General features: G+C 39.2%; 3 protein-coding genes across 3 annotated transcripts; 1 reads left to right on the top strand and 2 right to left on the bottom strand.

The window, feature by feature from the left end:
• Positions 1–33,569: 33,569 nt before the first annotated feature.
• On the bottom strand, positions 33,570–37,766 carry LOC146170528 (peptidyl-prolyl cis-trans isomerase B-like). The gene is made up of 4 exons (XM_083389307.1): positions 37,554–37,766; positions 35,324–35,531; positions 34,653–34,837; positions 33,570–33,836 (listed from the first exon to the last, which is right to left on the bottom strand). Exons 1-4 carry the CDS (start codon positions 37,674–37,676, stop codon positions 33,702–33,704), a joined length of 651 nt encoding a protein of 216 aa, XP_083245433.1. The 5' UTR covers positions 37,677–37,766; the 3' UTR covers positions 33,570–33,701.
• A 15,861-nt stretch (positions 37,767–53,627) lies between these two features.
• Positions 53,628–55,606, bottom strand: LOC146170527 (lipopolysaccharide-induced tumor necrosis factor-alpha factor homolog). Its single transcript, XM_083389130.1, has 2 exons — positions 54,636–55,606; positions 53,628–54,559 (listed from the first exon to the last, which is right to left on the bottom strand). Exons 1-2 carry the CDS (start codon positions 54,919–54,921, stop codon positions 54,258–54,260), a joined length of 588 nt encoding a protein of 195 aa, XP_083245256.1. The 5' UTR covers positions 54,922–55,606; the 3' UTR covers positions 53,628–54,257.
• A 2,629-nt stretch (positions 55,607–58,235) lies between these two features.
• LOC146170526 (solute carrier family 23 member 2-like) lies at positions 58,236–68,341 on the top strand. The gene is made up of 13 exons (XM_083388724.1): positions 58,236–58,491; positions 58,743–58,900; positions 59,044–59,191; positions 59,459–59,640; positions 61,336–61,459; positions 65,452–65,608; positions 65,712–65,859; positions 66,082–66,187; positions 66,813–66,918; positions 67,204–67,371; positions 67,474–67,569; positions 67,712–67,798; positions 68,220–68,341. Exons 1-13 carry the CDS (start codon positions 58,273–58,275, stop codon positions 68,339–68,341), a joined length of 1,821 nt encoding a protein of 606 aa, XP_083244850.1. The 5' UTR covers positions 58,236–58,272.
• Positions 68,342–106,520: the final 38,179 nt, after the last annotated feature.

Here is a 106,520-nt window from a genome sequence, read left to right as displayed (position 1 = left end):
AATATATGTTTCGATCATTCCCCAAATTCTACGCCATATTTGAACCCCTTTCGCATCAAAGGCGCCGCAAATTTAAATGCGAAATCTGGTGGCAACTCTAATCCAACATATCAACACCAGGCCTACACAACTTAAAATTGTGTGTTGATATGTTGGATTGGAGTAACATACTATACAGGTGCAAATAGCAAATATTCTCCAAATACGATTTTTCCAATATTCTCCAAATCGTATTTCATCGTATTGTTGCGGTAATACACAAAGAGGTAAGGCCGTGAATAAAGTTTCACCCACCGTACAATTAACGGAGGGAAGCATTGCGAGTAGAGATGTTCAAAGCAGAATATCGGCGACTCATTTATAATGCTTGCTTTAAATGCGGCGTCAGCATTTTTTGGGGCGACCAATTACTTTGCGATAAGCTTCGCCTAATAATCAAATGTCAATAGGGTATATTTACCGCCGCAAATTTAAATGCGAAATCTTAAGGCAGTGTACGCCTCTCTGTTAGCACCTGTTGTGCATGTTGCTCCAACCAACATACCAATATCAGGCCTAAACAACTAGCAAAACTTTCGATTCAATAGTTTGCGTATTAGGCACATAACAGTGTGTTTCATATTGTTTAAAACTACAGATTTAAAGTCTGTTTTAACAGTGATTGCTCGGACCAAGCCATGGTAAAAAATTACCTAGTGAAAGTTTGCAAAAGTATAGCAAACCATAGGCGTTAAACCATTTTTAGTCTTTAAGAGAATGATAATATTTGATTTTCAAACACGCAAGCTGGTCAAAATTTAATAAAATAGCCATATGCATTATCTAAGTAAATTCTATTTATCAAATATATGTTTCGATCATTCCCCAAATTCTACGCCATATTTGAACCCCTTTCGCATCAAAGGCGCCGCAAATTTAAATGCGAAATCTGGTGGCAACTCTAATCCAACATATCAACACCAGGCCTACACAACTTAAAATTGTGTGTTGATATGTTGGATTGGAGTAACATACTATACAGGTGCAAATAGCAAATATTCTCCAAATACGATTTTTCCAATATTCTCCAAATCGTATTTCATCGTATTGTTGCGGTAATACACAAAGAGGTAAGGCCGTGAATAAAGTTTCACCCACCGTACAATTAACGGAGGGAAGCATTGCGAGTAGAGATGTTCAAAGCAGAATATCGGCGACTCATTTATAATGCTTGCTTTAAATGCGGCGTCAGCATTTTTTGGGGCGACCAATTACTTCGCGATAAGCTTCGCCTTATAATTAAGTGTCAATAGGGTGTATTTACCGCCGCAAGTTTAAATGCGAAATCTTAAGGCAGTCTACGCCTCTCTGTTAGCACCTGTTGTGCATCTTGCTCCAACCAGCATACCAACATCAGGCCTAAACTTATCTAGCAAAACTTTCGATTTAATAGTTTGCGTATTAGGCACGTAATAGTGTTTTTCATATTGTTTGAAACGACAGATTTAAAGCCTGTTTTAACAGTGATTGCTCGGACCAAGCTATGGTAAAAAATTACCTAGTGAAAGTTTGCAAAAGTATAGCAAACCATAGGCGTTAAACCATTTTTAGTCTTTAAGAGAATGATAATATTTGATTTTCAAACACGTAAGCTGGTCAAAATTTAATAAAATAGCCATATGCATTATCTAAGTAAATTCTATTTATCAAATATATGTTTCGATCATTCCCCAAATTCTACGCCATATTTGAACCCCTTTCGCATCAAAGGCGCCGCAAATTTAAATGCGAAATCTGGTGGCAACTCTAATCCAACATATCAACACCAGGCCTACACAACTTAAAATTGTGTGTTGATATGTTGGATTGGAGTAACATACTATACAGGTGCAAATAGCAAATATTCTCCAAATACGATGTTTCCAATATTCTCCAAATCGTATTTCATCGTATTGTTGCGGTAATACACAAAGAGGTAAGGCCGTGAATAAAGTTTCACCCACCGTACAATTAACGGAGGGAAGCATTGCGAGTAGAGATGTTCAAAGCAGAATATCGGCGACTTATTTATAATGCTTGCTTTAAATGCGGCGTCAGCATTTTTTGGGGCGACCAATTACTTTGCGATAAGCTTCGCCTAATAATCAAGTGTCAATAGGGTGTATTTACCGCCGCAAATTTAAATGCGAAATCTTAAGGCAGTGTACGCCTCTCTGTTAGCACCTGTTGTGCATGTTGCTCCAACCAACATACCAATATCAGGCCTAAACAACTAGCAAAACTTTCGATTCAATAGTTTGCGTATTAGGCACATAACAGTGTGTTTCATATTGTATAAAACTACAGATTTAAAGTCTGTTTTAACAGTGATTGCTCGGACCAAGCCATGGTAAAAAATTACCTAGTGAAAGTTTGCAAAAGTATAGCAAACCATAGGCGTTAAACCATTTTTAGTCTTTAAGAGAATGATAATATTTGATTTTCAAACACGTAAGCTGGTCAAAATTTAATAAAATAGCCATATGCATTATCTAAGTAAATTCTATTTATCAAATATATGTTTCGATCATTCCCCAAATTCTACGCCATATTTGAACCCCTTTCGCATCAAAGGCGCCGCAAATTTAAATGCGAAATCTGGTGGCAACTCTAATCCAACATATCAACACCAGGCCTACACAACTTAAAATTGTGTGTTAATATGTTGGATTGGAGTAACATACTATACAGGTGCAAATAGCAAATATTCTCCAAATACGATTTTTCCAATATTCTCCAAATCGTATTTCATCGTATTGTTGCGGTAATACACAAAGAGGTAAGGCCGTGAATAAAGTTTCACCCACCGTACAATTAACGGAGGGAAGCATTGCGAGTAGAGATGTTCAAAGCAGAATATCGGCGACTCATTTATAATGCTTGCTTTAAATGCGGCGTCAGCATTTTTTGGGGCGACCAATTACTTCGCGATAAGCTTCGCCTAATAATTAAGTGTCAATAGGGTGTATTTACCGCCGCAAGTTTAAATGCGAAATCTTAAGGCAGTCTACGCCTCTCTGTTAGCACCTGTTGTGCATCTTGCTCCAACCAGCATACCAACATCAGGCCTAAACTTATCTAGCAAAACTTTCGATTTAATAGTTTGCGTATTAGGCACGTAATAGTGTTTTTCATATTGTTTGAAACGACAGATTTAAAGCCTGTTTTAACAGTGATTGCTCGGACCAAGCTATGGTAAAAAATTACCTAGTGAAAGTTTGCAAAAGTATAGCAAACCATAGGCGTTAAACCATTTTTAGTCTTTAAGAGAATGATAATATTTGATTTTCAAACACGTAAGCTGGTCAAAATTTAATAAAATAGCCATATGCATTATCTAAGTAAATTCTATTTATCAAATATATGTTTCGATCATTCCCCAAATTCTACGCCATATTTGAACCCCTTTCGCATCAAAGGCGCCGCAAATTTAAATGCGAAATCTGGTGGCAACTCTAATCCAACATATCAACACCAGGCCTACACAACTTAAAATTGTGTGTTGATATGTTGGATTGGAGTAACATACTATACAGGTGCAAATAGCAAATATTCTCCAAATACGATTTTTCCAATATTCTCCAAATCGTATTTCATCGTATTGTTGCGGTAATACACAAAGAGGTAAGGCCGTGAATAAAGTTTCACCCACCGTACAATTAACGGAGGGAAGCATTGCGAGTAGAGATGTTCAAAGCAGAATATCGGCGACTCATTTATAATGCTTGCTTTAAATGCGGCGTCAGCATTTTTTGGGGCGACCAATTACTTTGCGATAAGCTTCGCCTAATAATCAAGTGTCAATAGGGTGTATTTACCGCCGCAAATTTAAATGCGAAATCTTAAGGCAGTGTACGCCTCTCTGTTAGCACCTGTTGTGCATGTTGCTCCAACCAACATACCAATATCAGGCCTAAACAACTAGCAAAACTTTCGATTCAATAGTTTGCGTATTAGGCACATAATAGTGTGTTTCATATTGTTTAAAACTTCAGATTTAAAGTCTGTTTTAACAGTGATTGCTCGGACCAAGCCATGGTAAAAATTTACCGAGTAAAAGTTTGCAAAAGTATTGCAAACCATAGGCGTTAAACCATTTTAAGTCTTGAGGAGAATGATAATATTTGGTTTTCAAACACGTAAGCTCTGGCCAAAATGTAATAAAATGGCCATGTACATTATCTACGCAAATTCTATTTATCAAATATATGTTTCGATCATTCCCCAAATACTACGCCATATTTGAACCCCTTTCGCATCAAAGTGGGGAAGTTTTCGGCCCATATCTGTTTTTGCTTGCAGAAACAAGTTAAGGAAAATGAAAAACAAAATATGAAATATATAATATAAAATACACAATAAAAAATACAAAATATTAAAAAATAAAAAGTGTAAAATAAAAAAAATATTAAATAAAAAAAAAAATAAAAAATAAAAAAAAAAAATTAAAAAATGAATATGAAAAAAAAATTGAAAAAAAAAAAATAAATAAATAAAATCAATTTAAAAAAAAAATTAAAACTAAATAAAAATAAACACTAAGCCCTGACAATATACCCCCTGACAAAATATACAACAACCGCACCCCCGTCTAGTTAATTTTGTTTTTCAAAATTTAAAAATACAAGCCAGTCTTAAGGCGGTGGTAACTTTTTGAAGACGGTGGTTTGTAAGAGGTAGGTTAGTCGCTTAATAAGTGTGTTAAGCAAATTTCTATCTCTTGGATTGGCGTTTACTTCGCGATTTGTTGTTAAAATTATAACATTTCATCTACTTGCATACAGTTATCTATTAAATGTATTTTCACCAATATTTTAATATATATATATACATATTAGGCTAGAATAGGTATATGGACATTGGACACATTAGGTAATGGGTGTTTTTAATAATATTTGCACAAAATAATTATCGTTATATTTAGACAGTTATCGTTTCCACACAACTTAACCATTTAAATTTGGTTTATTGAAAATAGTACTGCATATTATAGAGCAGGGGTCGGCAACCTTTTTCTAGTCGCGGGCCAAAACCAAACTCAGAAAGATCTTTGCGGGCCGCACAAAATGTGAACTAAGAATTGTGTGATTGAAATGTTAGAACAACTGTGAATCAGGCGGGCCTCGGATATTTTTTGCGCTTAAAAACTTGTTTAATTACATTTAAGTGGCAGTAAAGTGTTGGCGCAAAGCGAGAAAAAAGCGTTTGTTTGGTTTAAAATTCGAGTCCACATCATCCATACTACTAATGTTAGTAGTATCGTCATCCATACTACTAATGAAAAGTCTAATAAAGCTACTTTGAGAAACGCGATAACCTTAATAGTTAATCTAGTTCAGCGTTTGTTAACCTTTTAAGTTAGGGCAGACCTGATGAGCAAAGCAAGCGCGTTTTTTTTTTTGGTAAACCGACATTTCTTTTAAATTTGTTGCAAGTTTTTGTTACATTGCCGAAAATAAAAAAAATGATAAAAATATATGTCCATTATTTTAAATACGTTTTCCGTTTGTCTGCGACGCGCTTGGCAGCCTTCCACGGCGCAACGGCAAAGAAGCGCTGATCTAGTTCAAAAGACAGCATCAAAACATAAACAAACCGGGCGTAGAAAATAAAGCACATTGAAATTTTTTGCACTTGCATAGCTAAAATGGTCAAAAAGTATGCGAAATGGACTGGTGTCTAGTTTGTCAAAGAGGCGGCGGGCCGGATGAATTACATAGGCGGGCCGTAGGTTGCCGACCCCTTTTATAGAGTATCCTTAGAGATGTAGTCACAACATATCGCCACAAATTTATGATGACAATCAACAAAATCCGATAATTGGTGCCTGGGAGTTCACGGTTAACATGGATTAAACTTCGCTGGGTTTCCGCCATTTTGTACTTGACGCGCATCATGTGCTTCATGTAGATCAGAAGTTCCCAACGTGGGCGGTACCGCCCCTTGTGGGCGTTGGCGAGTTATAATGGGGTGTTTTTTTCTCGTTTGGGGGCCGCCGAACACGCATAAAGTGGCGTTCACGAAAGTACTTTCCCGAAAACTTTACAAAAAGTTCCCATATAAATAGTAACAAACAGCACTGTAATACTGTATGGAACATTTGAGCTTAAATGGCAACTTTCGTTCTAACAACTTGTAGAAGTTCCCCCCCTCCCATTCTTAACTTCTGACGTAACAATGTAAGGGTATTGTTCTTATGTAAGGTTGTTGTTGCGCTTAACCGTTTTATACGCGGGAAAATGTTTGTATATTTAAAACAGGGGTCGGCAATGTAATTCATTCGACAACCGCCTCTTTGACAAACTAGACACAGTCCATTTTAAATACTTTTTGACTATTTTAAATATGCAAGTGCGAAAAATTTCAATGTGCTTTATTTTCTACGTCCGGTTTGTTTACGTTTGATGCTGTCATATATCAGCGCTTCTTTACCGTTGCGCCGTGGAAGGCTGTCAAGTGCGTCGCGGACAAACGGAAAACGTATTCAAAAATGTTATGCATATATTTTTTAACATTTTTTTTATTTTTTATTTTCGGGATTGTAGCTTTCAAGAAATTTAAAAGAAATGCCGGTAAAAGAAAACAATGATTTTTTCTGTCTTGTTCAGGTATATGGCTGAACCGCAAATAATGACAAAATAATTGTAAATTTATTTGCAAAGTTACATGTATCACGGTTCTGTGCTGCTACGCCCTATAATGGGTCGTTTCTATTTTCCAAGGGCGTCCGCAATGGTTTCGTTTCGTATCTAAACTTCATTGGGCCGTTGCGCTCCCTGAAAACATCTTAAAGAACACTGCAGTAGTTGCTTGTAATTTTCGAATACAAACAATTAAATAAATACTTAAAAGTTGATTTTTTTATCGCTGGGTACATCACAAGTCCAATAAACTTTTCCAAATTGCGTCAACGACTGGGTTAAACATTTTTTTTTAATTAACAACGTTTAAGTTAAAAATAAACCTCACAACTATTTACCACTGCAGCAATGGCGATGTTTTTAAAACGGGACAAAGAGTCATTATTACGAGTTCAAACGTGACTTCGATTAACCTTATTATTTGTGTAGTGTTGAATGTATTTGCGTCTTAGTGTTTAAGGAAATAACTGGCTCTAAGTAATATTTCGCTTAGTAGTGGTGCTTAACACAAGTTGTCCTACACCAACTAATTACATTTCTCGCCGAAGCCACAGTCGGGCGAGTTGGTGTCAATCAGCACGGGTGGGGGATGGCCTGGTTGCCCTGTGATGCAACAATGAGCCAAAACAAAAACTCTTAACCACCCGTAATAAAATACAGTGCAATGAATGTTCGGTTATTACGCGGCCCACCGCAGCCCAACAACTACATGATATGACCTAAATATTAAAAAATAACTTGTGGCCACTAAAAATTGCTAAAAGGTGCACATCGGGCCACAGTTTGCCGACCACTGTCTTAAAGGTACAAGGCTAATCCTGGACCTGTGTGACGTTATGATAAACATTGACAATAATATTGTGTGACAATACTAGCGCTGGAATAAAAACCAGAGGCAGCGATGTCACATTTCTTTTGTGTGCTTATGCAAACCATAAATCGTAACAAAAATACGCCGCTATACATAAATTTAAGGTTGTCGCGACCCAAAGTGAACGCCTTTGCATTTGCAACTGATTAACGTCAATCGCGCGAAGCGAAAAAAGGGTTTCAAAATGGCAAGAGGTTTACTAGAGACTTGACGCATTAAGACTATATTTAAAAACATGTGTACTGTTAGGTCAGTTTCACAAACCAACTTTTATTGAATTGACAAAATTTGCATCAACGTACGGCCGCCCACACTTGTGTTTTCTTTAACATGCACACCTCTGCAGTAAATCAAACATTGCTATGTTTTGCTACTTTACCTTAAATTTTCGGCCAAAATTACTTGAAATTTGTTTCGGTATAAACTTAAGAGAATTTTTTTTGGAATAAAAGTAAAAATATTTTTTTGGCTTGCTTGCGAACATATACACCCTCACCCATTAGTGATTAAACATTAATTTAAACTACTTTTTAGTCGGGTAAACAGCTTAAGTTTATAACTACTGCATTATTAAAAACATTTGGTAATTGATTGAAATATGCTTTGTATGTGTATTAACAACAGAATCTGGCCCTCCAACAGAACACATAATGCCGACGATAAAAAGTTCTAAAATTTATTAATAAAAGCTTGAGAAGCGCACCGCTCCGAACAAAAAATCAGTCAGCAAGGTCTAAAACTTTAATACAAATATGCATTTCGCCTATAAATGGCATCATCAGTTTGTCTGTACAAATAAATAGTAAAAAATTAAAATATTAAAATATAAATGTAAAATAAATACATCCAAGATGAACAAAGACAAAGACACTCTGCGTATAAACCCCAACCACTACTGTAAAACAAAAGCAAAAGGAGTATGCGATACGTGTAGCGGCCACAGAAAGCCACTGATAAAAACACGGCCCAGAGGGAAGCGGTATGAGAATCAGTGACGTAGCAAAACACGGTAGATAAGAAAAGGTGGAAAGGCAAAAGCAAACCTAAAACCACAGTTAGACAAGAAAACGGATATGACTCACATTCCGAAATGGAACGGCACAACGCAAAAACGAAAAAACAAATCCGCAAAGATATATATAAAAATATATATAAAAAGGCTACCGAATTTGGGGCAATATCATTTTTTGAATGTTAATTGAGGCTCTGGTGAGTTTGAGCCATTTAGCCTCACATTCATCGAGCTTGCTGGTGTCTGGCTCTTCAACGAAAATTACCGTAAAACATTCGGCAATATGCGGATGTTTCTTTAACTTCTCGCTATGGTAGGTTGCGTAGTGGTGAAGCAGCGCTGCGTTGTCGTTTGTTGTTGCTGAGTTAAATGTATTCCAGGTCGTTCGGTGTGCGTTCCACCTAACAGAAAACCTGTTCTTGGTTTGACCGACGTACTGGGCAGAGCAGATGTTGCACGTTGCCACGTAAATTCCGTGGTTTCTACAATTAAGGCTTTGCCGGAGCTCTATGGTCTTACCTGCAGCCTTAAGTTTACTCGATTCACCAACCATCCCTTTGTGTCCCCCATGGTGACCGCAGAGTGCGCATTTGCCGCACGGCGTTGACAAACCGACTGCATTGCCAAAGGTGTGCGCAAGTTGTCGGTAGTTAGTAAGAAGGTTACCGAGTGTATGAGGCCTTTTGTATACTATTTTAACTCGTGGTTGAAGCGCCTTTTCTTTGTTTGAGAGCCTGAGTAGATGAGCGAATGGAGTAGCCCATGCGACAACACGGTCTTTCGTCTTTTCTTTAGTGTGTCGGAGTCTCTCGGTCCACGATTTAGCCTCATTAAGGTTGTAATCCGTGAGGCCAGCGGGAAAACAGGACTTCCTGCATTTCATCTTCAGTTGCTCTAGACTTCGGTGGTAGTCCTCATCGGATTCATTAAGCCTCCTGAGGCGGCTTGCTTCACCCAACACAATAGATTTGTAAATATGCAATGGATGGTAAGAGGAGCCATGCAAAAAACATCTATTTTTTGCTGTGATCTTAACGTTGTCCCGAGTTGTGAATCCTAGTGAAGCCGTCTTAGAGTGAGCGTGAAGCACATCGAGAAATTCAACGTCATATTTAGGGTAATCCGAACAAAAAACCCGAAATGTTAATTGCAGTCCCTCGTTGGAGAATGCCGACAAAAGCGCAGATCTAATTCTTTGCGTGGTATTGACCCCGATGGATATGAAAATGATATCATCAATAAAACGCTTGAAGATTTGAGCCGTGCCTAACGTGTCTGCGATCGATTCAACGATGAAGTGCATGGCAATGTTGGCTATTGAGACGGAATGATTGTCGCCTGTTATAATACCCTCTTTCTGACGATAAAAACTCCCGTCATACTGGACAATAACATTGTCCATCGTGAACAGTGTAAAATCCAGGAGACATTTACAGCCCACAGGGTTTAACCCGGAGTGTAGCTCTAACGCGCGGGCTAGGGAACGCCTTATGAGCTGTCTGCTAACGCTAGGATAAAGCGCTACCACATCTGCTGCCACAATGTAGATATCCTCCGCCTTTAGACTTTCTTTTGCTACGCCGTTCTTCCAATTGATTAGCTCAGTGATGTAGTGCTTACTGTCTTGGCAATATTCATTGAGTATATTCCGGCAGTATGCTACACTGATTGGCTTCAGGATATTTTCAATTAATGCTGTATAACGGGAGCAGTAGGTGTTTCCAGCAGACTGAAGCAGGCGGGTAGGGATATCCGTTAATTGGCAAGATGTCAATTGCTCCGGCATAAGCTTGTGCGTCTTAAACAAAGGGTAAGCATACGCATAGTTTTCATTGCTGAAATGTTTGGACGATAACCCGGGAACTTTGTAAAATCGACAACCCTTTAACTTAATGCCTGCAGTGTGGTAGAGCAGGGTTTCAGAAATTACCTCCAGGCGATACAGCTTTTTGACAAAACTATCGCAGGTACATTTGGTTTTTTTAACGAATTGTTCACTTTTTTGCATGTCCATGGTTAATTGTTCAAACATACGTAATTCCCGTTTCATTATGCTGTCGTAATCCATGTGAGAGGCAATGATAATTTTACCATCTTTATCAGATCGACAAATCACAATTTCCCTTCTGCGAACTGCGTTTTTCAAACTGTTAAGATTACTAGTGAGTTCAGGCGATAAGTTGTTTTTGCGATAATACTCCCGTTTTACCTTGGGTCCCAAATTCCTCACCTTGGCTTCCATCAAATCAGCATAGACGATGGTTTCATCGGAAAGCTCATCTTTGTTTGGTCGTGAGTGTTTAGGCACCCTAAGTTTGTCAGGAATTTCCCGTACGTTTGTTACATCCCCATCATCAGTATGAAAATAGTCGGCCCATTCGATTCTACGGATATGCGACGTCAAATTAATCCATTCGGATTCTTCAGTTTGGCCACTCCATGACGGTGTAGGTGCAAAATTCAACCCACGTAGCAACAGTAGTTTAGCGTTGTCGTTCAAATTCATGGTGGATTTGTTAAGAATAACTTCTTCCGCAGTACGCAGTTGCTCAGTGCGTTTAGAAATACTTTGCCGTTTTCTATATCTCTTCTGGTCCTTTTAATTTTTAATTTGCATTTTTGATGCCCTTCCGGCGCCCATGAGGTTCCATCTATCCCGAAAGGCCTTTTGCTTGGACAGCAGCCAGTTGTGTTTAAGGGTGTACCTGTATTTTAACTTCTCTGCGTACCGCAATATCGCATTGAAATAGGGCGCCGAGTTCGGCATGTTTGCCCACAAGGCTTTGGATTTGCCCCGTATTTTATTGCTTGCGAACATATACACCCTCACCCATTAGTGATTAAACATTACTTTAAACTACTTTTTAGCCGGGGAAATAGCTTAAGTTTATAACTACTGCATTATTAAAAACATTTGGTAATTGATTCAAATATCTAATACATATGAGGGTAATAATTTAAACTGTACCTTTCCTGACGTCACCTTGAAACAAGCAACAAAACTTTTTGCGGTGTTTTTGGTACTTGTATATTTTCGTCCAAAATTACTTGAGATTTTGTTTCGCTTTTTGTTCAAAATAATTTATTTCAACGAAACATTGAAAAGAGATATTTAAACTCACGACGTTATGTTTCTATGAATTAGTTGAAGGAGCTTTACCTCAGCGACAACCAAATCCAAAACGCCGGAGTGAAAAGTTTGTCGGAGATTGTTCACAATGTGGAGGTGTTGCGGTTGTACAGTTGTGACATCACATACATCAGTCCACTCACCGACGCCATCAAGAACAAAGATTGCAAAGTAGGTGGTTTTTAAAGTTGATTCTCGATAAGCAGTCAGAGGTACAGCAGCCAATTTAGCAAAAAGTCGGCTAGCTCAAGTACACATACACTCATTAGTTATTAAACATTATTTTAAACAACTTTATTAGCCGAGTGAATAGCTCATTCCATAAAAATATTTGGTAATTCATTCAAAGATTAAATCCATTTTTTGCTATAGTTGCCGAACAAGCAAATTCGTGAAATTTAACAAAAATAATAAATTTATAATTTGGCATGATTATATTGTTAATTTTTTATCAAAGATAATATATATTCGTGTTTTGCTACTGCACCTTTGATACGTGGGTAATGATTTTAAACTGTACCTACACCTTTGTCACATTAAATCAAACATTGAAACGTTTTGCAACTTTACCTCTCCAACGAAATTTCTTAATTTTTTTTCTTTAATGTCACAATTTTGATTTTAGCTACTGCACCTTCAGCATCCAGATAATAATTTAAACTGTACCTTAGCCAAACAAACGTGACGAAAAATGTGTGGCATGTTATTATGTTTGCTACTTTACCTCCACCGCTTTAGTGCCCTTAATTGTAAATGTGTTTTGTGTCGACCGATTCACCCACAAAGTGTCAGCTGTGGTAAACCATCTCACTAAATAAATAGACCGTCCTAAGTAAATAATAATAATTAACCAATGGGTCAAATTCACCAACAATATGAATATGTATCCACTGCCGTGTAGCCCAAGGGTAACAACTTTAATATCTTAATGCTGTGAAGTTTATAAATACTGAATTAAATAATTAAAATATTTTTGTAACTAACCCAGGGTTTTCGGTCACGGAGCGGTAATTGGGGGGCCACGGGCATAGGCGTAGCCAGGGGGTGACAGGGGCCAAGAAAAAAGACCTAAAACCCTCCCCCCGAAAAAGATAAATATTGTACTCCTAATAATTAATTTGTTGGTAGCATTTATGAACAGTTCCACAACAATCACAGGCACGCCACACCTTCAATTGTCATAGACTGTTACGTCACAGACGATATAGTTATTATGTTTGCTGTACTTTTAGTAATGTAGCTTTAATATTTTTAGTTATTTTGGTTTCTGCTATCTGAATAGTTTTTGAGTATTGCGCTAAAACTCAGTCAGTTGCTGCTCAAAACGGTTTGAGCTTTCATATTTATTTGTCTTCGATACGGCAGTTGATACACTGGACTGGAAAAAGCGATCAAGTTGTAACGAGCCTCGCTGGCGGGAAGCGAATAATGGAATTTTAATCGTAGTGTCATTACGGATTCGTAGTAAATAGTTATTTGTTTATGTTTTATATACAGTCGATTTATCGCTGTAAGGTATCAGCTTCAGCCTCAACTTATTACCTACTCAGCGTGTCTTGTTTTTTTCTGCATCGATAGGTGGTGCACCAAACCTAATACTCTCACTAGTTAAAGTTCAAAATATTTGACCACACAAAACATTTTAGGGTGGCTACGGGCACAACTCTCTAGCTAGGTATTGCAAAACCAAAATGTCACCACTTTTATCACTTGCCAGTTATTATGACTGTAAAACGTTCTTGTAACGTTTTTAACTCATTTTTCAGACACGTTTTTTGACCCGTCAGTATAGGGATGTTTAAAGTAGAATATCGGTTAATATTTATTTAACATTAACTGTGCTGCTTTATATGTAGCCATGTTGTGCGGCGTCGGCGTTTTTTCGGGCGGCCAATTACTTAATGAGTTCATAAATCAAAGTGGACTTAAACCTGCTGTTTTCAGTTCAACAAATGTCAAACTGAAATGAATTATAAATGCATTAACAAAAAAGTATTTTTCTTTAATTTAAGTTTGTTCTTTTGAAAAATTTGTTTCTTTTTTTTTATAAATTACACACTAAGATTTCAATTAGGCCTTCGTTGACCTCAAGAAAAATAGAACTTCGCAGTTGCTGAAGTTTTATGTCTCAATATAAACAGTATTTGCTTAAATGCTTAGGGTGTGAACACAGTAAGAAAATGTTGCTGTTGTCAAATTGTGATCTTTCGAGGCCATTTAAGTTTGCAACAAACACAAAAATTTAAATTCGCCAAAGCCACCAAACTGATAAAACAAATATCATAAAACAGTGGTTATTTTTATATGGCCACACAAAACCTGTTTTTGTCGGTAACATATTATAACCACTCGGTATGTCACTTCACATTCATGATATTTAAACTATCTACTTGGTTGTTTGAATATTTATTTTGTTTTAAATCATATTCCACTTCTCTTTCCCCGATGTATTAACATTCACTGCCATATCTACAAAATTGAAAAAATTATCAGTTAGTTGCCCTTAATTTTCTGTGATTGATGAAATCCGACATTAAGGTGCTGAACATTATCACCTGGAGCTATTTGGTGCCTTGACGCCATTTGTGGCTCACTTTCAAAATCTAACCTCGCTCATCAATTTGTTGTTTCAGATCAAGTGGCTGAATCTGAGTGGTAACAGCATCGGGGACGAAGGAGCTCTTGAGCTTTCTCGCGTCCTCCCAAACATCGAGTTGTTGTGGGTCGGTAGTTGTGGCATCACTGAGGAAGGCAAGGAGGTGATCAGATCGAAACTGAGAGAACTTGGACTTAAAGTGAGTAACAACAATAAATAAAGCACAAGAACATATAAGTGTTTTACCAGAAGTCAAGGTCACCTTTATCATGAAGGTCAAACAGTTTTGAACATTTTTATCCAACTCCAACGCAGCAAACAGCGCCCCTAGCGGCGAAATAAATATAAGGGGGGGGGGGGGGGGCTGGAAGTTGTAGAAAGATTAGCTGCATGAGAGCTTTCCAGTTATAATGTGCTTTTCTTGAACTTTTACCAAATGTAAAAACTTTACAAGCGGCAAACAGTATAAACATTTTTTGCAAACTTTAGATAAAAAACACTAAACACTTGAAATAAACTTCTTTGTTTTCGGCGTTTATAAAAGAAATCTTACTTGGAAGTAAAGCTTATTATTTTAGCACAGCGCCGCACTTTATTGACGTTTTTTTACCAAATTCGCCCAGAATATCAGGATTAACACAAAAATATGCACAACTAAATAAAAACACGGTTTCGGCTCAATTCGCGTCATTTTGTGACGTTTGTACCTCGGACAAAATGTGCATTGTGTGCTTATGACGTAACAGTAGGTCCATTGATGGGACGAAACAACTTGAACAAAATATTGCGAGCTCATGTTAATAACATCCGGGATATTATTTGCGTTGATATTAGAAACAAATTTAAAAAATATTTTTTTGACAAGTTATTGAATATCCGAAGTAAACTAGTAATAATGCAAATAAACTATTACAATGGTGATTAGGAGGTTACAGCAAATACGCTAAAATATATATTCGGAAGTTAAGCAACAAAACATAGAAATATAATGCGAAAGTAACATATTTTCATAATCATGTACTTTTAATAACAACGGCCTATGTTAAAATGCATCTTGACAAATAATTCGTCTGGTAGCACTTTTTATAAAGTCACTCAATGTGGGGTTGCTGTTACGACTTTTCTAGTAATTCTAGAAAATTACCTAGGCCTCCTGTAAAGTCGCTGTGAGTTCTTAATTTTCGGGCAATAAATAACCTTCCAAAGAGAACTTATATTAAAGACCACAACAAGAAAACCCAATGTACAGATGTATTGGTTGCAAGAGTAGAATATTACCACACCACAAACAATAATGACACTTAGACACACACAATTACTTACAAAGGCGACAGACAGAGCATAATGAAACTTAAGGTTTTACTCGCTAATTTCACAAGGCTACACCCAGACGTCTCTCTCCGCTGTAGGCGCTGAGCCGCTCGTAATACGCTAAAACAAAACTCCTTTTCACGGGAACCGACGCGCTCCCGGAAACCCCAGGCCCGCCTTACAGGGCGGCCGTTTCGTGGAAAGATAACATTGGGCGGACCTTTTAGTGAGAAGTTAAACCGCGCCGGAAAACAAGCGATAAATGATTGTGAGATTTGCAGAAATGTTTGGAGACAGGAAAAAACATGTGTAAAGTCCAATTAACGGCGAACACCACAGCGCACAAGAATATTACGTTAATATACAATTATACATGTCTCGAAATGCGAAAACCTAATTCCTAGCCCTACATTTAAGAACAATGCGCAAAATTAATAATGAATGTTAGAATTTACAGTCGGCGTAATTAGCAACCGGTGATAATTTTGTAGTGCTAATTAAGCACGTAACAGTTGCCAGTAAAAAATTATAAAAAGCCTACATTACAAAAAACTAGATTTTGCAGAATAAACCTAGAATACATTTATTATCTTAAAAATCTCGCTTGTCACATTTGTAATGTAAATTATGAAAAATTACATCTCTGACTACATGTATACATTATTTAGCTCCGTATACGTATTGAATGTTATTATGCACAGTGCCTCTTCTTAGCTATTGTTTAAATTATTTGGCAAACCCTGCAACTACCTTCAAGTATAACTGTAGTGTACTTAGCTACATTGATGTTTAGTACAAGTCTCTAGGACTGTGAAATATAATTTTAACTTAAAAAATGTTTAAAATGTTGTCACCTTTTTACATGTCCTTCGATATTGTAATTATTTTAGATACAAAGCTATATTTGTCAATAAAAATAGGTTTTCTTTATTTTGAAGGAAAACCCTAGAAATTTTAGATAAAATATAAAAAAAACTAGATTTAGTTCTAAAACCTGACGCTTGCATCCCTGAGCAAATGTATGGCACTAAATTAAGCATGTTAGTGGCGATTGTCAATATTGTGTGCAACTTGGCGCTGTGATGTAAATAGATTGTTTTGTACATTTTGCATTTGTAACGTTGAAATTATAAATATAAGCTTTAGTATAATCAATTGATATCGCTCGCAAGGTGCGCCACCACGTGTTTAGAGGTCTACAGGTGCAACATGACGTAAAAACTTAAGAAACACTGATCGGTGGTCTCTTCTAAGGGTACTTTGGAAATATGGTTAATATGCAAATCAGCATGAAGCTTTTTTTACCAAACGCCATGTCAGGATTAGCACAAAAATATGCACAACTAAATAAAAACGCGGTTTCGTCTCAATTCGCGTCATTTTGTGACGTAACAGTAGGCCAATTAATGGAACAACTTGAACAAAATATTGCGAGTTCATGTTAATAACATCCGGGATATTATTTGCGTTGATATTAGAAACAAATGTAAAAAACACAACTTTTTTTACGACTAACCTACACACGAACTTTAAAGGTGAAACTTTGTTGTGTTGGTATTCCCACAAACATTCAAATATTTTAAATCTTGGCACACAATTAATCTAGTGAGGCAATTTATAATGTCACCCAACGTAGGGTTGCAGCGAAAAAACATAGACAAGCCTAAATTACAATAAAATAAGCTAGATTTTGCGGAATAAACTTAGAATACATACTTATTATATTATCTTCAAATTCTCGCTTGTCACCTTTCTAATGTAAATTGTGAAAAGTAACATCACTTACTACATATATACATTACTGGACGAAATACCTGGCGCAGGTTAAATACAATATTTACCGGTTATTCGTAAGATCTTCGTAAATGACATAAATAATGCAAACATATTTTTTTAAATGTCATAACAAATTTGCTTATGCCTAAACGTTTGAGTGTCACTACATAGAAATTTCAAATCATGTAATGTGAAGTCGGTTAACTATAGCGCACAACACTTGGCTAAGCATGCAATACATCTTTTAAGTAACGAAAACCCGTGACGTTTGTCAATTGAGAATAACTCCCAAACGTAAAACTTTAGGTCGCAGCAGCAACTGCTTAGACTTGCTTGATAGCGTCATGTTTAAGCAAATACGTAATCCCGGTGCTAAACTGCGTCAAACATGAGAAAAATCCTCATTGAAAAAACAAATGCTTACTGTTAACTGCTGCAATAAACGCAATATTTCGCGAACTCTGCTAAGTATTGCGTGGGTAAACGGTAAACACATTGTAAGAAGTCATTAGGCTTTGGCCTCAATCACTATCGCTAACAAACGGCTTAAAAATAAAAACTCAATTCTTCGTAAATTTGCGAACTCTACCTAAATTTTACGCGTAAACAGGCATCAATAAGTTCCTAAACATAATAGTCTTAGTTGGAAACATTAAAATTTTACTTTATGAAGGAAATGTACTTAGTTTTATTTATTTTTTTATTTACTTACTGCGACAACAAACGCGATATTTTGCAATCTCTGCCTAAATTTGGCATTGTTAAACTTAAGTCTTTACTTGGAACGTTGCACACGTTTGTTGGCATAGTTTGCAACAGTGGTTCTCAACCGGGGGTGCACAAAAACTTCTAAATATACCTGTATTAAATTAACTAACGCTGGGGCTTGGGATACATGCTTAAACACAGTCTTGGTAGCTTTGTACCATGTTGCAAATCGAGTGTGACGTAACATTTCCATTGTGATGTAACACAAATATATTGTAAAACTGTAGTGTACTTAGCTACATTGATGTTTAGTACAAGTTTCTAGGACTGTGAAATATAATTTTAACTTAAAAAATGTTTAAAATGTTGTCATGTCTTTCGATAATTGTAATTATTTTAGATACAAAGCCATATTTGTCAATAAAAAACGGTTTTCTTTATTTTGAAGGAAAACCCTAGAAATTTTAGATAAAATATTAAAAAAATAGATCTAATTGTAAAAACCTGACGCTTGCATCCCTGAGCAAATGTATGGCACTAAATTAAGCATGTTAATGGCGATTGTCAATATTGTGTGCAACTTGGCGCTGTGATGTAAATAGATTGTTTTGTGCATTTTGCATTTGTTACGTTGAAACTATACATATCAGCTCTAGTATAATCAATTGATATCGCTCGCAAGGTGCGCCACCACGTGTTTAGAGGTCTACAGGTGCACCATGACGTAAAAACATAAGAAACACTGATCGGTGGTCTCTTCTAAGGGTACTTTGGAAATATGGTTATTATGCAAATCAGCATAAAACCACAAATACGAACAGTGTGACATAATAGCCTCAATGTATGAGAAGTAACATTCTCAGCAAGGAAAATTAGTTAAGTAATATGTTTGCTCTAATTTAAAGTCATTTACAAAACAGTTGTTGTTATTATTAATATGGAAACTCTTGATAAACTGTGGGGGGCAGATGTGACTGGTTGGGTCTCAACTCACCTACGGACCCAGTTTAACAACACTTCTTTAATTTACCCCCGATGTAAATAAAACAACATCAGATGGGCGAGATTACAATTGTTTTACACAGATGTAACTGGTTGGAATTCTTCTTTCAGTTGAAAACCCTTTCATCAGCTTTTAAATTTTCATCTTGTTGTTTGCAGGAGAACAGAGTGGATTTTGGCTTCTAAAGTTCGACTGATCTTGGATTGCTTCGAGCGACCAACAATCGTCCCTCGTGATGCGAAACATTTATCAACTTTCCTGTTGATGGAAGCGAACTGAGGGGCAGGGGCGGTTCCAGGGGGTGGGGCAACACGCCACGCCTTGTATTATGTACCTATTGTGCGTAATTTTAGTATTTTTTATTGGGTTTCTAGTATGTTCCATTTTGATAAAATGGTTTTAGTTGAACGGCATCTTTGCGTCTCATCGCAACTTAAACAATACAAAAGGCGTTTTTTTAATAACATCCTTCTAATGTCGCTTTTGTTTTAAAACTAACACCTCTCCAACCTAAAACATGTATAAACGAAATGTGTGTTCTTATGGACGTTTAGATGCAACATGTGACGTCATCCCTCTTATTGACCGCTGTTACTTTTGTTTTGTTCATGTTTGGCCGACTCTTTCCCAAAACCACAGCCGTGTTTATTTGAGCGAGCGCTCTTCTCCCCAAAGCGCTTTGCCGTTTTGCTCGTTGCCTTGTAATAAGTGAGTTTGTGCCAAAGCCAAACGTCGCTTCACAACTTTGCTTCGACGAGATTGACGACCTCGCTTGTTTGCTGTCCACACATTTAGCGTCTTGTTTTTTCTTATTAAGTCGGTGTTTTTATACTTTACTGTTGTTTGTAATTACCTTGTCAACATTAAAGTTCACTGCATTGTTTTACTTTATTCAGTTTGATTTTCGTAACGTTTTATTTTCACGTAAAATCCAAAGTTGCCTGAGAAATAAATGGTATGATTTATAACAACTATTGATGCAGAACTGATTGCACGCAGTGTTTTTGTACCTAAAATTTTAACTAGTGTTTTTTATCTTATCTAAAATACTTCATTATTGCGCATGTTTCGCAGATTAGCTGATTTAACCTTTTCAATTGCCTAGGGTTTGTTTTGATTTTGTGTTTACGTTCCCTCGTGGTAAGAGTTCAACAACATTAGTTTAATTGCCTTAACAAATCACTTGTATGGTAATAGTTTAATATTTATCTCTAAATTCGCCCAATATTTTGGCCTTAAAAGTCCTAGGTTTTTCTTCCTGGGTTGGTGGAGGCGCCGACTTGAAAATAGTTTTGTTTACCCCGCAGCCTTGTATTATGGGAATGTAAGTTTTCTAGAGGAGCCATCAAATTTGCCAATGTTTCTGGTAATTTGTTGTTTTTGAAGTTATGCGCTATTTGCAATATTTCCAATTTGGTTAGGTCGAGTAATTTTAATATTGAGTGATTACGGTATAAATGGAAGTAATCTTGTTTTGGGAGGGGTGTCGCTTAAAATGTGGATTGCCCTGTTCTGTAATACTTCAAGATGTTTTAATTTAGTTGGATAAGCTCTACCCAGGTTACAACACAATATCGAAGATGAGTATTGATTAAGCTACAATATAAAAGGCGAAGTGCATGAGAGTCTAAATCAGTGGTTCTCAACCTTTTTTCTTTCGTGGCCCATTTTCGTTGCACTAAAAATCTGTGGCCCAATAGTTTTTTATATCAAACAGATTATTTATTCAACCTTGCATTAGTGAGGTACTTGCTTTTGAACAATTAATTTACGTTTTATTTACATTCCTCCCCAAGCCATTATTCCTGTAAACTTAGGTATAATGACACAAATGAAACTAAATTCTTCCATAAATCTAGCTTTTTTTTTTAATTGGTCTGTGGCCCACCTGAAAAGTACCTATGGCCCACAGGTTGAGAACCGCTTGTCTAAATCAGGGAGTCGAACCGGAACTTTATAAACCGGTTTTACTCCAAATTTTTCCGAACCTGAACCGTTTTATGTAAAATTGTAATTAGCCGAACCGGAACTGAACCCTATATTCTAAAAGAACCTGAACCTTAACCGAACCCGAACCTGTCAACAAAAGCGGTTCACTCCAGCATGACGTCACAACCTCTATTTTACATGTTCGAGTTTTGCCATGTTCGAAATTTTATAAAAAAAAGTGAATACTGATTACATTGTTTTTATTTTTCAGATATTTTAATAACGAGCTGCATGTTTACGTCACGTACCTCCACATTTATTGACCCACATTTTCATCTCATATTGCACCGAACCGGAACTTTATAAACCGGTTTTGAAAATAAATGTAGTCGAACCGGAGCTGAACCGGAACTTTTAAATTGCTCGAAATCGGAACTGAACCGGATCCGACAAAATCCTTGAACCCGAACCGAACCTGAACCGGAAAAGCCAAACGGTTCGGCTTCCTGGTCTAAATAGAATTTCATTTTTGATAAAAGTCCAATTCCCATAGAATTTATTTGTTCGATCATTTTAATTGAGGTATCCATGACAATTTATCATCTATGATGAGGCCAGCTATTATTTAGCGGAATTTACCTGTTTACTTTATTATCCCTTATTTTAATACTGAATTGATTTTCTATTTCCAAATTTGACCAAGCAATGTGTTTTAGAATGATTAATTGATAGTTTGTCAGCCCGAAACCAGTGCTTAATTTTTTCTATATTTATTTAATTATTTTTTGAAGCTGTTTTATGTCATTATGGGAGATATAAATGACAGCATGATCTGCGTATAAACTACAATTTATATTTGAGTTGATTGGTAAGTCATTAATGTAGATTTGATAAAGGAGAGGTGCTAATATACGACCTTGTGGGACACCGCATACAGGCATCGACGGATTAAAAACAGTTCTTCATATTTTTGTACATGCTTTCTCTGCCTTAAAAAAGTTTCTATTAGTTTTGTAGCGTTTGCGCTCCATATTGTTACCGGCTTGAAACCCCGGCCAACCAAATGAAGCAGGCTGGCCGGTTGTGACGTCGTCACACCAGCCTCTGTGAATTCATCAAATTGACAGTTTATTGCCTGATCGTGTTTTCGTCGTTTGTCCGAGTTTCCTCTTTTTCGATGCGTCGCCGAACCGCATTGTCACGATATTTAATTACCGCCAGCTGGAATGTGCTGTATATAAGGGATTTCATTTTATACCAAAAATAGCAGTCTTGCATACTGTTCATTGCGGAGTCCAGATCGCGTACGCTATACGGAGGTGATTATTGTATGTATGTATCGTAAGTACCTGTAAGTACTGTTTGTCGTTTGTATATTTGCAATAAACATTCTTTCATTGTGCTAAAACCCACAATTTGGTGACCCCGACGTGATATTGAACACGCATTAATTCCTTCTGACTAACTAATATTCTGAAATAATTAATATTAACCTATTGTGTTGATTTAAATCTATTTTGTAACCTACGCTTTTGCACCTATTTTTAGTCTTATTTACCGTGTGCTATTCTTAAAATCGTTATGTCGAAGAATAACTTTTCCGTTTTGTTTTCAAAGGTTTCAAGCAAATTTAAAGCTTGCAACGCCAAAACTTCAACGCGTATAGCTGCCATGCTATGTAATATAAGGGAAGGTAATGTTTTTCCGAAACCAAAGGGAATTAAATCGAACTTTTCCATTTCTAAGCTACGTCATACGAAAATAGGCTCTTTTTTTAAACCTATTTCTCCTTTCTCTGAAAAGAAAGTTACAGAAAATGGTGTTCTAATGCCATCGGTTCAAGTTGTTCCACCGATTGCACTGCAATTCTCGTCTACTGATTCAGTTTTGCAACCTGCAGCTGCTTCTTCAGCTGAGCCGCAGATGAACAACGACTTACCAAATTCAACTTTCGAAGCCGCTCCATCGTCGTTTTGCACCACGGCAAAACCTTTAAATGTTCCGGTAAAATCTTTTCAGCCTGTTGCAGTTACGTCCAACAGCAAACTTTCAAATGCAGAAGCGATGCCTCGTCAACAAAGCGAGTTTACTGCATCTACGACGTTCCAAACATCTGAGACGACATGCTATTTAAAGCCAGACTCTATTCGAAAGGTACTTTTAACCTATCTATTTCAACTTTCTCTTTACCTAATCTTATCAGACAGGATTTCTCGCCGACCATTTGATGTTGCTGAGTTTTGCGATGCTTGGAAACGTCCGCCCGACTTAACTGCTTGCAAGAAAACCGTTCGCATTTGTTGCGAAGGAAACAGCACTTTCCTACGACGTTTACACCTGATGATAACCTAGTAAGCTTTCATTACTTTACCTTACCTTATCTATCTACGGCCTCTTACTATTCTAACCTTCGACTTTCCTAAACTATGGTTTCCCCTCATTTCTCAGCCTCTTGCTAGTTTTTTATGATAGACGCTTAGTTAACATTTTTTGGGTAATTTTAGCGCCTATGGCTTAAGGTTATCGCTAACGCAGGGATGGGCCTTGCATAATCAAATTGAATTTCACTAATACGCTCACGTAGGATGGCAGCTATAGTTTATTCGTAATTTTTGTGCGCGCTATGCATTGTCAGTTATTGATACATGCCTTGTTTACCTTTTTACGCACCACGCCTGTTTTTCTCTCTAAGCCGCCGCCATTGTAAGTATGTTGTTGCTAAATTTTGAGCACGTTTTAATGTTGTCATATCGGTCGATCAATGCAGATTTAAAACCGCCTTTGAGCTAAAACTAAATTTACGGCATTGCTGTTCAGTCATTTGCAAAATTACGTCTCTTTTTGTTAAGTTAAAGGTGAAACTTTACGCAAGAGAATATTCTTCTCTCGTAAACTATTCTCTAAGCCTATAAACAGATATATTTATCTCTCACACTTAACAGAAGTTGCGTCTTCTAAAGTGCCATTTCCGTTTGCAGCTAACCTGCAGTCTGGTCCTATATGGTTTACGGTGTTTGATCAGAGATATCACACCTAAAATAACCTGACCGTTTTGTTTGTATTCCGGGCAAAGCTCCCGATGATTTTAAGGCCACGTGATGCCGTGAAGCCTTTTTACCTTACTGACCGCTGAGGTACCGTCACATGTTTATTTGGGTTACAGGCTTGCATAGTGTAACTTTTTAGTTTAACCTTTACGCCAAGGTTAAAATGTCTGTCATTTAGGAATTACTTTTAAATGGACATGGCGTTAATTTTGTTTTCGAGTTTCAGAGATTAGCACCGTTCAACTTTCTTTATTTTGGTATTCTAGAACGATAGATTCTAGGCATTTGACTGACGGTTTTTGTCTTCTGCATTGTAGGCTGTACATTTCTTGCATTCGCATGTTGTTAATCGCCGGTGTAAGTTTATTTTTACACAGATCGTTCAGAAACAAAGTACCAGCTCGATTACGGAGGGATTCTCGAACACTATAAGGAGCAGTTCAGTTTCAGCTCTTTGACCACCAACGCGCTTTGTACGAAGCGAGCTTTTTCATCGTTGGACAACAGTCATCTACGCCTTGACGGTCCGCCACCGTTCTTGACTTGTGCTACAAGGAGCCGATCGACAAGGAGGACATTCTTATCCAATGAACAATGTTTGACTTCCTGGAGGAAGAAGTCCAACATGGAGTCTCTCCGGACCTATTGCTTCAAAGACAAGGGGAGTGATGTAGCGTTTGCGCTCCATATTGTTACCGGCTTGAAACCCCGGCCAACCAAATGAAGCAGGCTGGCCGGTTGTGACGTCGTCACACCAGCCTCTGTGAATTCATCAAATTGACAGTTTATTGCCTGATCGTGTTTTCGTCGTTTGTCCGAGTTTCCTCTTTTTCGATGCGTCGCCGAACCGTATTGTCACGATATTTAATTACCGCCAGCTGGAATGCTGTATATAAGGGATTTCATTTTATACCAAAAACAACAGTCTTGCATACTGTTCATTGCGGAGTCCAGATCGCGTACGTTATACGGAGGTAATTATTGTATGTATCGTAAGTACCTGTGTAAGTACTGTTTGTCGTTTGTATATTTGCAATAAACATTCTTTCATTGTGCTAAAACCCACAGTTTCAAGGGTGGGTCTCTGATACCATAATGATTTAGTTTTTTAAGTAATATTTGGTTGTCTATGGCATCAAAGGCCTTGGCTAAATCAAGGAAAACTATACAGCTATGTCTATGTTTTTCTTGGTTAATTAATAGATTTTTATATAATTCTGTTGCGGCAAGTAAGGTTGAGTGATATTTCCTAAATCCGTGTTGATGTTTACTGATTGTTTCATGTTTTGCAAAAAATTAAGAAGTTGATGGTGCATTACTTTTTCAAAAATACACGTAACAGCTATTGGCCTGAAGTCATTAGGTGTTAATGGTCTACTTAGTTTTGGTATATTTTCTTTTTTTCGTGTTTTTTTTTTCGAAAAAAAATTTGGTAAAGTTATGGATTATTGTCGGTTCCGACTCGGACTGTTTTCCTTTGGTAATACTTTTCAAACAAGATAAGTTACGCAAAAAATATGCCAAAGTAATATGTATATAGGACATTATATCGAGAAATGTGTATTTTATCCAAAGCGTTGCGTCTCCTAAATTAAAATTTTTTCTATTTAACAAAATAAAGGCACTTTTTTCGCGTTTTCTGCGATCGCTTTGTGGGAGTGAGTAAGAAATGGAGTGATTGGTTATTCACTTTGTTCCATGTGTGTGAAGCAGTGGTTCTCAACCAGGGTGCCGCGGCACCTCAATGTGCCGTTTCTAATCCTCAAGGGTGCCGCGACATATTTGGCAATCTTCAAGAATCTGATTTTTGCTACAACTTTTTTGTGTAAGATTAGAGTGGAATAAATCAAATTAAAACTTCGTAAGTTGTGTAGAGTTGATGTGTGTTGTTCCTGTTCCGTTTATTGCGACATTCTAGTGAATTACCTACGGAAAAATCTTGGAGGGGTGCCGCAATCTATTAATTATTTCTGAGGGGTGCCGTTAGAATCCATCTCGGTTTATGACGTCAGCCCTCCACCAGTTGCCACTAACCAGAAAAGAAGTGGAAGGGCGCAGTCGTCTACTTTACTAGCAGGATTACCGAATAAAAAGACTTTGAAGGAAAAAGGAATTGGAAACAAAAGAATTACACTGCAGTACAAAAAAAAAAAAAAAAATGAAAAAGGAACCTCACCCGAAAAAGATTGGTCCTGCGTTGTGTGTGGTGAAAGCTATTTGAGCTCCACAGAAGACTGGTTATAATGCAGCCAATATGGGCACTTGAAAAATGTGCTGACCCAGAAGGACCACTCTTTATATGTGATATATGTACATAAGCTCATGACTGTCAGTTTAAACTTCTAATATTCGTTGTTTTTAATAAATGTAAAAATAAATGGAAACGTCTGTTTTTTAAAATGACTATTTTGAAATTTATGTTAATTGTCGCAGGTAAATTGAAAGCTTTTGTATCTTTATGGTATACATTAAGCGTTGTAAAATAAATATATCAAGAATGTTAAGAAATATAACATAGTTTGCATATGTCCCATCTCGCGGCTCATGCTGTCCAAAGTTTCATGAGACGGGACAAAAATACGATTTTTAAATCACCATTTACCAAAAAAGTTCAAATGCTAAAGGAAAACTTGAAAGTGTTAAACAAGCAGGGATGACGGAACTAACAGTTCGACCAAAAATATTTTGAATTAATTGTTATAGTTTAAAGCTACAATGATATGAAACAAAAATGTCCCATCACGGGCAACCTTACCCTACACAAGATAGCAATGTTTTTGCTACATTTTAGTTTTAAAGAAGGTATATTCTTAGAAACCTTCGGTCAAAAGATAATAACGTTGCAATTACAAACCAGCAGTTCAAAATATCGCAACAAGGCATTTATATAAACTATTCTCACCAAAAGCTAGCCAACACACAGGGTCAGCACAAAAATGTATCGGCAAATTAAACATATTTATCTTAAATATTTTAGAAAAAAAATTCCACCACAACTATAAGAATGCCCTATATTTTCTAAATTAAAAAAAATATTAAAAACTTAAATAAACATTAATTGGCGGTTGAGAAGAGTTTGTCAGTTCAATGTGATAAAACAAGTGGCGCTGGGTTTGTGCAGACAGTTGCGGTAGTAACAATGGTGCTTTATTGAATGTTCAGGGTGTGTCTCGTACAGATAGTGCGAAATACATGGTGAAAAGTAAGAGTCGTGACGTACAGGATGATAGAATTAAATTGATAAAGAGTGCGACTGGATCTTTTAATTTTGATCGTTCGTGTGGTGCTGGATCACTTTGTTAAGCAAATTGAAAATACGAAAAATGTCAAAGAAAGAGATTAAGTATAAAGTTCGTATTCTTATGAATTTTGTTGCGCAACATGCTAACAAGTTTAAAATTCGCGGTAAGGAACGTTAAATGACCGCGATCGCGATCGCAAAAGTGAGCTTATCGTTTGATGTCGTGCGCAAATTTGCATCTGAGATCTTAATCTAATTGCATCCAAGGAGATTGCGACATGTTTAAAGCGAACTTATATTTTTCCAGTATGTTTTTCAGGCTTACTATCACCACTGGTTGAAGTAGTTTACATAAAATACACGAAAGACGATAACTGTCAGAAAGTTGGGCGCAAATATAAATGTTTAAAACCTTTGCACCCAGAACATTTAGTGCAAAGTATGACTTAAAATCAGGGTTAGGGTTAGGGTTAGGGTTAGGTTAGGGTTAGGGTTAGGGTTAGGTTAGGGTTAGGGTTAGGGTTAGGGTTAGGGTTAGGGTTAGGGTTAGGGTTAGGGTTAGGGTTCGCTAGAGGCGACAGAGAGCCGGATTGGATTCCAAATTCCTGGTAAGTGTTGCGCTGTGGCTTTCCAGACAACGCTAACAGCGCTAACGTTATGCTAGTAAGCTCGCCAAGCTGTCAGCCTCTGTAAAGCAAGCAACCGTTGTTCGCTAGAGGGGACAAAGAGCCGGTTGGATTCCAAATTCTCGTAATTGTTGCGCTGTGGCTTTTCAGACAGCGCTAACGTTATGCTAATGAGCTCGCCAAGCTGTCAGCCTCTGTAAAGCAAGCCACCGTTGTTCGCTAGAGGCGACAAAGAGCCGGTTGGATTCCAAATTCTCGTAATTGTTGCGCTGTGGCTTTTCAGACAGCGCTAACGTTATGCTAATGAGCTCGCCAAGCCGCCGTTAAGTTTTCGAAGCTACATATTTGGCCACAAGAGGCGCAGCTGAGCAAAATTTGCAAATTTAAAAACTTCCCGAAATATCAGCAGCTTTATGGTTTTGTTCACGCCGCTTTGCCACTTGAGAATCGTTCAAAGCACACAGTTTGAGAATCATTGAAGTCTTGTAAAAACTTTACATTAGTTTGAAAAACCCAAAGGTGATAATAAAAGCTACTCGTGTATGGAGCGTAAAATAAAAGAGACAGAAAGCTGTTTGGCAAAACATGGCGTTGTATATTTAACCATCACTTTGCTTTAATGGGAATGGTTCAACTGGTTTACGCAACCAATTTTGGTTTAACTGGTTTACGCAACCATTTTTGGTTCAACTGGTTTACGAATGGTTCAACTGGTTTACGCAACCATTTTTTTTATGTCGCGTAGGTTCAGATTAAAAAGTGTTAAATGTTATTAACTTAATGTTGCAATAATTTGTATTGCAACCCGAGTTGTGATTTTCCTATAAAGTAAGGTATCCACTGTTGACTTCTACTGTTTGTTTATATCGAACGTTTAGTACCAAAACGAACATTATTTGGGTTAGGCTGCGGGTTTGGGTTTGGGAGAGTTAAGATATATTATTATTAAATAATAAAACAAATAATACTTGTCGCACCCACACCCAAACACCCACTGTGGAAAGTATGGCGAGTGCCTCCGCGAGTTTACTTCAACCTTTCAAAATTGCACAAAAAAAAATGTGAACTGCACCCCGAATATGTAAAACACTTGTGCGCCCTTATTTATCACAACTGCCCACGCTTACAATGCAATGTATGCAATACAGAGTGCATAGGAAAATCATAACGTGCATTTGAAAATTTGGAAGTACACTTTTTTTGCTACCGGTCACCCGGATTTTTTTGGCCCCAAAGAGTTGGCCAAACACTAACCGACACCCTAACCCAGTGGTTCCCAAACTTTTTTATTCTGTGGCCCAATTTTTTTTATAAAACAGAATGGTGGCCTACCGTTTTAACACCTCTAATAATGTCTAGTGATATTGATTAACGAAAGTCTTCCAATATTATAAACATTTTTATTTCTTGAAAGCATTTATCTAACAAACAACAAATGGAGCTTCAATAAGTTTCGGATAAGTCTGATGAAGTTAAACAACTCGCATGCACAGTCTTCGCAGTCAGAATATTTTTAGATTTGCCAACAACTATTTAAGTGAAACAAAATAGTGGGGGAGCTATGTGTCAAAAAAACCTTCTGGCAAGCAAACGATAGGTAGACGCGAGTTTTTGGCACAGATGTTTATTTTGGCGTTTTATCTTGATTTTTGCCCGAACCCAACTTGATTTCGGTGTACTTCCCCCCCGTATGACCCCCCACACCCCTAAATTTTAGCTTCAGCAAAATTATCTGCGATTGGTCTCAAACAAACGAGAATAAAAAATTATTTTTAAAAATATATATTTTTTAATTTTATGACGTATAATTTTAAAGTTATGGTTATTTTACGTTTTGATGACGTCATCGCAAGAATGGGAATTTCGTCTTCCTTATCAATATATCCCCTCATTCTTGTAACTTTTATAGATTTTCGTTTTTGTTTTATAGATTTTTTTTACATCTCCAGTCGAATTATGACGTCATAGTGACGTCATTGGTTGTCAAAATTGCACATGCTTTCAAAATTACTTCCCAGCAGACGTTAATTTTTTTGTTTTATGGTTTAAACATAGACAAAAATATATACGTTTATTAAATGCAGACTATAATGTTTAAAAATCACCAAAGTGCATTTGCCTTGTAGTCGCATGTAGGCTGTAACTAAAGTCAAGTCATTGGTGAAGGCAATTGGAACCTCGCACCGTTTAATGGTTGTAAGTTACAGCTTAATTTCTGACGTTCTGAAATGCGGGGATTTTATTCTCAAATCATAAAGAAAAAGGTTTCTGCTAGCTTAGTGTTGCCATTTGCGGGTAAACTCGCTATACTATAGTTATAGGACCTTCGACTATTTGGGAAAGTTGGTGTGATTTTTAGTGTGGAATGTGTTCACCTCCTATTGTGCAACGCTAGGGAAATTGAAAGTAATGTTTAGAACGATTGAATGTGTAGAGGTCCCACCGTCTGTATTTGTTATTTACTGTGTGTTCGTTGCTTGTGCTAAATGCCTGTTTAAGTCTTTCTGGCGTATTTCCTGTGAGCTGCATCCTGCTAGTTAACTGGCCAGTTTTAATCCTCAACGCATTCGCTTTTACTGCAACGTTAGTCGTGTCCTTTCTACTGCAAAACAGTCAACGATGCGCTCCTTACTGGCAACACGTGTTTTTACCGCGCTGTAAGCTCTTTTATTGAAAGCGAGCTATGCTGAATTATGTAAATGTACAATAAATCTATAAGCGACCTGACAGTATGCAAATGAAATGCTACGACAGTTTGTTTAGTTTCGATTTAGTGGAGTTCAGATAGCACGGTGGTCATGTCTCACCTGTTGAAATATACATTGGAGACCCCGACTGAGATATGAACATGCAAATAAATCCTTCTGAATAAAATTTTATGCATACTGTCAGGTTGCATAGAAAATATGAGTTAATTTGGTTTGCTAGCGCAGTTTTTCGCTTGTAAGTATTTTTAAGCTACGCCGATCAGTTATGATTTGTTGAAACGTTTGTTAACAAGTTTATGCCAGCGTTATTGCTTGTTAATTTGATGTTTGATTAGACGTAATGCAGAGAAAAATCGTTTGACGCTTTAAATTGTTAGTTACGCAAGACTATTACAGTTATTGTTGCGAAATTATGGCCCTTTTGGTAAAGTTTTAAGGTGAAAATATTACGATCGAGGTTGACTGCGAACACCTCTCGTGATACCTAATCTCAAAACCAATAAACGGATAGATTCTATCTCAACCAGTACTTACAGAAGTCGTTACTTCTAAAGTGTCAAAGCTACTGCGGCTATTGTCTCTGGTCACGTGTTATGGTGATTGATATTTTATATCTAACCCAAAATAACCCGACCACTTTGTCTAAAATCCCTGCGTCACTTAACCGTTATGATTCATTATAGAAGGAAAACAGAGCAGAAGGCCAAACCTTGTTGCCAATTTCCAACATAACGCGAGATTTATCTCATTTGTGACTGCAAGCGAGTATTCTCTGGGTATTATAAACCCATGATTTTTAAGGCCTTTGATGCCTCATTTACCCTTCAGACGGTGTGAGATAACCGTCATGTAGTCCACGTGAAGTTACTAACATGCAGAGAGTAACTTTCTAGAATGACCTTTTGCGCCAAGGTTATTATGTCTTCTATTTAGGGAACCCGTTTAATGAGGACTAGGCGATGTAATTTGTTTTCGCGTTTCTGAGATTAGCACCTTACCCCCTTTTAATTGGTATTTAGAGCAAAAGACTCTAAGCAATTAACTACAGTTTTGCGATTTGAAATTCGAACTGCGTTTTAAGACGATAATTTTCTGCATTATAGGCTATTCAAAAGTGTTTTGCATTGTTTGTTTATTGTGCCTTTTAAGTACCATTTCAGACGTTGCATCGTGTCGTACAATCAGCTACCCCTGGAATTGTCCGTTTGCCGCCAAGACAAGGAATTCATGAACATTTTTCGCTCTATTGAACACCACGATTCCCAATACGTGCTGGATCGATATTGCACAAATGTCCGATGTTCTGCGTTTGCTGGTCGACTCGTGATCGGATCCTGGGAAGATTTTAAAGAAGAAGCGCGGCCCAACGAACTGCTCGAGACCTTTTTCGTTTTCCAGGGAGGAGGGAAATGATGTAGAGGAACGACGCATGTCTGTTTGTGCTTGTAATTATAGCGTGTTCGCCTGGTAAAGTGTTCAATATTTCACCTCGATACTCATTTCCTTTCGTGGCCGTTCTGGCAAATTCAGCCGGCATTTCGACTCAATTAATCCCCATCGCAGTCGCTCTTGTGCTATGTAATGTCACGCTACTGCTGGATAAAACTCAGTCAACGATGCGCTCCTTACTGGCAGCACGTGTTTTTACTGCGCAGTAAGCCATTTTATTGAAAGCGAGCTATACTAAATTATTTGAATGTACAATAAATCTATAAGCGACCTGACAGTATGCTCCTTAAATTACAATGGCAGCTTGATTAAGTTTCGATTTAGTGGAGTCAGATAGCACGGTGGTCATGTCTTACCTGTTGAAATATACAACTTCAACTACTATGATATATTTGTCCGGTAAATGACTTTGACACATAATAATGTCCAAAAAACTGCTAGGAAGTTTATAATCAACAAAATGCTACGATTTATTACTTTTCGGTCAAAAACATTTTACGATACAGAGTTGTACAATCATCAGGTTTCTTGGGAACTATACTTATAGTTTATTTTAACATTTTTTTGCTCGACAGTGTTTTAATTGAACATGCCAGGTTGTCAACTACACACTGAAAACTTGAACTAAAAATACCCCATTTACTGAAGGACGACAACCTAAAACCTTCCAGAGATCAGCTAGGAGGCTTTAAACATTTATAATGCAGGGCACACAACCTTTTACCTATTGACAGCCGCATAAATAGTCTGTATGTTTTTACGTCCACCAGTAGCCTATGCCCGATAGTTATATGTCGGATCGGAGCCGAAACCCCGATGATGAGTATCGATATTCGTCCGATACTAAGAAGGTATCGGCGCCGATCCGATCAAAGCGTGCCGTGGAAGGAATGACTTGCAATTGCACAACTAAAGTTACATAATGGCACGTAGGACAAAAAAATTAGCAAAACTAACTCTACGAATTGTAATACTATTCATCGTAGAGTTGGTAACAAGTGCAAAACTTCAAACTGCGAATTTTCATTGTTTTAAAAGTCGTGTTGGTGTTTGGCCTAGCTTACTAGTTCACGACGTTAAATAAGAAATTTGGCAGGCGCCGCGTTTTGTAGGAAGTCAAAATCCACACTGCTTTCTGTGTATGTGAAATAAATCCAATTAGAACTTCCTACGTTGTGTAGAGTTTACGTGTTTGTTCCAGTTCCGTTTGTTGTGACATTCTAGTGAATTACCTAAGGAAAAATCTTGTAGGGGTGCCGCAATCTATTTAATATTTCGGAGGGGTGGCGCAAGAGTTGGAGAATCACTGTATTAGACCCATATACATTAATAGGATCTCAATTTGACCCAAGAACTTTTGGAATCATTTTGTGTTTCGGCACATTTGTAAAACTCGTTAACAAACTTCACTTTTTTGAAAATCCGGACATTTCAAGTCAAATGTACAGTTATAACATTCAAATTTGTGTTGGGCGACGCCAAACCATTTAATCATAGAGAAAATAACACAAAAAGATTTATTTTGAACTGCCAGGATTTCACAATCTCCAAAAAATTGCCAGAACGCTTCACGACACAACACGTTATAGCTTTAGGGTTAGGTTTGAACACTGGTGATTACATTTAATTAGATGGTTATTTATTGGCTTCTTTCCTCGCCACCGCAAACGGCTCATCCACAACTTCACCGCGACAATCCGATATCACGACATCCTTGACTGGTCTGTCGCTGGCACCAGTTTCAGTCTTTTCTACTGTTTCAACGACATCCTGTAAAATATAGGTTTAAAAGTATGACCACGTGATGCGACAGGTTGCCATAGTTCAATTATAAAAGTTTAAGAACCTAAAATTAAAATACTCACACGTGTATCAGGTTTCAGCTAAGTAAATCCAACAACCCAATTAACAAAATTACAAATTGTTTAACATTTGTTTCACTAATGCACTTTTAAAACAAATTAATTCAAGGAATTACTAAACAAGAAAATGGTTGTTAATTCAAAAACAAACTTCGTGGCATCCCTGTACCAAATGCTGCATTAAAGCATAGGAACAATTAATTTACGTAAAATCTGCCTTCCATTTTACAATCTATAAAACAAGGCTTTCCTGTGTCCTTTGTGGCATTTTCTACCTCTTAAACTAGCCACAAGGAGGTATATCAAATTTTGGGAGTCTTTCGAAAGCGCATTTTTAAGTAATTTCATGTGAACGTACCAGTTTAAAAAAATCCATGCCACTTCAACCGTAACTTGACTGAGAAAAATTGGGGATGAAAATGGTAACCGTCTGCTTTTATAATTCCTGCATACCCGCCTAATTAGGCCAAACAAGCGTGAATGCCCAATTGGCGGAACGAGAAAGCATCACAATAGCGAAAACAAATAAAATCGTAACCCTAACCTAACCCTAACCCTGAGCCAAATGCTGCATTAAAGCATCGGAACAATTAATTTACGTAAAATATTTAGTGTTCTGTTTGTGACATATATTCAATAGTACAACACTCTTAATAAAATACATTCTTACATTGTTTTATGCCACACAAGAACAAACCGGACACATAGTGCTGTAGGTTCTTACCATTCCACGGAGGACTTTTCCAAAGATGACGTGTTTTCCATCGAGCCATGGTGTTTTAACGCATGTGATGAAGAACTGCGAGCCGTTGGTGTCCTTGCCTGCGTTGGCCATGCTCAGCCATCCCTTTCCATAATGCTTCTCCTTAAAGTTTTCATCGTTAAACTTGTTGCCGTAGATGCTCTTGCCTGGAATAATACGAACATAACATAATGATAAGCCTACAAAGCTGATGTGCTATCCTGCAGGCAATAGTTATGCAAGGTGTGCTGATACAGGTTCAATGCAGACTATAGTGGCTATCCAACAGGCAAGGATTAGGAGCTATGGTGTGATATTTCTTAAGGCAAGATTTTTGCCTGTTGTGGTGTTACAGGTTCAATGTGTATTATGGTGGCTATCCAACAGGCAAGGATTAGGAGCTATGGTGTGATATTTCTTAAGGCAAGATTTTTGCCTGTTGTGGTGTTAAAGGTATGGTGCGAGATTGACCTTGAACCAATACCGTTACGTGATTTTTTACAATTTTGTCAACCCATAACGGTTAAAATCAATATATCGGTCTCTCTCTAATGGTAACTATCAATCATGTTGTTGTTTTATTGATTTGATGCGTACTATGGTAACTACGCACCAGAAAATAGTTAGGCAAGATTTAGGGACAAACCACAAACCTCCGGTTCCGTCTCCTTTTGTAAAATCTCCGCCCTGGATCATGAATTGTTTGATAACTCGGTGGAATTTGCTGCCTTTGTAGCCAAACCCTTTTTCTCCAGTAGTCAGTTGATAAAAGTTATCTACGGTTTTGGGGACAGTTTTTCCAAATAGTCCAATTTCTATCGTACCAATTTTGTCATCTCCAATTGAAATATCAAAAAAAACCTGAAACAATATTTAAAAACAAATCTTAAAATTGTATTTGCTCTTATGAGACACAAAGTGCCGGAAAGAAATAACGTTCAGCAAAATGGCCGCATGCATCTTGGAACTAATTTTTAGTATATATGTTCTTCTAAAACTGCAAATCAGCACCAAAGGGAAGCCAGATTGGAAATTTTGGATATTGCGCGGGGGAGATGATTTGCAGCTGAAAAAATGCGCGGCTGAAAATAAAATTTTGACTTGAACTTGCGCGGCTGAAAATAAACCACCAGGCTACCGAACGTTGTAAGTTGCGATATTGTAATAAACTTACAGGTTTACAGCGTTCATGGAATACTTGGAAGCAAGCAATTTTTGGTTGGTGTGCGGGCGCAGATAAATATTTAAAAAGTTTGATAGTGTAGCATTTAATATGCAATATTATTCGATATTGCCTAATTTGACGTCACTAAACACGTGACCGTTGTCCACTGATGCATGACCAAAACGCCGAACTGTGCGTTTTTGCATTTCGCAGTGTATTTTATATGATGCATTATATTATATACGTCTTATAGACTAGCGTTAAAGAATGTTACGCAATTTCAGTATGCGGCCCGCCAATTTTTTTGTGCTTGTTGTGGCCCTTGTAACATTTTAGTTGTGCAGGCCTGATTTAAGGTGACACATTTTCGATCATACACGAGTGATGAGTGAACAAATGTGACATCAGTTTTGCAGGAGCCATACTAACGTTTGTATTACGTTAATATACTTCTCGTAAATAGTAAAGCTTGTTAAAGCCCGTATTTATATTTTAGTAGTATTTCTCATTTTTAGGTAATTTAGTTCCATACAGAAGTTTGCGCGGCTGAAGTTTTGCGCGTTTGCTTGAGTCAGATTTGCGCGGCTGAACACATTTTCAATAAAATGCGCGGCTGTGACCGCGGCTAAAGGTGCTACTGCGCGGGGGATTTATTCAGGCCAAACTTTCCAACCTGGAAGGGAAGTACGCAGCTCAAAATTCTTTGCGTTATATCTCTGGAAGTAAACAAGATATCGATCGGAAATTTTTACACATTACTTATAGCAACCTAAGCTAGCCAGCAATTAAGACTTTTTTTTTAAAAAAACTTTACAATATTAATATTCATATTTATGAATATTAATATTCAGTCATATTCGGCCTTGAAATTAAAATGTGCCCTAAGTGACTTACATAGGGTGATAGCTACGAGTCTACTCTTCGAAATGAGATATGACTCGACCGCCAATTATTCGGGGATAAGTTATTAATATTTCTTCAAAAATTCATAAACGTCGATAATTTCAAATCGGACAAAAAAGCAAAAGTCCCATAACTCGAGAAATAAAGAAGATTTTTAGTCAAAATTTTTACACATCACCCAAAGCAACCCAACTTAGCCAGCAATCACTTTTTAAAAAAAGATATGCATTCAGTAAATTTGGTGCAAAAGTCTAAAATTTTACCACATTTTCGTCAGGGGTTTATTGCGCTAACATTATTTGGGTTGTTTCAAGTATTATAATTATTTCTATTCTACCATATTTATTCATTTATTGCAATTTTATTTTTTGACAACATGTTTCATTAGTGCTAAAATAAATGTGGTAGGATTCAAGTAGACCAGTGCCCTGTCAACCTTAAAACAAATATTGTTAGCATTATAAAACCCAGGACGAAAATGTAGGGCGCTCTTTCACTATTGTACAGGAAAAGTTATGCAAAAAAAAATAATAATACCGCATACCACAACGCATAATGTTTGGGTTAGCGTTTGGGTGAGGGTGGGTCAAGTAATATTATGTTTATTATTAATAATTAATTGACCCACCCTCAACCAAACGCTAACCCGCACCCTAACCCAAACAATATGCGTTGTGGTATGCGGCATTTGAAAAAAAAAATTTTTTTTATTAATTTACACGTACAATAGTAAAAGAGCGCCAAATGTAGTATAATTCTAGACCAGCACCAAACTTTGCCAACAGCTGTCTGTAAAAAAATGACCAACCACTTACTTTGTGCGTCACCAACGGTCCTTTACCTCCTTCAGAATCGTTCGGCAATAAAAGGAAAATAATCAGGCCAACTAAACATAGAACAAGAACCGACTTCATGATGGTGGACGGACGTACTGACATACAACGAGTACAAGAAGAAAACCAGTTAGTAAGACGTGGATTTTAACGGAAATCTTAAACAATAAAAAAAAACAAGAATTTGTCGAACTGCTACTTGCCACGTTGGGACACGCTTCGATGAACACGCGTTACGTAACAACATAGAGTTGTTACATCAACGGCATTCTCAATTTAGATCTAAATAAATTCCAATGTAGCTAGTGCAAGTAAAAATCGCCCATAAAATACGCTTTCTAGTATTTTATTCTGATATGTGACCGGTAACGACAGATGTGTGAGGAATTCGCCAAGCTACCGCTCTCTGTGACTGGGGATTGGGTTCTACTTGGCACCAATGCTCTTTAACCGGTGTGCACGGTACAGTTGGTACACCCTTAACCAAATTTTCCACGGGGTGCACCAATACGAAAAGGTATACAAGGTGCATCACAAACTTTTCATGAACCATTAATATTTGACTTTTGAAGTTCGTTTAAATGAGTTTTTTCTTCAAGTTATTTGAATGCAGTAGGCTACCCGCAAGCAGCCTGCAGCCATAATCGAACTCTCACCGTGTGTAAAACTTCAGCAGCTCCGCTCGGTTTAATTGACAATATGACATTGATATGCATGATGAAAATATTTTTAATTGTGTTGGACATGGCATTTATACTGTTTTGTTTCGAATTATGTTTAAAAAACGTCGAGCTATTCAATATTAGGTCTTTAAAAACGTACAAATTCTTAAAAGCCTTGAATGTATTTAAATTTATTTTATATCCAGCTTAAGTTATGTCTTTAAAAAGCGACTCTAAAAACAAAATCTATATTTAATTGTGTCGACCGTAACATTTCTACCGTTTGTTGTTTTCGCGTTATATTAAAAAATCTTCAAGCCCTTAAGAAGCTGCAAATTTATCTGAATAGTCTTCTAAACTTTTTTTCATAAACATGCTTTCAACGCTTTTTGTTTGCTGGCTTCTGGACTAGCGTGCTTAAAGTATTTCGCAAATATTGCTGCTGCAGTTTAGGTTGCGCTTTCCGTTTAAAAATTGTCAATTCGACCTTTTCTAACTTTTTATCTTACGATTGGTTTTCGCCCTACAGTGAGTAATTTTTTGTTCCCTTAAATGTTTTTGTGCTATATGCGTGCCGTGACTCCTTCAATTTTCTGGTTTTGTAAAATAAACTTTTGTGTTGAAGTTTTTTAAATTTACGCAATTATGGCCTGACTTAACGTTGTACAATCACTCATTTTAAATGTATTTCATAATAAAAATGCTTGTATTTTTGAAAATGCAGTGAATCAGAGAGGTCGATCGAGCCACTAATTACGAAAGTTATTTTTAGGATTCATTGATCATTTAAAAACAAACACAAACAATCTAAGCAGACGTATCGCTATTCAATTTTTCAACTAATTCTAACAATTTTTTTCTAAGTTAAAATTAAAATGCAATATTGCAGTTGAATTAGTTGAAAAATGGTCAAACATAGATCTTTAAATACAAGAAGTGTTGCCTTACGTTTAAAAGGTCCTATCAACATGCAATTGGGTTGGGGTGCACAAAACTTGACACTTTATTCCGATAACCAATGTCGTGAACAAAAAGTATCACAATCCGATACCCAATGACGTCATAACCATGCCCACATAAGCAGAGTAGTTAAAAATTATGAACGTTTAAAAATACTTTTACGGGTTTTAAGGCTAAATTTGCAGATTTAGCTATCTCCAGTTGTTAACTTATTTTTTTCGTAAATTTACCCCATATAAGCTAGTGGGGGTGCTATCTGCACTGGCATGCAAACGATAGGTAGACGTGAGATTTTTGGCACAGATGTTTATTTTGGCGTTTTATCTTAATTGTTGGCCGAACCCAACTTGATTTCGATGTACTTCCCCCCGTATTACCCCTAAACCCCTAAATTTTAGAATTAAAAAAATATTTCACTTAAGGTATGACGTCATCATGACGTCACAATTTTTTCGTATTTTGCGCATTTAGAAAAAAATGAGATTCATTACAGTGTAGAAATCCTAATATAGAATGTAAAAAGCAATAAAATGCAGTATGATTACTTATATAATTACAATCAATCAATTACAAAACAATTAAAAATGCATTTGACAGTCAAGCTTAAGCTTAAATTGCAAAAAAGAGGTGTCTTTTTAAAAAGGTTTTGGTACAGGTAAAGTTGTTAGTAATAACAGGTTAAAGGGAGGATTATATTTTTACCATTAGACAAGGTCAACTTACTTTTAAGTCAGAAAGGATTTACATTTAACGATCTCTTTTAACATTTAACTAGAAACTTTTGTTTAGTATTTTTTAATTGATTTAGGATAATTTTAATGTGCTGAATTCGAAAATAACAATGGTTTTGCTTCATCTGGTCAATTTTTTTTTTTACCCCACAATTCATTTTTTTAAGTTTTTTCGTTGTGATGAAATTAAAACTAAGAATAACTTTGTTTTTTAAGTTATTTTATGTTAGATCTTACACATCTCATACGTTTTACTTGGTTAAATTAGTAGCTTTTTTTGTAAAAGTGATTAGATTATAATGCTTTTAACTAGAAATCTTGCCGAAATAGGTTTGATATATTCTGCTATATTTGCGGTGGATATACACAGGAACCATGTCTGCGACTGCTATTTTTGCTTTATTGATGTTACTGGGTTCAATAGAAGCATCACTTTTTATCGCAACAGGCATCAAGAGTTCCTCCATGTTTTTTTTGAAGAAAAGGATGTAGTGTACTGCACAGATATTGTTCATCTTCTGCAAGCTGGGAGTGCCACGTTATAAACCTAGCGATTGAAGACTTGACAGCTGCAAGAGATCTTAAAAAATTGTTCTGCTACACAGCAACCAGTTGGCTTCAGTTTACTTTATTTATTTATTTAATTTTTTTTCCGTAACTCTTGCCCACTCGACTTTACTAAAGGAGAACTATCAGTAAAGTATGTGCTTGAGAATCTCTTACTGTCAGCACGAGTGTCTGTTTACCTTAAAATGGTAATTTGTTTTGTTTGTAAATAGAAGGATAAAAGTAACAAAATTATTTACAATTAAAAGGCGCTATATTAATATAATACTATTTTTGTAAAATCAATTTGACGAAAAAGAAAGAAAAGGGTAACCCATGTCATCAATTAGAGAAAAGGGTTACCTTTAATCAGAAAACTTTACCATCTAATAAATTTGTGTTCAAGATTTGTAGCACCTGGAAGCGTTGAATTGCTTGCAATCTCTTAAAGAGAATGAAACCAAAGAGTATTTAGATTTTGTACGTAACGTTTTAATTAAAAAAAAACGTCACTTTGGGGAAAATTTCCAAATAACAAGCTTGTTGTTTTTAAAACCATGCCAAAAGCTCCGACCAGTCACAAATCAAAACAACAATCTATCGCGAGTATTCGCAGAAATAACAGCTTGTTTTTGCAATGCCTCATAAATATATAAGCTAGAGCAGACCTGGGCAACATACGGCACGCGGCTTAGTTTTCTTAAAATACAGCCGAGCGAAAACAAGGGGGATTTCTACATGTTTGGTTGTATCATTAACACTATTTCTAGGGACGGATCCGAACTCTATTTTAAGCCTGTTTTAAAGAATAAACAGATTTTTTTCGCGCTTCGCGCGAATCTTTTCTGTCTTTTTCGTATCTTCCACGAATTATTTGGCCATATTTACAGATTGAAAGCGTCCTCTGCACTGTGGCACTCTCTCCAACAAAAGTTTAAAAAACTTAGCCCTAATATATATAGATATATTGCGCTGCTTTCGAGTGTATTCCGACTTTAAAATATGAACGAAATACATGCCGTTGTCTAAACTCTGAAACATACAGATTCACGTTTGTCAGCCTAATTTAGTTAATGCCATGTTGTGTATTTCTCCCGATTTATGCCTTCTTTGCAATATGGCCATTGTACCAAAGTATAACACATCGGTAACTTAAAGCCAAAAACATTGTAAGTTTTTTGTGGGAAATTTTTACGTATTTAACCTTAATTTTTTAGTCAACTCGACACACAACTTGATAAACGCCAATATATCAAGCTATGTACATTTTTTTCTGTGCTCAATGCTTGACGTTCCCCTCTATGTCTAAATAAATTTTCGTTTTAAAACAAATGGCCTAGCGTTTCTTGACCGGTGCGCCGCGGCGCAGAAGGCTGCCAGGTGCGCTGCGAGCAAAAGGATAAAATAATGTAGTTGTCCTATTATACTATTATATAAAACATTTATTTTTTACTTTCCTATTAAGCTTAGCTCATTGATTCCACCAGCCTTTAAAATAGAAAACGAAATAAGACCTACAAAGCAACAATACCTAAATCAGATAATTAATCTATAATAGGCTACCACAGTAGGCCTATTAAGACCACCGACATAATAACGCCATATTCGCAGTAATAACCACGACGGAATAAGATCTAAAATAGTTCAAATAAGACCTAACACGCAATAAGTCCAAAATTAATCGGAACAAGACTTAAATGGACAAAATAAGGTTTTTAGTCTTAAAGGCTGGAGTCCCTTTAAAGATATGCTACTATATAAAACCTATATAATAAAAAAATGCAGGCAATTTAAGAGAAATACCGGCACACCTAAAAAAAATTCGCGTTCGCTTCGCTCGCAAGGTGCGCCGCCCTGTTTGCATATGTCTCTAGGTGCGCCCCAAGTAAAAAAGGTTAAGAAACACTGAAATAGCCTATAGTCACATTTTTTCCTTTGTTTTAAATTCGACGTAAATTGCACATTTGCGCACAACTCCTAAGGTAATAACAAGTTTGTTAGCTTATCTATTTTTTTAGTGTCGTAGTATGACGCTATATTACGTGCATTTGAGATCTTCTTTTTTGACCCGGCCCGCCACAACATTTTAAATTTCTCATGTGGCCCGCGGTTCAAAATAATTGCCCACTCCTGAGCTAGAGGATCAGATTACGGCACTTTTTTTTCTCATGAAAGTGCACATTCCCCCACAAATAAAAGTGATCGAAAAGTTTGTCGTTCGTGTTTATTCCAAAAGTAGCAACGCAACTGGAGTTTATGAATTAAGAAAAGAAATGCTGTTAACAAAGGGGTCTTCCGTAGATAGACTACCAACAGCAGCAGCAGCTTTACTAAACCACATCAAAAGGGCAACATATCAAGCTGGTTACGTTTGGGGGCAGTCCTTATATCCTCAGCAAATTTTACCGGACGCTACTCAATGGGATTGGTGTTGGAAAAGCAATCAGTTGGTTCCATTTTGAACTGAATTGCCTCCAACACATAAACAAAACAGATGTCATCATTTGTGGCTGCATCAAGGGCTGCTCAATGAATTGCTCGTATAGAAAGGCAAAATTCAGTTGTTCACCTTTGTGCAAATGTAAAAAGTCTTGTTTAACCTGAAGACCAGTGTAATAATTACACATTTTTTCATTACCTAAAATGTTGTTTTTTAGATAAATAATATATCGGTTTTAGCGCAATTTCTTGTTTTACTATTTTTCTAATTTTATTTACTGACTTTACCATAAATGTATTGTTTTTCATTTACCAATATACATATGTCGTCACAACCGGCATGCTGTTGATTTATCGCTAATTGATAACTTATTTACACATTTTTTTCATCTTTTGATTATTAAATTATACGAAATTGAGAGACCTTGATGTATCATTTATTGTTGCTTTAGTTACAGCCTACATGCGACTAACTTTTTGATTTTTAAATATTATAGTCTGCATTTAATGAACATATATTTTCGTCTATGTTCAAACCATAAGACGAAAATTCTAACGTCTGCTGTGAAGTAATTTTGAAAATATATGCAATTTCGACAACCGATGACGTCACTATGACGTTATAATTTGACTGAAGATGTAAAACGAATTCCAGAAAACAAAAACGCGAAATCAAATCTGTGAAAGTGATAAGTCTGGGGAATATCTTTATTATTAAGACGAAATTCCTATTCTAGCGATGACGTCATCAAAACGTACAATTAAATTAACTTTAAAATTATACGTCATAAAATTAAAAAAAATATATTTTTAAAAATAATTTTTTATTCTTGTTTGTTTGAGACCGATCACAGCTAATTTTGCTGAAGCTAAAATTTAGGGGTTTAGGGGGTCATACTTGGGGGAAGTACACCGAAATCAAGTTGGGTTCGGGCAAAAATCAAGATAAAACGCCAAAATGAATATCTGTGCCAAAATCTCACGACTACTTATCGTTTGCATGCCAGAAGGTTTTTTTGACACATAGCTCCCCCACTAAAACGGAAATCTATAGAATTGGAACTCAATTAAATTATATACTAATAAAAAGGATTGCACGAAAGATGACATGCATTACTTGATCGTCTCAATACAATAAACATCATCGGAAAAATCGTTTAATATGAAGTTATTTATTTTACTGTATAACGTGCTCTGATACATTGTAAGTTGCACATTGAGCGCACATTGTGCAGGTTTTGGTTTTTAGTCCTGTTGCTTCAGAATGAACAGTCTGTGATTCATCCTTGAGAAGATGGAAAATTGACCTTTTTGCAAACTAGAGACTAAAACCGGTGTGCCGCGAAGTTCACGGAGGTTGCGGTGTCAGGAGTATACAGCAATTATTTTTAAACTCTACACCAAAGTAGAAAGGGAGATTATGTAATATTGGCATTTTGTGTTTGGTGAATTTAATGTTGGCTGCTGCTCCGTAAAAAAGGGCAAAAAAGTAAAAATCACAATCGCCAGGTCATTTTTGGAAAATGCTGGTTACTAGAAAAGGCCCCCATTGTTCTCTATCCGGGATTACATGGGGGGCCGATTTACAAGACTTTGGCCGGTAACACACAAAAGGACCTGCAAAGCAACAATATATAAAGCAGAATAATCTACACTTTACACTCTACACTACCATAGCATTAAGACGAAAGCCAAATACGCAGTACTATGATCGACAGAATAACATCTAAATCGTCTCAAAAATACACACGGTCTTATTCAGTGGTCTCAAATCTTTTCAATAAGCGACCCCAATTTAAATAAAATAAAAACGGTTTTATTGCGACACCATTGTTTTCACATACCAATAAAATATTTCATAATGCTGGAACAAACAACAAAGTAACACAAGCGAATATGCATAAATTTTACATAAATCAAAAAACTGGATTTCTGCTTTTGCTTTGACAATTAGAAATATAAAGCCTAAAAAGCTAACTTTTTCTCATTCATTGAAATAATGTCGCAATAAAACGCTGCGCTAAATCAATGAAACCTACTTTTGTCGAATGTCAAGTTAGCTCTAGATCCAAAAACAACACTTTTGATGTAGAAGAAACGAAAACTTGCCACCACTATGCACTCAGTCATGTTTATTAGTGTGACGACATTGTAAGGAAAACGAAATACATATATGGTACTTAATTAGCAGGAATATGGTGAGAATTAGCGACCCTTCCAAAATTTCAGCCGACCCCACATGGGGTTGCAACCCACTGACCTAAATGACGTTATTAGGCTACGACTGTTAGTTATTAATCCTATTTTGGTCTTACATCGAACTGTGTTTGTTCAGACGTTAATGTTGTTTTAATTTAAAAATATAAAACAACATAAAACATCAAATTTGCGGCACCTTTGGCGCGTTTAATCATAATTTATGTTTAAATAAACGACTGTGGTTCAAAATAACTCTTTTTGTTTAATACTTTAAAAAGTCCTATCTGTTATTTTACCTAGCTTCATTTAAATTGTTGTGTTTGTACTCAAAACTTGACCTTAAATTTTTTCCCGTTTTGTTTTTTCATTTTTACCGTGAAGTAGAATTCCTTAACCTAATGTGTCAACTGAATAAGTGGCCACTCTTTGGCTTTTCGCTGGCTCCTACCATCAGATTCCTTATTTTGTGTTTTCTTGTTTGTATTGTCGCAACACGTCAGCACATCAAATTATTTATCGCCTTAATGTTGCGTCACGGAAAGTTTTTGTTTAAATTCGATTGCCGATATCTCTTGCTAGAGTTTGCAACGAATGCCTTGTTACACCAATTTTTATGCGTCAGTGCTGTATGTGATGTTACGTATATCCGTTTAATGTGAGCGCTTTGTTTTGAAATTCGCCTTATTGTCAACAATCCGGTATTTTTTAGAATCGAACGCCAGTTACGTCGCAATTTAGATCGAAGCGCTTTTGTTCAAGCCATATTGGGACAAAAATATTATTTCCGTCTATAAGAGTCGAGAGAAAAAGGTTTAGACCACGCCTTGTTGTCACGTGATTTATTATTGAAAATCGTAAGAATGTCTACGTCAATATTTCCTGTGCATTTTTGAAATATTTTCGCCAATAAGTATAGTCGCACAATCGAATAAAAACCAGTATCAACCAGTATCAACCAGTATCAACCAGTATCAACCAGTAGCACCCAGTACTGCCTAGTGCAGGGGAGGCTTTTACAGCTTTTACTAAGACAGCAAAATTGACTGTTCATGTATCTGAACTAAAGGAAAGAATAGGACCTGAATGGCCTCACGAAGACAGGCCATCTCAAATCTTGTAGGAGTGTGGTCGATTCATCTTGGCAATTATATAAATGAAGACTCATTAATCGGACCCATACCCCTACAGTATACAAGTTTGTTAGTTTGTTTATTTCGGAAACTCATGGAAAATAATAAATCCCATTACTATAGCAAGCCAACAACGTCACCTAAACGAAGCGTGTGCATTTTATGGCGACCAGCTGCTCGAGTGCGTTCATCTTGGTATTTCGACAGTTGTTTATTAAACGCTTTATTATAATATATTAATGAAATAACTTTGGTGATTTATATTTTTGCGACATCGGCCGAGACATTACGCAGAGCGCATTTCCGCGATGAATCCCGTTCGCTGCCATTGTTTAAGCATTGTTGCCAATGTTCTAAACAATCAGCTTTATTCTAAAATTGTCGAGCGACAGAGGAATCAGAATAAAGATGGCAAGTCTCCAAGCAGCCCTAGTCGTGTTGTTTCTTGCCGCAATAATAAAAACCACCGAAGGTAAGGTCGCAAATATTAATACAAACCACCGAAGGTAAGGTCGCAAATATTAATACAAACCACCGAAGGTAAGGTCGCAAATATTAATACAAACCGAAGGTAAGGTCGCAATTATTAATACAAACCACCGAAGGTAAGGTCGCAAATATTAATACAAACCACCGAAGGTAAGGTCGCAAATATTAATACAAACCGAAGGTAAGGTCGCAATTATTAATAAAAAACACCGAAGGTAAGGTTGCAATTATTAATAAAAACCACCGAAGGTAAGGTCGCAATTATTAATAAAAAACACCGAAGGTAAGGTCGCAATTATTAATAAAATCAACCGAAGGTAAGGTCGCAATTATTTATAAAAACCACCGAAGGTAAGGTCGCAAATATTAATACAAACCACCGAAGGTAAGGTCGCAAATATTAATACAAACCGAAGGTAAGGTTGCAATTATTAATAAAAACCACCGAAGGTAAGGTCGCAATTATTAATAAAATCAACCGAAGGTAAGGTCGCAATTATTAATAAATCAACCGAAAGTAAGGTCGCAATTATTAATAAAAACCACCGAAGGTAAGGTCGCAATTATTAATAAAAACCACCGAAGGTAAGGTCGCAATTATTATTAAAAACCACCGAAGGTAAGGTCGCAATTATTAATAAAAAACACCGAAGGTAAGGTCGCAATTATTAATAAAAACCACCGAAGGTAAGATCGCAATTATTAATAAAAAACACCGAAGGTAAGGTCGCAATTATTATTAAAAACCACCGAAGGTAAGGTTGCAATTATTAATAAAAACCACCGAAGGTAAGGTCGCAATTATTAATAAAAACCACCGAAGGTAAGGTTGCAATTATTAATAAAAACCACCGAAGGTAAGGTCGCAATTATTAATAAAAACAACAGTCCCTGATATGACCGAGGTCAGGAGTTCGAATCTCAATGCAGGCTGGTTCTTTTGTATAGTCTGCCTTTCTTATATCACTGATCGACAAATTCGATGAGTCTGCAATGGCTTTTTGGTGTTCTATTGCAGTTGTCCAATAGGGTCTAAAGTCAAACTGGGATAAGCCTACTTAACCTGGGAACGCCGGTATTTCGCCTAGTATTGACTTAAAATGATCGTTTTCTCGCAGGTTGCCATGACGCAACTCACGCGCGCCGCAAGCGGTCAGGAGTGACGTCAGTAGAGGATTTCTTCCCCCCCTGCCTCAAACTCAAGCTGTCCGGGTCTTCCTCTTACAGGGGGCTCGTCAAGTTCGTGGTCGAGTTCACCAACTGGTTCAGCCAATCAGACGCCGTCCAATGCAAGTGAGTTGAACCCTGGCTCACTAACCTCTAACCCCTGACCCCTTAACTTCTGATCCCTGACCCCTGGCCCACTGACTCCTGACCCCTGAACTTCTGACCCCTTATCCCTCACGCCTGATCCCTCACCCCCTCACCCCCTCACCGACCCACCGACCCACCGACCCACCGACCCACCGACCCACCGACCCACCGACCCACCGACCCACCGGCCCACCGGCCCACCGACCCACCGGCCCACCGACCCACCGACCCCCCGACCCACCGACCCACCGACCCCCCGACCCCCCGACCCACCGACCCACCGACCACCGACCCACCGGCCCACCGGCCCACCGACCCACCGACCCACCGACCCCCCGACCCCCCGACCCACCGGCCCACCGACCCACCGACCCACCGACCCACCGGCCCACCGGCCCACCGACCCACCGACCCACCGACCCACCGACCCCCCGACCCCCCGACCCACCCCCTCACCGACCCACCGACCCACCGACCCACCGACCCACCGACCCCCCGACCCACCGACCCCCCGACCCACCGACCCACCGACCCACCGGCCCACCGACCCACCGACCCACCGACCCACCGACCCCCCGACCCCCCGACCCACCGGCCCACCGACCCACCGACCCACCGACCCACCGACCCCCCGACCCACCGACCCACCGGCCCACCGGCCCACCGGCCCACCGACCCACCGACCCCCCGACCCACCGACCCACCGACCCACCGACCCACCGGCCCACCGACCCACCGACCCACCGACCCACCGACCCCCCGACCCCCCGACCCCCCGACCCACCGGCCCACCGACCCACCGACCCACCGACCCACCGACCCCCCGACCCACCGACCCACCGGCCCACCGGCCCACCGACCCACCGACCCACCGACCCACCGACCCCCCGACCCACCGACCCACCGGCCCACCGGCCCACCGGCCCACCGACCCACCGACCCCCCGACCCACCGACCCACCGGCCCACCGACCCACCGACCCCCCGACCCCCCGACCCACCGGCCCACCGACCCACCGACCCCCCGACCCCCCGACCCACCGGCCCACCGACCCACCGACCCACCGACCCACCGACCCACCGACCCACCGACCCACCGACCCACCGACCCACCGACCCACCGACCCCCCGACCCCCCGACCCCCCGACCCACCGACCCACCGACCCACCGACCCACCGGCCCACCGGCCCACCGACCCACCGACCCACCGACCCCCCGACCCACCGGCCCACCGACCCACCGACCCACCGACCCACCGACCCACCGACCCACCGACCCACCGACCCCCCGACCCACCGGCCCACCGGCCCACCGACCCACCGACCCCCCGACCCACCGGCCCACCGACCCACCGACCCCCCGACCCCCCGACCCACCGACCCACCGGCCCACCGACCCACCGGCCCACCGGCCCACCGGCCCACCGACCCACCGACCCACCGACCCACCGACCCCCCGACCCCCCGACCCACCCCCTCACCGACCCACCGACCCACCGACCCACCGACCCACCGACCCCCCGACCCACCGACCCCCCGACCCACCGACCCACCGACCCACCGGCCCACCGACCCACCGACCCACCGACCCACCGACCCCCCGACCCCCCGACCCACCGACCCACCGACCCCCCGACCCACCGGCCCACCGACCCACCGACCCACCGGCCCACCGGCCCACCGACCCACCGGCCCACCGACCCACCGACCCACCGACCCACCGACCCACCGACCCACCGACCCCCCGACCCACCGGCCCACCGGCCCACCGACCCACCGACCCCCCGACCCACCGGCCCACCGACCCACCGACCCCCCGACCCCCCGACCCACCGACCCACCGGCCCACCGACCCACCGGCCCACCGGCCCACCGGCCCACCGACCCACCGACCCACCGGCCCACCGACCCCCCGACCCCCCGACCCACCCCCTCACCGACCCACCGACCCACCGACCCACCGACCCACCGACCCCCCGACCCACCGACCCCCCGACCCACCGACCCACCGACCCACCGGCCCACCGACCCACCGACCCACCGACCCACCGACCCACCGGCCCACCGACCCACCGACCCACCGACCCACCGACCCACCGGCCCACCGGCCCACCGACCCACCGACCCCCCGACCCACCGACCCACCGACCCACCGGCCCACCGGCCCACCGGCCCACCGACCCACCGGCCCACCGACCCACCGACCCACCGACCCACCGGCCCACCGACCCACCGACCCCCTGACCCCCCGACCCACCGACCCACCGGCCCACCGGCCCACCGACCCACCGACCCACCGACCCACCGGCCCACCGACCCACCGACCCCCCGACCCCCCGACCCACCGACCCACCGACCCACCGACCCACCGACCCACCGACCCACCGGCCCACCGGCCCACCGACCCACCGACCCCCCGACCCACCGGCCCACCGACCCACCGACCCACCGGCCCACCGGCCCACCGACCCACCGGCCCACCGACCCACCGACCCACCGACCCACCGGCCCACCGACCCACCGACCCCCCGACCCCCCGACCCACCGACCCACCGGCCCACCGACCCACCGACCCACCGACCCACCGACCCACCGACCCACCGACCCACCGACCCACCGACCCACCGACCCCCCGACCCACCGGCCCACCGGCCCACCGACCCACCGACCCCCCGACCCACCGACCCACCGACCCCCCGACCCCCCGACCCACCGACCCACCGGCCCACCGACCCACCGACCCACCGACCCACCGACCCACCGACCCACCGACCCACCGACCCCCCGACCCCCCGACCCACCTACCCGCCGACCCACCGACCCCCCGACCCCCCGACCCACCGACCCGCCGACCCACCGACCCGCCGACCCGCCGACCCGCTGACCCACCGACCCACCGACCCACCGACCCACCGACCCACCGACCCACCGACCCACCGACCCACCGACCCCCCGACCCACCGACCCACCGGCCCACCGACCCACCGACCCACCGACCCACCGACCCGCGGACCCACCGACCCACCGACCCACCGACCCGCGGACCCGCCGACCCGCCGACCCGCCGACCCGCCGACCCGCCGACCCGCCGACCCACCGACCCACCGACCCGCGGACCCACCGACCCACCGACCCACCGACCCGCGGACCCACCGACCCACCGACCCGCGGACCCACCGACCCACCGACCCACCGACCCACCGACCCACCGACCCACCGACCCACCGACCCACTGACCCACCGACCCACCGACCCACTGACCCACCGACCCACCGACCCACCGACCCACCGACCCACCGGCCCACCGGCCCACCGGCCCACCGACCCACCGACCCACCGGCCCACCGACCCACCGACCCACCGACCCACCGACCCACCGGCCCACCGGCCCACCGACCCACCGACCCCCCGACCCCCCGACCCACCGGCCCACCGACCCACCGACCCACCGACCCACTTACCCGCTGACCCACTCACCCACTGACTCTATGCTTGTTTAGTTCCACGATGGGTCTCGACACACCGACCCCCCGACCCACCGGCCCACCGACCCCCCGACCCACCGGCCCACCGGCCCACCGACCCACCGGCCCACCGACCCACCGACCCACCGACCCACTTACCCGCTGACCCACTCACCCACTGACTCTATGCTTGTTTAGTTCCACGATGGGTCTCGACACACCGACCCCCCGACCCACCGGCCCACCGACCCCCCGACCCACCGGCCCACCGGCCCACCGACCCACCGGCCCACCGGCCCACCGACCCACCGGCCCACCGACCCACCGGCCCACCGACCCACCGACCCACCGACCCACTCACCCACTGACTCTGTGCTTGTTTAGTTCCACGATGGGTCTCGACACACCGACCCCCCGACCCACCGGCCCACCGACCCCCCGACCCACCGGCCCACCGGCCCACCGACCCACCGGCCCACCGACCCACCGACCCACCGACCCACCGACCCACCGACCCACTGACGCTGTGCTTGTTTAGTTCCACGTTGGGTCTCGACACAGTCGAATGTTGGAGCCAAGCTGTGACCAGTTTGATCATCGAAGACTCGCCACTTTATTACGCAACAATCAAGTGCTTCAACGAGTTCAACATCTTCGTCAAAACCGGGATACGTAAGAATCGTTCGCATTGTGACGTAGAAATGACGCAAATGTCATGTGACGCATATATCTTGTGACGCAAATACCTTATGCCGCAAATATCATGTGATGCAAGTATTATGTGACGCACATATATACAAATACATTGATATTAAATGGCGTAGGTATCATGGACACCGAAATCACGAAGTTGAAAAAATACAAGCCGCGAAAAAACAACGTCAAGTGTCCGCCGAGGTCAAAGGTCAACTTTGCCGCTTGCGTGAACAGCGGAATGCCGGAAGATCAACCAATCAGCGACCTGGAAAGCGTGCTAAAGGTCATCGGGGATCACTTGAAATGCAGGTGATTTAACCTTTGTTTGGTTGCAAGTATCAACTGCTAAGTCAATCTAAAATATTAGTCTCTTTAAATCTATAAATCTACATTATAATACTAGGGCCGGCTAGAAGGGTTAGGGACAAGGCGTGGTGCGTCCAATACTATAAGATCAAAGCCGATACCCGATACCTGGGGTGAGTATCGAACATGTCCGATTCTTTAGACTCGGTGCCGCTTCCATACCAAGTAATGTAGTTAATTGAGCAATGGATTGTGATTAAACGTCCAATTTTAATCCAAAAAAGTGAAATTCCCCCACATATATAATTAAACCAATAGATCAAGGCTTTGTACCACACAACCATTTAAAGTCGTATATTTCAGTCAGGCGTCTCTTCTAAATTATGTCCCTTTAAAGCCTTGTGCCTTTAGTGCCGGTCCCTTTCTAAAATGTGACATCCATTTTAAACCGATTTTTTCTAAAATTGTGACCATTTTTAGTCTTGTTCTACGTACAAATGCATTTTTTCCTTCAAAAACACAACTTTTGCAGCAACTGCCACTGCACCAAAGTTCTCAAGAAAAACAAGAATTTCGAGAACTTTATGAAAGGTCGTGACCTCGGATGTGACGTATGTTGGCCGTCACGGGTCGCTGCACTCGCCACCGATGACTCACATTTAACGGACCCACTTCGCGCATGCGCAGCTTCACTTGATGACATCAGTACTTTGTGACGTAACAAAAATGTTGTTTCGTAAAACTGTTGGTTGTTTTATTGTATAAACCATGTTATTATGTATTTAAAGTAGCAAAAATAAAAATCTTAACTTATTTTTCTGCCTAAATAAACCACAAGCTTTCCTTCTCATTCGTTTCTTATTCACAAAATTAGAGTCTTACAAATATAAAAACGCATGCGGGGAAGGGTGTGGCGGGGGAGGGGCAGGGTTGTGGCGGGTGAGGGTCAGGGGTGTGGTGGGGAAGGGGTGTGGCGGGGAAGGGGAAGGGGTGGGCGGGGAAGGGGCAGGGGTGTGGCAGGGGAGGGGCAGGGTTGTGGCGGGGAAGGGGCAGGGGTGTGGCAGGGTTGTGGCGGGGGAGGGTCAGGGGTGTGGTGGGGAAGGGGCAGGGGCAGGGGGGTGGCAGGCGAGGGGCAGGGTTGTGACGGGGGAGGGGCAGGGGTGTGACGGGGGAGGGACAGGGGTGTGGCGGGGGAGGTACAGGGGTGTGGCGGGGGAGGGTCAGGGTGTGGGATAGGGGCATGAATCACCAGCATAGACAATCGTCAATCAACTGAGACACAAGTGCAAGATTTACTCAGCAACTATGACAACATTCAGTGAACCACACGTTTTCCCTGATGACCACAAAAGCGTTAAGTGCCGACGTACCTTGGTACTTTAGGGTTTTGGACGAAGCATAAGAATTATTTAGTGTTTCGTCACGCAATAGCGCTCAAGACTCTTAAAATCAATATTAGGGCGAAAAAAAGTAACGGCGAAGATAAAAAATGAACAAGATTAAACATGTGGTGGGATGCCGTGGGAACGGTGTTCCACAGTGGCTTAAACATAAAAATTAACTCGTACCCTCAAGTTAGCTCTCGGCGCAAAAACAAAGGCGCTTTGTGACGTACAATAAACATGTGATTCCACTACTTGTTACGATTGCGGTCGATATGTACAGAGCGTAATTATGCAAGGTCGCGTCTACTCCATTGTGACATCACATGCGTCGAATGACGTGGATGATGACATCATTGCAAAGTGACATCACATTCGTCGGAACACGTGTATAGTGTGCTTGCAACTCGGGCAGACGTGACGTACATCCTTGAGGTCATCGATGCAGAACGGGATGAGGCAGAGGCAGCAGATCCAGCCCCCGAAGAGGATGATTGCTCCTGCGATGAGCCAGGTGAGGGTGCTCGTCTCAGCAACTGTGGTCGTCACAACGTTCTGGTGGCAGTTCGGGCACACACAGTTGGCGGGAAACTGACTGAATCGTTGTTGCTGTACCACCACTGTGGCACCAGGTGGCGCCATAACCGGCATTCCTGGCTGCTGGACGTAACCTGCGCACAATCCTGGCGTTATATCACCAGCAAACCGTGTTTAAACAAACTTATCAAGCACGTTGACGTCACTCACCTGGTTGGGGCTGTCCTGTCGCTTTATCGTACCCCGGGGGTGGAGCAGGTTGACCTGGGTAAGCCCCCTGGGCCCCAGGTTGTCCCGGGTAAGCCCCCGGAGCCCCAGGTTGTCCGGGGTAAGGAGCTGGTTGGCTTGGGTATTCCCCTGGGGGTCCTGGGGCCATCTGGGGCTGTCCCTGGTACTGTCCGGGGTAAGGTTGCGGTGTGGGGGCAGTCCCTTGCGCGTAGGGTGGAGGGGAAACCCCCTGTTGTGGTCCGTCGTTCAAAGGTTGCTTTTCCGCCATTTTTATAAAAAAAGCTGAAAACAATCGTGGAGGTCAAACCAAGGTCACTCTTTACAAACACGTGGTCGGTTGATATTTGTGACGAAATAGCCGCATGATTATGTACGCCGCGCTGACTATTATATCGGAAACAATCATGTGATTCTGACGTAACACTCGCTAACAGAAGAAAGTTAGGTTAGCTTACTACACTTTACATAAAATCGATAAAACTTCAACTTTCAGCGTTGATAAATTAAACTCCAGCTACTTACAATCAAAATGTTAATGTGGAAATTAATCAACCACCTTTATTTATTAATATGAGCAACGCAGAAGAATATTTTCAAGTGAGAAAATCGAAAAGTTCAATGATTTTACGAAAACAAAAACCACCAAAAAAAATTAAAAGTCTTAGTCCTAAACGCTTAATAAACCAACCCTCTGACACCCCTAGTTAGTGTTACATATTCACAACTGCCCACTCACTGTACACTGGCAGTTATGCGCTATCCTGATGTCACTGCCCATTCATCAACATTGGCGAGGAAACGGCGTCTACTGCACAAACCCAGGCTCCACCACAAGCACCACTATCGGTGTTCATACACAAGACTTTCGACTTAACTACCTTTACACATTCTATATTTTGGCTCTGGTCGTGAATCCTACTATAGCTTTAAAACAATTTTTAAAGAACGCACATTATTTTCCCGCACCCTAACCGAAATAACGTTAGTTTTGGTAGAATTCTTGACCAAAGACCACATTTCCACTGCTTACACATAATAGTTCAGAGGCGGATATTTATATCTCTTACTTACAAACTGTAAGCGCAAAAGTTTCTACTTGCTTTCTCCAGCCAAGCATCTACTGATGTTAAAGCTGCGATGCTTACGTGCCAACAACTTGCTTCAAGCACAGACTGCCTCGATCTGCTGTGGAGTGCTGGGCGCGGCTCACGCAAACATCACGGGACCAGCTATAATAAAGAAACAAATATGAGAACGAGCGACGCGCGATGACGGCTGTTACGTCACAATACGTGTTGTCGCAGCAGCATTTTTACGGCAGAGAGCTACGTCGTAAAGTCGAAAGTAGTTCCCAGGTTGAATGGTGCGAAGGACAGGTCTACAGGAAGTAATTTGCGCAAAGACAATTGCCACAAAGCAACAATATAAAATGCTTGCATCGCGGTCATTCTTGCGTGACCAACAACATATGCTGACATAAGGTGACCTTTGGCCCCGTGACGTATGGCGGGAATCAACTGGCGTTCATCAAAACGAGTCGTATTTTAAAATTGTGATTTAATGAGAAAATATAATAAAGCCGTTAAAGCGCACTTGGGTCAACTTTTTTCGACAAACGATTCTGCTCGTAAAAACTAAAGGTGATTATTTACGTCACAAAACGATATGAGAATGATGCAATACTTTTGTTTTGTTACCAAGTTGAAAATCGGAAAACAAAAAACCTCGTTAAGATGGCATCACTGTGTGGTCAACGCTCAACTAGTTCACGATGTTTGTGTAAACCAACATTTGAGTTAACTAAATGTTTACCTTTGAGCCAACGTCCTGTGACGTCATAGTACAAAAATTCCTGTTCTCACAGCGTCGCGAAATTTTTTGTCCTGAAACTCGTTGTATGGCAACTCGTGGTTGTGGAGAAAATATAAGGCGCTTGTGGTTAAAAGTGACTCTGTAATGCCCTGGCTGTAACTTCATCATATCAGGGCAAACTCAACTCAAAATATCCTCAGCAACCTCAGCAACTGGCACAAAACAATGTTTGGTCTTTAAATATTCTTCAGCAAAATGTAAATACAGTTTAGTTGAAAACAAAATCGAGAGCCACAAGAGCGACAAACTGTTTTTTTTTATTTTGTTGGTAAATTGGTCAAAGTGGTCCCTTTTGCGCTGGGCCAGATACATTGGTGATACTTGTAGCTGAAAAACTGAACTGTGGAATGCTTTTAGTAAGGCCAAAATGTATTATAATAATTTACAACCGATCAAGTATATGAAGCAAATATGTATTGGAACATATTTAACTCTAAACTCTATTCGACTTGAACTCAAGCACAAGGGTTACCCACTCACTTATGTATTATTACGTAACAGAGTCAGACCGGGCTTCACTGATTGACCTCTCCTGAGCGTTTAACACTTCATCTGTGACGTCACTTAAACAAGACATCTTTAAATTTCACCCTGGATAGAGAATGTATTTAGTGGATTCCGCATTTATTGTGACGAAAAACCGAAACTTTTAACGCAAGAATCACAATAAGTTTGAATCTGCTTAAATCACCGACGGATGTGGGAAACCCTCAGCCTTATTGTGACGTCAGATTGTTTAGCGTGTTTGCTTAGAAAGTGTCTTTTGTTGGACGGAGCCGTTCCTCAATGTTTCCTCCCAATATTTGCTTCGAAAACTTCGCGGGTGAGTCAGGTTTGGAGCGACATTTGGTGAAGCATGAGTTCTTTAGGTCACAAGTATCATGTGTACACACACACACTAGGCTTGCTCCACTCGTTCAGTTGGTTTAGCGTCGCTACTGTCCCAACAATATGTGCTGGAAGCTGAGTGCTGATCGTTGCATACATAGAACATTTACAGAAGTTCCACAAGTGGCCAATATTAAACGCAGCTCGTTGCAACTCAGATGCTAGGTCAGGTTTGATTAAGTTATCCCAGCTCGTGATTCGTGTGTGGTTTAAAGTTAAAGCTGGAGAGTTTTTCTGCAGCTTCAGCACAAATCACCTTGGCTCGTTGTTCGACGTTTACTTCCGCCCCAATTCAACTTGCGTCAAATCAGCTCGAAGGTCGATTGCTTCCTTTATTGCGGGAATTAGCTTTGTTGGAGGTTTAGTCAGTCTGTGATAAAGTATGAGTACGGGAGCGCAACCTTTGCAATGTTAACATAGTTTTATAATGGTCGCCAGTGATGTTTTGTGAAGTACTTAATATAAGATCTATGAATAACCAGATAAATCCCCATACCCGCGGGTTGAAAGTGTTCAACGTGGATTGAGGTTGTGTTAAATGCATTTAGCTTAAGCAGGTGTTTCTCAGGATAAGAAAGTCAATCTTATAGTTTAAGACGAAAGGACAGTTTGTCCACATATAGGCCCCAATTATGAGGAGCGCTGTGTTTCCCAGCAGTAAGCACGTCCGCAACCCAAGCTCGTCACTTTCCACTTTCCAGGTGCTAACCAGCGTGCTCTTACTCACCAGAGCAAACAGTTGGTCGTACGTGACAGAAACAACGTTCTTGCGCTCACAAAACCACGAGACTCACAACACAACTTTAAATTGCAGCAGGAAACTTCATGAACTAGGTTTTGTGAGGTTAGAAACTGTACAATGGCTTCTGAGAAGAATGAAATCCACGTGGAAAGTATTTCCACTGTTACAAACCTACAAAGTGACGACACAAACCTACAAAGTGACGGCACAAACGAGGGCAGTGACATCACCAGTCTACGTCATCCAAGCGTGGTTGATGACGTAGACCGACGTAAGTTGTTGTACGGTGTTGAGGACATCCCGCCTTGGTACATGTGCATTCTGCTCGGCTTTCAGGTGAGCAACAATAAGTCAACATCTGCTGTTTAAACATCGCTGTAAGCACGAACACATTATACTGGAGTGGTCGTCAGTTGTGAGGCCAACTACACAACGTTTTGACTCGTCTGTAAGCTCGACTGGGAGTGTTACGCACTTTCCACAGACATACAACTGTAACTCACATTCAAAGAACTTTTAAATGTTTGCATGCATTTCGAGCATACAACAATATTTAAAGTACGTTAGAGCTTATCCTGTTGTTGTAGCACTACTTGACGATGTTCGGCTCAACTGTAGCAGTCCCCCTCATACTTGCAACCCCCCTAGGGATCGCAGACGATAACGTCGCTAAAGGTCAGGTGATCAGCACAATATTCTTCGCAAGTGGGATCAGCACTTTGCTGCAAACAACACTCGGCAACAGGTGATTGTTTGTTCACCCTAACCCACAACCTCACTGCTAATAACCCCCTGTAAACCCCCACGCCGACACTTTAACTGTGACGAAACAACCCTTAGGGAATCCCCGTAGAGGCCTCTCTGATTCATTGCGTCTACTGTTGCTAGGTTACCGATCGTTCAAGGCGCCGCGTTTTCTTTTCTCTCCCCCGCTATTGCCATTATGACGTCAATCGAGTTGCCAGGGGCGATGGACAACGTCACAGGCAGCACCGTGGCGCCTCCAGCGGACTTTTGGAAGGTTCGGATGGTTCAGGTTCGTGATTTGTACCCATCGATAAATTCCAGCCACAAAGTATTTCAAATAATAAACATTTGTAAACATGGAAACTTCGGCTGCAATAACTTTAACGATTCGCGTAAAAACAAACAAGTTTAAACAACACGATCAAGAGATCATGGCTATTACGTCATACTAGATGGAAGTGCGATCATGGTTATGACGTCATACAGGTTCAAGGTGCGATTACGGTTATGACGTCATACAGGTTCAAGGTGCGATTATGGTTATGACGTCACACAGGTTCAAGGTGCTATAATGGTGGCTTCAGTGACGCAAGTGCTTCTTGGTTTGACCGGGATCGTTGGTTTCCTGATGTCGTGGATTGGACCCCTAACCATCGCCCCAACCATCACCCTTGTAGGGTTGGGGCTGTTTGGGGCTGCGGGGGACTTTGCTGGAAGACACTGGGGAATCGCGGTGCTGTGAGTATGCTATGTGATATCATCACCATATTTGTGACTGTGTGTAGAATATTTCTGTCTGTACTTGTAATGTTTGTGTCTGTACGTGTAATATATGTGTCTGCGTGTGCAATATTTGTGTCTGTAAGTGTAATATTTGTGTCTGTATGTGTAATATATGTGTCTGCGTGTGCAATATTTGTGTCGGTAAGTGTAATATTTGTGTCTGTGTGTGTAATATTTGTGTCTGTATGTGTAATTTTTGTGTCTGTACGTGTAATATATGTGTCTGCGTGTGCAATATTTGTGTCTGTAAGTGTAATATTTGTGTCTGTATGTGTAATATTTGTGTCTGTATGTGTAATATTTGTGTCTGTATGTGCAATTTTTGTGTCTGTACGTGTAATATATGTGTCTGCGTGTGCAATATTTGTGTCTGTAAGTGTAATATTTGTGTCTGTATGTGTAATATATGTGTCTGCGTGTGCAATATTTGTGTCTGTAAGTGTAATATTTGTGTCAGTATGTGTAATATTTGTGTCTGTATGTGTAATTTTTGTGTCTGTACGTGTAATATATGTGTCTGCGTGTGCAATATTTGTGTCTGTAAGTGTAATATTTGTGTCTGCGTGTGCAATATTTGTATCTGTAAGTTTAACATTTGTGTCTGTATGTGTAATATTTGTGTCAGTATGTGTAATATTTGTGTCTGTATGTGTAATATTTGTGTCTGTAAGTGTTATATTTGTGTCCATATGTGTAATATTTGTGTCAGTATGTGTAATATTTGTGTCTGTATGTGTAATATTTGTGTCTGTAAGTGTTATATTTGTCTCTGTATGTGTAATATTTGTGTCAGTATGTGTAATATTTGTGTCTGAAGTGTTATATTTGTGTCCATATGTGTAATATTTGTGTCAGTATGTGTAATATTTGTGTCTGTATGTGCAATATTTGTGTCTGTAAGTGTTATATTTGTGTCCATATGTGTAATATTTGTCACTGTATGTGTAATATTTGTGTCAGTATGCGTAATATTTGTGTCTGTATGTGTAATATTTGTGTCTGTATGTGCAATATTTGTGTCTGTAAGTGTTATATTTGTCTCTGTATGTGTAATATTTGTGTCAGTATGTGTAATATTTGTGTCTGTAAGTGTTATATTTGTGTCCATATGTGTAATATTTGTGTCAGTATGTGCAATATTTGTGTCTGTATGTGTAATATTTGTGTCTGTATGTGTAATATTTGTGTCTGTAAGTGTTATATTTGTCTCTGTATGTGTAATATTTATGTCAGTATGTGTAATATTTGTGTCTGTAAATGTTATATTTGTGTCTGTATGTGTAATATTTGTGTTTGTATGTGCAATATTTGTGTCTGTATGTGTAATATTTGTGTCCGTAATTGTTATATTTGTGTCCATATGTGTAATAATTGTCACTGTATGTGTAATATTTGTGTCTGAATGTGTAATATTTGTGTCTGTAAGTGTTATATTTGTCACTGTATGTGTAATATTTGTGTCAGTATGTGTAAAATTTGTGTCTGTATGTGTAATATGTGTGTCTGTAAGTGTTATATTTGTCTCTGTAAGTGTAATATTTGTGTCAGTATGTGTAATTTTGTGTCTGTAAGTGTTATATTTGTGTTTGTATGTGTAATATATGTGTCTGTTTTTGTATTAGTGTCTGTATGTGGAATATTTTTGTCTAGGACAATTTTTCTGATCATCTTATTCTCACAACACTTGAGGAACATTGAGATCCCTATCCCACGCTTCAGACCTGGTCCGAGTGAAACACGATTTGTCAGAGTCAGATTCTTCTCGCTATTTCCGGTAAGAAACGCGTCATATCCGGTATCACCCAGGTTACGTTGGGTCATATCCGGAAGTATCAGGGGTACGTTGGATCATATTCGGCTTAGTAAACAGGTTACTTTGGATCACACTTACAGGTGATCTTTGTCGTTAAACTTTCCTGGGGTTTCTACCCCCAACAACCACCTAACCCCACTTGTCACCCACAGGTGATCTTGGCCGTTCTACTTTCCTGGGGTTTCTACCCCCAACATCCGCCTAACCCCATTTGTCACCCACAGGTGATCTTGGCCGTTCTGCTTTTCTGGGGTTTCTACCCCAACAACCCCCTAACCCCACTTGTCACCCACAGGTGATCTTGGCCGTTCTACTTTCCTGGGGTTTCTACCTCAACAATCCCTAACCCCACTTGTAACCCATAGGTGATCTTGGCCGTTCCACTTTCCTGGGGTTTCTACCCCAACAACCCTCTAACCCCACTTGTCACCCACAGGTGATCTTGGCCGTTCTACTTTCCTGGGGTTTCTACCTCAACAACCCCACTAACCCCACTTGTCACCCACAGGTGATCTTGGCCGTTCTACTTTCCTGGGGTTTCTACCCCCAACAACCCCCTAACCCCACTTGTCACCCACAGGTGATCCTGGTCGTTCCACTATCCTGGGGTTTCTACCCCAACAACCCCCTAACCCCACTTGTCACCCACAGGTGATCTTGGCCGTTCTACTTTCCTGGGGTTTCTACCCCAACAAACCCCTAACCCAACTTGTCATCCACAGGTGATCCTGGCCGTTCTACTTTCCTGGGGTTTCTACCCTAACAACCCCCTAACCCCACTTTTCACCCACAGGTAATCCTGGCCGTTCTACTTTCCTGGGGTTTCTACCTCAACAACCCCCTAACCCCACTTGTCACCCACAGGTGATCCTTGCCGTTCTACTTTCCTGGGGTTTCTACCCCAACAACCCCCTAACCCCACTTGTCACCCACAGGTGATCCTTGCCGTTCTACTTTCCTGGGGTTTCTACCCTAACAAACCCCTAACCCCAACATCCGCCTAACCCCACTTGTCACCCACAGGTGATCTTGGCCGTACTACTTTCCTGGGGTTTTTACCCCCAACAACCCCCTAACCCCACTGGTCACCCACAGGTGATCTTGGCCGTACTACTTTCCTGGGGTTTCTACCCCCAACAACCCCCTAACCCCACTTGTCACCCACAGGTGATCTTGGCCGTTCTACTTTCCTGGGGTTTTTACCCCCAACAACCCCCTAACCCCACTTGTCACCCACAGGTGATCTTGGCCGTTCTAGTTTCCTGGGTTTTTACCCCCAACAACCCCCTAACCCTACTTGTCACCCACAGGTGATCTTGGCCGTACTACTTTCCAGCGGTTTTTACCCCCAACAACCCCCTAACCCCACTTGTCACCCACAGGTGATCTTGGCCGTACTACTTTCCTGGGTTTTTACCCCCCACAACCCCCTAACCCTACTTGTCACCCACATGTGATCTTGGCCGTTCTACTTTCCTGGGTTTTTACCCCCAACAACATCCTAACCCTACTTGTCACCCACAGGTGATCTTGGCCGTTCTACTTTCCTGGGTTTTTACCCCCAACATCCGCCTAACCCCACTTGTCACCCACAGGTGATCTTGGCCGTACTACTTTCCTGGGTTTTTACCCCCAACAACCCCCTAACCCTACTTGTCACCCACAGGTGATCTTGGCCGTTCTACTTTCCTGGGTTTTTACCCCCAACAACCCCCTAACCCTACTTGTCACCCACAGGTCATCTTGGCCGTACTACTTTCCTGGGGTTTTTACCCCCAACAACCCCCTAACCCCACTTGTTACCCACAGGTGATCTTAGCCGTACTACTTTCCTGGGCTTTTACCCCCAACAACCCCCTAACCCTACTTGTCAACCACAGTTGATCTTGGCCGTTCTACTTTCCTGGGGTTTCTACCCCCAACAACCCCCTAACCCCACTTGTCACCCACAGGTGATCTTGGCCGTACTACTTTCCTGGGGTTTTTACCCCCAACAACCCCCTAACCCCACTTGTCACCCACAGGTGATCTTGGCCGTACTACTTTCCTGGGTTTTTACCCCCAACAACCCCCTAACCCCACTTGTTACCCACAGGTGATCTTAGCCGTACTACTTTCCTGGGCTTTTACCCCCAACAACCCCCTAACCCTACTTGTCACCCACAGTTGATCTTGGCCGTTCTACTTTCCTGGGGTTTCTACCCCCAACAACCCCCTAACCCCACTTGTCACCCACAGGTGATCTTGGCCGTACTACTTTCCTGGGTTTTTACCCCCAACAACACCCTAACCCCACTTGTCACCCACAGGTGATCTTGGCCGTACTACTTTCCTGGGTTTTTACCCCCAACAACCCCCTAACCCTACTTGTCACCCACAGGTGATCTTGGCCGTTCTACTTTCCTGTTTTTTTACCCCCAACAACCCCCTAACCCTACTTGTCACCCACAGGTGATCTTGGCCGTTCTACTTTCCTGTTTTTTTACCCCCAAGAACCCCCTAACCCCACTTGTCACCCACAGGTGATTCTGGCCGTACTACTTTCCTGGGTTTCTACCCCCAACAACCCCCTAACCCCACTTGTCACCCACAGGTGATCTTGGCCGTACTACTTTCCTGGGTTTTTACCCCCAACAACCCCCTAACCCTACTTGTCACCCACAGGTGATCTTGGCCGTTCTACTTTCCTGGGGTTTCTACCCCAACAACCCCCTAACCCCACTTGTCACCCACAGGTGATCTTGGCCGTTCTACTTTCCTGGGGTTTCTACCCCCAACAACCCCCTAACCCCACTTGTCACCCACAGGTGATCTTGGCCGTTCTACTTTTCTGGGTTTTTTACCCCCAACAACCCCCTAACCCTACTTGTCACCCACAAGTGATCCTGGCCGTTCTACTTTCCTGTGGTTTCTACCCCAACAACCCCCTAACCCCACTTGTCACCCACAGGTGATCTTGGCCGTTCTACTTTCCTGGGGTTTCTACCCCCAACAACCCCCTAACCCCACTTGTCACCCACAGGTGATCTTGGCCGTTCTACTTTTCTAGGTTTTTTACCCCCAACAACCCCCTAACCCCACTTGTCACCCACAGGTGATCTTGGCCGTTCTACTTTCCTGGGTTTTTTTACCCCCAACAACCCCTTATCCCCACTTGTCACCCACAGGTGATCTTGCCCGTTCTACTTTCCTGGGTTTTTTACCCCCAACAACTTCCTAACCCCACTTGTCACCCACAGGTGATCCTGGCCGTTCTACTTTCCTGGGGTTTCTACCCCCAACAACCCCCTAACTCCACTTTTCACCCACAGGTGATCCTGGCCGTTCTACTTTCCTGGGGTTTCTACCCCCAACAACCCCCTAACCCCACTTGTCACCCACAGGTGATCTTGGTCGTTCTATTTCCTGTTTTTTTTACCTCCAACAACCCCCTAACCCCACTTGTCACCCACAGGTGATTATGGCCGTTCTACTTTCCTGGGGTTTCTACCCCAACAACCCCCTAACCCTACTTGTCACCCACAGGTGATCTTGGCCGTTCTACTTTTCTGGGGTTTCTGCCGCAGCAACCCCCTAACCCCACTTGTCACCCACAGGTGATTATGGCCGTTCTACTTTCCTGGGGTTTCTACCCCAACAACCCCCTAACCCCACTTGTCACCCACAGGTGATTATGGCCGTTCTACTTTCCTGGGGTTTCTACCCCAACAACCCCCTAACCCCACTTGTCACCCACAGGTGATCCTGGCCGTTCTACTTTCCTGGGGTTTCTATCCCAAACAACCCCCTAACCCCACCTGTCACCCACAGGTGATCTTGGCCGTTCTACTTTCCTGGGGTTTCTATCCCCAACAACCCCCTAACCCCACTTGTCACCCACAGGTGATCTTGGCCGTTCTACTTTCCTGGGGTTTCTACCCCTACAACCCCCTAACCCCACTTGTCACCCACAGGTGATCTTGGCCGTACTACTTTCCTGGGGATTCTGCGCGGTCCTCACAGCCACCGGGGTATTTCCCTCATCGGAGACCGAGTACGGGTACTTGGCCAGGACCGACATCAGGGGACGTGTGCTGGCCCAGGCCGCCTGGTTCCGGGTTCCCTACCCAGGTTAGTTTAATGCCTTATGTTTAAAGGTATTACGAAAGTTGGAAATTCAGGAATTGCTGATAACTAATTTATATGTGACGTCAGGGGAGGTGTGTTGTTGCAGGACAATGGGGACTTCCGGTGGTGACGGCTTCCGGTGTCCTTGGGATGGTGAGTGGTGTCCTTGCTTCGATGATCGAGTCGATAGGCGACTACTACGCATGCGCACGACTGTGCTGCGTGAAACCTCCCCCAAACCACGCAATTAACAGGTCAGTGGTGAGCTCACAAACCACAATCGGAATGCAGGAAGCCCAACAACAACATTTCTGAATTAATAAGATATTTCTGTCACAACGGCGGTCGGATTCAAGAGGAGTTTGTCGTAAAAACGTTATTCTGCTATTTATTCTATTGTAAGGTCTTTTTTTTTACTTTGTTTATACTTCAAGTTTGAAAGTGATTTTGTTTGTAACTTATCTGTGACGTCACAGAGGCATTTTCATGGAGGGGATCGGTTGCGTCATTTCCGGTTCGCTCGGCACCGGAAACGGAACTACGTCATACAGCGAGAACATTGGAGCGATCGGGATCACAAAGGTGTGACGTAACAATTGAACCATCTATTGATAAATAAAATGTTGGGGGAGTTTCTATTGCAAGGATTTACAACTCCACGTGAGATAACTTGATCAGCAACAACATAAAAAGAAACAAACACGTTTAACATTCGAATATTTGTTGAATCTGCACAAGCTGTAATGTTGATTAATCCCATGATTTAGGAAAACGTTTAACCAGTAACTTGTTACTTGCGAAATTGAGCACTTGCCTAAAATATTGGCCCAAAATTGGTCGCACATAATGACCGGGTTTGAGGCCTCTTCTATTGGATGGAACTTTGTCACCACCAGCTCAGCCAAGCGGGCAATGAAGTGTAAACTTGGTTCAACTCTTCATTACGTCGCACTTTAACCCTAACACCACCCTTTGTGCGTCAATAGTTGTGTGTGACGTCATGTGATTCTGTTACACAACAAAAGCTGGCTCACAACGATTCGCCATTTCTCAAGATATATTCATTCTATTAGATTGAACATCCGATATTATTCCCTCCATTAGTAAAACCTAAATGCGACCAACAATGATTTATAGAAGAGTTGCAAACATTAGATTATATTCGAATACTTACGTCACAAACGAACCACCGATGTTCCGTTTCTAGGTTGGCAGTCGGCGCGTCATTCAAACCGGGGCTGTCATCATGTTAATTCTAGCTGTTATCGGCAAGTTCGGCGCTCTTTTCACAACGATTCCTGATCCCGTTGTAGGTGAGCATACGTAAACTATGTATCACATTATGTCACAGGCGGTATATTGTAACATTGTAACATGTGCGTGACGTCACAGGCGGTATATTGTAACATGTGTGTTACGTCACAGGCGGTGTATTGTAACATTGTAACATGTGTATGACGTCACAGGCGGTGTATTGTAACATGTGTGTGACGTCACAGGCGGTATATTGTAACATGTGTGTTACGTCACAGGCGGTATATTGTAACATGTGTGTTACGTCACAGGCGGTGTATTGTAACATGTGTGTTACGTCACAGGCGGAATGTTCTGTGTGATGTTCGGAATGATCGCGGGGGTTGGAATGTCAAGTTTACAATTTGTTGATCTCAACTCATCGAGGAACTTGCTCGTTATGGGGTTCGCCACCTTCATGGGGATTACCCTTCCAGAATGGGTGAAGGCCAACCACACCCTCATTGCAACTGGTGAGTAGAGGAAATCCCCTATGGGGCTAGCTATCATTAAACAACCTTGGGAAACGACCCCGCGCCCCTCGGAACTCGTTCAATGTTGTATTATTGTTGTAGGTTCACCCGAAGCTGATCAAGTGATCGTTGTTTTGTTGGAAACTGGAATGTTTATCTCTGGATTGACAGCATTCATACTGGACAACACAATACCTGGTATAAGTGTGTGTGTGTAGGGGGTTCTTAGTGAGTTGTTTGAAAGTTGTTTTGCGAAGTATGTATGTTGAGAGTGGTATTTCCAAGACCCATTCGTGCTCCAAACGTCTGTATGGTCCTCAATGCAATAATGTGTTGTCAGGAACCAGGGAGGAAAGAGGTTTGAGCAAATGGTTGAAGCAGGAAGTTGGTCCAGGATCGAGCGACCAAGACATCTACAGCTTCCCAGGTGAGTAGTGCTTAGGTGTTGCTGATTGTTCCAATGCTTTGGTAATGCTTAGGTGCTTAGATGTCGTAATGCATAATGATGTTGTGGATGCAGCTTGGGTAGTGCGGCTTGTAATCCACTGAAAGTCGGGTTTGTTGGTTGGAAACCTTCAATTGTCTGCATTTCAAGCAACCATTGACCAACTGACTTAATCAATACTAAGTTACCTAGTTTACCTGAATTGACTTCTTTAAAGAGAGACTGCGCTTTTTTACAGTAAATTACACTTAGTAAAAGTTTTATCGAAATTATATTTACAAAACGACAACATTGGGATAAAAATACCTCTTAAAATAAAACCTGATTATGATTAGAAGTTATTTCTGATTTTATTGGAGGTTTACAAGTTTCAATGGAGAGCCTAAACAAGGTGTTTCCCCAGATCTGATACAACATCAGGTCGACAAAAGTTCAAAGTTCAAGTTTGTTCCAATCTGCTCCTCTTTTGGGAGGAGTGAGAGCAATGAGGAGCAGGGGATGGAGGAGCAGACAACCAAAGTGTGACGGGGGCGTGACGGGGTCGTGGCATGGGCGTGGCGGTATCCACCTAACAATGTTGTGTTTATTTCGACTTGTTCCTTTGTTGGAAGACAATTTCTGGATTCACATGAGTGGGTTCGCCACAACTTCATTATAAAAATGTGACATTCAATGTGCCGTGAAAATGAAACTGACGTTTCTTTCTCGCATTTTGATGTTTCGTGTTCATTTCACAGATACTTTGTTGTAATCCATTTTAGACAAGATCATAATGATATTAAACATATTTTGTATCTGCATTTGAATATTCTCATTTATATTTTTCACGTTTTTTATTTCGGTTGTGGATTTATCGCAACAAATCTTTCGTTTAAAATACAATCTTGCCAAAGAAATCTTAAGTCCAAGGATGCAGGGGTTTTAACAGAAGAGCTTCGAACAAAAAAACTAACTGCTTGTGTTTTTCCTCATTTCCCACAAAGTTGTTGCATTTGTGGGAATTCAATGATAATTCATTAGTTAGAACCTTTTTAACAAGTTTCTAAATAGAATTTAGCAATTAACTTCAAGCAACTAAAACTTTTTCGAGTTTTCTTTATTGATCTGACGCGGTGGTCTTTGTGCGTCATAATTGCCATGACATCCTAGCAACCCAAACCACATAAACGTTTGTTTATTTACTTTTTCTTTCTAAAATCAAATACATTTCCAACACAATATTAAGAGTTGGCACCAGTAAGTTACTTGCCACAGAACATTTTCCACGGGTTTGGGGACACGTTTCGCCACTAAGTGGCCGGGTGTGTCAGGGAGCAGAAGAATTCGGGCAAAAAGTTTAAAGTTTGCGGCGGAAGGTGGGAATATTATTTCACCGACTTGTTAGAAGATTGCCAGCCGAGCTGAGGCATTTAAAGACGGTTCTTGGCCGGCTGTTGGTCGGCTGTGGTGTGAAGGACGAAGATGAAGATTGGATGAAGGATTTTCATCACTCCTGGGATGCGGATCAAAACTTTTGGCACGGTGAGTTGTGATAACTTAACCTTTCCTATATGTAGTAGTGTTGTTTCAAAACGAATATATTCAGTTCAATAAACATTTAAAGATGTGAAACATGTATAATTAGCATAAGTAAAGTGGGTTTTGAACCCCTTTTCCCTGCCAAACTAGTTTTATATGGATTACCTTGAGTAGTAATAAGACAGGCCTCCAACTCCAACACGCAGATAAATAGGTCAAATGTCTCTCGGTTTGTCCAAACTACTTTGCTTTGCTGTAAAATTTGGTGCCGTTTGTATCAGAAGGATTTTCACCAATTCACATTATTGTGACTATAAGCTTACCTTAAAGTGGATTTGGCAGAATTATCATTTGTTGGTGATAAACCTGAACCCCGTTGAATAATGTCACCCACCCAACAACCGCGTGAAAACGAGCAAAAGGGAAAGTACCGGGTACGAGGGGTTAACTCAACGGGAAACCCCCGAACGTAGTGGGGTTAGGTTTCTGGGGTAATGTTTGTTCAACCGTGACTTCCATTCGTGATTCCCGCAATAAACTTCTTTCTTGTAAAATAACTGAATGAACCCCATTGACAAATTTCCCTTATTTTCGACTCCTTAGTCTTTCAAAATTTTTCCTGTGCTCTTTTTAGAACTAGGTTTTTGTTTGTTCAAAACTGTGAAAAAAAAAGTGTGAAACAGGGCAAAACTTCAAAGCGCGTCACCAAACCGTAAGTAAAATCGTGATTGTGTGGCGATATATTAACTCAAAATTTGTAGAAACACTGGCCCTGGGTGTAGAGCAGGGTTTCTCACATTGTGCGTCGTTTTAATCTTCCAAGGGCGTCCCACTATGATTCTGTATCGAAGGTCAACTGTAGTAATGAAATTCTTTTAAATATTATTATCCACTGAGGGTGCATTTGAAATGATTTTTGCAAAAATGTTGCGTTGATTAAGATTTAACAATCATCCGTACTTTATGTAACCCTGACTGTACTTTCGTTTAAACATGTTCGTGAATTTTTAACAAAATTTAGTTCTCTCACTATTCCTCTATTTTAAAAGAAATTACAGTAGTTCAATATGATGGAAATATTAATATACAAACGTCAAAACTACACTGCTGCCATCAGTTCATTATTATATATATATATATATATACTAAACCAGCTAACAATTAGCGTTTTATTATGTTGAACAAGATAAGTGTTACGTCATAAAAGTGCGAAACCACAGGGAACTTAAACGACATTAGAAATTACCCAATTTGAAAGTTTTAAATAATTTAAAAGTTGAAAGTTTTCGCAAATTTATACGTATGCTAAAGCAGTGTTTCTTAAAGTGGTGAATGGTTCACCCCAGGGTGAATAAAATTTTTGCAGGGGTGAACCAACCAAAAGGGGTGAATGAGGGTGAACGAAAGTTCAGGAGCATCCTATAGTCACTGGTAAACAACTTTCTGAAGTAAATCGACTACTGAACTGTTGTTCTTTGGTGTATTTTTGCTTATTGCAATAGTTAAATTGGTTTGCACTGAGTGTATAAGTTAGGCCTACCATATGTCCTCTTTTAGGAGGATTTGTCCCCTTTTCTTAAGAAAACTGGATGTTCTCCGAGGACGCTCAAAAATGCCCAAATGTCCTCTTTTTTGCATTTCGAGTTAGTTGCTTATACTTTTAACAAGACTTTTAGGCGAGACTTTGTATTTACTTCCAAAAATACTTAAGCCATGAAAGATGCTGAATTGTTTGTTTAAAAAGAGTTTCTAGGGGGGCTCCAAGCAATTCATAGGGGGAGGAGTCGAGCTCTAAGTTAATGTTCAAATTTTTGCTATAATTATAATGGTATCGTTTTCGTTTTGGTTGTACACCACTCCTACAGCGCTGTACAAACTCTGTTTTTGCCAACTTTAACATTAAAAATAACAAAAAAAATTTGCGAATCTTCTGTTATCTAATTTTGTTTACTGTGTTGAGCACAAAGTCTCTTTGAGTGCCATTGCATGATTTCACATCATCGAAGGTACAACGGCCCTATTTAATTATAATTTTTCTAACTTATAGATAAACGATAAAAGTCATCCACCGTTGGAACTATTTTTTATCCATATTTTATATAATTGGATAACAGGCTAGCAACAGGGGGATGAAATGTTTTGCGAAAAGCCTCCTGATTTTTAAGTTTAGCGCCAATTCAACCAATTAAATCCAATTTTTTTCGCGCTTCGACGACCGACAACAAACTACACTATTTTTTTCAAGTTCTCTCCGTGATATTTAATTAAAAATTCTTATTTTCGAAGGGGTGCAAGTCATAGGAAAATTACAAAGGGTACCACTGCTGAAAAAAGTTGTGGATATGGCACGTATTTCTCAAACGTAACAATTCTATTTTCGTTTTACTTGCAGGCAAAAAAGTGTCCTCTTTTTGGATATATGGTAGCTCTAGTATAATTACAACAATTTGGTGACTTTGTTTTGTGCTTTTTTAGCTTTATATTCCTGGACTCGAGAAATTGTAGATTTACAATGGTTAAACTTAACTGGAGTTGATCTTAACAAAAATCGAAACAACCTAAGTCACTTTGTGCTGTTATATATAGACGAGATAGTTTTATCATATTATGAGACAAGGGTGAATGAAATCTGGAGATAGATGCTAGGGGTGAACAAAACTAAAAAAGTTTAAGAAGCACTATGCTAAAGTTAGTCGCGTACTACCTAAAATACTCTCGCGTACCACCGGTGGTACGCGCACCACAGTTTGGGAACCCCTGGGTTAGAGGAAGGTGAAGTCGAAGTAAAAACGCACATATGCTGCACGATCGAAGGTGGTAGTCTTGCAAATATGGTCGGCTAGTGCAATGACAGAATTCGTGGTTTCCATTTTGATGAAACTTTCGAGAAGATCATGGTGCAGGGTTCTCAAACTTATTTTAGCTGCGAACACTCTCGATTCATCTGCTTGTATTGGCGTTCCACTAAACATGTATTAAATTGAAAAGTTTTTTGTTTTAGAAGCCATAACTTTGGTCTACTTGTAATAGAAGTATAAACCCAAGTCAGAAGATATTTTCAGGCGTTAAGCGTAGTGGATTAAATTTCGCCACATTTACTTTCGACCGGTTACGCCACAAAACAATGTAAAAGCTAATTTCTTGTGAAACAACATTTAACTTTAAGGGCGAGATAATATGGTCATCACAAAAGGTGTGTAATGTGGAAGGATTTAATAGTTTGCATCTAAAAAAAGCATTCCAAAACATTTTGTGTCTAGAAGCAAGTCGTAAATTTGCGCAATATCACTGCTGTGGAAATCCCCAAAGTGCGGTGAAATAAATTTGCCCGCGAACCCGAGGTACGCTATTATGATAATCCAGTCCTAGTGTGTTATTTGCAGTGACGTATAGGTCAGTAACAGGATGATTCCTATTGAACGTTATTTGGCCTCAATAAGGATTATTACATTCGCAATTCGTGAATAAACCTAGAATTATTTTGTGCGTTTTTATACACAAATAAATAAATATAAATAATAAAATTCCTACCGCTGCTTGATTTGCAACAAGAAAAACTTTTGCAAATACGTCACAAGGAAAACTTCGAGAACCACTGGGTTAGCGGTTTGTCTTCCAAGGTTTTTTCATATTTTTTTTTCATGATGCCAACGTGTATTTCCAATTGTATCGAATTAATAATTGTCTTTGTGAACAAACATTTTTACTTCTTTAATTAAACTATTATTTAAAGATGCTCACCGAAACATGCCATGTTTGTAAATTTATTTAATTTGTTTCAACATCGAACTTATTTCAATTTGCTGCAATCGTATTTGTCTTCTTTCTGAAATGACATCAGATGTTCCGCATTTCTGTTTATAGTTAATGAGGTTTGACATATTTTAATTAGCTTGGTTAGGTCGCAGTGTTGTAGTCTAAATAGTGTCAAGCCCAAAGCAATTCACGAAATGAAATAAATGCAGCTTTATTGTTGTTAGTGACACGTTTAATTAATTTTCAAACTCGCTTTAAATCGCCTTTTGTTTCACATGTTGCAGCGCCACGTAAACCTACACGAAGTTAGCAACTAAGTCCCCAATTATGCAACGAATGTGTTCAGTACCTCATTCCACTTAATTAGTCCATACTTTAAGACGATGGGACGTTTCACATGTAGTATCTTTGTATAAAACTGGTTGATCCTTTATTTAACTTTTTAAAATGTTTATTAGGGCTTCTTTTAGGGAGTTTCCCTTGATATTTATGTGAATAAAGTGTTTCCCAGCCCATGGATCCCTCAGTGTTTCTCCCACTTAAATTTTACAAAATTTCAGCGAAGGAAATTGGGGCCAAAGCTTCGGTGTCAGACTCACGTTCACGATTTGTGTCGCCAGGCTAAAAGTTTGAGAAAGACTGGAAAGAGAATCTAGTTGCAACCAAACACAAGAAACACTAATCATTTTACGTCACAAATATATATTATCACGCTAAACAACTTCTACGACGTCATAGAAATAAACTCATTAGATCTTGCTTTTTCGTGATTGGCTCCTTGATAAAAAAAAAATATTTATATATATATATTTCAGTAAATTTGGAAGATAGTGTTTGATATTGCCACAGTAAAAGTATTGGTCAAGCCTACAGCAGAAAAAAAGGCGTTTGGAACGTTTAGCTTTCTATTAGTAAACTATGTAGTTTCCAATCTGCCCCGGGAAAAATAAACTCTCATCAATTTACGACTTCGCTGTAGCGAGTTCCCACAAAGCAACGTCATAAACGTCCACCAGGTGCGCTACAGAGCTGACATAACTATTATGACGAAACAAGGAACAAAACGTATGTTCACAACGCTTGGTGTATTGTTAAATTACTTATTGTCGCCCATCTTGCTCATATTGTTTCCTTAATGCTTAGTACGGCATCAAATTTCTATGCAAGTATTCAAAATGTAAAACGTTTGTTAAATCAACAAAACATTATTTCGTGCCCGACCAAAATATCTTATTTCACGATAATGACAAAAATTTAAAATAAAAAGGCTTTTTATGCTTTTGCTCTAAAAACAACTGAAAGGTATTTAGTTGGAATTCGGCGAAATGTTCGACTAATAATTCACTGTGTCGACTCTTGGTGAAAAAACTTTGCTTCTTGGAATGTGGTGTAGAGGAATGTGGTTTATCAGCAATATATCTTTCCCCGTTGAACAAACATCCACCCCGCCCGTGGTTTGTGGAGCTTTTGTTGTTTGTTGTGATAATGTGCGAGCACAGCCTCGGGTTGCCTAGCAACGATTGTTTGACTTCCTGCTTCTATTTCCTTCTTCCCACGCACAACCACTAGGGGCGATGTGGAGCCGCTCGTAAAAAACGTTTGTGACGTCATACAGCGATAGAAGGAAGTTTTCAGTAACATTAGGGGGGTTATCGCCGTTGGAGGGCGACACAGAGTCACATCACAACGATGAATAAAAGTTGCGCCGATCAACAAACCACTGTGGTGTAAAATGCTTAGAATTAAATTTACCCAAGTCCACGTTAAAAAAATGATTGTGGCGTTTCACAATTTACATGTAGCCAAAAGTAATGTTGCGGGTGGCCTAGCACCTTCGTGTGGTGACACACAATTATGCGCAACGCGAGGTTTCCAGTTGAAGTCAAACCATCCAAACCCTAATTGACTTCCCGCGGTAAAGTGGCCCTTGACACATCTAATGTAAATATTAGATGCTTGTGTAATGTCTCGGTTGACCGTTCCATACGTTCTATAATGTATACAATCACTATTAGGGGATCAGTTGAGCATGTGAATGGCCAAACGCAATAAACAAACTAAATTTTAATCAGAATAGCACAAGCCCAGCACGCAGTATTAACGCGAACTTCAAAGCACGTCATAACCGAACGCGACGTTATGTTTCATTAAAAGTATTTTGTCGAGTTGATCACATTAACCGACCTTTAAACGAATTTGAGCAAATAAAGTATGAAACGAAACAAATGCGAATAATATTTTGCCACAGTTATTGTCGGTCCCGTCAATTATCGCATATGGGCAGGAGCACGCCCATAGGTGGGCGAGGGGGAATTGCCCAACACTGTAGTTTCGCCAACATTCACTACATACATCAAAAACTTTTACCGCTTCGTTTCTGCCAAAATTAAGGAAATGCAATTTTCGCTTTTTAGCACAGCGCTAACGATTTTGCAATATCGGCCATTGTATCATGATTGTCTGTAACCATAAACTTTTAACAAAAGATAAACGAAAAGTATGTTTTTTGCGCTCGGTGGTAACATTTTTATGTGTCTCTGTGCAGCCATGTAGTTGTGGAGATGATAAACTGCTAATCTGTTTATGTGCTAAATGTGCCAAGTATATTATAGACCTCCAAGGTAAACGTTTTGCTATTAAAACCGGGTAGACGATTTTTTGCGCATAATGCTTTTTTCACGTGATTTCTGTGCAAAAATTAAGCTGCGGAGCAATGTGATAATATATTTAAAGCAATAAACGCAAGCTTTGTGCGATTAACGTAATTTCAGTTCCATTCTTAATTTTAATCGATTAAAATATATGTAGGCTATGTATATTTTCCCAAGACTCAAACAAGTTTCATCCGAAACACACAGTGTTACGCCCTGCCGCGCCCTAGTATATTAGAATCTACCGCCAACCTATACTTGTCCGACAGGACGCAACCGCAATGAGTTCTTAAAAGATAATCGGGAGTTATTTGCCTCAATGCTTAAGTTTATTCTACAGACCACACAACTTAACCCAAGCAACTTAAATGTATTAGATGAGCCAAAATGTCAAACACCACACCAACGCTTAATACGTGAGCAAAAGTTACTTACAAGACAAAACACTACACAAAAACGTGCTGACCTCTAAACGCAATGGCCCACTTCCCAAATACTGGACAAAAGAGACGCTCTGACGCCGATTAATATAGACACCTTCTAAAAAGCAGTTACGCAAGAACTGGAAATGTCGTGAAGGGCGTCGACGGAAAAAAACCCAATTATTGGAAAGTACGCGATTTAATAAAGACAGTAAAAGTTATAGCGATGGCAAACAAATTAATTCTTCGGTCCGAGGACGGCTGGCGCCAGCGAAAAGATTAGATCAGAACAAGGTGACCATTATTTGCGAGATTGGCAGTCATTAAATTTAAAAGTCCAGTGGAAAATCGCCAGAGGTCAGATTAGAAAGATAGGATCGCGAGAAAAGCACCATTAAATGTCCCGTGTGCAGAGAATATTAAGCTGGCTTAAAACGGCCGTGTGCACAAACAGATTAAACACATACCAACCAAAATAAGAATCAATGTTACAGTTTAATACATTTCGAAATATGAACCCAAGTCCCTAGTCCCTATTTTTAAAGTAAGGCGCAAATTAATAATTAAAGTTAGAATTCGCAGTTGACAAAATGACAAGAAAAACACGCTACATTTCCTTCCGCCTTTAAAAAGTTCATTTTATAATTGGCATGCCACGTGAATAAACAGTGTCATTCCTGGCACGAAAATGTCTGTACGCGTAGCAGCTAGTCAACAGGATGAGGATGATAGCAGCTGCAGCTCCTCCAAAAATTGCAAGCACAAGAAGAGGCTTGCCGAGAATTCCAGTGGCGTCATCAATAGTCGATGTAACCACCTGCCGCACATCATCTAGCCCATGGATCGCGACGTTTTCCAATGAATTTAAACCAGCTCCGACATCGCCAAGGAAACCGCTGTTGGAAAACTTGAACAGTGATGGGTCTTCCGTGAACACAAGCGGATGTAGCGTGAAGCTCGTTGCGACGCTGACGTTTTGCAGAGCTGAGATGTCGCGATCGAGGTCTCGATGAAGAACGCTCGTTCGATTGTTGAGATCAGCTTCCTCTTGACTTAATGAATCGTTTGCCATCGAGTTGTTCAGTTGTCGCAACTCCAGAGTAGCTAATCTGCGAAGACGAACTTGGCCGCGAGTAATCGCTAGGGAATAAAGCGACGTGTTATCGGCTTTAAGTGCTTGCAAAGTGTTCAACGATCGAAGACATGCCCGTATGGCATGCGATTGTGCAATGGAGGAACCCAGGGTAGCGCGTGTATTTTCGAGGGCAGACTTTTGAGTTTGTAATATCAGCATTCTATTCTTTTGAATCTCGTGTAAGAGTAAACGATCTTCATTTAGCTGCATGTACTCGAAGCGTCTTAAATCAAGTGCCAATGCCAACTGCGTATTCTGTAAATCTTCCAGAGACAAATTACTCTGGGTTAATAAGACCGCAAATTGTGTCATTTGAGCTGCAACTCGGTTAAATTTGTCGTCTATCTCCGACTGCAGCTTATTTAAACGAATAGCAAATTCGTTCTCTAATTTTCGCATTTCGAAATGGATTACGGCTTCAGAAAATAAACAAGCGAGTAAGGCAACAAAGAAAAAACGTTTTTGACGAAAATGAGTGGGCAAAAATTGTACAGGGGCTACAGGGATATTACGTTCATTTTCAAACGGCGCGTGTGGAATCTTATGCATCAAAGAAACCTCTAATGAGCCTGTTGCCGAGGTGCAAACAGACCTTGATGCCCGAGCTTGACAGGCGGTATCACCTGCAAGATTTAATGGATAAGTGTCATAAAAATTGTAAACTTGATAAGGGACAGATACATTATGATCACAAGAGTTTTTCTTGATTTGAAAGTCTAATACCAAATCATGGACAGGAGGACCATCACCATCAGCGAAAATGGTCTCATTAGGAAACCAATTAATTGGATAAGACGCGAACAATATTGAAAACTTATCACCGAGCCTATAATACGGTAGTTTTACAATCAAACCCTTGTTAGAAAAATGAGCGAGTCTAAGGTTAAAAACAGATATATGTCCATTCATACGCAAGCCAATAGTGTCAACGGGAGTGGTTTGATTAAAGGGAGCCCAAAACCCGTTAGTTCCAAACTGACTATAAAGCAAACATCCGGGAGTGCGTATTATATGTTCGTTATGATGACCACGAATGTTTGTATCATTCGGAAAAATAAAATCTGTCGAAGAAGCACGAGGATCTTTATCGAAAAGTCTAGGATTTCCTACAGGGACAGAAACGGCCATAGTGCCCAAACAACCCGTCTCAGCACAAGGCGTAGCGCTATTTAAAACACGAAAACGAGTTAACTCATGCAAATCATAATAATCTTGAACAGGCCACCAATCAGCTAATTTGGCCTTGGATGGATAATTATAAGGCTCATGATTTAAAGTTACGACGGCCTTTATTCTTTCATATTTTGGGAAAAGAGTGCATAGGAAAAGTGTTAACAGACTATACGCCGATCTTAGGTCGTGGACCTTTCCGTATACATCGGTGTGGGATTCCGAATTCACTTCTAGATAGGTTTCATGTAGGCTTGATAGCCTAATGTGATTAACCCCCACCCGAAATGTTACCAATTGTCGTTGTCTATCACATGTGCATTCCTCCGCGTACTCCTTCGGCGTTGCATAATACTTTCCTGTAGGATAATGGTACTCGGTCCAAGTCTTGGCTGCAGACCTGAAATTGCCAAAAATGGGTGAAAAAAATGTTGACCCATTGGAGCTAAAGTTCGTCTGCAGCTGATGAAGCGGAATGGAAGTTTGAGATGCATTGGACTCTGGATGAACCATTGCTTTTAACTTTAATGCGTCCAAATTGGACGCATCAGTCACCGCCACATCGTTCAATTGGATATTCTGAGTGAAAACCACCCCTAATTTTAAAAATAAAAATGAAAACAAAATCCAATTCATTGTTTAACCTACACAACAAAACAAGATATTAAATCCGAGGCACCCGGAGTCGACGGCTCCGGTTATATGCCCTCAAACAAAACAGACAAATTACAACAAATGCTAATATAGTTAGTGGCATTATAACAGCAATCACCGCTACAGAATGAGGATGGACCGATATATTAGTTGTGTCATTTACATTAGCTATTTGACCATTACTGGTGCAATTTCGGATTTGCTGACTTTCACCAGCAATAGGGCGTAAAACCGAACCACGCATCGCAAAAAAATTGCGTGACCTTATCTGTTTATTTATAGAGTGACATGCAGACCACTCACTCCATAAGGTCCAGGTAGGTAAACACACTGAACATTTTACCTGACGTCCTTGAATTAAACGAAAATTCTGCTTTCCCAACGAACCTGGAGCAGAAGAGCATTTGGGGCATGAAACAGGACATTTTGCCAGAACACAGGGTAAACGAATCCCGTTTTCACAAATCCTGGAACTATTTCCACAGGATGCCGTACACGGGGTACAACGCATTACCGAATTTGTCCCGTTTTCCACAAAACGTTTTATCCTCCATGCTCTTATATTGGACACGGAATTACATGTCCAAAAACAAACCAGGAAAAACATAGGAACACATCCCAACTTCATGATATGCATTATTTACAGGTTTTTTTTTTTTTTTTTTTTTTTTTTAGTGTTCAGGTTTATCGTTTCAAAGTCAAACACCACACCAACGCTTAATACGTGAGCAAAAGTTACTTACAAGACAAAACACTACACAAAAACGTGCTGACCTCTAAACGCAATGGCCCACTTCCCAAATACTGGACAAAAGAGACGCTCTGACGCCGATTAATATAGACACCTTCTAAAAAGCAGTTACGCAAGAACTGGAAATGTCGTGAAGGGCGTCGACGGAAAAAAACCCAATTATTGGAAAGTACGCGATTTAATAAAGACAGTAAAAGTTATAGCGATGGCAAACAGATTAATTCTTCGGTCCGAGGACGGCTGGCGCCAGCGAAAAGATTAGATCAGAACAAGGTGACCATTATTTGCGAGATTGGCAGTCATTAAATTTAAAAGTCCAGTGGAAAATCGCCAGAGGTCAGATTAGAAAGATAGGATCGCGAGAAAAGCACCATTAAATGTCCCGTGTGCAGAGAATATTAAGCTGGCTTAAAACGGCCGTGTGCACAAACAGATTAAACACATACCAACCAAAATAAGAATCAATGTTACAGTTTAATACATTTCGAAATATGAACCCAAGTCCCTAGTCCCTATTTTTAAAGTAAGGCGCAAATTAATAATTAAAGTTAGAATTCGCAGTTGACAAAATGACAAGAAAAACACGCTACACACAGATACAAACAACGGTTCTACCACTTACAGACGTCAAATGGCGCACAGGGATCTACGAATTGTGGTGTCATGTGAGGGACGGTGGTTACGTTTGAGGTAAACCTTTGCTTGTACATTAAGTAACCCGTTGTTTGGCTCCACAGTGGCTTAACATCAAGCATATGTTACTTTAGTTCCTTGTTATTTTCCCGGTGTTAGTATAAGGCCTGTGTTGCAACACGAGCTCGCATTACGCCCACCTCCTCCATTATAAACCTACCCAAGCACTGTGTGCTATAATTAACTGCTGCGCTCCTAGCAAACCAACTTATTGTTTGGTTTTGTGCGCAACCCACACTGGATGGAAATATAACCTCCCTGCATTAAGGAGGTGGCTTCCGTTCAGCTACTGTTGGCAAAACATTACAGCAACAATAAACAAATTATGCTGGAAACATATTGTGAAGACACAATGGCTAGTTCCTGATTATAACGCTGCACATACCGGAGACTAAAAAAAATTTTGTAAATGGAAATGTTATACGTTTCAAATAATTTTAGGAAATCAAATTGTTGCTTTGAGCAAGAACAGTGTTTCAAAGCAGACATGGGCATATAATCTGACCCGCGGCTCATTTAAAAAAACTTTTGTAGGCCCCAACAGTTTTTTCATGGTTTCAGAATATCTTTTGAAATAAATTACTCTAATAAGGATCCGCACCTATTCCTACTTTTACCAGCTTGTCAAAACATGGATATTTAACGATTGTTTTAAAAGAAATCACACTTTGTATAATGTGCATTCAAACCCCCTTTTTTGACACGGCCAGCCAAGACATTTTCTGTTTCTTATGCGGCCCGATGTCACAAATAATTGCCCACCCCTGGTTTCAAGTGTTCTTGATATGGAAATGCTTTTTTCTGAAGATGCGATTGCTTCAGTTTGACATTTTCCAATCTTATTCGGTGCTTTTCAACCCGTGGGATGGTACGCACTTGCGCGGATGACAAACGTGGTGCGGATGAAAATGGTGCATGTTATTATTTTTTAATATATGTAAGAAATGCAGTAATCAAAGGCGCCTTACAGTTACAGTAATATGGTCTCTCAGTGCTTCATTGCAGCTTAAGCTATCCACTTTATATCGGTCAAGGCTTGAGCACACGGTTTTTATACACAAACCATTTCATTGTTATGTCACAAATAAAATTAAAGTTGGTAAACTTACTGTATTTGTTTCGTGCGGATGGAAATTATCCGAAATAAAAAAAGTGCGGATGGTAATTTTAAAGGTTGAAAAGCACTGTCCTTATTGAATTTAGCGTACACCGTCAACAAATCCTTGTAACACATATGTACACTTAGTTGATGTCGTATTATCTTTATAATTTTATCTAAAAGTCACTGCTCTGTGAGTTGTTTCAAACTTACTATCTGGACATATGATAGGTTTGATTGTGACGTTTAAATTATCATTGTTACCACACACTGACAATAGAATACCAACAATTAGACTTTCCTACCAAAGCATTACAACTTCAACAAAACACAACTTTTGACGTTTTGTAAATTTTATTTGTGACGAATCATTTCAACATTTTAATGATTGGTGAAAAAATATGAAAGCAAAAATATCAAACAATCACACATAATAGAAAAACCTGAAGTTGGTAGGGAACGGCATTTAAGATTATTCAAGAAGTTGAGTGAAATGTTATATCAATACACAATCTATGAGTGACTGACAGAATAACCTTTGTTGTTCAATAACTTTAAAAAGAATATTTTTATTACAAATGGCAGGTTAACAAAACGAATTGCCATGATTTTAACAGTGGAAAAAAGTGGAGTAAATAATAAAAACACATAAAACTTGAATAATAAAATTGCACTTGACAAAATAGGGTGAATGTCTACAAACAAAAACAAACACAATTACTGTCAGCAAGTCATTTATTAAAAAGAAACCTACATCTATTTGCATAATTTCAAAAAATTTCGAATAAAAATTAACTACTCATTTATAAGAATAACTAATCTTATAATTTTGTTTCTGTATTTATCATTTAATGGTTAAATATAAAACACCCTTAATATGAAAGGCAAGAGATAGCAAATAGTAAACAATTTAAAATCATACTTGAACTAAGAGATCTTTAAAAGACGAAAAAAATAATTTGCAAAAATATTGTGCAAGGTCAAATGTTTCACAGTAAATTAAATGTTGTCAAACAACATACAGTGGAATGAACAGTGAATAGCGATGATGGCTTGCCAGCTAACTAAATATTGCACCAAACCAACAGCTTTAAGCTCATACGTTTCGTGTGATTGCACTTTAAAATATCAACAAAATAAATCATTAAAACCTTCACAGGCTCAGACACAAACTAGACAACCAACAATTAAAAAAAAACTTTGAACTACAAAAAATTATTAAGCTAAATGGGCATTTTAATGAAATCTACACATAAACTAAACATTTTGTATTTTGTAACAATTAGTTCCTAGGATGGGGGTTTGTTGTTTAATTATGCGAAACAAAAAATATGGTGAAAGAACAAATACAAAAAACCAAAATTACCCAACACCTAATAACAGTCGGTATTGTAGCGCAACCCACATCATGACAATATAATAACAAGTGCTTTCCTGGACAAGTTTACACCAAGATCACAAAATATAAAGAGAAAATATTATCAAATGATAAAATGCACAAAAAGTTCCTGCATTTAATGTTTAAAAGCTTTTTGTCATGGAAGTTTACAGACAAGTTTATTAAATAGAGCAAGATTCAAGATTGCACCGGTTTATATTATCACCCAATAAAATATTGCACAGGATTGTTTTAAAACAATGTTAACTTAACCAATAAATTTTCGCAAACGCAAGTTCAACAAGGGATATATAGAACAATAATCTCTCAAGCAACCACAATTCAATTAAATATAGCAATATAAAGTGTTCTACTATTCTTCAACAATATAATTACTTCTTTCCAAAACTAAAAAGAAACGAAACAAAAAAGCCATAATAATGGTGAACAACAATATTTTGTTTAAACTGGCAAAGTAAGAGTCCATACAGTGCTAAATAACCTACAATAAAGCCATGGAGAGGGGGGAAAACATTTTTTAAATGTGTTTCAAGAGCGGGAATACTTTACAGCTTACTCTCAATACATAAACATCTTATTTAGCAAACCAACACCTTTATATCAAAAGCAAAAAGCTGCAGTGGAATTTAAACAGTGATTTGTCAAATAAGCACTTTTCAGGTCAAAACTTACAGAAAATAAAACAAATTTACAAAACAATTAAAGCTGACATATTGTAAAACAATGTGGGATATTTGAAGATATTATTTACACAAGAACACATCATATATAAGTGCACAAAACATAAAAATGCTGCAGAGCAACTTAACCTGGCAATATGCTAAGCTATGATGATATGCCAGATCTAAAACTGGTTTAAATAATCAGAGTCTTAAATTAAAATCAACTAATAATGGTTAATGACTATTATGAGGGAATCCACAAGATTTAAGCAGCCGAGGAATGCAGTGAGTAGATGCTGATGTTGTTGTCTACAGATGAACTGAAACAATTTAAACACATTTTTATCCTGGCCTGCTTCCAACAAAATGGTTATTGTATGAAATGACGCATTTAACTGGTGTTGTTATTATTAAATGAATCCACCTTTGGTATCTAAATAATCACTAGCAAGCAAAAAAACTATATCTGCAATTGTTGGTAAATCACGACAAATTTGGGTTGGGTTTACTTAAATATAATTAACTGAACCCTTTTTTATCGTGGAATTATGTGTCAAAAACTACACATTCACTTGATTGAATATTTAAAACAGGTTATAACTTGCCAAACTATATTTATCACTGTAAATTATATTTAAATGCTTATATGTGTATGTTTACATAACATATTTGTTACCTTTTAGTTTTTACTTTTTTGAAGATTGTCCATGCAAGTCAACCTCGGCATAGGGATCTGCATCTGGAAGTAAATTGGAGGTGAGAGAACTTTAAATATGGTTTAGGAAGTGAAATTCAGGGTTTGATATTGTGTGCTGATTGACTCTCACTATCCCGACTGGCGAACTACTGCAATGTATTAAACAAGCGCACGTACATGGTGGCCAGTCTTACAGTCGGGTAAACATTCTAGGACAACTATACCAAAAGTATGTTAAGGAGCGAAATAAAAAAGCCAGTTGAACCACTGGTAAAACAATTTGGAAATTGTCACACGGCAACTGATATTACAGGGGAGTAAACTTTCGTCCAGACAAGTGATAATTGGCGGACGATAGCCCGACTAACGGACACAAATTTGAATGCATCATCAGCCCTGTTAAAGGTTCGTCTGGCTAGACACTTGGCTTTAAAAAGCACCCTGGTGCTACTGGCAGGCGCCAAGTGAGCGTGTGTATTATTTTATGGCCACCATCTTTAACGCTTTCGGTGAGTTAACCTTCTGTTAGAATATCTGCTGTTCTCCCACAGTTATAGGCTGCTGTAAGGCTGTGGGCTGACGTGGCTAGCAGCATGATAGCTGACGGGTGGACAGGTTGTGTTTTAATGTGCTTGATGTTTATTGGTTGTGGTGTTAAGTATAAACAATTGAAAACAACATTAGTAAGAATATAAAAAGTATAAAAAAAATCTTGAGTATTTAAGTATTTCGATTTTCAAAGAAAATATATTTTGACAGAAACTTTCCACAATGCGCACCTTGTTCACCAGGATCAGGTGGATTCGGTGGATTCATAGGGTTTGGAGGATTTGGTGGCGGAACTCGCTTCTTGTCTTTCTTCTTCTTCTTGTTTGGTTTGTTGACGGTCGAGTAAGTATCTCCACTGCTTCCAGCAACATCAACATCATTCAATCCGCCGTACAAAGGATTCAAACGCTCCTCCTTCTCATCTGATAAAGTAATAATACATATATATATTAAGGGTTGGTCATTGTAGGTTCACGTTGGGATAGTGATTGCTTTTGCGCCCTATGTAACCAGCGCATGTTTTCGTTCCAACTTTGATTCACATTCTTAAGTAATAAACGCCCCATAACAAATTTACACAAAACAATACTTTTACATCATATAAATTCAAGCATTTTAAGCTTTTAAAAATTGAAAACTGCGAAACTAGTAAAGAAGTCATACTTTCAATGTTTTGAGCATTGCTGTGGAAAAAGTAAACTCAATAAAACCAAGATAATCTTGACTGTCACAAACTCAGCGTTTTGCCAATAACTTGTTATTAAGTGAGTTAAAAATAACTCAGCATTATCCTACTTTTCTTAGATTTGTCGACTGAAGCGTAAGCATCCTCCAGTTGGTTTCCACTCCCAGAAGCTCCGTACAAAACATTAACCTTCACCTCCTTCTCACTTTTAACTTGAAACAAATAAATGTGGTTATACATTGAATACGATACAAGTGTTATACACGCATATATAACTCCGTCAACACATTCAATTCCTTCTCACTTTTAACTGAAACAACTAAATGTGATAGGAGAACATAGAACAGGTAGCCTAGTCATTAGTAGGGATGTTCAAAGTAGAATATCGAATCCAGATGGGATTCGAATCCTTGTTTCTTCCGTTTATTTCGGATAATTGGAACCGATATAATTTAATGTTTTACCGCCGATTGTTGCGCCTAATTGTACAAACGCGTGTGGCAAGTTGGCCTGTCTTGTACAAACGCGTGTGGTAAGTTGGCCTGTCGCTGCGGTGACCAATTTACTGCTTGTTTTAAATGTAACCTGGTAGTGCAGTGTCAGCGTTTTTTCGGGCGACCAATTACCGCGTCTCGCGATAAAGTTCGTCTAATAATTAAGTGTCAATCAAGCGTTATTGGGCGAGCGGCTAATGTGTAATGTCTGGTGTGGAGTTCGCAATTTCCCTAAATGCGTTATGTTGCAAAAGTAATATTACGTTGTAAAACGTGCTGGCCGTATACAAAATGCGCTATAGGGTTACTTAAGGTCAACTTTAGGCTAATATTCAGCGAGGTTCTGCAGTTATGCACAGCGTAAATTGTCAAGTATTCGTTATGTCAATAGTAACTTTGTATTCTTTGCAGTACATTATTTGACTGCATAACAGATCAATTAGTCAAAAAGAAGCACTAAGACCCAACAATGCTTTAAAAACTGTACCGAATTGCTAAAGAGTTCTGTGTGCAGTGTTGCATTGTACTCACTATTGGCAAAAATGTAAGTTTTGGCAACAACCTGGACAGTTGACATATTACAGTTTACAGAACTGCTTCAAATGACAGTTGTTAAGAATGTTAAACATATGGGAGATGTTTTTATTATAATGTACAAATGTTAGCAAATTGTTTGGGCAATTTATTGCTGTGATTGTGGGCCCTGTGGGGTAGATTAAGATTAATCCATTCCCCAAACAAAATCAAGGTTGAATAATTTAATAAAAATATACAAGGATTCGCTATTCTGGATTCGTTATTCTAGATGCGAAACCTATTATTCTAGAATACCTTGGGATTCTACTTTGAACATACCTAGTTATTAGCAACCAACACACCGCTTGTACCTTTAATCTTCTTGTTTTTCTTGTTGACCACGCCGTAAGTTACTTCCTTGCTTCCAGACGCAGCCGATGTGTCGTAAATTGGATTCACACGAACTTCTTTTTCTAAACAAAATTATAATGTTATTATTTACCATTTAATTGACTGATGCCCAAGACGAAATGCAATTACAGTTATATAATTTAAGTGAGTATGGTCATATCACACAGTGCACACAAATGGCACCAGAAACTGCAACGGGAAAATGTTGCTACTATAAAAGACCACAATTACCAAACTAACAATATTTTGTATTTTAACCTTTCTTTTTCTTGTCAACAGAAGCGTAAACATCTTGCACGGCATCTTGGTTGGACGACGAAGCGTAGAGTGGATTGGCTCGCTCCTCCTTTTCACCTGAAATGTTATGTATTTAAAATAAGTACATAATACAGGTAATATCATTAGACTTAGTAGTTGTACGTGTATAATTATAATTACTCACTGTTGACTTTCTTGTTCTTCTTTGCCTTAAAGTTGACCGGAGTGTAAATATCTTTGCCCCCGTTAGCATTGGCGTCCCCAGAAGTTGCGTAGATCGGGTTTTGTCGCTCCTCTCTTTCACTTTGATCGTCTGTAAGTGTAAAAATGATATTTATAATTGCTTGGTAGTAGTATAAACCTACTCCATACAAAGGTTGCATATACAATGCATACTATCACTTACCAGACTTCTTCTTTCCCCTGTAATGCTTTACTGCCAGGGCAGATACCAACGAAGCAACAACAAAAGCCGACACTCCAGCTACAATGTAATAAAGCATGTTTTGGTTGGCACTGTTGGTGGTTGTAACTACAGGCTCTGTTGTTTGGGAGCTTGTGGTGGTCGGAGCAGACCCATCAGTGACATTAAAAGTAAAGTTTGATGTTCCTTGGTTGTTGCTCGCCATCAGTAGGTACTCTCCAAGGGTGTAGGTTTTCTACAAACAAGCAAATGTGCTTGCAACTAAAATAAGATGTCGGGGTGATATTTATACCAAGCAACTAAGCATCTGGACTCACATTTATCACAAGTTGGAACACTACTGAGTTTGAATCAAGTGAATTTGATAAGTTGGTGACGTTTGAGTCTGAAAACATAAATATTAAAGCAACAAAAGCTTGCAAACAACCAAAATGAACATACCATTTAATCTGGTGAGACTTGCATTTGTTGCTGGAGGATTGGACGAAATGTTGAAAGTGCAACTTCCAGTATCACCCAAGTAACATGTGTCCTGCGGTATTGGTTGGTAGGGTTTGTCTGTAAAAAGCAAAAAAATGATTTACCTAATACTTTTAACCGAAATGAATATTGCTTGCAATAATATTTAGAAAATAATACAAAATCAGTAAGCTGAAAAAAAGGTTCGCTTTTTGATGTTAGCTCAAAAGCAAAAAAAAATTATCCAATTGGTGATTTACTAACAACTAAATGCATATATATATCTATTAAACTAAAAAAATATTATATTATGAATGCTAAATCAACAGCATTGTATGTCACAGCTTCCTGTAATTTGAGCTTCTTGAAGTAATTTACAGGAAAACAAATTGTGGGTTCTTTCTTTGACAATTGAGGGCGAACCCAGAGAAAATCATCATTGTAATGCTAGGCGCACTTCAATTGCAATAAACTTCAGCATTCAGCATTACTAATCTGGAAAGTTTTAAATTACTGAGTTTTTTAGATAAGCCCAAGTTCTATAGATTATTTTTGGGCTTTGACCGACTCGCCCTAACCCTCTAACTACTGCACTGCTCTTCTGGGACATACTAGTGTATCAAGTGCTGCCAAATGAAAAACAAGAAAAGAAAACAGATACAAGTCGCACACAGTCTCACTACCAATTGACACAATGGCAGCTCAAGTCCTGTAGATATTTTTCAGTGAATTTCTGCATTGCAAAGTGGCTTTGTGGGAGCAATGAGCACTAAGTCTCAAAGCATATTTCAACCATTAAAACACAAAGCAAAAAGTGCCAGGTATCACTAATATAAATGACAAGATTAACTGCATTGACAAAATGTTGTCTAAATAAGTGACTCGTGCAAGAAACAGCCTGCGTCATAAAGCATAGCGCAACACACTAAGCAAATGCAAACTGCCTTGGATACTTTAGTGAGCTATGCCATTTTGTCTCTTGAGTTGGGTTATTCAAAAACTAAGAAAACCAACAGTCTTCTATGTAACAGTTGGAATTCAATGCAAGTCCAACCTTATATATTGATTTATATGATTTTTTTGACAACAGCATTAATCCTAAAATATGTTTAGATAACACCCATTTTATATCCTTTTTGCAGGTTATGTGAAAAGTATGCCACATTATGTACAATACACAGTGTTATCTGTTAACCCCAACAGATTATTCATTCATTAAATTTTACACATCTTTGGAACAACTTTTATTTTCAGCATCCCAGTCAACCACGTTTAAATACTTTCAGAAGTCACAAAACAAGGATGCAAGAACAAAAGTCTGTACAAGGCTTTGTATAAATCCACATTGACTGAGAAGACGCTTTGTTTCAAGCAATTAGAGTGAACTGCTCTCAACTAATTTAGTATCAAGCAAGGCTCAGGAAATCATAAGTTCATGCAGAACAATTCCTTAATTACTCACAATAAACATTTATTTCCACTGAAGCATTAGAGGGAAGAAATGTGTCATTTCCCTGACAAGTATAAATTCCACCACTGTTGACATTTAAATCTATCAACAGATTGTTTCCTAAGCTTCCATTGTTTTGTAACAATCCATTGTGGAACCATTTAATTGTTGTGTTTAAATCGTCTTGGTAACTAACGTTACATTGCAAATGAACAACTTGAGTTACATTGAAATTCCAAACAGAAACGTTTTGATTAAGAGAAGAATTGACATAAATTGTTGGATATCCTTGATAAAAACAACCTTATTACTTTTGTTCTTCTAATCTGTAACAACTCATTACTTACTATGCATAGAAAGAGGAACAATCGACAACACCTGGCTTGCATTGCAACCAACAGCATTACAACCTTTGCATATTACATTGGTAGATATATTAAACAACTTGGTCAAGTGGCAATCATTTTTAGAGCTTGTGCAACTCAAGGTTTTATTCGTTAAGTTTTCCACCCAACAACAATTTGCAGGCGGGTTTGCGATAAATGAACAGTTTAAACTGATGACAACATTTGCTTGTAAGAAATACTTTCCATTGATATAAGGAGTTTTGTTTATGTCCTTTGTCTCAATATTAGTTGGACGATCTGTAACCATGATTTAGTTGTATGAAAATGGTTAAATCTTTTAAGATAACTACTGGAAACCTTGGAAAAATAACTGGCAGAAAGATTCAAACTTAAAACCTTAGCAGCTAATACAAACAACCCACACAATACATGAATACAACCTTAAAGGGAAACATTATTTTATTTACCATTTACGTCATGTGATTTTTCATGGGCTAAACCAAGTTTATCTGTTTTAGGATTTCGACGCAAGCAAAGCCAGGCTGGTTTAAAAAACTAGTTTGTGGTGGGATGCAACTTTGCCTAACTATGGTCAATTAAAGTAGGAATAGTAGATTTTAAATATTGAACAACAAATCAAGAATATTAAATCAGAGTATATTTTATTTTAATAATTTAATTTGTGTAAAAAAAAAAAAAATATTTTTGCAGTAAGTAACAAGCAACCAATTTTTCTAACTCTGATTTTTTTAATGTTTAATACTACTTGGGTGAGTTTCAACTGCAACAGCTGCACTATTACTACTTCTTGTACAGCGTAACTTACTACTATTGTTGTATATGGGCTCCAGGTTGACCTCAGGATTAAAATTATTAGGTTTTAAGTTTGAACATTTGATACAGTAAGTATGTAATTTAAATCAGGGTGGTCTAACTTTGCCAGACTCTGGACACAATATTATTTGCAGATTGTTTGTGGTCAGAAATACAAGCAGAAAAGGTTTTAAGATCTTTTTTTTGGGGGGGGGGTCACAAAGTTATGCCAGCCAGCGACTTCATTAAGATTTAATCAACAAATTTTTATTATTTTAAAGATATGGCGCATAAACCTAACAAAAAAAAATATTTACACATTGACCCATATTATGGCATTTTTAAGAATATTCCGCTTTTCACTAAAAAACAAGATTTTACTGAAATTGGGTTTTAGGCATTTCAGTAGTATTAATAAGCATGGAAGCTTTTTGGCAAAACAGTTTATTTCACAATCAAACTAAAATATGGAAGTAGAGCTCGGGCATCTAAAAAATTAGTAAACGCCATGCTTGATCCCAATCCAATTAAATTTGTCACTGAAAATCTGAAAAAATAAATTTGTCACTGAAAAAAAATATATATTTTAAATGTGAAGCATTGAATTATTTATCATTAAAAAATTACGAAGTTAGATCCATTTACAAAGTATAATTTTTCGTTTGAAGGAAGTTAGTTGTCAAACATTGCAAAATTTGCTTTGTGCTAATACGCTGGCGAACGGGCAACTAGGCCTTTTTTTTTGGAAGATCCATTTTCACAAAAAAGTGCTTGAGTTTCTACACATAATCCATCACATATATTTTTAAAATCACTAACATGTAGAAACAATATGTATTATAATTGGCAGGAATTATATGGGCCGAAAATTTATTTTCGGGACATATCTTGTTTTTGACGTTATTATATGGGCCGAAAATTTATTTTTGGGACATATCTTGTTTTTGACGTTATTATATGGGCCGAAAATTTATTTTTGGGACATATCTTGTTTTTGCCGTTGTTTATATGGGCCAAAAATTTATTTTCGGGACATATATCAGGGTTGGGATTAAGCACTCGCCCGCTCGCCAATGCGAGTGCAAATCGCTTCTGGTGAGTGCTGATTGATACCAACTCGCCCAATTGGCGAGTGGCTTCAGCGGGAAATTTAATTAGTTGGTGTAGAACCAGGCCTACACAACTTGAAATTGTTTGTTGAAATGTTGGATTGGAGTAACATACTATACAGGTGCAAATAGCAAATATTCTCCAAATACGATTTTTCCAATATTCTCCAAATCGTATTTCATCGTATTGTCGCGGTAATACACAAAGAGGTAAGGCCGTCAATAAAGTTTCACCCACCGTACAATTAACGGAGGGAAGCATTGCGAGTAGAGATGTTCAAAGCAGAATATCGGCGACTCATTTATAATGCTTGCTTTCAATGCGGCGTTAGTTTTTTTTCAGGCGACCAATTACTTCGCGATAATCTTCGCCTAATAATTAAGTGTCAATAGGGTGTATTTACCGCCGCAAGTTTAAATGCGAAATCTTAAGGCAGTCTACGCCTCTCTGTTAGCACCTGTCATGCATCTTGCTCCAACCAGCATACTACCAACATCAGGCCTAAACATCTAGCAAAACTTTCGATTTAATAGTTTGTGTATTGAGAACATAATAGTGTTTTTCATATTGTTTAAAACTACAGATTTAAAGCCTGTTTTAACAGTGATTGCTCGACCCAAGCCATGGTAAAAATTTACCAAGCAAAAGTTTGCAAAAGTATAGCAAACCATAGGCGTTAAACCATTTTTAGTCTTTAACAGAATAATAATATTTGCTTTTCAAACACGTAAGCTGGTCAAAATGTAATAAAATGGCCATACGCATTATCTACGTAAATTCTATTTATCAAATATATGTTTCGATCATTCCCCAAATTCTACGCCATATTTGAAACCCCTTTCGCATTAAAATAAAGTAAAAATTGAAAATAAACACTAATCCCTGAAATATACCCCCTGACAAAATATACAACAACCGCACCCCCGTCTAGTTTTTTTTGTTTTGCCATTTTTAAAAAAGTTACAGAAATTCGAGCTTGTTGTTTAGCAGGGAAAAGCCAGTGCTAGGCATATTGATTGTTTAATAGTTCAAAAATACTCAATTTCTATAATTCAATTTTTGTGTGTTTGCAGTTTTACTTTGGCTTGCAAGCACTCCTATATATTACAAAAGCAATCTCAATAGTCACTATTCTTGTTAAATAGACAGGTACGACATCCCATGGGCATATCAAGGATGTGCCAGGCCATGCTTCTTCACCTAAGGCTTAAACTATATTTTTGGTTGTTTAAATTACATAAATGCAAAAAAATTTCACACTATGCACAAACTTTGGCCTGGTTTTGCTATATTGTGTCTCTGTGTAAAGCATATCTATTCGACTTAACCAAGATTTTTTTGGCCCTTTTCAATCTGGTTTCAAGCTGCATGTTTGCACATAAGTTCGCCCCAAAACAGCTTGTCCATGAAACAATGTTAAAGTAAGAAAGCAGACATGAGCTCCCCCAGTCCGCCAGGCTGTACTTTCGCATCCCCCTTATTTATTTGTTAATGTCATACAAAATTTTGAGCCTTTGGCGGAACTATTGGATCAATTTTTTCCTTGAGTTTATGGAATTCAACATGGCAAGGTTGATACATTCGTTAGGCGAGCACACCATTTAAATTTAGGGACAAGGCCAAAAAACAAATAATTTAGGGCACAAATGCTTGTCACCAGAAGGCTGGAAAAAGTGCTTTCACTTAAGCCAGCTCAAAAGTTCAAGTTAGGCGCAGCTCATGTTCCTCGCTTGTCCCTGTCTGCACTACTATCCGATGTTTGTGCAACAATGGCACTTTTTAACTAAGGCAGATTCTTAAAAGGTGGTCTACATGTGACTATTGTGCGCGTTTTAAAATCGCCAGTTTTGTGTAATGATTAGAGATAGACCGATATATCAGTTTACCGATAATATCGGCCGATATTTGGCTTCTACCGATATATCGGTATCAGTAAATGTAGGCCGATACTTTCGCCAATATTTTAGTACACAAATATGATATAATTTTTCCTGTACAACAAACAACTTGTAAATTTTTTTATGAAAAACATTTTGGTTTTAGCATCACGCCAAGTTAATATGCAAAATAATAGTTTAATAATTAATAAAGGTATATAAACTAAAACATTATTAGGATTTCATTTTCAATTTATTCAAGTTTTAAACATTTCTCAGGTATATAAAAAAATCGGTATCGGTATCGGATATCGGTTGAAAAATTGTAAAAAATCGGTATCGGTATCGGTCCATAAAATGGATATCGGTCGATCTAATGATAGATAATCTACCAAAATCTATCACACATATTTCACCGTCTTGTTTTCGTTTTTCTCCTGAACTCAACGATTGCACACAAAGCGGTTTCGCAGCTGGCCCCTGGCAGGAATTTTAACGACACACATGTTTGCTTTGCGTCTAAAAGTTTGCCTTCGCTGAACGTTAATTGGCTGTTTCTGTTTAGCTTTTTACGATGTTATCACAAGTCACTATTTTGTGACGGAATTATTCAATAACGTCAGATGGAAAATGTTGAAAATTCTGGACCCCGTTTTCAATTTTTCTGGATGTCCCTGGGTGAACTGGCGCGTCACAAGAATCGTTAGGAAACACTGATTTACACCCAACACCCATACCCATTTAAATATATTTACGACATTCCTAATTACTGAAAGTTTGACCTCAGGACTAAATATGTAACACAAACAAGTGTGAGAAAATAACTGAATGAATTAAATTCTGGCTAGCTATGGTAACATTACAAAACACCATGGATAGAAAAAAGTTTTTTGTATAGGTCTACATTAAAATAAATACGAAGTCTGTAATAATTCTGCGAAATAATCTGAATAGTTTACTTACACAGAACAATAAGCTTGCTGTAATTTGAAAATATTTTTCCTCCTGAAATGTTGAAAACACATCTCAGCAACTTCCCATTATGCTTTGGTGTCATTGTAACATTACCATTTTTCAAATCCTTAGGAGCAATAAATAAAAAAATCACTATAATTTAATTAACATATTTATCTAATTCTGAAAAACTTATTCTGAAATACAGTGTAATAAAATAAAAATAGTTGACTGAAGAAACTAGGCTGAAAGGTTTGTAAACCGGTAATTTATTATTTTAACTCACCACTTCTCCAAGCTGAAAATGAATTGAAGTGTTGTTAATAGCTTTATTTGCAACACATTGAACTTGCAAGATAGATCCGTTGGTGTAGTTGGCTTTTATTCCATTTATGGAAGCTAAATATAGGTTTAGATCAGGGGTCTGGAACCTACGGCTCACGCCATATAGCTCTTTTAGATGTAGCAATGTTGCTTGCAGATAAATCTCGGCTATCATTTCTTAGCATAACCTGAATAAAACTGCAAACAGCCGCCTATCTAACTTTACTTTTTTTACCACACATAGTGGTTGATTTTTCCGGGCTTTGCATGAATCCTATTTGTATTTTCGAGACTGTTATCCGGTTTGATGGAATCTCTCTCATACAAAAGGCCTTTATTGCTCTTCCAAAGGAGTTATGTAAACAAAGTTGTGCAAACTTAGATAATTGACTTTTTCGTGCTTATGTGCTGTTTTTTAAATGAGAACAAACAAAAAGGCTCTGTTAGGATTACTACTATCCAACCTATAACTAGATGTTAAAAAAGTATTATAAGGCTCTCATGTAAATACAACCAAGAATATTTGGGTTATATGGCTCCCTTAGCTAAACAGGTTCCAGACCCCTGGTTTAAATCATAGCAATATATATGTAAGATATACAACATGTAAATACCTGTATAGCAACCCAAACCATCTTGCCCCACCCAAGCTGCATTTTTCCCACAAGACGTTGATATGTTTAGTAGCTTCTGGCCATTTTTATAAGCCAAGGTCCCTCCATTCAAACAACTTAAGTTTCCTGTTGATTTAAACCAGCCATGGGTTCTTTCACCCGTGGGTATCACTTCAAGAGGATAAGTTGCTCTACAATCTGAATGTACAAAACAAACAACCACTATATTTGTTTAATAGTTCTTATTTAAGGTTTATTCTAATAAATACATTAGATCACATTTTTTTAGTAAAACATTTACCATAAACATTTAATGTTTTTACCTTAACATATTAGTTTATATTTTGTCAATAAATAAAGTACAGCTGCAACTATATTTTTGCAGAAAATTGTCAATTTGTGTTTTGTACACACCTGAAATATAAACATGAAAAGTTTTCATTAGGTCAGTCGCGCTGAATGCTTCAATAGTGTAGTCCTGGGTTGCTACAAAGGTAAAATTTACCTTGGTCAAATCATTGTCATTAACAATACTGCAAAAAAACAGAATGCAAAAAATTAAACATTGAAAGCAGATTACTAGTTGAAGGGTGGATGCTGCTATTCGCAAAAATTAGTAAAACCACCATTACACAAAAGTGATAAAACCAATAAACGATATAAAATTAACAATTAAAATCAGACATTGCTAAGTATATTTAACTGTTCTAAATAATATCAGGCATCAAAGCTATCTTACTATAAATTTTCCTAATTTTGGCATTACAAAATCCCATGTTAGGAACAACGTTAATATAATCGTTAACTGCCTTTTATTCTCCCTCAAGAAAAGTGTAAAAAATTTACAGTTCCTTAAACTGTGAGATTTTAGTCTGGAATTCATTAGACTATTTTTTACCGTATTTTGTATTTGTTTATTCAGATAAAAAAACAAATTGCACACACAATTTCAAGGTGACGTTATACATTCCGATGAACTGGTTATACTGCGAAAAAGGCTTATTGAAACATATAAAACAGTTTCCATAGTTGCATAACATCCGATGGCCAGGGAGACGTTTAGGTTTTGTCTGTGTTTGTTTGGCATACTGGCTTCTGGCGTTTTAAAGTAAAATACAACGCTTTGACGCACTCTGTTTCGCTGCAATCAAAGTGCCCCTTTGTCACTTATTAGCGTGAGACAGCTTCCACAAATTTTCCTTTTAACCTATTATGGCGATTGAAATTATGTTCCAAAAAGCTATACACAATGTTACATATGTATACTACACTCGTATAATTGATCTTGCCCAATATTGGACTTTTAACATAACTTATGCCAGCCTTTGCACTTTAAATGATAATCCTGGTAATGGAGATTGTAATGTTTCTTTGAAGTGTGTGTTTTGGCTAAAAGTTAAAATATTTTGCTCAGTATATTTATAAAACATTTAGTGCAGGTTTTATTTGTAAGATTGCGGCAGGCTTAACCCGTTAGATAGGTTCTGTTTCGTTGGGACTTGTTTATTACAGGGCCTGATTTCTACCAGGTTTCGGCGTTAAACCTGTTGGTGCCCAACAAAATTTCTAGGACCCAAAAAAATTTATGGAATTATATTCAAAGACTAAATTCGTTTTATATTTGCACATTCTATTTGCCAATATATTCTACCAATGCAAGCGAAAAGTTTTGCAGTGTTTGTGTAATTAATTTTTTCAGTTAAAGTTCAAAATTTTACTTTTTTCTAATTCTTGCGAATAATTATATTTTTATGGTAGTGAAGCAATAAATAAACGTTGTTGTGTAATTGCAAGCGCGTAAAAGTTTCCGGTTTTGATTAAGCATAGCCTAATTCTTTTCGTTTAGTATGTTTCGCTATTCATTACATATTTTCGTTACCCTGTCTGCAGTGGAGGTCACTAGAACCACATCACCGCAGTTTGTACGTGACATTAAACATAAATCAGATTGCTTTACGCGGTGTCTGAGCGCGGCCAGCCATCAGTTTCTAGATTTTACGCCAACCAAAGATTATTTTATTTCGTAACAGAGCAGTAGAAGCTACTCCCCCAGACTGCAGCTGCGATATACATTTTATACGCTTGTGCGCAAAACTGTGACATAATGGACGAACGACGCTGGTAAATTGTATTTTTGTTTCAAATTTAATTTTCCTAAAATCCCAAGACTGCAATTGACATATTATGCTGACATTACATTGAAAAAAAACATTTTACATTTAAAAATCGTTTTTCACTTATTGCCTTAATTCAACATTCTAACCATGATAGGCAAGTTTATTACAAAGGGTCGCTTGAGATATAATGTTGGATTTTGTAAATCTTTTAGAATTGCGCAACAATATAAACCATACTAGGGCTACAAGTATACAATGTTAGCTTTTATAGTGTAGAATCCATAACATACTGTAGCCGCTACATACCATAGTACCTTCTTTAGAGTGACGTGATATATTTCTAAGAATTGATTAAATTGTGTTTTGCCTAGTGCATTAATAATAAAAAAACATAAATCTAAAGACTTATAAAAACATAATGCTCATCTACATATACGCCTCCATCTTGTATGGACATTTGAAGTCTCTCCAAATTATAGTTTTCCTGTAAAACTTTGGACAAAAAACGGTCTGAAACAAACCAAAAAAAACATAAAAGAACTAGAGGGGGTGCGGTTGTTGTATATTTTGTCAGGGGGTGTAATTTCAGGGCTTGGTGTTTCTATTTAATTTTTTTTAATTTTTAATTTTTTGATATTTTGTATTTTGTATTTTGTATTGTATATTTTATACTATATATTTTTTTCCTTAACTTGTTTCTGCAAGCAAAAACAGATATGGGCCGAAAACTTCCCCACTTAACTTCTGGCTTTGATGCAAAAGGGGTTCAAATATGGCGTAGTATTTGAGAAATGATTGACACATTTATTTAATAAATAGAATTTACGTAGATAATGCGTACAAGCATGTTATTACACTTTGGCCAGCTAACATGTTTAAAAAGCAAATATTATCATTCTCTTAAAATGGTTTAACGTTCATGGTTTGCTATACTTTTGCCAACTTTGACTGGGTAAATTTTTACCACGGCTTGGTCCGAGCAATCATAGTTATAACAGACTTCAAATTTGTAGTTTCGAGCAACATGCAAAACAAGTTTATGTCCCTAATTAATCACCTTTCAAATCGAAAGTTTTGCTAGTTGTTTAGGCCTGATGTTGGTATGCTGGTTGGAGCAACATGCACAACAGGTGCTAACAGAGAGGCGTAGACTGCCTCAAGATTTCGCATTTAAATTTGTGGCGGTAAATACACCCTATTGACACTTGATTATTAAGCGAAGCTTATTGCGAAGTAATTGGTCGCCCGAAAAAACGCTCACACCGCATTTAAAGAAAGCATTATAAATGAGTCGCCGATATTTTGCTTTGAACATCCCTACTCGCAATGCTTTCCTGTATTAATTGTACGGCGGGCGAAGTTTATTCACGGCATTACCTCTTGGTGTATTACCGCGACAATACTAAGTAATACGATTTGGAGAATATTTGCTATTTGCACCTGTATAGTATGTTACTCCAATCCAACATATCAACACACAATTTTAAGTTGTGCAGGGCTGGTGTTGATATGTTGGATTAGAGTTGCCACCAGATTTCGCATTTAAATTTGCGGCGGTAAAATAAGTTGTTTCTTAAGACGATTAACTAATTTTAATAAAGGGAAGCCTCTGTTTAAAATGCAAGTCGCACGAGCCCAGTTTTGGACGTGCCACTTCGCACAATGAAAGTCTCACGCGCGGGACAATAAAGCGCAGCAGGCGGTGAGTCGCTTCGTCACTTCACAAGCTGGACAAAGCAAGTGAATATGAACGAATTCTGTATGAAAGTTTTTCTGCTGCTAGATGGCAGTCGTTAGCTACAAAGAGCTAAAACGCAATATTTCAGGTTTTTGCCCCCCAAGCAAAGGCCCCTGGGGGTGCAGCCTCATAAACTTCTACAAAGCACCTACATACCACTCTACACCATGTCTGAAAATTTGAAGGTTCTACTATGTATACTTTTTCTATGAAGCTTCGGACAAAAATCGGTCTGAAACATGCCATAGGAAACCCAGAAAGAACTAGACGGGGGTGCGGTTGTTGTATATTTTGTCAGGGGGTATATTTTCAGGGCTTAGAGTTTATTTTCAATTTTATCTTTTTTTAATTTTTTTTTTTTTTTTTAATTTTTTTTTTTTAATATTTTGTATTGTGTACTTTATATTATATATTTTTTTTTCATTTTCCTTAACTTGTTTCTGCAAGCGAAAACAGATATGGGCCGAAAACTTCCCCACTTAAAATATGCCTTTCATGCGAAAGGGGTTCAAATATGGCGTAGAATTTGGGGAATGATCGAAACATATATTTGATAAATAGAATTTACGTAGATAATGCGTATGGCCATTTTATTACATTTTGACCAGCTTACGTGTTTGAAAATCAAATATTATCATTCTCTTAAAGACTAAAAATGGTTTAGCGCCTATGGTTTGCTATACTTTTGCAAACTTTTACTTGGCAATTTTTTACCATGACTTGGTCCGAGCAATCACTGTTAAAACAGGCTTTAAATCTGTAGTTTTAAACAATATGAAAAACACTATTATGTTCTCAATACGCAAACTATTAAATTGAAAGTTTTGCTAGATAAGTTTAGGCCTGATGTTGGTATGCTGGTTGGAGCAAGATGCACAACAGGTGCTAACAGAGAGGCGTAGACTGCCTCAAGATTTCGCATTTAAACTTGCGGCGGTAAATACACCCTATTGACACTTAATTATTAGGCGAAGCTTATCGCAAAGTAATTGGTCGCCCGAGAAAAAGCTCACGCCGCATTGAAAGCAAGCATTATTAATGAGTCGCGGATATTCTGCTTTGAACATCTCTACTCGCAATGCTTCCCTCCGTTAATTGTACAGTGGGTGAAACTTTATTCACGGCCTTACCTCTTTGTGTATTACCGCAACAATACGATGAAATACGATTTGAAGAATATTGGAAAAATCGTATTTGGAGAATATTTGCTATTTGCACCTGTTCTGTATGTTACTCCAATCCAACACATCAACACACAATTATAAGTTGTGTATAATAATATAATAACTTATATCTTTGAAGCGAAAGGGGTTCACATATGGCGTAGATTTTGGGAAATGATCGAAACATATATTTGATCAATAAAAAATTACGTAGATAATGCTTACGGCCATGTTATTACATTTTGGTCAGCTAGCATGTTTAAAAAGCCAATATTTTCATTCTCTCTAAATGATTTAACGTCTGTATGGTTTGCTATACTTTTTCCAACTTTTACTGGGTAAATTTTTACCATGCCTTGGTCTGAGCAATCACTGTTGAAACAGAGTTTAAATCTGTAGTTTTGAGCAATATCCAAACACGTTTATGTGCCTAATAAACCACGTTTTATATTGAAAGTTTTGTCAATTTAAATCCAATAAACGCAAGATTTATTTATTTATGACGCCATGTTATGACGTAGCTTTGCAACGTCGTCGTTAAGAATGCGTTAAACTTAAGCTTTTTGTTGTTGCGGCCCTTGTATAATTATATTTGTTTAAGCCTGGTGTTGATATGTTTGAATGGTGCAACAATTACAACAGGTGCTAACAGAGATGTGTCCACTGCCTCAAGGATTCGCATTTAAATTTGCGGTGACAAAATATTTTGTGTTGTAAGAGCAATAGTTTTTTTTACTTAGAGAGGCCTCTTTATGAAAGGCAAGTCGCATGCGCCGAGTTCGAACAAAACAAGATATGTCCCAAAAATAAATTTTCGGCCCATATAAATAGCGGCAAAAACAAGATATGTCCCAAAAATACATTTTCGGCCCATATACATAGCGGCAAAAACAAGATATGTCCCAAAAATACATTTTCGGCCCATATAAATAGCGGCAAAAACAAGATATGTCCTAAAAATAAAATTTTGGCCCATATAACTAGATATTGTGTTTTTTCAGTGTCACCTATAAACAATATATATAGTTATCAACCAAACAAAAGTTTCAAATTGTGAAGGGTGAAAATTACCTGAAGGTGAAATTAGGAGAAGTAGTTATTTGTACTGTTTCGGATGATCTTTCTCCTACAATAACAGCCTGAAACAAAAAATCTTAATTGATTTGTTAAGAGATACATGCAGTAAAACATTGCAGCATACAGAGTTTAAACCACAGAAGTTGCTCTTCAGCTTGGTTTGTACTTGGCAGTATGCATTTTAAGGAAGTTAGTAATAATTAGTTGGATGACATATCTTTAGGGAGGTGGCCTTAACCGAGGCAGTTTTTATTAATTTTCATTACAACAATTCTTAGTTAAATTATGTCTAGTTCAAAAATTACATTGAGAAAAAAAGTTAAACTCCCAACCTGCTTGTCTTAACAGTAGATAGGCTTGTCATAGCATTTCAAGAGTAAATCTTATAGACAAAAAAAAATAATTCGTCATGTAAACGTTGAAACATTAAAACATTAACAAAAGCAAAAACACAACTTTTTGCAATAAATATAGTATGAAGCTTTTGTTAGTAAATTGGACACTTAAAAGAAAGACATACTCCATTTTGATATATTGTAACATGACAATCTTTTTTGCTTAATTTAACTGAGAGCCTCACAGACGAATTGGTTGACTGATTAACAATTTGCGGTGTAACATCAGTGTTAGCCAATAGACAACTCGATGTAGCAAGCGTACAATCTAAAATACAACAGATTTATTAATGTGCACTGTTGCACTTTTTTACAGAAATCAAAAATGTAAATTGTACAATTGGGTTTGGTTTAGAAACACTTAATGATAAAAAAATTAATTTAATTTTTTTTTGAAAGATCTATTTTTCACAAAAAACTCCTTGTTCCAACAAGCGCCTAATCACATATATATTTTGAAATGCAGAAATGTAAAACCATTACGCACTACAGTTCACAGAAATAATTTTGTTGTGCTATTCTTAAAAAAAGTTATGGAAATGCAAAGCACGTTGTTTAGTGAGAAAAAGCCAGTGTTATAGATTGTTTAGTATTTTAAAAAGTAATCAATTTTAATCATACAATTTTTTTGTGTTTACAGTTTCTTTTGATTTGGCAAAGTACTACTAATTGAGTTAAAAAGCAATCACGATATTTGTCTTGCTAAATAGACAGGTATGAGTATGACGTTCAGATGAGCACAACAAGGAATGACCATAAGGCTTTAAACTAAATGTCTGTTTTAAATACGTAAACGCAAAAAATTTAAACCACATATTTTCATCCCATAGCCACTAATCATACTATGTGGCATACTGCACTTGACTGTGTGACTCTAACCCAGTGTTTCTTAACCTTTTTTACTTGGGGGTGCACCTAGAGACGTATGAAAACGTGGCGGCGCACCATACGAGCGAAGCGAGCGCGAAATTTTTGAGGTGTACCGGTATTTCTCTTAAATTGCTTGCAATTTTTTAATATAGGCTTTATAGTTGCATATCTTAAAAGAGACTCCAGCTTTGGGACCAAAAATGTTATTTTGTCCATTAAAGTGTTATTCCGTTTAATTTTGGACTTATTTCGACATGTTTTTTTCTTTTGCTCGCAGCGCACCTAGCAGCTTTCCTTGGCGCACCAGTGCGCCGCGGCGCAGCGGTTGAGAAACGCTGCTCTAACCTGTAACAAATCTATTAAATTTGATTATAAATATCATTATTTAAAGAAATGTATATGAAATATTTAACCAAAGAATTTTTTACGCGTTTCTCTATCTGGTTTAAGCTGCATGTTTCACATAGAGTAGAAAAAGAAGACATGTGCTCCCCAAGGCCCCAGTTTGTAGTTTAGCATGTACCTTATATAATTGTATATGTCACGATAAATTTGGCGTCTTCGCCGCAGCTTTTTGTTTTACTTGTTAATTTTGTTTAGCACCTAAACATGGTAGTTGATACACTTCTCAGGCAAACAAATCATTTAACTTTAGAGACAAGACCAAAAAAAGAAAAATTTAGGCCAAAAATGCTTGTCACCAGAAGGCTGGCAAGATTCTGCAAGCCTGCACTAATCTTTATTGTTTTTGCAGTATGGCCATTGCATTGTGTGTCGTCAACATCTTTTGAAACATGATTAACGCAATGTTCAATGTTTGGCGACTTTGTTACTTGTTTTTTAAAAGTAGAAGTTAATGCCCTCATAACATGTTTGTCAAATTTTCATGTGTTATGTGCGATTAGGAGTTGCCTTTTCTATGTTCATGCTGTCTCACTGATATGTAATCCAAAAATACTTTAGATGTCAAATATAAAACAAGCCTAAATAAAGGTTGCAAATACACAGTTAAAATATATGTATATAATGGACTAACAATAGTCTCGATATTTAGAAACTGGGATACTTCCCATGATTGTGGGTTTTAACATTTAAATACATTTTTAACCTAATTGTAGTCAACTATATACATACTTACAAGTCAAAAGTGACAAGATAATATGCAGCAACATAATACAGCAATTAATCTTAAACCTTAATCACAGTCTGGAAAATATATGAAACATTTAAAAAGAATTTTCTTTTTGACATAGGTAAAATCAGCTTTTGTGGCCAGATGTAATATTTTTTTTTTGACATCAATCGAATATGCAGCAATGATTTTGTATGGACATCCATGTGCCACTACTGTAGCATCTTGGAGAATGTGTCAAACAACCTGGCCGATTGTAAAGTCAACACTCCTATCTGTTTGTATTTATTAAACTGTCAGCATAACCTGGTGTTTGTAACTCGCGACTGTGCCCAGACAGAAAAATATTTTTAGTGTTTATTTAAAATATTTTTGGACGCTGGTTTTGAATCCTAACACAATATTCAAATAACTATCAAATCACTTTATAATATTTGGGTTAGGGTGCTGCTGGCTCAAGTCTTATTATATTAAGACTAACATTTTTCAATTTTAATTTGATGTCTTGTGTATTGTATGGAGATACTTGGTTATTAAACTTACTTTTCCGAAGTACTGTAAACGGCTTTAGCAATTAATTGTATTATAATTTTGTGGATCCATTCACAGTAGCGCAAATTCAAAGTTCTGTAAACATGCAATCCGATAAAAAAAAATCCACTTCTTTTCTGTTTTCAGTTCATTTATTGGTGGTAAGTCTTTGTGTGGTGGTAATATTTTTTACAGCACAAAGTATAGGACAAGTTTTTGCCAGATTGAAAACTTAAAATTTTGCGCGGGGGAGGCGATTTTGCAGCTTGATATTGCGAGGCTGTAATAACGTTATTTGTAAAATTTGAACGGCTGAAAATCGAGTACTATACTTACGACCGTTAGCGCGACAAAAAATTTGAGCGTTTGATAATTTTTTGCGGCTGATCGCATTTTACATTGATTCTATATGGAATGCATGGCTGATGGGGAAACAGGCCTTACTTTCCAAACTGGAGCTTTTGTAGGTTGTAAAACTTATCACCAAGAATTTTCCCTAAAATGTCAGTTTAGCAAGTTATTTCAAAATGACTTAAGTCCCAATCAAGATTTTTGCAAATATAGTGAGTCAAATCCCAGTCTAAGTCATAATTAAAACAAGTCAATTTTAAGTAATGTCCTTGTCATAAAAATAAATCTTTGAAATAATATATTCTTAAATGTCTGATTATGAATAGGGATGTTTAAAGTAGAATATCGAATCCTTGGATTCGAATCCAGATGGGATTTAAATCCAATTCTGCCATTTATTTCGGGTAATTGGAACCGATATAATTTAATGTTTTACCGCCGATTGTTGCGCCTAATTGCACAAACGCGTGTGGTAAGTTGGCCTGTCGCTGCGGCGACCAATTTACAGTGCTTGCTTTAAATGTAACCTGATAGTGCAGTGTCAGCGTTTTTTCGGGCGACCAATTACATCGCGTCTCGCGATAACGTTCGTCTAATAATTAAGTGTCAATCAAGCATTATTGGGCGAGCGACTAACGTGTAATGTCTGGTGTGGAGTTCGCAATTTCCCCAACATTACGTTGTAAAACGTGCTGCGCTATATGGTTACTTAAGGTCAACTTTAGGCCAATATTCAGCGAGGTTATGCAGTTATGCACGGGGTAATTGTCAAGAATTCGTTATGTCAATAGTAACTTTACATTCTTTGCAGTACATTATTTGACTGCATAACAGATTATGTTAGTAAAAAAATAAGCCCTAAGACCCAACAATGCCTAAAAAAACAGGACCGAATTGCTTTAAGACTTCTGTGTGCAGTGTTGCATTGTACTTACTATTGGCATAAATATAAGTTTTGTCAACAACCTGGACAGTTGACATATTACAGTTTACAGAACTGCTTCAAATGACAGTTGTTAAGAATGTTAAACATATGGGAGATTTTTTTATTATAATGTACACATGTTAGCAAATTGTTTGGGTGATTTATTGCTGTGATTGGGGGCCCTGTGGGGTAGATTAACATAAATCCCTTCCTCAAACAAAACCAAGGTTAGATAATTTAATAAAAATATACAAGGATTCGCTATTCTGGATTCGTTATTCTGGATGCGAAACCTATTATTCTAAAATACCTTGGAATTCTACTTTTAACATCCCTAATTATGATCAATAACTCTTCTAAAAAGTAAGAACCACTCAACATATAGAAAGCAAATTGTTGGCGCTGGTCTAGAATCCTAAAATCAACGCACAAAATTTGAGTTTGGTTGCGGGTTAGCGTTTGGGTGTGGGTGGGTCAAGTATTATTATATTCTTTGTTTAATAATAATACTTG

Source organism: Ascidiella aspersa, chromosome 1 (assembly GCF_963924565.1).
Source record: "Ascidiella aspersa chromosome 1, kaAscAspe10.2, whole genome shotgun sequence".
Taxonomy (NCBI): domain Eukaryota; kingdom Metazoa; phylum Chordata; class Ascidiacea; order Phlebobranchia; family Ascidiidae; genus Ascidiella; species Ascidiella aspersa.
The sequence above is the reverse complement of the archived record's forward strand: the minus strand, read 5'-3'. Positions and strand labels throughout refer to the sequence as shown.

Bases quoted from the DNA above. Each gene is read 5' to 3' on its own strand.
- LOC146170528 (XM_083389307.1), bottom strand. From the start codon at position 37,676: ATGTCAGTACGTCCGTCCACCATCATGAAGTCGGTTCTTGTTCTATGT. The intron at 35,532-37,553 runs GTAAGTGGTTGG...ATATTGTTTCAG, and splicing joins GACCGTTGGTGACGCACAAA to GTTTTTTTTGATATTTCAAT. The intron at 33,837-34,652 runs GTAAGAACCTAC...TATATTTTACAG, and splicing joins GAAAAGTCCTCCGTGGAATG to GATGTCGTTGAAACAGTAGA.
- LOC146170527 (XM_083389130.1), bottom strand. From the start codon at position 54,921: ATGGCGGAAAAGCAACCTTTGAACGACGGACCACAACAGGGGGTTTCC. The intron at 54,560-54,635 runs GTGAGTGACGTC...GATTGTGCGCAG, and splicing joins GACAGGACAGCCCCAACCAG to GTTACGTCCAGCAGCCAGGA.
- LOC146170526 (XM_083388724.1), top strand. From the start codon at position 58,273: ATGGCTTCTGAGAAGAATGAAATCCACGTGGAAAGTATTTCCACTGTT. The intron at 58,492-58,742 runs GTGAGCAACAAT...CTGTTGTTGTAG, and splicing joins GCATTCTGCTCGGCTTTCAG to CACTACTTGACGATGTTCGG. The intron at 65,609-65,711 runs GTTAGTTTAATG...GTGTTGTTGCAG, and splicing joins GTTCCGGGTTCCCTACCCAG to GACAATGGGGACTTCCGGTG.